Below are 105,362 nucleotides of genomic sequence, written 5' to 3' on the forward strand. Positions count from 1 at the left end.
AGTATCCATGAAGATACAGTATAGCTGTGAGATATTTCCTATACCTGCTATGTAACACCTCTTCAGGTAAAACACACAGCACGTGGTTTATCCACGCCCCCCACCCCCACCACCACCTTGCATATTAGTGGTTTCCGGTGTTAAAGGGACAGCCCCCTCCACATGCATTTCTCCAGGTACTGAGGCAGGAGAATAGGGTCTGGAAGCAGGGAACCTAAGGCTGGTCACCCCGACTTCCTAGAACTAAATTGAAAGGAAAACCCTAACTTTCCACCCCTAAGTAACCATAGGACCAGAGGCTACTCCATTGCTAAACCCCCCATCTTTTCTTTGAGGCAAATGGTAAATTGGCTGCTGCAACCAATCAGACTGATTGTGGGTGGAGTCTTCAATTGCAACTTTGTAACTTCTCTCCAGCCTCTGAATGCTTGCTGTCCACCACGAATCAGACTGATTGGGGGCTGAGTCTTCGCTTGCATAAAAGTATAACTTTGTAGCTTCACCCTAGCCTCTGACTGGTTGCTTTAAGCACCTTCATTTACATGAGGTGAGCATGAAGCGGCCAATGGGAAATTTCTAGGGGATATTTGGACCCAAGAAGATCCTGTATCCAGGCCCTTGAGCCGCTGCTCGGGTCCGCTTCCATACTGTGGAGTGTACTTTGGTTTTCAATAAATCCCCGCTTTTGTTCTTTTGTTGCTTTGCTGGCGTTTTGTCCAATTCCTTGTTCAAAATGCCAAGAACCTGGACAAGTTGCAGTTATGACCCTCGACTGGTGATGGTAGCACTGGCTCCTAACAGCTTGGCTGCAATAAGCCTAGGCTTCGAGGGAGAGCCTCTGCACCTGCGGCTGTGCTGCTTGTGGTCTCTCAGACAAGGACGCATAAAAAGGGCTGCCTTTTTCAAACAGCAAGGGAAGGAAAACACAGTGATAACAAATCCAAATGTTACTTCAATTGAGATCTTATCATATACATCATATATACAACCATTTAAAAAGTGAAAACAAATATAATAAAATCAAATTATATTCAATAAAAAGAGCAAGGTGCAGGCATTTACATAATGAGACCCACTTCTGTTAACATATTATATAGTCTGTAAAAGCAAAAGATGTGAAGCACCCCACGTCCCCATGGATGGACGATAGTTGAATTATTACCACTCATGCATAGGAAAGACCACAGTGCAACTGTGAAAATGGGAGCAGGACTGTGTCCACACGTGCCTCTGGAGTGATTGCACAGACTACTCAGAACAGAGCAAGGTGGAGGAAATCTTCCATTTCTCCAGTACAGGCAGGAAACAGAGACCCATCTGTCTGTCTATTTACTCTCTTTATTCCCATTCATCTATTACCTATCTACGTTTCTACCATTCATCATCTATGGTACTACCTATCTACCTGCCTACCTGTTATCTATCATCTTTCTACCATCAATCAACCTATCTCTCCCTATCTGCTTACATTTCAAAAATAAACAGTGTGAGCAAAGTCCACAGTGTGTGTCCAAGGATACCTACAGGGAGGGGGCTGGAAGGCTCTGGGGGAAGGCACAAGTCCTTGTTGCACATGCCCTGTTTTCTAGATTTGACTATGAAACCATGCAAATATTTCACATCCTTATAAAACAGAATTAACTTTAAAAAGCAATTTCTAAATACCAAAAATAAAATAAGACAAATGAACCAAATGTGTATGCATTTGGTAGCCTTATCCGCCAGAGGGGAGCTATTCCAATTGACTTTAAAACATAAGAATGTAAAAGTACTGAGAGGTGACAACGTGCTAGCACCCCTCACTTTCAGTGCCTCCTCGGCCTCGGTGTCCACTCTGGGGGCGCTTGAGGAGCCCTTCAGCCCGCCACGCGTTGGAGCCCCTCTCTGGGCTGGCTGAGGCCGAAGGTGCCTTGCTCTGCTTGTGGGGAGGTGTGGAGGGAGAGGCGCGGGTGGGAACCAGGGCTGCGCATGGCGCTCGCGGGCCAGTGCGTGTTCCGGGCGCTGGCGCGGGCCCGGGTCCCGCACATGGAGCGGCCGATTGGCGCAGCCGGCCCAGGGCAGTGAAGGGCTTAGCACCCGGGCCAGCAGCTTGCGGAGGTTGGGCCGGGTCCCCCCAGCAGTACCGGCCCGCCTGCGCTGAACTCAAATTCTCAGCTGGGCCTTAGCTGCCTCCCTGCGGGGCAGGGCTCGGGACCTGCAACCCGCCATGTCTGAGCTCCCCTCCTGTGGTGGGCTCCCGCGCCAGCCTCCCCAACGGGCGCCCCCCTCTGCTCCGTGGCTCCCGGTCCCATCGACAGCCCAAGAGCTGAGGAGCGCTGGCGCTGCTCGGGACTGGCAGGCAGCTAGGCCTGCAGCCCCGGTGCAGAAGCCACTCCGTGAAGCCAGTTGGGCTCCTGAACTGGATGGGGACTTGGAGAACTTTTATATCTAGTGGGAGGCTCCTATGTGCACCAATCAGCACTCTGTATCTAGCTAGTGGGGACTTGGAGAACTTTTCCGTCTAGCACTCTGTGTCTAGCTCAAGGATTGTAAATGCACCAATTGGCACTCTGTGTCTAGCTCAGGGTTTGTAAATACACCAATCAGCACTCTGTGTCTAGCTCAGGGTTTGTGAATACACCAATTGGTACTCTGTATCTAGCTAACCTAGTGGAGACTTGTAAGACTAGCACTCTGTGACTGTGTGTCTAGTTCAAGGATTGTAAACGCACCAATCAGCACTCTGTCAAAACGGACCAATGAACGCTCTGTAAAATAGACCAATCAGCGCTCTGTAAAATGGACCAATCAGCAGGATGTGGGTGGGGCCAGATAAGGGAATAAAAGCAGGCCGCCCCAGATAGCCAGCAGCAACTGGCTTGTCTTTTTTCAGTGTGTGGTGGTTTGTTTTTCTCACTCTGGGCTCGTGCTGCGTTGTATGAGCTGTAAGAGTTTTCTCAAAGGTGTGCAGCTTCACTTATGAAGCTAGAAAGACCACGAACCCACCAGGAAAAATCAGCAGCTACAGACGTACTGCTTTTAAGAACTGTTGCATTTACAACGGAGGTCTGTGGTTGCTTTTCTAACGGCGAGACCACTTCAAACCCACTGGAAGGAAGAAACTCCAGACATATCTGAACAACACACTGTTTTTAAGAACAGTAACACTTACTGGGAGGGTCGTTTGCTTCATTCTTGAAGTCAGTGAGACCAAGAACCTAATTCCGGACACATTTTGGCAACCACGAAGGGACCATCGGATATCACCACGCGGTGAGGCACTAGTGGTGGAAAGTACACTAAAGGCAAAAAAATAAAAGGCCTGGGGGGGTGCGGAGGAAGGCAGGCAGACGTCTTAATTCCTTTCCTACAAGCACCTTATTGACTGAGTGTTGGTGTTATACCGAGACTGCCCTGTGTGTGTTGAAGGATAAAGGAAATGTGATGCGGAATTTTTTGGCTGTGTGGGAAAGGATGGAGATTTTTGGCATGAGAAAAGAAAAGTTGAGGTGTAATTTAAAAAAAAAATGTTGGCCAGGCACAGTGGCTCATGTCTGTAATCCCAGCACTTTGGGAAGTGGGAGGATCACTCAAGCCCAGGAGTTCAAGACTGCCTGGATAACAGTGAGACCCCATCTTCCCACGTAACAAAATTAGCAAATGTAGTGTCATGCAGTTGTGATCCTGGATATTTTGGAGGCTGAGGTGGGAGGACTGTTGGAGTCCCGGAGTTTGAGGCTGCAGTCAACCATGATCACAACACTGTACTCCAGCCTGTGCAACAAAGGGAAACCTTGTCTCAGAAATAAATCATAAAGAGACAAAGAAAATATTAGCACAAAGTAAAATCAATAAAAATAGATAATGCAAGCATTTTATTAAACTCTTTATCATAATGTAAATACATATTTGGGGGACTTGTTCCTCCAAACAGCAATGCTCTTTCCTACACTTTATGCCAACTAATTTTACATAAATGGGAAACTTATTTCTGCCAAAGTGAGCTGCACTATGTTTATTGGGGTGAACCTTTAGGGAGACAGCCATTCTGAGAATGAAAGGGGAGATACATTATTCAAAGTTTACCTACAGTTTTAAAAAATGCCTATGTCCTCCCTGTTTTCTCCCACCCTCTAAGCTTATTAGTTACTTCTGTCCATTAGCAATTGACAGATTTTCATGACTTAATTATTTTTGCTACCAATTTTAAAGGTCAGCAAATACTATAACAATGTATCATTTTAGAAGGGTATAGAGTTGCAGTTACATAGGATGACTGAGTCTAGAGATCCAGTGCAGAGCCTAAGGGCTGTAGTTAAGAATTCTTTACTGTACCCTGGAAGTTTACCAAGAGAGATTACAAGTGCTGTCACCACAAAACATAAAAGGCAGCTGTGGGGAGGTGGACATGTTCATTTGCTTGACCATAGTAACTTTGCTGTGAGTATCTCTATCAATGCGTCATGTTACACAACGTAAATATATGCTTTTTTTTTTTTTTTGAAAAGGAGTCTTGCTCTTGTCACCCAGGCTGCAGTGCAGTGGCATGATCTTGGCTCACTGCAACCTCCGCCTCCTAGGTTCAAGCAGTTCTCCTGCCTCAGCCTCCCACATAGCTGGGATTACGGGTGCCAACCACCACGACCAGCTAATTTTTGGATTTTTAGTAGAGACGGTTTCACCATGTTGGCCAGGCTGGTCTCAAACTCCTGACCTGATGATCCACCCGCCTCGGCCTCACAAAGTGCTGGGATTACAGGTGTGAGCCACCATGCCTGGCCACCATTTTTATTTTTAAAATGATAAAATACAGTGTTGACCCAAGAAGAGAATTGAGATGATCATGCAAATAATTATGCATACTATATTTGGGAAAAGTAAAAGTTATGAAACAATAGCAGGTCCAAGTTATATATGTAACTGTGTAAAATACATTCTTTAAAAATCAGGGTTTCTGCTTTCAGCAACCTGCACGTGTTCTGACTTGTGATCTCAAGGTCTGGGAGACGTGTGGTGAAATCACACCCACCAACCCAAGCAGAGGGGTCACTGGACGTCCTGTGCGCTGCAGGAAACTTGGATGAAAGGTACCTTAACGTAACCTTTACATTAGAGTCAAACATGCCTTTATGACTACTCATCTGAATTGTAATTTAAAGGTTAAGCAAAGTATGGCATTTAAATACTCGTTTTTAATTTGTTAAAAGAAATGTCAATATTAAGACTGTGGCTCAAGTCTAAGACCTATCTGGTGGGAAACAGGACTAGATCAAAGGTCTGACCGTAAAATACACGAAAATTTTTATTTTTATTTTTTGAGACAGAGTCTCTGTTGCTCAGGCTGGAGTGCAGTGCTGTGGTGTGATCTTGTCTCATTGCAACCTCCACCCCCTGGATTCAAGCAATTCTCCTGCCTCAGCCTCCCTGGTAACTGGGATCACAGGCATGTGCCACCATGCCAGCTAATTTTTCTGTATTTTTAGTAGAGATGGGGTTTCAACATGTTGGCCAGGCTGGTCTCGAACTCCTGACCTCAGGTGATCCACCCACCTCGGCCTTCCAAAGTGCTGGGATTATAGGCATAAGCCACCGCACCTGGGCAAAATTTTAATTTTTTAAAATGTTATCCTTGGACTGCCTTTTCTCCTGTTTACTTTTCTTTACACTGTGTGTGTACATGCACATGTGTGCATGTGTGAGGATGCACTGGTCATGGGTGTGTTGAAGGTCAAATGAATGAGGGTCGTGACCAACTCGGCATACCACTGGAGGGTGTATGAGCAAACAGCCAACTCATTGAAGGCAGGTTGTTGGCAGACTGACAAACTGTGTCTGCCTGCCAGAAGGATTGCTGAGGGCAGTCTTGCCGCGGGTGCAGTGTTTCGTGTGATTACAGCCACATCTGAAGCTTGTTGTATAAAGAAAGCAATTATGTGAACCTGTGATAAATCAAGCAGCTGACCAGTCATTATATCTGGCTCCCTGTTGATTCTACCTAGTAAATGTGAAGGCCTTTAGAGGCTAGGGCCCTTGCTCACTAGAAGGAGCCCCCTGACCCCTTCTTTAAAACAGATCTTTTTGTCTTTGTCTTCATTTTTGCGTTCATCCCCCTTCGTTCAGTCCCGTAGTAACTGTCACAGGTGTGCATGCACAAGTGTGTGTGTGTGCGCACATGAGGCAACCGGAGAAGCTCTACACTCAGCTACATCAGGAGCAGCCCAAGACCTGCAGAACATTCCAGCATGACTCATGTCTCCCTGTCCTGCCCCCTGGCTTCCAGAACACTGCCAGCCAGATGGATCTTATGTAACACCATCCCCCATGCAGAGGACCTGCAGGTTCTACACACTGGCATTTGGGGGCCCCTTAGGAAAGTGACCAGTGAGGCTGACAGGTCCACAAGCCCTACCCATACCCCAAGAACCTTCAGGCTTATAGATATTTGAGGAAACCTCCAGTATAAGAGGCAGGAAAGAAAAGAAACAGACAGTCCAGAGATTGGCAGCAGAGGAAGAGCTTCAGATCTTCAGAGAAAGATGTGTCACCCATGAAACTAGAACAGAGGAGGGGACAAGAAGGACCAGATAATCAGAACGCTTAGAAATTAAAACATGAAGGCCAAGACATTAAAGAGTCAAGATCGTCCAGAAATTACCACAGAAGGGGCAGGGCATGGTGGCTCTTGCCTGTAATCCCAGCACTTTCAGAGGCTGAGGCAGATGGATCACTTGAGGTCAGGCGTCTGAGACCAGCCTGGACAACACGGTGAAGACCCATCTCTACTTTAAAAAAAAAAAAAAAAAAAAAAAAAAAAAAGCCAGACGAGGTGGCAGGTGCCTGTAATCCCAGCTACTTGGGAGACTGAGGCAAGAGAATCACTTGAACCTGGGAGGCAAAGGTTGCAGTGAGCTGAGATGGCGCCATTGCACTCCAGCCTGGGCAACAAAAGGGAACCTGTCTCAATAACAATAGAAAAAGAAAAACAAAATCACTGCAGCGCTACATCTGCAGCAGGCACTGAAAGCCTCCTGTCCTGGAAGACTCTCCTCCTGCTTCCTGGACAGTCCCACTCTGCCTTTGTCTCCCTTCTCCCCTCTTAGAATCCCCACTAGCCGGACGCCTCTGCTAACTGAAGCTAGTGTGAACTTATTGTAAGTCTTTTGTGGATATGTTTTCATTTATCTTAGGTTGGTGCAAAAGTAATTGCATTTTTTGCGGCAAATTTCTGAGTTAAGCTTACATCTCCCGTACAATTTTAGCAGTTGCACTCCTGGATATATATATTGGTACCAATCTAATTGTAGGGGAGATGTAGGCTTAACTTAGAAAGGTGCTGCACAGTCTCCTAAGGGCTTGAAACATTTTGATCTCCCACTAATGCTTGATTAAATTAACAAACTTAAATTTTTTTTAGAGTAGCTTTAGATTCACAGAAACATTTGGCAGAAAGCAGAGTTCTCACCCACCCTCTCTGCTCCTGCATCCCTGCCAGATCTGTGTTAATGTGCATTCATTACAGCTGATGAACCAAAATGGATACATTATTAACTAACAATTTAAAATTGACATTTAGGGCTGGGCACAGTGGCTCACACCTGTAATCCCCAGCACTTTGGGAGGCCAAGGTGGATGGATCATGAGGTCAGGAGTTCGAGACCAGCCTGGCCAACATGGTGAAACCCTGTCTCTACTAAAAATACAAAAATTAGCTGGTAATAGTGGTGCGCACCTGTCATCCCAGTTACTCAGGAGGCTGAGGCAGGAGAATAGCTTGAACCCAGGAGGCAGAGGTGGGATTACAGGCCCGCACCACCACACCAGGCTAATTTTTGTATTTTTGGTAGAGATGGGGTTTCGCCACATTGGCCAGTCTGGTCTCGAACTCCTGACCTCAGGTGATCCACCCGCCTCGACCTCCCAAAGTGCTGGGATTACAGGCGTGAGCCACCACGCCCAACCTAACTAAACATTTTAAATATGTGAATGATTAAAACCAAAAACTCACATTTGCCCACATTTTCAGATACATTTTCATAGTGCATTTTCTGTGGAAATAATTTTTGTCTGTGACTGGCTAGTATGCACATCCAACTCCCCAGCATGCAGAGCAGGGCAGAAGTGTCTGCATGAGGAGGAGGGAGCACACCACCTCTGGGTAGATATTGACAGGGCTGGCTCCCGGTGAGGGCAGCGGTGGTGTGGATGTCATTCCCTAAGGGACATGATGCACCCTGGGTTTCCAGTTCAAGAAGAGATGCCCTGCCTTTTATGCCAAAAGAGTCTAGAAGCTCTGCTTGGAGGTTCTTTTGAATCTAGTACATTAAAAAGTACACATTTATTTTTCTTCAAGACAGTAAAAAAAACCATATTATAGCTCAGTATGCAACTCCAACCACGTATATATTTTAAGGCTTACTACCCAGATTTAAGGATAAATGTTTCCTGATTTACAGCCAGCCTCCATTACTTTTGTCTGCCTATTTTCTGATCTGTCCTTGACTGTTACCTGTTATCACAGAAATCAAAATTGAAGGCCCACCCATCTCAGAGATGGGACGTTTGCACAAACCTTGTTGCACAATGGACAGAGGGATGGCTAACTAAAAAGAAATCAGAAGTCTAAAACAGTATAATTTTCATCCCAGTATTTTAACTCTAATTTCCAAAATACAGTGAAACAAAAACCTCTGGGAGCAGCTGCCATGACAATTTTACTATTATCGTTACTTTTTAGGTGGGGGGTGGAGGAAGTCTCACAATGTTGACCACGTTGGTCTCAGACTCCTCAGCTCAAGCTCTTCTCGCTCTCCTTGGCCTCCCCAGGTGCTGGGACTGCAAGTAGAAGCCATCATGCCTGGCCAGGATGGGATTTTAATGAACCAAACATAATTTTCTAAAGAATAAAAACACTAAGAAAAATGTCAGCATAGAAGTGTCTAGGCTTTCAATATGGTCTAGTCGAGTTCATAGTAACAGTTTCTAAAATAAGTTCAGATTTGATGTAACCACAATGATGAGATTAAAAGTATAAATTCCCCTGGTAAACTGAAAAAAATCATCAAATAAAGCTTAAAGTTTGTGGAGTCATATACTTAGAAAATAAAACCACAGAAATACATAACAATGAAGAGCTGTTTTATTTTTACTTTTACTTTTTTTTTGAGACCGAGTATCTCTCTGAAGCCCGGGCTGGAATGCAATGGCATGATGTTGGCTCACTGCAACCTCTGCCTCCTGAGTTCAAGCAATTCTCCTGCCTCAGCCTCCCAAGTAGCTGGGATTACAGGCACCTGCCACCATGCCCGGCTAATTTTTGTATTTTTAGTAGAGACAAGATTTCACTATGTTGGTCAGGCTGGTCTTGAACTCTTGACTATAGGTGATCCACTTTTCTCCGCCCCCCGAAGTGCTAGGATTACAGGTGTGAGCCACCGTGCCCAGCCTGAAGAGCTGTTTTATAGAGAAAACAAAAAGATGGAGTGTAAGACTGCATTACAATGAGTAGATTATTTATGTGCATTAGAAAAATAGAACCTAGACAGAGCAACTGGTAGTCCTTCCCATTCTCCTTTACTACACTTTTCCTTGAAAAGCACGGAAGGGTGCTATTTGTGAACAGCGTTCTTTGTACAGGATTTTTCAGGAAGCCAGCGCACGCCGTCCCATGATCTGTACATGGATTCATGTCAGCAATAATTTAAACATGTTACAATTTCCTTTTGTTAAGTCATGGAAAGCAAGCCAGGCACAGTGGGTCATGCCTGTAATCCCAGCACCTTGAGAGGCTGAGGTGGGCGGATCACTTGAGGTCGGGAGTTTGAGACCAGCCTGGCTAACATGGTGAAACCCATCTCTACTAAAAATAGAAAAATTAGCTAGGCGTGGTGGCACATGGGACTACAAATCCCAGCTACTCAAGAGACTGAGGCAGGAAAACCACTTGAACCCAGAAGAAGGTGGAGTTTGCAGTGAGCCAAGATCGCGCCATCGCACTCCAGCTCGGGCGACAGTGCGAGACTCCGTCTCAAAAAGAAAAAGTCATGGAAAGCAGCTCAGGTGCTGCTTTGCTTTATCACTTTCAGGAAAGTGTGAAGCTTTTTAAAAGGTCCTCGTCTCAGTGATGTTCCGCAAACTTTATCATCAAAGACAGAACAACACTCAGTATACTCTAGAAAATCTCTATGTGCTTAAAGTCAGGTGTAATTGAAGTTAAGTGGGGGTCAGTTGCAGTGGTTCACACCTACGATCCCAGCACTTTGGGAGGCCAAGGTGGTAGGATTGCTTGAACCCAAGAATTCAAGACCAGCCTGGGCAACATAGTGAGACTCTGTCTCTACAAACAAAACAAAACAAAATAGCTGGCATGGTGGTGCACGCCTATAGTCTGAGTTACTTGGGAAGCTGAGGTGGGAGGATGGTTTGAACCTGGGAGGTCAAGGCTGCAGTGAGCTGTGATCACACCGCTGCACTTCAGCCTGGGCCACAGAGGGAGATCCTGTCTCCAAAAAAAAAAAAAAAAAAAAAAAAAATGGTAAATGATTTGGAGTTTTAAAGTCACCAGTTTTCAATCACTCAGAGCGATTTCAGAGACTCTTCAAGGAGAATATGTCAAATAGTACTTAAAGCTTTTAAGGCTTTCAACCAATACTTGAAGTCTTGAAAGTTCATAGGAAAGTCAAAGAGGGGAGAAGTTGTCTGGAGGAAACAGTAACAACGCAGGCTGGTTGAGGGGTTAGTCTGGATTGAAGAAGTGAAAGGTTATTAGACATAAGGCTATCATTACCTCTACCTGATCTTTACAAGAACAGAACAGGAGGAAATAGCCTAAAGAATCTGACACAAGGACGTTTGTGGACAGGAATGCTGTTAGATGACTGCGTGAAGCTGGGAAATCTCTCCCACTTGCTTCATTAATAAGAAAATAAATCATGTCTGGGATAGTTTGGCCATGTTCTTGCTCTTGGCTTGAAACAGTGGTTGTCAAGTTGCCGCCGGGGGCTATAAAACTTGATTTGGTCCCGAGTTGAGGAAAAGGACGCTGGGCTCAGCTGTGAGTCACCAGAGCCAGGAGCAACTTGTCCACCAAACAGAATTTCTCACAGCAATTTGCATGGCAAACCAAAGCTGAGGTTAAGCCTTGTCGAGTCAGAAGTCTGACTCTGGCTGGTGAATAATCAGTTAAAATATTTCAGCTTTGACGCCACCTGACGGCAGGTGTGGGTTGGGGGTGGCTAATTACATCCAGAGTGGGACAAAGTTCTCCGGGCAGCCGTGTTTGTAGCCGTGAAAGCAAACATCAAAAACAGCAGTCAGGAGCCAGGAAAGCGACCGAGCATTTTGCTATTAGCTTTTTTTTTTTTTTTTTTTTTAGGTGAAATATGGCTGTATTTAGTAGCTCTCTTACACTGTCTGTCCCTGTCTCTGTGGCTGCCTGCTCCGGCCACTCTCATGCACAACTGCATAGCTGGCTCTCCCTTGCCTTCAGGGTCAGCAGCTTAAATCTTTACCTCTGCGTACAAATAAGCCGAGTTGTGTTCTGGCTCCCCACTGTCCGTCTTTAAAGATGGACAGTTTTGGCTCTCTTTCTCTTTCTCTCTCTCTCTCTCTGGGTGTGAGTATGCCTGTACAATGTCAGCAGGGCAATTGTATCTTTTACAGACAATAGTGGCCTAGAGCCAAGTGATGGCCTTCCCATGTTATGGCTACATAGCTGTGTTGGCATTATACATGGAACTGTGTGCCTATGTTACAAACTCGCTGAGTCATGCAGGATGTTTACCTGATCCTATTCTTTGACCAAAGCACATCCATGTACCTTACAATGATTGTCACTGAACTGTAGTGCTCTTTGAGTCTAAACCATGCTCTCCACCCAGACTGTGACTATCAAGTTTACAGTTGCTGAAAGTCATTGCTCATCACCAGTATGGTTCCATGAGAGTTCTACAGGCCTTCATCTCAGCTCCTCTCCCTGGGCTTGCAGTGACTTTAAGATCCCTTCTATATCACCTAACAGTGAAGGGAGGCTAAGGAGTGCTTATTCTAGTCTTCTCTCTACCTGTTTATGTCATATCACTGACATCGCTTTGATGTAGCATTTTGCATTTGAGTGGGGCTATCCTGTGTTCTAGTTTCCAGAGTTCCGAATGGGGTATGTCACACAAGATTCCTCAATTTCTTTTATATACCTCCTCCCTGACATTTTATACCAGGTGTATGTCTTTGTTTTCCTTTATTTCTGTCTGCCTCTCCCTTCTGCAGTCTATGGGGCCTCAATGGGCAGGGTTTCCTGCTTTTAGTGTGGCAGGAACAGCTGTGTATCACAGCCCGAGCTATCTCTCCTCATATCCAGAGACTGAAGCTTGGCTCTTGATATGTTAATTGGAGCTTTAAGAATTTATAAAACAGGCCAGGTGGGGTGGCTCATGCCTATAATCCCAGCACTATGGGAGGTCTAGGCAGGAGGATCACTTGAGGCTGGGAATTTGTGACCAGCCTGGGTAACATAGCAAGACCTCATCTCTAAAAGACTTTTATTTTATTATTTTACTTTTTTGCTTTTTTCTTCTTTTTTAAAAATTATACTTTAAGTTCTAGGGTATATGTGCACAACGTGCAGGTTTGTTACCTATGTATACTTGTGCCATGTTGGTGTGTTGCACCCATCAACTCGTCAGCACCCATCAACCCATCATTTACATCAGGTATAACTCCCAGTGCCATCCCTCCCCTCTCCCCCTCCCCATAATAGGCCATGGTGTGTGATGTTCCCCTTCCAGAGTCCAAGCGATCTCATTGTTCAGTTCCCACCTATGAGTGAGAACATGCGGTGTTTGGTTTTCTGTTTCTGGCAATAGTTTGCTGAGAATGATGGTTTCCAGCTGCATCCATGTCCCTGCAAAGGACATGAGCTCATCCTTTTTTATGGCTACATAGTATTCCATGGTGTATATGTGCCACATTTTCTTAATACCTAAAACCATAAAAACCCTAGGAAAAAACCTAGGTAATACCATTCAGGACATAGGCATGGGCAAGGACTTCATGTCTAAAACACCAAAAGCAATGGCAACAAAAGCCAAAATTGACAAATGGGATCTAATTAAACTAAAGAGCTTCTCCACAGCAAAATAAACTACCATCAGAGTGAACAGGCAACCTACAGAATGGGAGAAAATTTTTGCAATCTACTCATCTGATAAAGGGCTAATATCCAGAACCTACAAGGAACTCAAACAAGTTTACAAGAAAGAAACAATCCCATCAAAAAGTGGGCAAAGGATATGAACAGACATTTCTCAAGACATGCATACAGCCAACAGACACATGAAAAAATGCTCATCATCACTGGCCATCAGAGAAATGCAAATCAAAACCACAATGAGATACCATCTCACACCAGTTAGAATGGCAATCATTAAAAAGTCAGGAAACAACGGGTGCTGGAGAGGATGTGGAGAAATAGGAACACTTTTACACTGTTGGTGGGATTGTAAACTGGTTCAACCATTGCGGAAAACAGTATGGCGATTCCTCAAGGATCTAGAACTAGAAATACTGTATGACCCAACCATCCTATTACTGGGTGTATACCCAAAGGATTGTAAATCATGCTGCTATAAAGACACATGCACACGTATGTTTATTGCAGCACTATTCACAATAGCAAAGACTTGGAATCAACCCAAATGTCCATCAGTGACAGACTGGATTAAGAAAATGTGGCTATTAGCTTTTAACAAATACGAGCTGGGGGCAGTGGCTCACGCTTGTAATTCCAGCACTTTGGGAGGCCAAGGTAGGCGGATAACCTGATGTCAGGAGTTTGAGACCAGCCTAACCAACATGGAGAAACCCTATCTCTACTAAAAATACAAAATTAGACAGGCGTGGTGTTGGGCGCCTGTAATCCCAACTACTCGGGAGGCTGAGGCAAGAGAATTGCTTGAACCCGGGAGGCGGAGCTTGCAGTGAGCTAAGATCGCACCATGCACTCCAGCCTGGGCAACAGAGCAAAACTCCGTCTCAAAAAAAAAAAAAAAACAAACAAACTGGCGGCACATACTCTTGCTTGCTGGTGGTTTCAGGAACTTTCCACTGAATCTTGGAGGGATGTTCTTCATTAGGGCCCATGCATTTCAGCCTAGTGTGCACCATCCACGCGCTCGTTCTCCTTAAAGGAATTATTTGGCCTGAGTACGGGCCTGGCAGCCTCTCAAAATTCCCAATTTCTCCCAAAGTACTGACAGTGATGCAAAAACAAAAGAAACCCAGTTCCATAAACATCAAATTACAGATTTATTCAGACAACATTTTGTAATGATGTTTTACGGAGGCCTGGGTGTGGTGGTTCATGCCTATCTCAGCGTTTTGGGAGGCTGAAGCAGGCGGATTGCTTGAGTCCTGGGATTAGTGACTAGTCTGGGCTACATGGTGAAATCCTGTCTCTACAAAAAAAAAATACCAAAAAAAGTTATCTGGGCATGGTGGCACACACCTATAGTCCGAGCTACTCGAGAAGCTGAGGTAAGAGAATCACCTGAATCCAGGAAGTTGAGGCTGCAGTGAGCTGTGATCGCACCACTGCACTCTAGTCTGAGTGACATAAGTGAGACTCTCTCTCAAGTAATAGTAATGAATGATTCAGTTTTACTGACAATGAATTCTATCCTTTTATTGGGAAACCTAAATCATCTAATAATGAGATAACAATTATTTCAGGGAGCAACTGAGCCGATGTTAGTAGAATGACTGATTATCGCACATCAGGCTATTCCTCCTCTTATCCTAAACTGATGAGCTGGATATTTAAATAGAATTCTTTTCAATTTTATATTTTTACTGATGCTTTCAAGACCTACATAATAACTGAAAATCTAGGAACACATTGTAGATCTGTTTCTAAAGCACTAAACAAGTCAGTGTCCAATCTACCAAGTAGACAACCAACTGCAGTAAGAAAAGATCTTAGCTTGGGATACTAAGATACTTAAAGCATGTGACATGGGTATTTTTTTCACTGCAGTATTTACTGGGAGTTTCCACTGTTTTTTATTTTATCCATCAAGGCTCTCTAATAGACCGTCCCAAGTTAGGCACTAGAAGGTTATATAGGAATGGTTGGGATGTGTGGGGACAGTCCAGGGAATATGATAGTTTAAAACCAAATAAGGCACAGTAATACACCACTAGCTTCTATATTTAAATGCCAACATGTACCCAGGGGGCATCAGAATGTACTACAATTTTAGACATAAGACTTACATAATTATGTCAGATAAATGCCTTTTTTGCTATTTCCATTATGTAATCATCAAGCATAATAAAGATCACTTGTCATAAAAAACCATTTTCTACTGGACAGTAACATTCCATTAATCATTAAGGTAGCATGGAGAATTCAAAGGCTTGAATGATCATGTTTTACCATTTGCTGAAAAGTGACAACAAATATAAGTTAATAATGAACAAAGTTGAAGAATTCATTAGTGATATTCTAATAAGGGAATCATTGGAGATGAGGGTTTTCGAGTCTCATGAAGACTTGAAAATTTCAAGTGATAATTCCAACTGGATGGAACACATTCAGCTATTGGTTTGAAGCTTCAAAGCTTTGGTGGCTAAGGAAGTATGTCTTCCAACAACACCTAGACCCAGAAGAAACATGGTTCAAAGTAAAAGATGTTGGGAGCCTTTTCTCCCCGTGGTTCATCCGAACTGGGCAAATTATTTTTCTTATCTCCCCAAACTATTATCTGAATTGTTAAATTTTTCTCTTAGAATACAGCATGAATAACTTGTACAACCTCTGTGCTACGCAATACTAATTATGTGGAAAATACAAACCACATTTGAAATGATTTAACATTGGTTATAAGGCAGTTCCACAGTTATTATTCACCAGAAACCTATACACTGATCTTCAGTAATCTTACTCCTGGGCATTTATTCCAGAGAAATGAAAACTTATGTACACAAAAATACTCACATAAATATTCATAGCAACTTTGATTCAGAATAGCTGCAAACTGGAAACAACCAAAATTGTCCTTCAATGGGTGAATGCCTAAATAAACCATAGTGTATCCACATAATGGCCTCAGCAATGAAAAGGAATGAACTATTGACACACCCAGCAACTTGGGAGCATCTCTAGGGTATCATGCCGAGTGGAAAAATCACAAGGTCAGAAGATCAAGACCACCCTGGCCAACATGGTGAAACCCCATTTCTACTAAAAAAAAATACAAAAATTATCTGGGCGTGGTGGCACACCCTTGAAACCCAGCTACTCAGGAGGCTGAGGCAGGAGAATCGCTTGAACCCGAGAGGCGGAAGTTGCAGGGAGCTGAGATTGAGCCACTGCACTCCAGCCTGGGTGACAGAGGGAGACTTTGTCTCAAAAACGAAAAGGAAAAACCAATCTCAAAAAGTGACATACTTGGTACCTTGACGTGGGGCAGATACACAGACCAACACAATGATACACCAGCATTGTATAGAATCTAATAAACACACAGGGTATAAATGAAATCTGAATAAGACCAGTGGATTGTATCAAAGTCAGTTCTAACTGCGATCTAGTACAATGGTTTTTCAAAGTGTTACCGCTGGGGGAAACTGGACAAAGTATAAGAGCTCTCTCAATGATTTTTGATAACTATGTGAATCTGTTATCTCAGTAAAAGTTGATTTTATGTGATCTGCTATCTCAATAAAAGTTTCCATTAAAAAATCTTGGTTTTGGGAGGTGAAGGCGGGCAGATCACATGAGGTCAGAAGTTCGAGACCAGGCTAGCCAACATGGTGAGACCCAGTCTCTACTGAAAATAAACAAATCAGCCGGTGTGGTGGCATGCGCTTGTAATCCCAGCTACTCGGGAGGCTGAGGCAGGGGAATTGCTTGAACCCAGAAGGTGGAGGTTGCAGTGAGCCAGGATTGTGCCACTGCACTCCAGCTTGGGCAACAGAGTGAGACTCTGTCTCAAAAAAAAAAAAAAAAAAAAAAGCATGGTTAACATGTAAAGAATAATACCTTGATAGATAAATATACCGTATTTTTTAAAGTTATAGAATGTATTATTTCATTTTATATAACATTCTTGAAATGACAAAATTATAGAGGTAGAGAGCAGATGGTGATTGCCTGAGGCTAGGGAATGGGGGAGGGATGGGAGAGGCTAGGGAATGAGGAGTGATTGGGGGGGAGGGTAAGGACTGAGAGGGATCAGGGAGGCTAGGGAATGAGGGAGCAATGGGTACAACTGCATAGGGGTAACTTGAAGGCATTCCTTCAAGGAAATAGATCAGTTCTGTAACTTGATTGTGGTGGTTCCACTGATTTATACATGGGATAAAATGATATATGGCTGGGCACAGTGGCTCACTCCTGTAACCCCAGCACTCTGGGAGGCCAAAGTGGACAGATCACTCGAACTTAGGCGTTAAAGACGAGGTTGGGCAACATGGCGAAACCCTGTCCATCTACAGAAAATACAAAAATTAGGCAGGTGTGGTGGTGTGTGCCTGTAGTTGGGAGACTGAGGCTGGAGGATCAGTTGAGCCTGGGAGGTGGAGATTGCAGAGTTAAGATTGCACCATTGCATTCCTACCCTGGGCGACAGAGCAAGACTGTCTCAAAAAAAAAAAAAAAAAAAAAAAAAAAAAAAATTACATAAAACTACACACACACAAATGAGTGTGTGTAAAAACTGGGGAAATCTGAATGAAGTCTGCAGACCAGTTCAGTGATTGTAGTAGTCATAGTAGTGAACCAGTGTCAGTATCCTGTCTTTGCTAATTGTACTAAAAGTATGTAAATTGCTTCCATTAGAGGAAGCTGGGAAAAGAGTTCATGGGATTTCCCCTGTACTGGTCAGTTTGCTGTGAGTCTATTATTATTTCAAAAAAAATTTTTTAATTACTTTGCCTACCATGTCTAATAGCTCTGAAACACAAGGTCTCAACTTTATACTTCTTGATTCCAGTCCAAGAAAACCTAAAATAAAAAATTAAAATATTCAGTCATAAACATATCATAAAATGTTTATGATACGTAAGCATTATATGATATAAATATGTTCACCTTTTCTAATTCACCCTAGGGACTTTTACTCAGGGCAGACGATTCATGACTCATCCCAAAGTCACTCATCACTTTACAAAATTCAACAGCACTTAAATACTGGACTCTGAGAATTTAAACATTTAGAAAACTAAATTGGCAAAAATAATAAAGTCATATGGCTCAATCGCATCAGATTGAACCACATGCAATAACTAATGTTTGGCAGTTTTTGACCTACAGAAGCAATGATTGTGTATGGTTCAACTATGTTCCTTTTGAAGACTCACAGGCCGTGTCACAGGAGGAACGAGTGCAGGTTTGGGATCAGGCAGGTATAGGCGTAAGATTCTAACCTTGCAAGTTTCCAACAGTGTGGCCTGGAGCAAGTTATCAGACTTCACGACTTTTCTTGTGTGTAAAGTGAGGAGGATAATATGACCCACCTTGTAGTGTCTGGGGTGGTCTTTAGTGCTGTTCAGCAGCGATGTCCAGCCCACACATGGTAGGACCTGTAGGTCCTGGCCCCTGTGGGTGACTGGGCCTCCCCTGTGAGTTGGGAGCAGCTGGGAGGAGTGTCAATTCCAGAGCAGATAATTCTGTTTTAAAGTGAGTTTTTCATACAAGCCATAGACTATGGTCTTGCTGCTGCTCCTAGTTTTTAATTCCAATCTGACAATCCCTGCCATTCATTGAGGGTGTTCGGATCATTTTGTTGAAAGCCATTGATACAGTGGATTTAAATCCCCCATCTTGCTGTATGTTTTCTGTTTGTCCATCTGTTCTTTATTCTCCTTTTCCTCTTTTGCTGCTTGCTTTTGCTTTAATTGAGCATTCCTCATGTATCACCTCTGTTGGCTCATTAGTTATACCTTTGCTCTGTGATAGCTATTGCTTTAGAGTTTCTAGCACCCAATGTTAACTTATTGTAATCCACCTTCAAATGAGTCTACCACTTCACATAGAACATAAGAATCTTAACACAGAATACTTCCACTGCCTCTCCTCCTGGCCTCAGTGCTAGTAGTAGTATACATTTTGTTTTATGATTTTGTTTATTTGAGATGAAGTCTCACTCTTTCACCCCGGCTGGAGTACAGTGGGGTGATCTCGGCTCACTGCAACCTCCATCTCCCAGGTTCAAGTGATTCTCCTCTCTCAGCCTCCCGAGTAGCTGAGATTACAGGTGTGCACCACCATACCCGGCTAATTTTTGTATTTTTAATAGAGATGGGGTTTCCCCATGTTGGCTAGGCTGGTCTGGAACTCCTGACCTCAAGTGATCTGCCCACCTCGGCCTCCCAAAGTGCTGGGATTATAGGCATAAGCCACCACACCTGATCATGTCTGGGCTTTTTAGCTGGTTCAAGCAGAAGAGTTAAGTCTAGTTCCTACCCCTTGCAGGTCAGAAGCAGAAATGTTCAGATCAGAGAACTGAATTGCCTGTGTGAGCTCCTCCATACAGTATGAATGGCAGATGCAAGACCCTGGTGAGGGATGGTGGGGGTGAGAAAGAAGACTGGCTGGCAGGAAGCAGGGCCAGGCCCTACAGACCTGGAGGCTGCAGAAAGGATCTGTGGGTATTCAGAGAGCTCTCAGGATCCAAGGGAGGACGCTAGGCTTGGTGTGTGGGCCATACTGTAGAATGTACACCTTCAAGTCCCTGAGGCCACAGCATGGAGAACAGACTTCCTGGGACAAGACTGGAAGCTGACAGGAAAGTGGAGGTGTCAGCTGGAAACCTGGAGTCGGGGAATAGCGGAGGACATGGTGAAACATGGACGTTTTCTTTCTCCTTTAAGAGATAGGGTCTCACTGTGTTGTTCAGGCTGGTCTTGAACTCCTGACCTCAAGCGATTCTCCTGCTTTGGCGTCCAACATGTTAGGATTACAGGTGTGAGGCACCACACCTGGTCTTAAAACCTGGACATTTTTGCAAACACTTGGATGTCAGGGTGGGAAGCAGGGCAAGTCTAGGATGAAGCTGGGCTCTGAGCTTGTGTGTTTAGTGATGACAGGGCTGTTGGCTGAGCATAGGGTCAGTGGGGAAGGGCCAGGTTTGAGGCCGGGCTGGGGGAAGGGCATGTGAACTCTGGTGGATGTATTGAGCTTGATGATCCTGTGAGACTCGCAGGTAGAGATGAATCATACGCTTTAATTCACGGAAAAAATGGCAAAACACAAAGGACACATAGGACTCTACTGCGATCCTGCGACCAGCATGCCTCTTCCAGGCAGTTTTAGATAAGCAGCAAGGGCAGTCTCTGGGTTTCTAGAGGCTGTTTCCTACACCATGGAGGCAGGCGCCTCTCTTGCCTTCATTACCTTGCTGTAAGATTTTGTGATTGAAACTCGAGAGAGAAGGAAACAGCTGGTGTTCAGGTCAGGCCCCAAATTGTGATGCAAGTGCAGTGACGTGAAGGAAGTAATGTATGCAGTGGTCTATTTCCAAGACAAATTGCCTAGAATCGGTTTAGGTCAGCAAACTACAGAAGAAACAGGATACGCTAGGCCCCTGCTTGGATCGTCAGTGCCTGCTTGTCAACCTCCCCTTTCCCCCTTTCTCCACTCCCCCTTCATTGCCCTCACCCAAATCAAAGAAATTTAGTCTAAGATGAAAGTTTACTAGCCTGTAAAATAACTCCTTTTATCTATTCTTATCAGCCTGCCCAGCTACTTAGGTCGTAAGTCAAATGCTTGAAGAGCCCCTGAGCTTACTAGGATTGCAATGCATTGTGGGCTGCAACAAAATGCAGCAGGACAACCCTAAAACGACACCTAAAACCCCTGCCCAACAACCAATAGGTGATGTGTGGGAAGATTGTGAGCCCATAGAGCTCAACCTATGAGGAACTTGGGGAGGGACCTGCACACTAGGGGATAAATTGCTTGTTGAAACTGCACTGGGTGTGCCTGTCCATCAGACAACCAATCTTGCAAGACCGTCATAAAAGTCTCACTTCTGCTATTCTCCGGGTCCCTGAGTCCGTTCTTTGGGTTTGGTGGACGGGTGAGTTTGTTTCTCACAGATGTGAGTTTCTCACAGAGAAACTGAACGTCTCACTCGGGGAACAGGCTATATTGGCAGGAGTGAAGTCTTGGGTCTGGTCCTCCCTCTACCCAGAGGTGTGCTGGGCAGTGGTGTGTCTCTAGACAGGTGGTTCTACATTCCAGCGAAGGGTGCCTTCCTCACGGTCTCCCTCTTTATAAAACACGTAGAAGGCAAGCCTGTCAGTGGGGAAAGAACAGGCTACTTGGCTCCAAGGCAGTCTGGGTGTGGCTGCCATGCTTCCAGGACACAGAATGCCAGCTGCCTGCACTTGGGAACCCTGGGCTCAGGGGAGTCACATTCTCTGGCTAAGGGAAGGGAAGCTCTCAGCTCCACTGGAAGCAAGGCTCAGATGGGAGGGGAGGCCCCAGCCAGCTTTGTCCGGGCAACCCAGGGTCACTTCCAGATGATTTTGATGATTGCGCCGCCATATAGGCAAGGTCACTCATCCCTGTCATGCCAGAACAAGGACCCCTGTGAGGATACACTCAACACCAGTTGTACAGCCTGATGGGGAAGAAGCCAATGGCCTGCTCTTTTCCCCTCTCTACGGGAGCTGGTGTCTAATGCTTGTGAAAAGGCCATATTCAGACTGTGTCCTTGTTAGTTTTCCACCACATTGCGTGACTCAGCGGAGCAAATCATTAGGCGGCAATTTGCACTCCAGAAAGAAACATGGGGGCACTGATGAATCGAACGTGCATGCTGACAACATCACCACCGTTTCTCCCTGCAGAGTGTTTTGAAAGGCTGAGTCTGCCTTTGTGTGCAGTGAGAACCACACAGGTCTGGCACACACAAGGACATGCTCACAATTGGCCAAACGTGAAATGAATGAATCCTACTTCCTGGCAGGAGAATTCATTGCTGCCAGATGCTATCTAAAGTACAACAAAAATATCCAAGGCGTGGTTCTCATAGGTCAAATCCTCAGAAGACTGGATATGTAAGGTGCTTCCTAACTTTAAAATGACCTAGCAGGCCGAGCACAGTGGCTCACGCCTATAATCCCAGCACTTTGGGAGGCTGAGGTGGGTGGATCATTTGAGGCCAAGACTTCAAAACCAGCCTGGCCAACATGGTGAAACCCCATCTCTACTAAAAATACAAACATTAGCCAGGCGTGGTGGTAGGCACTTGTAATCTCAGCTACTTGGGAGACTGAGGCAGGAGAATCATGGGAACCTGGGAGGCGGAGGCTGCAGTGAGCTGAGATCTCACACTGCACTCCAGCCTGGGTGACAGCAAGACACAGTCTCAAAAGAAAAAAAAAATTAGAATACATCATTTAATATTTGATCAAAAGATAATGGGTCATTCCAGACCATCTGCCCAAAGAAACACCTGCTGAAGTATTCGCCTCTCTCTAACTATTGATCTTTTTGGTGCCTGTTCTTTCTCGATCTAAGCTTTACAAAAAAATGCTACATGTACCCTCTTTGTTGCCTTTTCTTTTTTTTGGCAATCCCTGTGAAAGCTTCTGATACCTCAATATCTACAGGAACATTTCAAATAATCCAAACATTTCATGAGTTCTGGACCTGAGAGGAATCAAGATGTGGCTGACAGCAGAAATGTGAGCATTCTCAAAGCATACCAACTACGCCACCTTTCCTAACAGGCAGTGGGAGCAGAAGGCCAGCCATTGAAAACACAGGGTCACAGCACCTTTTATTCATCATCATACAAACGGATGTGACACGAAATACACCCAACATCTCCAAACAGTCTTAATGCCTTTCAAAATCCAACGGGAAAGCCTGAGATGCCGCCTCTAGCAGGGGAAGCCATGAGCCTTCCACCTTTGGATGCTGCAAATGGGAATGATAGAGGTACAGGAGGTCTGCCTTCCATGCCGGACCCTCCAGTGCAGTCCCATGCTGGACACAGCGAGGCGGCACTTGGCACAGAACGTTTTCCTGAGAACATGTCACATGCTAGAGCATTGCAGAGGCCCTGGTCCCCTTCTCAACCCAGAGACCGGATTCACAGGGAGCAGCTGTACCTGTGGCCTCCCTGCAAGACTCACACCAGCGGATGGTACTCGAGTCCACAGATGCACGGAGCCACGGGTCCAAAACAAATTCTCGACTGAGATGGGTCCACAGAGCCTGGTGGCCACAATGGCTGGATCTAATGTCTTCCTTTATGAATACATCTGTGCACCCTGGATCAGTTAAAAAACGAAATACTTCCTGTCACAATGATCGACACGCAGAACCACGTACAGCTGAGGACTCTTCTGGCTGGGTGGCACATGGTGGTTGTATTTTGCTATCTAGTTTCTTTTATGCAAATTCGTAGCAGTTGTTTAAGACAACCCACTTTGCCTCAGACAGTGACCCTATTAAGACCACATGTTTACAGAAAACTTGGGAGTTAGATTTTTCTTTAGAGTTCTCACTTATAAGTATGAGGTGTCTGTGTATTGAGATAAGCAGTGGTATATACCACACAATCTAAATTAGGTTCTTTAAAAACATTTGATGCGGTCTTACTCTAGGCACTAAAACAACTTCTTTAAAAAAATAAAATTGTGATTTCCAAGGCCTTTATTTTATAGAGAAGAGGAATTAAAAGATAGATGCTAGTGGGTGGTTCGTCATGAGCCCAAAGCCCGTTGGGAGTGTCTGCGAGGTCATTTGCCCTTCAGATTCTGCAAAGGCAAAAAGAAATCGATACTGATTTTTAAAAATACATCTTAGGAGCCCTGGTCTCCTGCTAATTCCATGGATGCCTGCAGCACTTGTATCTGGAGAATGGAGACAATATCACCCCAAGCCCAAGTTCATTTGATGAAACTATTATGTATAAAACAGTTAATTATATACATAAATAACATAAAATAATTCTCATAAATTAAAAGTCAAATGATCTCCCACTATTCAACTGAGTGGTGAGAGCTGGGCGCGAGTGATGGTGGGTGAGGTGAGGAGGTGAGCCCTGCAGACCCTCCTGCGTGCTGCCTGGGGATGAACGTTCCTTAGTTCATGAAGGCATATATTGCACAAAACAAATTCCAGCCCTATCCTCAAAAGTCTGCTGTTTGGAGTGAAGTGCTGAGAAAGTTGGCGTTTTGAAAACCACAACCATCCTTTGCTCTGCTGGCAACATCAGGACTGCTCTTCATCAATTACTCAGCCATGCCAGTGTTTCCTCAAGATGGACTCCCAGTGGGTACAGGATCTGGGATAACTGGCAAAGCAGGACGTATTAAGGCAGGCTTGTCCTCTCACTGTGGCCAGTGTTCAACAGAGTACCAGGAAAGTTAAGAGCACACTTCTCCCCACACCTCTCAAGTGTTTGCTGTAGTGGGCAGGAGGGCTGGGTGCCTCCCCCAACCCTGGCCCCTGCCCCGAAACTGGTACACAGACGTGACAACACGTGTCCCCGCACACACAGACCTGGCTGTTAACTGCACATTCAGTTTTAGGGGCAACTAATGCTTCTATTAGTGAACTAGCCTCTCTGCTTTCATTACCACCTGGCAGGAAATAGCATTTTCTCTGTGGTTCTGAAATACCCACTCTTTTCCACTGTAAAGAGCCAAACTCATTCAATATTTTTATAGAACATTGGTCATGAAATACACCAACCTTTGGGATTGAAGTGTAAACAGAAGGAAAATATGAATTTCCCCCCATTTCTTCCACTCGGGATACTGGCTGCGCTTCAGCCAGAATGGACACATTTGGATTGCAGAGAATCCTGAGACAACCCGGAGGAGCCGCTGGCGGCCGCAGGGAGGCTCACTCCTCACAGCCGCACAACCCTCTGCATCTGGGCAGCTGTGAAGGGTGGACAGGGACCGATGGTCCTACAGTGCACACGACTTTATCATGTTAACATAAAACTAAAACATAATATTGGCCATAACAGCCTTGAACACATAATGTATGTTTGAAATAAAGTTAAAAAAAGGAAAAAAACTCTATTGGGAATTGATTCACGGATATGACTAAGATGCCTTTTGAGCTGCAGTCAGTGACCTCACGTGACCCCTTATCCATGATGACCTTGATGATCTCCAAGGTTGCAGGATCACATGCGGCTCAGCATACCTCACATGTAGTTTCAGCCCATAGTTGTATAAGAACCAACTCAACTCCTAGTTCAAAGAGAATAAACGTTACTTTAACTTCTATCTGCTCGCTTGCAAAAAAAAATCCAGAAGCGAGGAGAAAATATTCCCTGCTGCCACCTGTGAATACCGTCTGTGTTCTCAGACAGGAACCAAGCTCTAAAAGAAAGAAGAAAATGGACCATTTGTGTTCCTAATAACTTATCTCCTGCCTCTTACGATCCTGCTTCTCTCTCAGCTTCACTTTCCTGAACCTGTCAGGTGAACACTGCTTCTGTAAGGGGAGGCAGATGGGGCCCCGGCCCAGGACTTACTGCCTTGGTAAGGCATAGTGTGGAACCCCATCCAGTTTAAAACTCTTGCCTGCCAGAGGTCACTTCTAGATTTAAGCTGACAGACTGTAATGGTTGCTGGTGGGGGATCTGGAGATACTCTGCAAAGCTAAGTCAACCTTACATTGTAATGTATGACTTTCTGTTGTTTGGTGTCCAGCAAACAAATCTAAACAAATCCCAAACATCCCTCTGCAGTTCTTGTCCCGAGTTGCCTGGAACGCAGCTCAGTAGCTGTACATCTGCTGCTGCTGCTCCGCCTGCACCTGGGGCTGGGCCGCCTGCTGTGGGGGTGCCTGTGGCTGCGGGGGTGGCAGGACGTCAGTCTGGGGCACTGCCCGCCACGTAAGCGGATGCTGGTCACTGAGCTGGCTCCCCAGCGGCGTGATGGAGTTGACCAGGGTGGTCAGATTGATGAAGTGGGCCACAGACTGTGGGTTTGAGGCTTCTGGCTGGGGGTGGATCTGGACATCATTTTGGCGGTTGTGCAACATGGCCGAGCCGCTGACGGTATCAAAGGTCACGGTCAGGATTGAGTTGTCCAGCTGTAACTGGCGTTCGGGGGTGGTAAGGTGTCCCACGGCCACCGGTTGGAGATTAGGTAAACTGAGTCCCAGCTGCAGTGGTGATGGGGGTCACGGTGATGTTGGTCAAGCCAACTGAGCTCGACGGTGTGGTCACGTTTGGGTCACCCAGGGTCACCACTACCTGGAAGATTCACACAACAAAAATCGGTTCATTTTTGCGAAATAGGGAACGCAAGGACCTCCCCAGGATGCGCTCTGTGTTACCCTGCCAGAATAACCACACGCCGCACCCCGGGAACAAGAAGCACGACATTCTTTCGTGAAAGAGGAAACGGAGTCAATTTTGTTCTGGAAAAATTCCAGCGTAAAAGAAAAACAAGAAACAGACACAATCATGAAGGCAATGAGAAGGAACTAAGAAACATTAACTTCACTGGCTAGAAAAAAAAAGAAAAAAGTAAGCATGAAAAAGAGAAAACAGATGCTTCCTTTTCTATTCATTCCTCCGAAGTGCCCTGCTGTTGGTAAATGAAAATCCCACCACAAAGCCACAAAGAGCAATAAAAGTATTTGCAGTACCAATCGCTAATAAGAGAAAGCATTCTCTTTCATGGAGAGGGATGAAAGGCCAAATAAATGGAGAACTTTTGCAATCAAGATTACCATCCCCCAGATCGAGAGAGAGACGTGCAGTATTAGACACAGACTGATCAAACACTCAGAGGCTTCAAAAGCAAAAGTGACGAAGGCTGAGCAACATAGAAGGTTCCAGTCAAGACAGTGGGATTGTGGGATTGCCTTCACCTTCCAGATCAAGGGACCCTTGCTCTCCAGCTAGTCAGCAAATGCACAGGGCTGAGCTTTCATCATAAGGGGACTTGGGGAGGCCATCTGTGATCTCCCCAAACTGCAAAGAGCCCACCTAATTCCCACCCGGGCAGGGATATCCCTCTTCAACATGCTAGAATGGCTGTTGCTGCTAACAATGACAAGCAGGATTTGTAGGTCAGAACTCAGAAATGCTTACATGAAACATGCTTAAGTGAAAAATAGGATATGTCTGCTGCCTTCAACCACACGAAGTCCACATGTACACTGTGTATAGTAAAAAGAGATGGAGTCACACACACACAGGGCTCTCATGCTGAGGGAAAGTGACCGGCACCTAATCAGGAGATAAAGCAGCAGACTGACCTGCTGAATGCTCTGTACTGCAGAATTGGTCTCATCGCCTACGCTGCCTGTGAATTCGGTCTCTTTCTCTGAGTATTCGCTGAAGGTGGCGTCCTCGGGCACCGGAGCGCCCGCCTCCTCTTCTGGCTTCTGCTTTCTCTTGTGACTTCGCTTGGCAGCTTTCCCGTGCTTCCCTTCGGCCAAATCCTCCTGCTCCAGAGTCAGCTCAGGCTGCAGGAAAATCAGTTTCAGCCAAGAACCAGGTTAGTCGGTCACATCATGCAGCAGCCAGGACAGCCCCAGCACTGCCCTGGACATACTCTCGAATCAGTGGGGAGGCTCGTGGGCCACCGAGCTGCCACAGGAAACAGTGACCACAGCTGGGTCTTGTATTTCTAAGGATCGGGGCAAGTTCCTTTAGTTGCAGATTAAAAAAAAAAAAAAAATGAGTCATATATATATATATAAAATATATATATATATTATATATATATAAATTTTTTTTTGTAGAGATAGTTTCACCGTGTTAGCCAGGCTGGTCGCCATCTCCTGACCTCATGATCTGCTCGCCTCGGCTCCCAAAGTGCGGGGATTACAGGCGTGAGCCACCGTGCCCGGCAACAAGTCATATTTTTACAAGTTGTATTTTATGCTAAAATGTAAACACTTTTTAGAAACCTTTTAAGCCACTGGGTAAAGGGGAATGTTTCCACCCGGGTGAGCTCCTAGAACAAGGCTAAAAATGCTTTCAAATCAGGGCTCTCTTCCCCAAGGCTGTAACAAACCCACTGTAAAAAAAAAAAATTAAAATAGATTTGCCCACAAAAAACTGCAGGGGAAAGGAACCAAGGGCCCAGCTGCAGTGATGATCCCAGTGGATCCCCTCCCTGCACACTTCCCTGCAAGGATCCCCTCCCTGCACACTTCCCTGCAAGTGTCCAGGGCGCTGCTGGGCTGTGACCACATCTTCTGAACCAGGCCGGCTCTGCAGCCAGACTCGCTCAGGCTCACAGAGGCTGTGGGGCAGTGGTGGCTGGTGAGTGGTCGGTCACCTGCCACTCCTCTCGGGCTTCCTATACTGTTCCACACGACCTGATCCTAACCCAGTGGCAGACAGACCCAGTGTGGGCCTACATCGTGGTCATAGTGGGCGTGGTCATAGTGGGACGTCCCTTCCCCCCATGCCTGTGACTTGCCAAGGGTAGAAATGGCCTGTGGGTTCTGGGGCTGAGGCTGGAGCTTCCACACGTCACTCAGCCAGACCCAACCCCCTTCATGAAGACTATATTCTAAAGTGCTATTTCAGAACAAGAGGCATACATGTGATCTTAGATCACTGAGAGCATGACACATTCTCTGAAATGAATTTTTGCTGACTAAAAATTTAGTATTAACTAAAAGTTTCTTTAAAAACTAAGTTCATCTAATCGATACGTTTAAGCTTATTTTGCTTAGAACAATTTAATGATTGTTCATTTTTTTGTGTGAGACAGTCTCGCTCTGTCGCCTAGGCTGGAGTGCAGTGGCACAATCTCAGCTCACTGCAACCTCTGCCCCCTGGGTTCAAGCAATTTTCCTGCCTCAGCCTCCTGAGTAGCTGGGATTATAGGCATGCACTACCACGTTTAGCTAATTCTTGTATATTTAGTAGAGACAGGGTTTTTCCATGTTGGCCAGGCTGGTCTTGAACTCCTGACCTCAAGCGATGTGCCTGCTTTGGCCTCCCAAATTGCTAGGATTATAGGCGTGAGCCACTGTGCCCAGCCAATTGTTCTACTTTCTTTTTTTCTGGAAAACATCTGTTTTCCAAGGTGCGATACACCAGTATTCAACAAACTGAGGTCACAGAAACTACAGAAACGAGGAGATGATCTAAGGTTCTGAGGGGAAGAGAAGCCAAGAAAACAGGGGACCCCAGCCACAGGCTTGCCCAGAGTTGCTCCCTCCCGGCCTGTCCAAGCCCCTCAGGTCCCTTCTGTAGGTGTCCACTTACCCCAATGTTTCTGAGCCCCTGGAGCCCTGTCCCACTCACCTGGACAATGCCGATAGAGGAGGCATCGATTGTGGTGGTCTCCGGGAGGTGATCTAGGTCATCGATCCTCACCGCGAGCACCTATGAGGGGCACAGGGCATGAGCTGGGGGTCAGGGGGCTGCTGATGCAGGCGGGAACCCAAAAGCCACACACGCCTCAGGACCATCTGCACTACTCCTGCCCTTCCCTCCCAGGCATCCCCCACACTTCCCAGTCTCCTCTGTTCAGTTCTGACTTCAAAACTGTCCAGAAGCCCAGGGCTCATCCTCCCCCCTTATTTCACGCTCCCACAATGCTCTTGCCCCTGTATCATCTCACGTCCACTCCCTCGGGGGGGGGGGGGGGGGGACTGTGTCCTCCCTTTTTGGCCCCGCACCAAAGGGGTGAGGTTTCAGTGGTGCTTCTGTTATTCCAAGGAAGACCACAACGAGGTAAGATATGGTAGAGTAAACCTGTTCTATGAGGAATCACCAAAAATGAGACATTTGTGCCTTACACATCGTACTTTTCGGTTGAATCCATACACAAGTGCTTTCATTTGTTGGTTTTGTGATGAAGTGATGCCCTGCCCCTACCTTGCCTCCGATGGCCACACTGAACAGGGTCCTCAGTACACCCCGTGTGCCCACAGGGCCCCTCCCACCAGCTCAGTGCATATTGCCCAAAAGTAAGTGACCTTCATTGCTCACACCCTGCTACAGCAGTTGTGTTTGTTCTTGTGATGACCTAGTTAGACCATAAGACAATGGAAAACAAGTATAGAGACAGCTGAACATGCGGGGAAGGTGTGATAAAGGGGAGGGGCTAAAAAATAAAATTAGCAAGAGCCTGCCTGTAAGAATGCTTCACCCAAACAGCTTTTCAAACATCTTTAAATTTCTGATCAACTAAAGAAAGTTAAAAATGGAAAAGCAGACTATGCTTTGTGGATGTACCTCATTTAAAAAAGAAGAGAAGTGCATCGTTAAAGTTACATTCCATGACTAGGTCTGGGCCCCTTCTTGGAAAAGACAGCAAACAAAGGCTGGTCAGTAAGTGTTTTAAGTTAACAAATCCTGCAATGGCTTTGAAGACTCCAGTGTAACTCATTCACACTGAACACAGATCTATACTGTGACATTCACAAAGGACCCTGAGCAAAAGCAACCAGACTGCTGTGGATGCACTCTCCACTCTCACCACCATCATTATTACCACCTCTATCAGTATCATCACCATCAACATCGTCACCACCATCACCACCACCACCACAACCACCTCCATCACCAACACCATCACCACCTCCTCCATCACGATCATTGCCCTCATCACCACCAACATTGGCACCATCACCATCACTACAACCATGTGGCAACACCAATACCACCTCCATCACCAACACCATCACCACTTCATCACAATCATTACCCTCATCACCAACACTCACCATCAGTACCACTACCACCATGTGGCATCACCATCACCATGATTATCTCCCCCACCATTACCACCATCTCCTCCACCATCACCAACACCACCATCACCACCATAGCTCATAGAAGAGGAAAGCCGTAGCTTGGAGTCACAAAATAGTACCCTAAAACGTTGCAAATCTCTGTAAGTAGTTATGCCTGTTGAATCCAACAGTTAAACTATAACTAGTTTAACTTAACTAGTTAGTCTGACTCCAATGAACACCTTCCTCCTCCTGAATCTGTGGCATCACCAATGGGTACAGGCTCGGGGGACCCCTGTTGTCCCAGTCTCAGACAGCCAGGCCTCACTGCAGCAAACACACAGCTACACAAAGCCGACCCGAGTCCCCTTCCTTCCCCTCACACTGCTGTCTGGGGGTATCTCTTCCATATCCTCTATTCTAGTAATCACTTTGCCTCTCTGTCTACTTCTCATTTTTCTTTGTTTCCTACCCAGACCGTAAAGTCCAGGAGGGCAGGGATGGCCCCTGGCTGGCTGGCCCATCACATCACTGGTAGGCATTTGAGTTAACGTAGAGGGAAACAAGTGTGAGATGATGAAAAGGAATGACACAGAGGGCATGGGATAAAAGGCTGGAGAAACAAATTGGTTCGAGAACAAAGACAAAATCCCCCCGCACCACCTTCCCTGGGTCTGGAAGGCTTTCCTCGAGTCACTTGGTTCTGTCTGGGTTGGGCTTGAGGGGAGTGGGGATAGGTAACAGCCCAGCTGAAGGGAGCAGAACACAGAAGGTGAACATGCAGTCGGGCCACCTTAGGAAGTGGTTTAATCCTGGTGAGAGGACTCTGCCTGACAGTGTGTGTGGGAGACGCCTTTATCAGTAAGGCCTCTCCACCCAGCTATGCACATCAAAACTCCGGTGTGCAAAAGTGATGTGCACACTCTTATCAATACGCTGAAGTCTATAAACCCACACAGTCGTGGAGAGGAACCGCTCAAACGCCAGCCTTGCTCACGGGCTGCTGCCTGGGCTGTAGGGCCTGCCGTGCCCTGCCCCGCCCCTGGGGCACCAAGGTGGTCCTGGCGCTTTGGGTTCCTGCTCCCCCGACTCTGTCTTTGTAGGAAAAACACCAGCTGGCCACTACATGAAAAGGGAAGCAATGGAACTCAGGGGAATCCAAGCTCCCGCTGAGCAGGGCACAAGGCAGAGTATGCAGGCACGGTCCCCTGGCTTCCCGGACCGGAGAGCAGGCTGAGTCCCTGCACCGCCCTAGGAGCCTGATCAGGCTGTGGAGGAACAGGAACACAGCGATGTCCTGGATCACCCCCAAACTAAGGAGCCGACGGACTGACGCTTGAAGCAGACGGCGCTTTCCCAATTCCAAAAGGAAGCCACTTTCATTAAAGGGGATTGGAAAATGTAGAAAAACGTGAAGACAAGAAACTACCCATAACTTCAAGAACACGAGAAAAATCACCGTGGGATGTTTTGCTCCCTCCTCTACCTGTCTCATTTATGTGAGTATTACACATACAATGTGTGTGACGCATATTGTATATACACACATTATATATGTGCACAACATATACTGCTCTTTCACGTATGTAACGAGCCTTTCACAATTTCGGATCCGTGTAAGCATGTGTGTGCAGGCAAACACTGCTAAACTATCACTAATTGAACCACATTCCTATTGCAGGATGTCGAGGGGTTGGAATAATCATTTATTAAACACTCGAGAAATACTGTGATGCTGCCTTCAACAAAAACATCCAACGGTGAGGGGAGCAACTCGTGCCAGCCGGCCAGTGTGGTCACTCTGAATCTAAAACCTCCTCACCCCTCGACAGGCAAAGGATGCTGTCCTCTGCCGCTACCGTTTGTGTTTCTGCGATGCGCGGTGAGCTGAAAGCCTTTCCATGTGTTTTTCACCATGGCTGTTCTTCCTGCGTGAGCTCCCTTCTCCATGTACACCCTGAGTGCGCCTTGCATGTTTCTCAGCCACTGCATGTTATCGCTAATGTTAACAGGCTCTATCTGTCTATGCAGATTTATTATTATTATTATTTTTGAGACTGAGTCTCGCTCTGTCGCCCAGGCTGGAGTGCAGTGGTGCAATCTCAGCTCACTGCAACCTCCGCCTCCCAGGTTGAAGCGATTCTCCTGCCTCAGCCTCCCGAGTAGCTGGGACTACAGGCTCCAGCCACCATGCCCAGCTAATTTTTGTATTTTTAGTAGAGACGGGGTTTCACCATGTTGGCCAGGCTGGTCTCGATCTCTTGACCTCATGATTCACTTGCCTTGGCCTCCCAAAGTGCTGGGATTACAGGCGTGAGCCACTGCACCCGGCCCAGATTTTTTTTCCTTTGGCCTGTATTTGTTCTAAGTGCTTATGGAGTCAAACCTGTGTTCACAACTCCTTTTGCTGCTGTTACGCTAAGAGTCTACTCCTTTCCGTGACGTGACAACCAAGTTTTCCCCTGGTTTTGTTTTTCAGGGTACTCCTCCTTAAAGCACATTTAATTATGGAACATCCCGGCCCTTCCTGTGGAGCAGGCTTTCAGGGCAGTTGGGCTCTGCCTCCCCACCCCCATCCTCAGTGTCATATTCGGCCCCAACACCACATTGCGCCCCCATTTTGCACATTTAGTTCTGTGAGTGGGAAGAACTGGGGGAGTGGCAGGGCTGTGCTTCCATCTTACCATAATTTCAGGGAGGATGTAATTTATAACCTTAGCAAAGGTCCGCCTGAGGCTCTCCTAACCTCTCCCAGGCACTCACTAAGTGCCTCCTATGTGGTGGCAGGCAGTGTCAGTCACAGAGGCACCTAAGACTCAGGCCCCGCCTCCAGTACTTGGGGGTCTGCAGAGGGAGGTGGGCCATGTGCCAGCGTGGGGGTGTCCGGTGCATGGCCCGCTGGTGGGGCAGGGAGGGGGCACAGCCACCAGCTTACCTCAGGGTGCTTGCGCCGCATGTGTCTGCTCATGGAGGCCCTGGTGGACACCTTTGTCCCGCACAGCTGGCAGCTCTGCGCCTCCACCTTGTCGTGTGTGAGCTGAACGTGCTTCTGCAGCATGTATTCGGTCACGTACTTCTTGTCGCACACGGAGCACGTCCACTGCTTGCCCACTTTTCACACACGCAGACACACATGCACGTGGGAAGGAAGACACACGCAGGTCACCAGTGTAGCCATCCCAATGACTCTGGCCTGCTGCACGAGGCAAGAAGCCTGTCATGCCCTGCCCATCCTGAGAGGGGCGGTGCCGGTCCCTGAGCACACGTGAGCACAGAGCCTCTGTCCCTTGGGGAGCACCGCCGGCAGCAGCTGCATCACTACACCAATACGAGAAAGTTCAAGAAGCGAACCGATACTTGACAGCCGTGGCGGGCTGATCTTTAGAGGCCAAGGGGCCACCATGAAGCCAAGACACCATTAAATGTTCTGGAACCATCTAGATAATAAAACAGTCATTTCCACCTCTGCAGGTGCTCAGACAGCCCCGGCAGCCTGCCGTGTGCAGCCCCGAAGGCTTCTTCAGGCTGCGCCTACTTACCTGTGTGGATGAGCTTGTGGGTCTCCATCGTGTTCCTCTCGCTGAATGTCTTCCCACACAATTCACACATGAAATCTTTAATCCCTGCAGAGAATGGCGCACATAACTTCCTATGTTTAATGAGTGTTAAGTCCACATCAGAGCATGTCTTCTCCCTGACATGTTCTAGGAACTACAGAACCTTCAGGAGAAGGTGAATTGCAAGAAAACAGTAGACAATGAACGTTCATCTCCAGCCTCAGCCGGCAAAGTGTGGCTTGGAAAGTTTATGCTTCCATGGTGACATTGCGTATCAAAAAAAGCATGAGATGTGGGAAGGGCTGTCTGAGAACACAGAGAGTGGAACCCACAGAGGAAAACGATGGGAATTTGTTTAAAGCATTAATGTATCCACACCTCCCTTAGTCCACGAAGCTCTTAGGCAGCATATGTGATAGGACAACGAGAGAGAAAACAGCAACAGAAATCAGGACCAATGGCAAGGAGGGCACAGATGCGCCAAGCATGAGACAACAGAACTGCCGTGCTCAGACAAAATAAATGTGATTCTTCAAAACTTGACTAATTCAAATGAGAGCTGATGCCGGGCACAGTGGCTCATGCCTGTGATCCCAGCACTTTGGGAGGCCAAAGGAAGATCGCTTGAGTCCAGGAGTTCAAGACCAGCCTGGGCAACATGGCAAGACCCCGTCTCTACAAAAATAAAATAATGAGCTGGGCATGGTGGTATGCGCCATGCAAGGGATGCCTTGCTCTCTTCTGGATGCACCATGGCTTGGCCATTGCCCTACTGAGGCTATGTCTGACCTTCCGGCACCTTCCCTAACACAAAAGATGACAAGCAACCTTGCACGCACATCCCTGGCCCTTGTCTGGTCGCTATTTCTTGTGCACATTCCTGCGGGGGAAACAGCTGAATGGGAGGGACATTTAAGGACTGACCAGTCTCCCAATGCTCGAGGTGAGCTGTGCAGCATGCACTGCGGTTGACAAGGCCTCTGTGGGGTGGCGGGGGGGGGACCTTTTGCGACACACAGCCGCTCACCATGGCCCCAGGAAGCTCCCTTGGGGAACCAGGCACTCACTGGGAGTCACAAAGAGGAAGGGTCTTGAGGTGTCTCTTTTCCCCCCATGGCCCACCTGCTTTCCTATGCAGTGAGCACCGTGGCTGGTGCGGCCCGGGCCTCGGACTCACCCGTGTGCCGCTTGCAGTGCTTCAGCATGTTGACCTTCTGCGCGAACCTGCGGTGGCACTCCTTGCACTCGTACTCCTTGATGCCCTTGTGCAGCTTCATGTGGTGGCGCAGTGCGTGCTTGGTCTTCATGCCTTCAAGAACACAGCGAGTCAGAGGCAGCCACACCCCCATGCAGCCCACCTGGGGGTCCATGCCCGAGACCTTGGGGCAGGCACAGACATCAGCAGTACCGTGCAGTACCGGTGAGGGCGTGGGCCGGCCCCTGAGGATCCCGGTCAGTCCACCAGCAGTGAGACGTGGGAAGTGACTGTGCCCAGAGGCCGGGAGAGACTGAGACATCAGGTGCACTCACTCCTGCCAGGGCCTGGCTGAGCCCCGAAAAGGTGAGCAACACCAGGGGCTGTGGGTAAACTTCCCTGTGTGCCCATGGCAACCCAGCAGGAGAATTTGGTGAGATAGATTAATACAAGTATGACTAAAGGTTCTCTTCAACCTTGATAATATGAGTGATTAGGATTCAGACACTAGATGCTTTCAAGAGTGGTTTTCAATCTACCTTTAATTTAAGAAGCCAATCTAAGAAGGTGAAATACTCCAAAGCCTCACTTATGCAGCCAGTGAAGAGAGGATGGCCCTGGCATAGGGGTTGAGTCAGAGGGCGCAGGGCGCTGGCAAGGACAGCACTGTACAAAGCTCTCCACAGGGGACATGGGCAAGGGAGGCCTGGTACACCTGCCCGGGCGGCTGACACACACCAGGGCACAGGGAGACCCGGCCCAGAGGCAGCCTCCCCCACCCCAAGGAGGAGCCTTCACTGTGCCTGCCCAGGGCGGTGGGCAGCCTGCATTCCCAGGCCACCATGTTCCCTCCACATTTGGGGAAGAACTACGGAGCCTGAACACAGCTCTGTCGTAAGCGGGTGAATGGTTCTCCTCCGATTCCACCCTTACCAGATGCAGGGGTGACTGTCCACCAGCTCCTGCGAGGCCGGGCCAGAAGACCTCCCTGGCTAAGAAAACTGCGTGGCTGGGCCAGCAGGGGGCGCAAACGCCCCACGATGAAGTCGTGCCGCCAGCACACACAGCTGCAGGGCTCCTGCCTTCGGGTGGGGACAGCATCTGCATGCCTATTACCAATGACCGAAGAGTGATTGCACCTGAAAAAGTTACTTTTCATCTTTTTTTGATTAAAAAAAAAAAAAGTGCCGGTCATTACTGACTTGCCCAGACCCCAGCACCTCCCTCTTCCTCTTCTGAAATGAACATATTCCAAATTTCAAAACTAATACACAGTCATAGAAAAAGCAGAAATACAGAAGAGATGGCATCTCCATCTTCTGATCTCCCCACCACAGCCAGCGTTGGTGACAGTAATGTTTTTCCTTCCATTTAACAAAGAAAATCTGCCAACAGTTTCAAAATAAACACAAGTGCCACGCAGAGAGTGAAGCTTGCTCTATTGGGATTGTGATTCAATCCGTTTACAAATTACCGTGGGGAAAATTGACGTTTTTTAAATACTTAAAATTTCCAAACCCAAACAGGGCATGCCTTTTGTATAGCTTTCAACACCTGGTGTCATATTCTCACCGGCCACACTAAGTTCTTGCGGATCATTCCTGAGTATTTCAAGGCCCATGATGTGATTCTGAACATGTTTTCCTCCACACATGCAGAAAACCTACTGGCTGGGCCCCTGCCCCTGCCTGCTGGTGACAGGCTCTCACGACTTCTAACAGCCTCCCACTTGGTCCCCAACACTAAGTCCCTGGTCAGGGTTAGAGTTTCTAGAAAAAAAAATGTAATAATATGCGACACTGTTTCTAGGAACACTAATAATAAATGACTATAAAAAGACAACCAGAAACTTTATAATAAAGGATCTGGTTTTATGAATCCACATGGTAGAATTGTACCAAGGGTTTGAAAATTAAAATCAGGTAATATTTAGATGTTCTGATATAAAAAGATCTCCAAGATGTATTTTCAAGTAAAAAAAAACAAAGTATCAGAAAAATAAGCACAAGCATGTGCTGGTATGTACTAGCAACTGTTACATGACAGCAAGATGACAAGACTGAAATTTGATATGTAAAGTAAATCTGGCAACTAATGTATTAATGCCAGCATCTTATTTCAACTATTCAGAATTCATTTTAAAAAACCATGCAACTAAATAACACATTTCAAATACTAAAATCTCTACAACATTATAAAATGTGGCTTTATCCCACACCCCTCACCTCCCAGGGCACCTGGTGGCATTTGGGGACCTGCAGGGCACCCAGTTGTGGCTCCTCTCTGCCTGCCTAAGAGGCCTGGCCCTGAATAAGCCCCCATCTCTGGCCCTCCTGTCTCTACACGCTACTCAGGACCCCTCCAGCCAGGCTCACCACAGTGTCTTAAACATTTTACTACTTAGGGGCATTGGGGAGGAAAGGGAAGCAGAGGTGGTGAAAGGGGCTGGGAGCTTAAGGCAGACGGGGAGAAAGAGCAAGCCAGCCTCTCACTAAGGCAGGCAGACACCTGCTACCAACATTACGTTCAGAGAAACCACTGCAGTGGCTCTGCAAGGACTGGCTGGGATTTGAGGGGAGAGTAACAACGCCACCTTCCAGACCTGTCTGTATTGTTTAAAAACTACGTCTTGGTGAGGTGCATACGCTGCTTTTTCAATAACCACCCACGTGCTGCCCTTGCGCAAAGTTACCCTGGAGGAGGGGCAAGAGCCTGCGCTGGCCTCTGAGGCGAGGAACCGAGGGCCAGGAAGTGGGGAAAGGAACTATCCCCCTTCTGGCCTTTTCTGCAGGCAGTTCTTTTAGGCTTTGACATGCAGTGTTATTCTACCGGTGCTTATAGGGGTCATCCGGTGAGTGCAGTTCATTGAGCTGTGTTTCCTTCACACTGTCACCATGACAGCATGAGCAAGGTCGCTTGACACAGCCCAAGACAGACCTGCTGCTCCAAAACTTGTAGGAAGTTGTTTTTCAAAACAAACAGGAATGGGTTACAATTATGATGTGTACTGGAATCATATTTCTATTTTGCTAATTTGAGACATTGTATTACTAGGTTTGTTATTAATGAATGTTCTGTCGTTACAATGAAGATTCCTCGGCCGTGGTGAATTCCTTCTCTCACCACACAGCCAATTCTAGTCTGCGTAGTGAATACTTGCTGAGGGTTTTGCATCTACTGTCTGATCCCGTGGTGGTTTTGGGAATCATTCTGTACTTTAAACAATTAGATCCTGCATTGTTTTCCTACTTTTAAAATGATTTGTTTCTGCCTTTAAATTTATCACATCTTTCTGCCTTCTGGACTACTTGATTTTTCTTGCAGATTCCTGATTTAAATCCTGCCTCGAGTCCTTTCCTTTTAAGTAAGTGACTGAAGCCTATGGGCTTCCAGGGCCACACTCTGGCAATGCCTCTCGCACCATGGTCATTGTGCCAGTTCTCAGTCATGTCCCCTTCCAGAGTCCTGCAGCTGGGCAGTCTGGCTGAGCCTGGCCCGTGGCCCCCGCACCTGCACCCACCTTTCCCACACTCAGCGCACAGGTACTCGCGGACGTTGTCATGCACACGCATGTGCTCCTTCAGCATGTCCTTCCTGGCGAAGGACTTCCCACACTGCTCGCAGGCGTGGCTCTTCACACCTGAGAACACAGGCATCCGCAACTCAGAACCGAGGAGCTCCAATCTGCGGTGGCCGCAAAAAGGACGTACCAAGGAGAGGGGCCCAGCCTCCCCCGCAGCTGGAAGTGCAGTGACAGGGACGGGGTCGCCTCTTCAGCAGCCTCCACAGAGCCCTCCCGGGGGTCCTATGGCTCGAGTAGATCCCTGAGGACCTGCAGGGGTAAGGGGGCAGGGGGCACTGGGCTCTGAGTGGCAGGGCTGATAAGGACGGGAAAAGATGGAGAAACGGAGGAAGGCACAGGGGAGGCAAGGTGCGACGGCTCTGTGTGTAGAATATGCGGAGGCCCCCTGGCATCCCACCCCGCCAGCCCCCTCCTGCAAGGGCCAGGGCCCCACATCCTGACAGACACGTACCTGTGTGGATGAGTTTGTGGCGCTCCAGGTTCCCTATGCTGTTGAAGATCCGCCCACAGATCTCGCAGGGGTGGATGTACCTGAAACCAGAGACAAGCTCAGGATGGCCGCACAGCCTCAGGGCTCCATGGCAGCGAGCGCGCTCCCCAGCACCTTCCTCCACAAAGGTGAGGCAATACGGTGCCACAGGGACGATAAAAGCCGCAAATATTTGAGCCTCTGCCACGGGTTGAATCGTAACCCCCTGAATTCCTACATTGAAGTCTTAAGCCTGGCACTTCAGAATGTGACTATGTTTGGAGATGGGGTCTTTGCAGAGGTGATGACATGGAAATGAGGCCATCAGGGTGCTCCCTGACCAATCTGACCAGTGTCCTTATAAGAAGATGAGATTGGGCACAGACACGCACAGTGGGACGGCCCTGTGAGGCCACGGGGAGAAGAAGGCATTTACAGGACAAGGAGAGATGTGTCAGAGGCGGCAGCCCTGCTGCCACCGTGACCCCTGAGCTCCTGCCTCCAGGACTGAAGATGGTGTCTGTTTTTAGGCTGTGCCGGCTGTGGTTCTTCGTCAGCGCCCCTGGACGGGACTGTTCAGTCACTCAGCAGACTGCTTGGGTTATGGGCTGTATGTCAGATGTGGCCTGGCATGAACAAAACCTAATTGCTGCAGGAAAAAGTATTTTGGGTCATTCTGTAGGCAGGGCAGGAACCCTGCTATTTTCCTGTAACATGGCCAGCTGGTGCCAGGAGACTATGTGGAAGCACAGGATAAACCCTGGCCCTGCTGCCCCCCACTCCTGCCGCCCCCAGCCCTGCTGCCCCCCGGCCCTGGCACTCAGAGGATATCACTTGTTCAAAGCTACAAATGGCTTCTTAAAGCATGTGTCTCTTTGCAAGGAAGCATGTCCCCTCCCTCCTGGCGCAACCCAGGAGCCCCAGGCAGGCCTCACTTTTGCACGTTGGGGTCCGGCAGGTTTTCGCGGTGGATGACCATGTGGGCGTGGTAGGTGGCCTTCAGCGCAAAGCGCCGGTTGCAGATGCTGCAGCCATGGCCCTGCTCCTTGTGCACCTCCATGATGTGCTTCAGGTACTCCTTCCCCCGGCCAAAGGTGAGCTGCAGGCCAGGTAGACAGGCCACTGCTGACACCCGCATGAGCTCCCTGGTCCTCTTAGCTAATGAGGTCGTGTCCACAAACCAGGGTACCCAACGCCCTGAGGACCCACGGCTCATGCCAGGGCGGAAGGGACTCTCAGAGGCTTGATGGGGAACTTCTCCGAAGCCATAAGGCCTTATGCCCAAAACTCAGAGCATGGTTCTCCTCGGACACAAACCACTCTCCTTTTTGGCCAGCCCCTTCCATGCACAGGGGAGGCCTTGTGAGGGCTTCAGGCCTGAGCGGGGAGGAGGAGGGGGAGGAGAAAGGGAGAGGGGAGAGGTGCCCCAGCCTGCAGCCAGCACAGCCACCTTCTAGGAGTCCAACTCCCCCACTTCATGGGTGTTCCTGAACCGCGTCACAAGGCAAGTTCCTGGAGTGTGCCTGTGAGACCCACATAGGCCATCCCTGAGCACCGAGGTGGCATGGGCTGGCCTTCCCAGGCACAGGTGATGGACAGGCACCCAGTCTGCAGTAGGACCACTGGCCCCAGCCTTTGGGGAGGGAGGGCTGCTTCCAAGATCCACAAAGGCGCCTGCTGTGTGGGGCCTGCAGCCTTGAAGCTACCACGTTTCTTTCCAGACCACCCAGGCACCGCGGGGCAGACCCACCATACCTGGCACCGCTTGCAGCTGTACTTGTGAGGCTCCGAGTCCGCGCTCTCGTCAGAATTGTCATCGTTTTCTTCCGAGGAGATCCCGATCTTACCGATAAACTCTTCCCTCTGGTGGTCATCCATCAAAGCGATATCCTGGAAAACAGCCAACACTTCCGGTTTCTAACAGTGCAGCAGACGCTTCACACAGTTATCTGTACCACAGGGACGATCAATCATTTCCCCAGATGCAGAAGAAATGCCTCTCTGATGCCCATGACGGCCCTAACGAGCCACACTTATGCCCCAGTCCATCCCAGAGGTCCCCACCTAAACGCCAGAGCCGCCCTCGCTCTCCATGCGGCCTGTGGCTACCTCTCACATGCGTCCAGCAAGATCCCAATCTGCGCCCAGGGCCAGGCACTGCTGGGGAGTGCCCCGAGTGGGTCTCCCATACCACCTGTTCCTTCTTCAGTTCTTGATCAGCGCTTCTCCCGCCCTTCATCACACCCCAAATCCTCCCTGCTCCCAGAGCTTCTGCTCTGTTCCTCCCTTTCCTCAAAGGCGGGGAGGGATGCAAATGCCAGGTCCGGGATGGGAAGCAGCCACGGCGGGGAAGCTGGGCCTGGCAGCTGGGCCACAGGAAGTGAGGCCAATGCAGTGACAGAATTCATTTTGGAGAGATGAAATGTGGCTAGTTGGTCAACTATTTGAGGACGCTGCTGTGGTCTGAATACTTGAACCCTCCCAAATTCCCATGTTGAATCCTAACCCACCAGGAAATGGTATCAGGAAGCAGGGCCTCTGGGAAGTCATTAGGTCATGAGGCTGGAGCCCTCAAGAATGGGATTTGGGGTGGGGCATGGGGGCTTATGCCTGTAATCGCAGCACTTTGAGAGGCTGAGGCAGGCGGATCACCTGAGCTCAGGAGTTCAAGACCAGCCTGGCCAACATGGTGATTTTTAGCCTGTCTCTACTAAAAATACAAAAATTAGCTGGCCATTATGGCGGGTGCTTGTAGTCCCAGTTACTTGGGAGGCTGAGGCGGGAGAATCGCTTGAACCCAGGAGGTGGAGGATGCAGTGAGATCTTGCCATTGTACTCCAGCCTGGGTGACGGAGTGAGACTCCGTCTCAAAAAACAAAAAGAACGGGATTCAGGCCCTTATAGAAGAGATCCCTACCCTTCTACCATGTGAGGACACAGTGAGAAGGTGCCACCTATGAACCAGGAAGTGAGCCTCGCCAGACACCGAATCTATGGGGGCCTTGACGTCCAGCCTCCAGAACCATGAGCAGCACATGTCTGCCCAGAAGCTGCCCTGCCTGCAGAATTCTGCTATGGAAGCCTGAGCTGACTGTGACAGACGCTGGCCCGGGGGCCTGCCATGAGCATGCCTGGGTGAGGGCGGCACGCGATCGACACCTTGAAGTGGACGTGGATGTGGTCCCTGAGCACGTCCACGCGGAAGAACTTGCGCCCGCAGATCTCACAAGTGTACTTCTTGTCGCCGTGGGTAAGCAGGTGCTTATTCATATTGCTCCGGCAGGAGAACACCTGTGGGCAGAGGAGCCGCATGGTGAGGGGCTGCAGCGTCGCATGATGGGAAGGAGCCTCTCCACCAGGCTCCTCCGGGGAAACCACAACCTGGGACAGAAGCACAGCACTGTGCTCCAGGCCTTGCGTCTCAACAGTTCCTCAGTGTGCGAGAGATACAAATAATCACTGATGCCAGGATAAGGGTTACTCACTGAATTGTGTAAACAGGTGCTTATGTTACAATAGAAAATTGACCATTTGCTAGTCCTTATTATAAACGTTAGGTCAGCTCCATTTTTTTAGCTCATGTAAATATTTCCCTAGGATGGACTATCAAGGAACCAGAAAGTCACAGAAATACCTGCAATTTTCTGAAAGTAGGTATCAAAGAAGAAAGCTAGTTACCCCCTTGGCTTTTATACTGTGTTTCATGCACATTCACAGTGCCCCTGATTTCTTGCTCTGGCATGACGGGTATGGAGATGCACCCATTCATCCAATACCCATCCCAGGGGGTCACCTCTGTGACCAGGGCTGGGGTTGGCACTGGGAATACCGTGGTCCACATGACAGATGTGGCCCCACTGGCACAGAGCAGTGGACAAGGCTAGCAGCTGAGACCACTGCGAGGGCCGCAGAAACCTCAGCACCCCACAGGGCTCTGCGGGTCTCTATCTGGATAGCCATTCCCAGTGGCCAAGTAACCCGGGGTGTGACCTCCTAGAGCTCACCTGATGCCCACATTCTCAAGAAAAGAACGTACTAGATGAATGAAAGGGAATGAGTGATTCGCTAGGGACAAGATGCCGGCATCTCCAGGCAACATCTCCTTCCAAGCTGCGCAGATGACTTACGGGCTGACAGCACTGTGCCCCATCCCAGGGATGCTAGGTGGGGCAATGCGACAGGGTGAAAGGTGAGCAGGAGAGGACAGAGTCTGCAGGTGTCATGGTCTTTACAGACAGACTGGGCTGAAGACAAGAAATAACTGGAAACAAAAAGAATTCAGTCACCCAAACTACAGGCTATTTCACTACCTGCCTCAACCCTCAGTGGGTATTCAATAAACACTGCACGGAATAAAAACGTGTTTGGATGTGAGGCACTGAGCTGGTTTTGCACATACGATCTCTCAACAGCACGGAAGGCACTTGGGGCCAGTACCCCCCAAGGGGCAGAGGTCAGTGGGCAGAAAGACCAGGGACGGGGGACAAGGGGCACAGGCTTCGCCCACCTGTGGCCTGTGCACAGCTGGCCCAGCTCGCAAAGGTGCTCCAACTCACCTGCTCTACCCCAGCCCTGCCCCTCCAGCCCGCAGTCTGGAGCGTCACCTGGAACCCCAGCCACACCACCCTCCTCATTCATTTGCTCAGGCTCGCTCTGTGGTTTGAAAAAAATCAGGAAATTTCATATAAAAACTGAGATATCCGTTTTCTCTTTAAAAAGTCAAAAGCTCGGTGATGGTGCTGCATGCTGGAAGGCAGGACAGCGGGACGGTGACAGCGGGCCTCCTGCGGGGGCTTGTGCTCCCAGTTGCTGAAACGCTGGAGGAGCGTCGCTCTGGGGCTCATGTGAGCCGTGTGTGGCTGAGGCATCCTCCAATCGGCGGCTCTGAAAGCCACCTGAGCGACGTGCTGGAGCTGCTGGGCCCAGAGCCCACTTGGGAGCCGCTCAGAACCCTTACTCTGCAGCATGAGCTTTGCATCCTGTGACAGACAATTCCTAGGCCTCTGAGCACAGATGCCATCTTATAGTCACCTGAGTGAAAGCTAAGTAACGAAGAAGTGATGCCACCTCCAGTCACAACCAAGGTGCTTATGCACAGAACTTGGGGCCATGGCAGCCTGACAGCTGTGAGTGCCATGGTGTGGGCCCTGGGCTCTCCCAGGAGGGGCCGCGTGTTTGCTGGATGTTTAGGATCCTGCATCTCCACCAAGCAGCCAGGTGTGGGACTCCCGAGCTAGTGCCAGAATGGTCCCCTTACTGCGCAGCCCTCGGATGGATGTGCTCCCGTGGATGACATCACCCTTTCCTCACTTGGGCAGCGCCGGGCATCCACTGAACGTGCCTGGGACCACCTGCCATGGGATCGGTTACGCTCTAACTTACAGAACGCCAGCCATCCACTGCACAGAGGAGACCGGCGCTGACAGGCAAAATAAAGCCACTGGATCTCCCTGCATCCTTATTCATTGTGCCCCAGTCCTGACCACAAGGTCACTGAACAATGCTATATAGGAGAGCGGGAGCCAGGGAGTAGCTCAGGTGGAAAATCATGGCAAAGAGGAAACGAGGCTGTCCAGGAAGAACCCTTCTTTCTCAGCCCACTCACTGGAAACCCATCTTAAGTGCCAAAGAAATCCAAATGGCAAGTGTTTAAAATGGGTGGACACCAGTTTAAGACAACCTGAGCACCCATCGTTACCCCCCAAATCTTCCCTGCAATACTCTGTAAGTACAGCTCATAGAGTCTTAAGAAGATGATGTGCTTTCCATCTCAGCTTCCGATGCGGACCGCGAGCATTACCTTGCCACACACCGGGCACCCGGAAGGCTCCTTCTTGTAGCGGACCAGGTTCTCCCCACCGGCCTCCAGGTCCTCTCGCTTCACCCGTCGCACTCCTGAAATTGCCAACCCCACCAGCAAGACAGTGAATACACTCAGAACACGCGAAGGTCCATCAGATCCCACTTCAGCCAGTGTCCTTTCCAGTGCATGGGAGGACAGGGCTGTCCACAGTGGGGACAGAAGCCTGGCGGTGTAAGTAACACCACCTGCACACTGGCATCAGCACTAACCGCCATTCCTGAAGCAGCCCCAGGGAAGGAAGGGAGATGGCACAATGTATGTGGCAGCTGCAGACACAGTTCTTGCATCGGAAACATTTGGAAATATAAGGACATCGAGTGCTAAATTTTCCTAAGTGGCAGAGCGATGATGAGCTCCTATGGAAGAAGGCATTTCCACTCCATCTAAAGGCTCAAAGCCAACTTACGGTCTTATAGATGGCAAAATAGGCCGGCATTTTTTATTTAAAAGATACCAATATTCATCTCTCGCAAATTAACATCAGTCAAACCAACATCAGGCTGGTAAATAAAACCTTTATGGTTTTGAGGCATATTGTTCCAAATTGGAATCAAGACAGTTTTTTTTTTTTTTTTTTTTTTGGGGGGGGGACGGAGTCTCGCTCTGTCGCCCAGGCTGGAGTGCAGTGGCCGGATCTCAGCTCACTGCAAGCTCTGCCTCCCAGGTTTATGCCATTCTCCTGCCTCAGCCTCCCGAGTAGCTGGGACTATAGGCGCCCGCCACCTCGCCTGGCTAGTTTTTTGTATTTTTTAGTAGAGACGGGGTTTCACCGTGTTAGCCAGGATGGTCTCGATCTCCTGACCTCGTGATCCGCCCATCTCAGCCTCCCAAAGTTCTGGGATTACAGGCTTGCGCCACTGCGCCGGGCCCAGATTTTTAAATGTTCATGCAAAACAGGTAAGTTTTGACCAAAAGAGAGAGGCCCACTTCTCAGGATCTCTTTCTACATTGCCGACCCATTCTGGGAGCATTCCTGCCTGGCCAGGTGTAAATGCAGAACCGGACTTAAAAATGCTCAGCAAGCTGGACGTTGGACAAATGGACCATTCTCCAAAGGCTCCCAGCATGACAGACACAGGAGTCTGAGGAGTGGCTTAGACCAAGCTCCGATATGAGAGACAAATCCATAAAACAGTCACAAAAGCATGAGTTTACTCCCACATAAGATGACCTGAGTTACGTTAAATTGTAAAATGCAACCCAGCCACACTGCATCCCTGGAAACAGTTGACTTCTGGCAGCATCCATAGCTACTGGCATCCACGGACGCTTGCTATGTGTGGGGTGCTGTGCGAGAAGTTTCAAGAACAGGGTCTGGTTCAACCATCGCAGCAACCCTAGGGGTTCAGGTCTGAGTACTGTCTCCCCTGCGTAGGTGAGAAAACTGAGGCACAGTAGCTTGCTAAAGTCTACCCAGTCACTAAGTGGAGTCCAGGTTTGATTTGAGAAGCCCTGAGGATACCACCCAAGGAACCACAAAGAGAAATGTGGGTCTTTATGAGTCAACATGAAGAAAAGAGTCAAGTAAAAAAGGAAAGTGCTAAAATGTACACAGGACGCAATTCCAGCCTTTTTTAGAAAAGGGACAGAGGCACATGTGTATGCCTGTTTGGATGGACATGGTTATACTTCATTTTTTATATATATATATTTTTTGAGATAAGGTCTTGCTCTGGAAAACAGTGGTGCAAGCACAACTCACTGCAGCCTCGACCTCCCAGCCTCAAGTGATCCTCCTGCCTCAGCCTTCCGGGTAGCTGGGACTACAAGTACGTGCCACCGTGCCCAGCTAATTTCTTGTAAAAGCAGAGCCTCGCTATGTTGCCTGGGCTGGTCTTGAACTGCTGGCCTCAAGAGATCCTCCAGCCGCGACCTCCTGAAGTGCTGGGGTTCCAGGCGTGAGCCGCCATGCGTAGGAGGGTTATACTTTACACAGGACTTTGTGGTCTTACATCTTCTTTTCAATAAGCATATGCTTCATTTGTAATTATAATTTTTTCCAAATTTTAATGAAAAGGTGTTTGAAGGGCTGCTGCTCTTAGTTGCTCTTGTACGGGATTTTCCCACTTTGTCATTTCACAATGTCTAGTATCTTTGAAAAAACACTTCTAATGACAGTAAAACACTCGACTCTACAAATCGCCCAGTTTTCTTAGCTCCTTCCCCAGTGTGGAACATTGAGGGTATTTCCAACTGCTTCTCCTTGCGCATAGCAGGTCTGACACCTGTGTTTCAGCTCCTTGCTCTCCTGAGACAGGTTCTCAGAAGAGGATGAGCCCTTCGGATGGTGGGCGTTTCCAGGCAAAGGAGCAGACAGCTGAACTGCTCCCCAAAGGCCTTGCTGACCGCACCACCCCGCCCTGCCCCACCCCACAGGAGCTGCCTCTCCCAGCCCACAGCAGGTGCACAGGCGGCCTCACCTTCCAGGTGCCGGCGCTGGTGGTCCAGCATGACGTCCTTGCGGTAGAACATCTTGCTGCAGACCTCACAGGCAAACTTCTTGTCTCCGTGCTTCTTCTTGTGCTTGGAGAGGTTGCTGTTGGTGGAGAAGAATCTGAAACACATCTCACACTGGAACGTCTTGTCATCTGTCCAGAGAGCAAACACACACAACGATTTTGCGGTAAATAACATCTCACGCAGGCATACACACGTGGCCTGAATGTCAGTAAAGCGTGGGTGACGGGCATGAGTCACGGTAGACGCGTGGCCAGGAAGAAAACAGCACCTGTGTGTCACACGCTGTCTACCCCAGGAACACACGATGCAGAGACAGGAACCCCAGTGCTTGAAAAGCAGACAAGGAGCTCACCTTTCATCACCAAGCAATGCCAGCTGCCTCCCTCCCAGGGCACCCTGTCCCACAGCACCTGGGGACGACGACTCCACTCCTGTCAGGAAAGCTGCCCGGTCCAAAGCTTCCCCTGGGCCTGCACTCTCCAGCATAACCAACTGACAGACAGAATGACTTCCCTACCAACCAACCCATCATCCGACCAACCGACCACCCGACCAACGTGGCCGCCCCCTGCCCCCAGGATCCCTGGTGTTGGCCCCTCCCAGACTCCTTCCCCATGGACGGACATCAATGTGCCCATATTCCCCCACTTCACCCAAATCCTCCTCAGCACGCACACAATCACACACCACACAAATACACTCAACACACACCACACACATACCCCACACAAATAATCACACACACCACACACACACACACCCACAGAAATACACACTCAACACCACATCTAAACACATATGCATGCCCCCACACATAATCACACACCACAAACACACTTAACACACCACACATATGCCCCACAAATACAGTCACACACACCACACGCCCCACTCACACAATCTCACACACCATACACACACCACACACACACGCCCCACAGAAATAAACACACCACACTCAATATACCACACACATGCCCCACATAAATACACAATCACACAACACATACACCACACACATATACCCATACAAACACATACGCCACACACACCATCACACACTATGCAAATACATACACACCCAATACACATCACACACATGCACATGCCCCACACAAATACACAATCACATACCACACAAATAGTATACTGAACACACCACACAAAAACACATGCCCCACAAATACATAATCACACCACATACAAATACACACATTCAACACAAACCACACACACAATACACAAATACTCACCACACACAAATCACACCACACAAATACCACACATGCAAGCCCCACACAAATGCACAATTACACCACATACACATTCAACACACCGTACAGATATAATCACACACCACACAGATACACTCAACATACACCACACACACCCCCCACATACACATTCAACACACACCACATACACTATCACACACCACACAAATACATCCACACTCAATACACACCACACAAATACATTCAACACCTACCACACATACACCCCAAATACACACCACACAAATATACACACACCAGCCCTACATAAATGCACTACACCACATACACATTCAACACACCACACACATATAATCACGCCACACAGATACACTCAACATATACCACACACACCCCACATACAAACACATTCAACACACACCATATACATTATCACACACCACATACACACACACTCAACACACACCACACACAAATACACATTCAACACACACCACACACAAATACACATTCAACACACACCACTAACCCCAATACCCAGTCACATACTACAAAAATACACAGTCAACACACACCACATAAACATACACTCAACACACACTACACACATACACAACACACCAAATATACAATCATACAACATACACCCACACATTCCACACACCACATACAAACATACTCAACATACACCATAAACTCAACCACGCCACACATACAAATACACATTCAACACACACCCCACACAAATACACAACACACACATTCACCCCAACACAAATACACACATTCAACACAAACCACACACACACCACACAACACCCCACACACATGCCCCAAATACACTCCACACATGCATCCACACACATGCCCCATACAACACATACTCAACACATACACCACACACAACCCACAAATACACACACAACACAAACATATGCTCAGCACACACCAAATACACCACACATACACAATCACATATCACACACACCACATACACACTGAACACACACCACACACACATACACCACACACATGCACTGAACACATACCACACATAATACGCCACACCAAATACACACCACACACGAACACACACAAATCACACACACCACGAATACACTCAACACACATGCCACAAAAATGCACATACCACACACCACATACACACACACATTCAACACACACCACAGAAATACTCAAAACACACACCACACAAATACACATACCACACAAATACATCCACACACCACACAAATACACAGCCACACACACCACACACACCACACACACTCCCCGAAGCTTCCAGAAACACCCATATCCCTGCATCCCAGACCTCATCGCCAGTCCCTCCTGGAAGATAGCCGTCAAACTGGTTTCTGCTCCGCCCAGGACACTGACAGACCCCCAGTGCCATCTGTCCCTCTGATTCTCACACAGGCACCCGGGGGACCCTCACTGTCCAGTCCCTCACACTGCAGCATCAGCCTAGGTCCCCTCGCCCTGCCCCTGTCCATCAGACGCCTCACCAGTTGACGGCGACCCCGGGGCCCAGCAAAGCTGCGTTCTCCTCCCTGTGTCACCAACGCGGGAGGACATGGCAGCCGGGTGACCCAGGAGCGGGGCACCACAGCAGACTGCATTTCTGGGCCCCTGGGCTCTCACCCACGGATCAGCTCCCGGGCTCAGTAAATGTTTGCCAAATATACAAATTCCCAAAACTGCATCGAAAGCTGCCATTTGTGCAAAGCAGCCACCCTGTGCCTCTCCCTCTCTGCTGCCCGAGGGAGCTGCCACAGTGTCTGAGGGTCACACTCTCTAGGGTTTCCCTGCCTCAGCGTTTTGGGCCAGATCCTTTGTTGTGAGCTGCCCTGCGCACCGTGGGATGCTGAGCAGACACCAGGCTTCCACCCAGTAGGTGCCAGGAGGACCCCTCCCCACCAAGGTGTCTCCAGACATTGCCAATGACGTTCCCTGGGGCGAACACCCTCCACTCTCCACCCCCGCCAGGTAGAGATTCACTGTCCAGGGCTCACAAAATGAGACTCTCTGGGGTGGGCCTCAGGCCCCCGCATGTGTCTGGCTTCACTCAGATGACCCCAATGTGCAGCCCAGGTCGGGGGGTGAGGGAAGCACACAACCTCCCCCGGGAAAGCCAGGCGTTCTCATCTCTTCCCAGCTGGGAACAGACAAGGCATGGTCACCTGCGAAGACAGGAGGCGGCCGTGGGGAAATCTATGCCCCAAGGGTGCCACCCTCAGGACAAGGCAGGGCTGGGAGGGGACAGTCCCCTCCCACAGCTCCAACCATGGCAGGACAGTGGGAGGTGACATCTGCCAGGGCTGAACACAGCAGACGTGGCCCTTTGCGAGGCTCCCCTGCCCACACCCCACCCCACCCGCAGCGTGACCTCAGCCCAGAGCCATCCTCACCTGGGCCTAAGAGGGGCATCGTGATAGACGCTACGCTGAGTCCCATCCTAACACACTGTTTGCCTTCCTTCTATAAAGTGAAACATTGTCCATACAACCACTGCCCTCAGTTTCGTTTTGGCTTAAGATTTGATGGGCTCTGTCCATATCCACACAACCGCACGGTATGTGTCCTTCACGCACTGCGTCTGTGGTGTGCGTACTTACCACGCTGGACACTTTCATCATCACTTTAATGGCTACATGATATTTCATCGAGTTCACTTCTCACCACTCACTTTGCTATTTTTGATACTGTAGATAATTTAGTGATGGAATCTTTAGTAATGTAGATTTTTTTCTTCTGTCAAATCTCTTTATCATCAATTCTTAGGAATGGGACCACTAGAGCCACGGGCTTTGTGAAAGGCCACACCTTACAGCGCTGTGGCATCAGACCACCACAGGCCACACCTTTACAGCACTGTGGCATCAGACCACCACAGGCCACACCTTTACAGCACTGTGGCATCAGACCACCACAGGCCACACCTTTACAGCACTGTGGCATCAGACCACCACAGGCCACACCTTTACAGCACTGTGGCATCAGACCACCACAGGCCACACCTTTACAGCACTGTGGCATCAGACCACCACAGGCCACACCTTTACAGCGCTGTGGCATCAGACCACCACTGGCCACACCTTTACAGCGCTGTGGCATCAGACCACCACAGGCCACACCTTTACAGCGCTGTGGCATCAGACCACCACAGGCCACACCTTTACAGTGCTGTGGCATCAGACCACCACAGGCCACACCTTTACAGTGCTGTGGCATCAGACCACCACAGGCCACACCTTTACAGCGCTGTGGCATCAGACCACCACAGGCCACACCTTTACAGTGCTGTGGCATCAGACTGCCACACTCCCCTCAACTTGGGTCTCCTGAACAGCATAGGTGAGCCTCCCCCCAGGTGGGTGCTAAAGAACACAGGTGAGCCTCCCTCCCAGGCAGGGGCTGAATAGCACAGACAGCCTCCCTTCCAGGGAGGCGTTAAATAGCACAGGTGAGCCTCCCTCCTGGGTAGGTGCTGAACAGCACAGGTAAGACTCCCTCCCGGGCAGGTACTAAACAGCACAGGTGAGCCTCTCTCCTCGGTAGGCGCTAAACAGTACAGGCGAGTCTCCCTCCCAGGCAGGTGCCGAACAGCACAGATGAACCTGTCTCCTGGGCAGGTACCGAACAGCACAAATGAGCCTCCCTCCCTGGCAGGTACTAAATTATACAAGTGAGCCTCCTTCCCAGGCAGGTCCCAACTAATACAAGTGAGCCTCCCTCCCAGGCAGGTGCAAAACAGCACCCATGTGCACCCCTCACTGGGCAGGTGGCTCCACTAGTCCTGCAGCCCCAAGGAAGGCAATGGTGCTGCCAAGAGCGTCAGCTTTCTCCCTCACAAGCCCCTCTTGACCATGGAAAGAGAACCTACTTCAGACCACTCCCCAGCTGTCCCGGACAACTCTGCCAAACCGAGGGTGGCTTCTCCCACAGCCACCCACCCAGTTAGGGAACCCAGATGGGCACGGGGTCCCAACAATGCTTCTCTCTCCAATAACCCTGCTGCCGAGGAGGTCTAGATTTATGTCTGAATAAATGAGCCACTGAGAACAGCTGCCTTCTGGGGTCTGATGAAGGGAGAGGGGCGCAGGGCGCCCAGGGATGGAGAGGGGGTTACTGGGGGAGGCTGGTGGGCTGTATTTTGCCTGAGGGCCTGGACGTGAGCCTCTGCTATTCTGTAGCACAGTATTTATGGTCAGAGACAGCACAAGGAACACGACGATGAGCTACACCAGCACCTGGTCACACCACAAGGGACAGGTACCACAACAGGTCCCGTGGAGGGAGTCTCAGAAAAACCCACAAGACTGTAACATTTTAAAACTTTCCCCCACATTGTACGAATTCTTGGTTTGTCTCTTAACTTCAATACTATAAATAAGAGCATGCAAATCATGTATTATGCAAACGAGCTCCATTTCAAGGTTTTTATCCTGTCTTTTCAGTCTAAAATGGGTAACCTTTGAAACTAGAGCGTCTCAGGGGAAGAGGTGGTGTGATGCAGGTCCCTGGCGCTCTTCGGGTTCTAGGTCACTAACGAAGGCCAGCGCCTGGCCTAACAGCACCTCTGGCTGACAGGAAGCCCCTGCTGCTTAGCCGCTTCTAGTACTTTGTTTTATTTGGGTCCAGAGAAATAGTTACAAATAACAGGAGGCAATGCCTCCTCCTCAACCGTGAGTCTGCCTCACCAAAGCGCCTTAGATGCTAGCATCACTCTTAGGAAGCCCAACACCCTCGCCTGCTACACTCCCGCGGGACTGCGGGGACCGCAAGGGGAGGTTCGCAAACAAGATGAAGGTTCATCTGTCTGGCCGGGGCTGCACTAAGTGGAAGTCTTCAGGGGGCTGGGCCCCAGATTTCTTGGGAATTCTTGTGATAGGAGGGCTTAAAATGCAGGAGGTACGGCACACTGGAAATTCATCCAGAAGCTTCTGGAGGCCACCTCATGCCAGACATGGATCCTTCAGAGCCACTAAAGCTCAGGCAAAACATGACTCATTCCTGCCCCTCAGAACAGTCCAACCTGGGGAAGAAGGCATCAGGGAGGAAGAACCAAGCCCTGATTTCAAATAGGAAGCCTCGGAGTAGAACTAGCCAACCCCACCAAGGGCCCCCCGTCCCCAGCAGCCGTGGCAGGGGAGCAGAGCCTCTCACACAGTCCTCGTGCAGCAGCCCTGGCCAGAGCCCCTGGGAGTCCACTGCTGTGGGTGCCCTGTTCTCAACACAGGGGCGGGTGGCACCTTAACAAGAACAACACAGAGATGCAAGTGACAGACACAGAGGCAGGCGGACAAGGACGGGGTGGGCGTCGAAGGCTAACCTGGTAGGTCTCTAAGCCGACTGCCGCCGGGCCCCCCCTCTCCAGGGTGTGCTATGAGTCCTAGAGAGAGGGGGACACAAAGGCAACAGTGACTCATCCCTCTGTGCCCCGCTGGGGACCCCCACTGCTTGGGCCTCCAGTGCCACCCACGACTGGGAATGGGGAAGGCGTGACTCCCACATCCCAGAGGCTGCACGTCATCACTGAAGAATACAGGGGCATCCTCGGGCCACGTGGAGAAGCGCAGCCAGCCTTGGCCTCCTTGTGGTGTCTGCTTTTCTTTGGTCTGCTTACTTGCTAGCAGCAAATTCGGTCAGAGAGACAGGGGCCTCAGACGCCCCCCAGGCCCACAGAGGCCACCTCTCCACTACAGGCTGGTCCAGGCACACCCGGCTTCAGGCCTCACACAAGGAAAATGCTTTACTTTTGGAGACTGGTGCACACAAGCAGGCTCAGAACAAAAAGGATGTGTGCAGGGGCAACCCCGTTCCACCCTGGACGACGCAGGAGACTTGGATGGAGGAGGGCTCGCGGTTAGGAACAACCTTTACAAGCAAGCGAGCCAGCGCTCACACTCCTCCAGCCATTATCCTGACCTTTTCCTTTCTTCCTCAGACGGCCCTAGAAAACATCGGACACTGCTGCTCCCTGTTTTCAGCCGAACGGCCCCCGGCTTTACAATGCTCTCCAATGTGGGGCCATACGCAGCTCGGCTGACAAATGCAGGAAGAAAATCAATCCCTTTTAACTGGAAAGTTTCCATCTGTGTATCTTTAGGATAACAACTGCTTTGAAGCAAAATGGACAGAGGGAAATGTTAAAAGTGAGGCTGTCTATTCATGAGAACAATCTTTACTTCGGCCTAAAGTTCCCCGGCCTCTGCAGCGTGTCTGAGAATCCGCACTGCACAGGGGCCGAGGGGAGACCTGACCGGCGCCCTCACCTGTCCTGCAGTTGTGGAACTCCAGCGCGCTCTCGATGCGGAAGGTCTTCTCACAAGTGCCGCACCGGTACCTGTACTCGCCGTCCACCTGGTCAGAGGGACACGCGTGAGTGAGACGGCCCGGCGCAGAGTCCACAGAGGCCAAGCCCCCGACGCGCTGCCCGGGCGACTCCGCACCTGTGTCTGTTACGACTCTGACCTCCACCACCCTCCCGCTGTTTAGGAACACAAAGGATGCATGCTCTTGCTGTTCACCTGCCTAGAAAGGGAACCCCACACTCAGGGAGCCCCCACTCCCAGCGCCTAACACTTCCATTCTCCTGCGTCTTCCTACTGCGCTTGTGGGCATCTGACCGGGACCAGGGGCTGGCAGGTGGCCCAGGGATGCCTGGACACCCACAGCCCTCACCTGCTTTCATCCCTCCTGGGACTCTCTTCTCAGGGACGCCTGGGCATCCAGAGCCCTCGCCCGCTCTCCTCCCTCCCTCACAGCCCTGGCCCGCTCTCCTCCCTTCTGGGATTCTTTCTTCTCATTGCAACATGGTGATTTGGTCCGTTGTCTGCCTCATCCCCACAACTGGGAAGAGAACCCTGGGCTTATTTCCACCCACCTCGTTCCTGCTATGCTTGTAAGAAACGTGCTGCTTTAGGCTCTCTTTGCGGCTGAACAATTTTGCACACTCTTCGCACTTAAACAGCTTGTCACCTGAGGAACCAACCAACCAAGAGTTCATTCACTACTTAGAGCATTTACTGAGGGAAGCATGCCCACTGGGGAAACGCCCCCCGAGCCGCCTTACTCCCTCCATGCGAAGGGGCTGCAGAGATGATCGCCCACCAACTGCAGCCTCTCACTGGCGCAGCTCGTGGGAGATGACCCAAGGAGAGGAGACTCCATGCTGTCCTCCCACCCCCGGCCCCAGCCCCCGCCCCGGCCCCGGCCCCGGCCCCCGGCGGGGCCGTGCAGACTCACCATGCGAGCGCACATGCCTGCTCAGGTTGCTGCTGTTCTGGAAGATCTTGCTGCAGATGTTGCACTGGTAAACCCGCTTGTGCTCCCCAAGCTGTTTGATGAGCTTGCGCCGGATGCCGTGTCTGCTCGAGAGAATTAAGCTCCTCTTGAGTGTGATGGTGTTATTCTGATGATGGGTGAACCTGCCCGGGGACGTCAGTAAGTTGGGAAAAGACAGGTGGGAAAAAAGTTCCAGGTTACAAGCAGCGTGGAAATGGCCTCCTTCCAAAACTTCCCAGCTAATCCCGAGCCCGTACGTGAGAAAGGAGGGAATGCGCCCGGGCGTCACTTCCAGCTTCCAGGGCACCTGAAAGGGACACCTTGAATATATAATGACATTAGGCAGCTTTAGCTGTAACAGCCACACACCGGACTGTGTTCTAACTCTGGCCACCAGAAAGCCTGGAGGTCAATTTGTGCCTCAATTAGAATAACCACATCTGTTTTCTGCTCTTGTCACTCTGTCTTAACTCTCCTCTGTTTTACATATTATCTGTACCTGATTTTTACAACTTCTTTTCCCTATTAAATGTATTTTTGATGGTAAGCCACCTGAACTCTTCTGGGCAATAAGATAAACTATAAATAAATAAACAGGTAACATCATTTCCGACATTATTTTGCTAACTATAAGAGGTGATCCAAAAAGGGCCCCAAAAAATGACCACCAACTTATTCAACTCCAGGGTAAAAATAACCCAAGAAAACACAGGGCAATCTGTTAAATTCACTGAAATTCAAATAGCAAAGTGTTTTATCACAGCAGCACTGCGAAAGCTAGAAGCAACCCAGCTGTCCATCAGTGGATGCACAAAAGACGGGGCATATGCAATATTACTCAGTGTTGAAAAGGAATATTACTTAGTGTTGAAAAGGAAGGAAATTCTGACACAGGCTACACATGGATGAGCCAGGGTGGAATAAGCCAGTCACATAAAGGACAAATTCTGTCTGATTCCACTTCTATGACATCTCTAGAGTCATCAAATCCACAGAGACAGAAAGTAGAATGGTGGGTGCCAGGGGCTGGGGGAGGGGCCTGGGGCGGGTGCTTAATGGGGACAGTGTTTCAGCTTGGGGAGATGGGAAAGTGCCACAGATGGCTGAGGGAGATGGTTGCCCAACAGTGTGACTATCCTGAATGCCACTGAATTGTGCACTTAAACATGGTTAAAATGGTTAAATTTATGCTATGCATATTTAACCACAACAAAACGTTTCTTTAACGCTGTTTTCACAGTGGATGCACCATTAAACTCCTGAGCTCCAGAACATTCCTGCTGCTTCCTCAGCAGGTCCATTTCCACCTCCTCTCCTGGGGCCTTCCTGCTGGGAAGGTGCCTTCCCTCCAGAATGGCTTGGCTGCTGCCAGCACTGTCTATCCACAGGACAGCCCAGGTGCCAGACAGGACTTACTTTGGAGCCGAGCTGGTGTCAGTGGTGGTGGTGGCCAGCTTCCCCAGAACCAGCTCCATGATCCGCTCGTCCGGTGTTGCACTCACAGGCTCATCCGGAGGGACCTCGGTAATGATCTCTGCCACTTGCTCTGTACGAAGGGGATGTGACAAGCCAAGTCACCACAAGAGCAGGGGACAAACACAGCCAAACCATGGTGACACACCGCCCCGTGGGGACCACAGCCAGGCCCAGCGGTAGGCACAAATGTTGAGGTTTACACAGGGGAAAAAAGAAAAAAACTGGCAATATTTTGAGATCCACACATTTACTAGTATACGCAGAAAAGCAAGATGTTTTTCTTAGCCCAAACTGAAGTTATAATTTGTTATTCTTTTTAAAAACCACAACATCATAACATTACTTCAATCCCTCTTCATACCAACCAAAAATATTTTCGATATATAGCAGAAACTTCGAACTTATTTTCTGACAGAGATTTAGAAATGTTAATGCTTCTAATTAAATGTGCCAACATTAGTATAACCATTTTAGCTAACCACTTTGTACAAAAGTCAAAGATCACATCATCGCCAATACTAGAGACCCTGGCCAGAAACCTGAGACAAATGAAATAAGAGAAGATTACACAAAAAAATTCAATCACTGGTTTCTAACACTTTGCCTACTAAATGTCTTCCCAGCGTAAGTAAGAATTAGTGAAATATCTACCTGACCCACTTTCCCCCGCCCCCCATCTTCTATGCCTATTCACAGAGATGTGGGGAAACTGGCCAGCAGGCTTTCGGGTGCTCCTAAATCAGCGCCCAGCAGTGCAAAGCCAGGAAGCTGCAGACCCAGAGTGGAAAAGGGGAGGCTCAGAATTTTCCACGATGGCTGCTCTTCCCAATTCTCTCTAATTCATCAAAACAATAAGGACTCCTTTTCACTCTCACAAAAGAAATCCTGGTGTATCCTAGACAGTAAAAAGAAAAACTGCCCGGTGTCAGTAACAAAGGTGAAGGGGCCAGTGGCTGAGCATCAGAGCTCGTCCTCACTGTGAGGCCCACCAGGCGTGTGCTGCAGGTGGCTTGGATGGGGGCTGTGTGAGGACCACGGGGACAAGAGCCTTGCAGGGACCGCACACCCTGGAAGAGGGTCAAATGCCTCTTCAAACCCAACTGAGGATGCCGCACAATCAAAGGATGAGCCCTAGCCAGGGCCTGGGAGCGACTCAGTGCCCACCCACAGGTGACGGACCAAGCACTGTTCAGCGATCAAGGAGAAGGAGTCACAGATAAACCATGTGGGCGGGTCTCCAGCCTGTACACTGCCTGAAAGTGGCAGACAGAGTCCATTCATGAGAAATTCCAGGATGGGTGGAATGCACTGGTACAGAAGACAGTCAGGAAAGCGGCTAACGAGACGGAAATGTCCTCTACCCTGACGGGGGTGCTGGTTTCACAGTTCTATCCATTTGTCAAAATCCACAACCTGTATCCTTTTTAGTGTGAAAGGTATTACATGGAAATTGTACTTTACTAGAGTTGATTGAGAGAAAAACAGAAGGGCTTAGAGTCTACCTGCTACGAGGTCTTTCTACACTGAGTTTTCCTGCCCTGCCCTCTGCCCCGTCCCGCCAGCCCTCAGGTGCCAGGAGGGCTGCACCCCACGCAGGTACTCATCGCAGAAACCCACTCATCACCTGTGGGTTCCTTGTCTTCCACGATGACTAGAGGCTGCTCAGCTTTGGACGCTTTGGGTTTTCTCCCCCTTCGAGGCTTTTTCTTCTGTTCTTTGGGGGCAGCATTCTTGTTCTCAGGCACTGCAGGGGGTTCCCCCCGGGGTGTGCCCTGCTCCTTCTCAGGAGCTGCTGCCTCACTCTGGCTGCCTGGAGGAAGGCTTTTGGCTTGTTCCAAGTGGCCCAAGAGATGTTCTGCAAAGAGAGATGCAAAGGCACCGTGCAATTAGGAAGACTGCCACCGTCCACACCTGCCCTGGCCTCTGGTTCCCATGTGTGTTTGTTTTCAATCTCATTTGCCAACCTTCGTATAGGCAAGCGAACTTGATTTCTACTGTTTTATTTCCTCTGCATCCAACACAGTTGCTATTTTTAAAAGTAAATTAAGTGGTGAAAGCAATGGTAGGTTCACCATGAGGGCAGTTTAGTGAAAAAAGCAGACATACACATATGTCTACAAAGCAAAAACCTGAGAAGGAGATATCAAAATATGAACGTGTCCAGGGACGGTGACTCACGCCTGTAATCCCAGCACTTTCGGAGGCTGAGGCAGGTGGATCATGTGAGGTCAGGAGTTCAAGACCAGCCTGGTAAACATAGTGAAAACCCGTCTCTAATAAAAATACAAAAAGTTAGCTGGGTGTGGTGGTGTGCATCTGTAGTCCCAGACACTGGGGAGGCTGAGGCAGGAGAACTGCTTGAACCCGGGAGGCAGAGGTTGTAGTGAGCGAGATCGCACCACTGCACTCCAATCTGGTGACAGAGCAAGACTCTGTCTTAAAAAAAAAAAATAAAAAATAAAAAAGAATTGTGCCCTAGAACTGTGAAAGCCCTGGGAGACGTAGCAGAAGCAAAATCAAAGCGCTCTGTAACAATCCACTTCCACAATCCAGAGCGCATGGAAGGACCACTGCGGGGGCGGGGGAAAAAGAAGATTCCTTGCTAAAGAGCTTACCAAAACAATAACAACAAAACCAAGAAAAGCCCCAAGAAAACTAAAAAATTAAGCAATGAGCCATCAGGGTGTCAGCAGACACATATACACACACAAACTCAGAAAGAATGGAATTCCTAGATAGTAACACAAGCTGAGAGGAGAAAACTGGGGGAAAATACATTTAAATGAGTAAAGAAGTGAAAAAAAATAAAAATAAAAAAGGCAAATATAACAAGCTGTTATGAAAAATAACCAAATAAAACTTATATAAAATAGAGACCCAAAATAAAAACACAATGTATGGATTAAACAGAAAATTAGACACAACTGAAGACAGAACTCATAAACTAAAATGAAGAGCTGCAAAGATTACCCAGAATGTAGAAAAGTGACAAGGAGCTAGAAAAATATGAGCAGGAGCTAAGAAGACATGAAGTGTAATATAATGAGGAGGTCTAAAACATGTACGACAGGACAAAGAGAGAATAGGGAAGGAGGGCTAAACAATGGGCAAGATAAGGGTAGGGGATTATCCAGAATGAATGAAAGACATGAATCTTCACATTCAAGATCCGAACAGGGAAAACAAATAAAAATAAAGACATAAATGAGGACTCTGTTATAAATTGCAGAACTCCAAAGACAGAGGAGGTTTCAAAAGCAAACAAGTACAAGGCAGCGATTACTTACGAAGGAACAACTGTAACGACAGCAGACATATCAAGCGCAACAATGGAAGAAAGTAGCATAACAACATCCTCAATGTGCAGAAAGAGAATAAGAATAAATCAAAAATTCAATATCCAGTGAAAACCATTTCCAATGCAGATGGTTAAAGAAAGACATTTTGAGACAAAGACTGAAAAGATTGCCACTAGCAGGCCTGCCCCAGAGGAAATTCTGAAAGGCAGTAAGAGTGATTTTAGATTGAGGGTCAGAAATATAAAACAAAGGGAACTAAAGTTAAAAAAAAAAAAAAAAAAAAAAAAAAAAAAAAAAGCCATACATAAGGAAATTAGCAAACATCATTCTAGACAATTATAAATTCAAACAGGAAAAACAGAGCAAATTCGAAAATATTTAGAATTAAACTGTGGGAGGAAGACAGCCCACACATCAAAGAGATGTATATATACTCTACTTGTTAGATGAAGCATTTTAAATATACTTATTAATTCAATTGTGTTAACCGTGTGCTTCAAATCTATATCCCTGTGATTTTTAGTCTGATTTATCAATTAAGATATATGTATTAAAAGCTCCCACCATGGAGGCAGATTTTTCTATTTCTCCTTGTAGATCTGCCAATTTTTGCCTATTATTAGACTATGTTATTAAGCGCATATAAATTTAGATGCACTGTACAATCAAAATGTGGAATGCAGTTAACATGGTTCTTAGGAAAAAATCATCCAAAATGCTTACACGAGACAATAAAATAGCTGGAAATTAATGAGTTAAGCATCCAACTTGTTAGAAAGACACAGAATGAAAAGTATAAAAAGGAAATAATAAATAAGAGCAGAAATAAAGTAAATATACAATAAAAAGGATCAACAAAGCCAAAAGTGGGTGCTTTGAAAAGACTAATGATATCGGTAAGTCCGGCAAGAAAAAATAGAGAATGCACAAATAACCAGTCCTAGCTGCAAAAGAGAAAACAGCAGCCCTCTATAACTACTCGTCCCCACCTATTATTGCCTTTCCATTTTTCAATATTAGATAGCATTTATTATTTAATATGGAGGACAAGGATTTAGCTTTCTTATAGACTATACTCTCCCTCCCAAACACTTACCTTCTCCACAATCCCACCAACATATTTATATCACTATTTTGGGGTAAATCAATAATCAGTGTATTTATAATTATGACCATAAAAATGTATTCACAACTGCACCAATATATGTTTATGATTCGTTTTTTGGTTTGTTTGTTTTTGAGACGGAGTCTCATTCTGTCGCCAGGCTGGAGTGCAGTGGTGCGATCTTGGCTCACTACAACCTCCACCTCCAGAGTTCAAGCCTCAGCCTCCTGAGTAGCTGGGACTACAGGCGGGCACCACCATGCCCAGCTAATTTTTGTATTTTTAGTAGAGACGGGGTTTCACTATGTTGGCCAGGATGGTCTTGATCTCTTCACCTCGTGATCCGCCTGCCTCAGCCTACCAAAGTGCTGGGATTACAGCCGTGAGCCACTGGGCCCGGTCTTTATTTATTTTTTTTTTTTTGAGACAGAGTCTCACTCTGTCGCCCAGGCTGGAGTGCAGTGGTGCAATCTCGGCTCACTGCAACCCTTGCTTCCCAGGTTCAAGCCATTCTCCTGTCTCAGCCTCCCAAGTATCTGGGACTACAGGCACACATCACCATGCCTGGCTAATTTTTGTATTTTTAGTAGAGATGGGGTTTCACCACGATGGCCAGACTGGTCTCAAACTCCTGACTTCAGGTGAACAACCTGCCTTGGCCTCCCAAAGTGCTGCCATTACAGGCATGAGCCACCATGCCTGGACTGATTCTTTTTTTTTTTTTTTTGAGACGGAGTCTCACTCTGTCGCCCAGGCTGGAGTGCAGTGGCCAAATCTCAGCTCACTGCAAGCTCCGCCTCCCGGGTTCATGCCATTCTCCTGCCTCAGCCTCCCAAGTAGCTGGGACTACAGGCACCCACCACTGCGCCCGGCTAGTTTTTTGTATTTTTTAGTAGAGACGGGGTTTCATCATGTTAGCCAGGATGGTCTCAATCTCCTGACCTCGTGATCCACCCGTCTTGGCCTCCCAAAGTGCTGGGATTACAGGCTTGAGCCACCGCGCCTGGCCCTTTTTTTTTTTTAAGTGTATATATATATATAACCTTCATTTTCTCTGGAGTTAATTATTGCCTCACTTTTTATTAATAACATTTGCTTATTTTTTTCTGTGTTTATATTACTAATTGATCCTTAAACTCTGCCAGAAGTATCTCTTTCCTCCACAAACATATCAATTAATGCTCTATTTCCTTCTTTTCTTTTCCTTTTTGAGCCATTCTTCCTGGAGCCCTTGCCCCTGCTCCAATCTGGACCAGTTATCTATCCTTGAACTAGGGAACATCTCTTGTCTTACAATCTCCTTCACCAGCAACCTGGGCATTCCCTTTGCTCCTTTCCCGCAAAGGATCCTCTCTTGTATCCTACACGCAGTGGACGTGTCCCATCTTTTCTGTGCCATCTTTTCTGGCCATCCAGCCCTGTGAAACATCCTTGTGATGTTTTGCTAACTTCTGAGCCCCACCTTTCCCAAAACACTCCTTTCCCAAACTGGTCCAGCACAATCCATCTCAAGAGGAACACACAACCCCTCAGCCTGAAAAACAGAAACACAGCTCCTCCTATCTCAGCAAGGTCACACAGCCCCTCCTATCTCAGGGAGGTCACACAGCCCCTCCCCGCTCACACGCCCACCGCCTTTGGGGCTGCTCCTCAGTCTCCTCCTTCCTGGGCTCCTGAGCCATGGATTTTCCTGAGAAGCCCCCCAGTGAGAGGCGGCCACAGAAGGCAGAGCTGTCACCTGGAAGGCATGCTCGGGACCCCTCTGGTAATCTGGGTGGCAGAGGCTGGACTGCCCGAGTACCTGACTCCAGCCTCGAGGCAGCCGTGCTGTGGGCAGGGACTCCTGCCTCTGTTTACTCATCGCTGAAATGGAGTCACGGTTGTATTGCATGGTGTTGATGCCAGGCAGTGTCTGGAGGACCTGGCAATGAGGGGTCTTAGTCACCACCAGCCTGAATGTAAGGGGAGCCCGAGTACCACATCTTACGTAGTTGATGACATACAAGTAGAATTTGACTGAAAATATGAAGGAATTTCTTTTTTCTTCACTCAAAACTAGTTATCAGGAAGAAAAACAAATGAGCAGCAACATCTGTCTGGCTTTGTGGAGGGGACCGCCCAGTGCAGGCAGCACCCTCCCGCTGTGAAGCACTTACCATGGGTCTCCACGAGATCCGGGGTGTGCTCTGCACAAACGTGGCACTTCTAGAAAACCCAACCGCCTGCTCTGCTATTTATGTCTTGGTGACAAACACAAAATGCTTCTCACCAAGCAGAGGGCAAAATGACACGTGCGTAAATTCATTAAAGCCAAGATGAGTAGGATGTCTCAGGAACGTGTGACCAGGTAGCTAAAGCCTGATGGTGTCAGCACAGTGGCTGTCCCAGTCACTCCCCACAACCGCACTGCCTGGAACCCTGCCAGGCCTGGGGCCTCTGAGCATGTTCCACATGTGACAAATGCCACAAACTGTTTCCGTGCGACTCCCCCATGGTTTATTTTACGGGAGTCTTTCTTCACTACACATTAGCCTCATAAGAGGCTTGTAGAAAAATCAGCTCCCTAAGAGAAACAAAGTTCCCAGAGCACTGCAGAGGCTGGAAATGTGTTCAATTCTTTCCCGGCCACCTTAAATTGGTATGTCAACCTGAGTAGATAAAAATGTTTTGCAGGCCGGGCGCAGTGGCTCACGCCTGTAAACCCAGTACTTTGGAAGGCCCAGGCAGACGGACTGCTTGAGCCCAGGAGTTTGAGCCAGCCTGGGTGAAACCCTGTCTCTACAAAAAATATACAAAAATTCGCGGGGCGTGGTGGCACATGTCTGTGGTCCCAGCTACTCAGGAGGCTGAGGTGGGAGGATCGCTTGAGCCTGGCAGGTCAAGGCTGCAGTGAGCCATGATCATGCCGCTGCACTCCAGCCTGGACAACAGAGCCAGACCTTGTCTCAAAAAAAGAAAAAAATGTCTGGCAGATAAGGAAACAGTGGAAGGGGCTGTCAAGTGGAGACAACATAGGCAAGACGGCACAAGAGATGCCATGGCTGGCTCCTGGCCCCTGCCAGCATGCCAGAGTCAAGGCGCCCAGCTGAAATGCAACTTCCACAACCAGGAGGAGTGAGGAGTGAGGAGTGAGGTCTACGGGGGTTGGGGATGGGAAGCGGGACTGCCCAGAAGCTTTAAACCCTGAGAAAGCCTTGGTTCTGGCGACTACATTGTGGGGCAGTGGGGCAGACAGGACAAAGCTGGGGACATCCTGACAGCCGCAGACAGGTGACAGCATAAGTCAGAGGGAGCTCGACACAGGAGTTTTACAACAGGGGCTCCCCACACGTCCTCCTTACCATTGAGGAGCTGCAGCTCCAGGAAGGTGGCGGAACACACTTTACACGCCCACTGGCTGGGCTCCGACTCCACGGGGGCGCTGTTTTCTGGGGTGCCTGCAGCTTCAAAAGACATGAGAGGAGAAGAAGGTGACCCCCAAGCAGCTCATGTCTCCACGAATCCCGGCCCAGCGGAGAAGGGGTGTGTGCTGAGAGGCAGTGATGACAGCAGCTGATGGGCCTGTGGTCACTCCACATGACAGACACCATTTTCAGAGCTTTACACACATGGTTGATTTGGCCATGTGACTGTCCCCTTTTCACAGATGAGGCAACTGAGCACAGAGACATGCCTGCTGCAGGGTCACCAGTCACAGAGCTGAGAACTCCTCCAAGAAGCCAGTCCAGAGGGACCAGGTTTGTCCCTTACATGACTTCATGAGAAAAATGCATCCTAAAGAACCAAGCGTAATTCCTCTAAGCTCTCACTGGCTCATAGAATAAGAGACAGTGGAACCCAAAACAGCCAGCCAGTGGCGCCCCCGTGTGTGGCTGGGCTGCTGCTCCCGCCCAGCGCTGTCCAGCAGACTTTCGGTGGATGACTGACGTTCTCCCTAGCTGGTATCCAGCAAGGCAGCCAGTAACCAGATGTGGCTCATGTCCCAGGAAGTAAGTGTTTAATTTTACTAAATTTGAACTTAATTTTACACAGACACCTGAGATAGGGGGCCGCTATCCCAGGAAGCACCTCTATCCCTCAGCCCACACCACACAGGAATCTGGGGAGAGAGAGCTAGGCTGAGGGTACATGACATGTGGTGTAAACCTGGCTATAAAGAGAACTACAGGCACCTTTTAACAAAAAAGTCACTGATGCTCTTGTGCAACCTAAAAACTGGGAGGCATTTTACGTGAGTGTGCCATGATCTGGCCCAGGCCAGTTTCTCTACAATTCATCTGGCAGCTCTATGGGCCAGCCCAGGGCAGGACCCGTGCCCATCACTTTGACTCCAGTCACCATACAGCCCGGATTGAAGTTCATCACCCACAGCAAAGTCTAGGGGCCACTCCCAAAGACAAACTCCTGGGTCTTTAAAAAAAAAAAATCCAGAACTACAACTGCACATGCATTCAGCACTAGAAAAAAACATGTATCTTTTCATATCCAAAACCAGCATTAAAGATGCAATGAATAAAAGGAAAAGATAAGAGATTACTGGTATCACCGTTTGCATGCATGTTCTGAGTTTTCATAAGATAACAAGAAGAAAGAGGTATAAATGCAACATGAAATTTTTTGTCATACTAAAAATAAAGAAAGACCAGAAAGAGCGTGTGTGTGTGGGGTGGGGAACCCTGCCAGCAGGGCATTTTTCCCGGACATCCCGTCCCCACCAGCTTCTGTTCCCTTTTACACTTGCTCTCCGAGAATCCACTGCTTGAAGAATCCCAAAATATCAAGGACAAATGGAAATCAGAACCAAATTCCCATTTCTCACTCACCTTCCCAAACATACACAGGTTCCAAAGAGAGAAAGACACTCACATATGAGTTTCAGAAAAAGAGGACAAGGGCCCAGGTTAGCTGGAAGCCACCACTTCTGAATAAGGGGAATTTCTTCTAATCCACGTGGGCCCTTGTCTCTGGCAATAAGCCTCCACATCCCCACAAGCGCGGGTTCTCCTCAACTTGGTACTCAGCTGCTAAGTAAAGCGGACTAGAAAAACTTGTCATGATGACTATTCGCTCATCAAGAGAAGTACTCAAGATTTTCTGAATATTAATTGTAAAAGATAAGAATTCTTAAGAAAAAATATTAGTTAACAGAAGGCAATTCTTGACTGCCAATCATTTAAATATCCAACAAAAGAGAAGTGTCTGAACAAAATCTAACACCATACAGCTTTAAAGTGATGCCAGAGATAGTACCAGTAGGGAAAAGGCTTAAGATGTGGTGAGCCAGACTGTGCACGCAAAGAAAAGTAAGCAGTAAAATGGGAGGGGCAGCTAGAGCTCTGCAATGCAAAAATGCAGAGTTTTTTTTAAAAAAAGGAACAGCAAAGCTACAGCACAGCAAACAGTCTGGCGTTCCAGTGGGCAGGGCTGACTACAGGGCAGCACCAGAGAACTTCCTGGGATGAAGTCGAGGTCTGTAAGTCAACTGTGGTGGAGTTCAGACAACTGTAGATACTCAAAAGTCTCTAAACTGGCAGGGACAGTGGCTCACACCTGTAATCCCAGCACTTTGGGAGGCCCAGGCGGGTGGATTACTTGAGGCCAGGAGCTCAAGACCAGGCTGGGCAACATAGCAAAACCCCATCTCTACTAAAAAAAATGCACAAATTAGCTACACGTGGTGGCATGCGCCTGTAATTTCAGCTTCTTGGGAGGCTGAGGCATGAGAATTGCTTGAACTCGGGAGGCAGAGGTTGCAGTGAGCCGAGATCACACCACTGCACTCCAGCCTGGGCAACAGACCCAGACGCCGTCTCAAAAAAAAGCTCTGAACTGTACACTTAAAATCGTTGAGTCTTACTGTATGTAAACTATATGTCACCAGTGCTGGTTTTTAAAATACAGGGGCCAGGGAGGTGGCTCATGCCTGTAATCCCTGCACTTTGGGAGGCTGAGGCGGGTGGATCACTTCAGGTCAGGAGTTCAACACCAGCCTGGCCAACATGGCGAAACCCCATCTCTACCAAAAAGAGAAAAATTAGCTGGGCGTGATGGTACATGCCTGTAATCCCAGCTACTGGGGAGGCTGAGGCAAGAGAATTGCTTGAACTGGGAGGTGGAGGTTGCAGAGAGCTGAGATTGGGCCACGACATTCCAGCCTGGGTGACAGAGCAAGACTGTCTCAAAAAAATAAAATTAAATTAAAATAAAAAATACTAGAAAATGTGAATCATATGGCAACAACAGTTGAGTTAAAACAGTGATGCTATATGCGACTGAACAGTTTCCCCAATGTTATAAAATGTGTTTGTATTTTACTTTTTTCATCAGAAAGGTGATTTTGAAAATTTTCTCTCTTTGAAACCCAGGTGTGTTTGAGAAGGTGAGTGAGAAATGGGACTCTGGCTCTGATTTCCATTTGTCCATGATCTTGTGGGATTCTTCAAGCAGCAGCTTCTCAGAGCAAGTGTAAAAGGGAGTAGAAGCTGGTGGGGATGGGATGTCTCATAACAACGCCCTACTGGCAGGGTGCCCCCACCACACTCTCCTCCTGGGCCCCATGCTCTCTCCCATGAAGATCCAGGATGCTTCTTGGGCTGCCCCCTCCATCTGTCAGCAGGTTCAGGTTCTTGTAAAGAAAGAAAATCAATCTTAATGTGAGCTCAAAAAAAGATAAGGCCAGGCACAGTGGTTCACGCCTGGAATCCCAGCACTTTGGAAGGTAGGAGGATTGCCTGAATCCAGGAGTTCAAGACCAGCCTAAGCAACACAGTGAGACCCATCTCCACTAAAAATAAAAATTAAAAAAATTAGCTGGGTGTGGTGGCACATCCCTGTGGTCCCAGCTACTAGGGAGGCTGAGATGGGAGGATCACTTGAGCCCAGGAGGGCGGCTGCAGTGAGCCACGATCATGCCACTGCACTCCAGCCTGGGCGAGAGTGCCAGACCCTATCTCAAAAAACAACAAAAAAAGAAAAGGAACTAGAAAAGTAAATCCACTACCAGAATAAAATAAGTAACTTTTAAAGGGATGTGTTACTGCTCCTTTAGTACAAAACCAAACTTCTCTCTGTATTTAGAAGACAGCTCTGCTGATCTGCAAAACTGACTGATTTCTATACAAAGATGCATGTTTGGAGCGAATGAAAGAGACAGAATTAAGTCAATGAGTCTTAGGAGCTCTCCCGCTCACCAAGAAAGACTCGGCCACCACAGTAAGTAATTGACAGACAGTTCCTGGGTTCGTCGGCCGCCAGTACGGTTCTAGGAGCACACCAATGGCCCTGGAGGCCACTCACATCACTCTGCCTACGCCCACTGGGCCAGAGGTGCAACAACGCCACCAAAGGCCTCCTTTCCTCCCACCACCTAGGAGCAGAGTTCTCTCTGGGAGTGTCCACACCAGAGGCCACGTCGCTGAGCAGGAGTGGAATTACACAGTTACCCTAGAACTCCAGGCCTTCACGTGTACAGTCTAAACAGTGAGAACTGGGCATGTGGCCAGCTTTCTAGATGTTTCTAGCCTCTCTTCGAAGGTCTTGTTATCTATTGAGATACTCATTTCTGAGAAGCGGGCAGCGTTGGGCTCCAGTGCACAGCTTCAGCTGGGTGAGGTGCTCAACACACACTCAGGCTCTGGTGTACCCTGGGTGCACTGGGCAGGCAGGGCTCTAGAAGCACCACTGTGCCTGGAGAGTGACCTCTGGGGGCTCAGGGAGGAGGGGCCCAGGGCAAGGAGCCAGGTAGGTGGCAGAGGATGAGAGGCAGTGTGTGTGTAGGGGGGGCGTTGACACGGCTGCTGGGTTGCTGTTTGAACAATCAGCAGGAGGACCCCAAGGAAAGCCTACCAGGGCAGCCAGCGGCACTTCGAGGGCCAAGCCAGAGCTCAATGGGGGGCTCTCTCGGGAAGGGAAGGAGGAACCTAACCCACCAGTGAGTGGACAGGAATCATGATGTTCACTACCTCTCCAGAAATAACTGCTTGCCATTTGTCCCCAAACACAAGCGACCATTCTAAAAAGCATTTCTGAAATCTAAGAGTAACTGAGTTGTTTATTTATTTCCCCAATTATAAACCCTGTTGAGGTTTAAGCTATGCTTAAGTGACCACATGCTCCCATTTACGCAGACTGTCCTGGTCGAATTATGACAAGTGTCCTTTCGTTCTGAGAGGTTTTAGGGAGGAACTGGAATTACCCTAGGAACTCTGGAATCAGGAGGCGACTCTGTTGAACACCACAGTCCCAGGCTGACTTCATTTAAATCTATTGTTTCAAACTCAGCTCCAGATTGAAGGGTCTCCAGCAGGTAAAATGAATACAAAACACCTGTAGCTCCAATAAGGGGTGGCAACTTTTGCTTTGACCTTAGCCTTGAGAGTGGTGAGGGCATCCCCCAGGATATAAGCTGACAAGGGGGTAAATGGCCAAGAACAGCATCTCAGAACCCAAACCCCAGCATGGCTCCAGTCTGGGCTGGCCATGGGCACACATGCTGCCATCTGCCTAGGCCTTCAGGAATTCCAGACACAAGCAGCCCAGGCCCCGAAGATCACAGTCACTTGGGTCTGCTCAGAGAGCCCAGCCTCGCAGGACTTGGAAATGGCCCCTGACCCAGCAGGCACCACCACGGGGGCCTCTCTCGTGCGGGGCCAGGCCAGGCCAGGTACCTGGTTTTGGCAAAGCCACGAGGGTGGGGCTAGGAGCAGCTGGGTAAAGAGCAGTGGGTTTCTCCAAGTTCTTCTGTCCTTTTCATTCTTAAAGAACTCCACACAAAGCCACGGTCTTTCTCTGTGAAGGGTGCGAAGGCCCCGGTACACTCAGCTCACTTTACCAACCTGGCCGGAGAGGATGCTGCCACCACTGCAGGCCCTAGAAGGAGCCGCCCCACGTGGCTCCTTCCGACACTCCCTGGCAGCATCCCCAGCGGCCCCTCTCCACCCAGCCCTCACATGGCCCACAGTGGGTTCAATAGTGGCTCCCCAAAATGCACATCCACCTGCCACCTTTGGGAGAGGATCTGTGCAGATGCCATCAAGTTAAGGTGAGGATGTGATGGACTGGGGAGGCCTGAATCCAATGACGGGTGGCCTTATGAAGAGAGGACACAGAGACATGGGGGAGAAGACAGGCAGAGACTGGAGTGACACAGCCACAAGCCAAGAGACGCAAAAGGCCGCTATGCCGGCCACCACCAGAGGTTGGGGAGAGTCCCAGGACAGATCCTCCCTCAGGGTGCCCAGAAGGAACCAGCCCTGCTGACATCCTGACCATGGACGTCTGGCCTCCAGCACTGTGAGAGGCACATTTCTGACGTGAAGCCACTGGGTTGCTGGTGTTTTACGAGGGCAGCACAGCACTGGGACACTCCCACACAGCCTGTCGCAGACCTGGGATTAGGGACAACCAGGGGTATTTTACAAAGCCTCAAACATACTGACAAACAGGACAGACCAGAACCTTCCAAATATGTTAAGAATCTTACGCTACCGAGCTACTAATATTTTGGATTACACTGCATTTATAAAACAAGGAAACAATGCTCATATGAGAATCAGGTCGTTTGGCTTGGGGGGCTCAGGCGAGTCAATATCTATTTCTCCCCCTTGAGCAAATAATCTTCATGCCAACGATAAATAACATTTGCTTCCCTGCGTAGTGTCAGCTTCAGCCGTATGAAATTGCTGTTTTGCAGGTCAAAAGGAATTTCATAGAGTTTCTTCAGGTTTCATGAGGAGGATCTATGTCAAAACACCCGCAACATGGATGAGAAAGATTTAAAGTTCAACAGCCCTGCTTGATGGGCAAAGTGATGCCCCGACCCCGGCTTAGCAGGACAGGCACTGTGATCTGCTTTTCCAGCAGGAATGCTAGATATGGGCAGATCACACACACAACCTTCACTAGGGCTTTCTTTGAACATGCAGGCGCACACACACAGGTGCGCGTGCACACACACACACACACACAGGTACGCACATGCGTGCGCGTGCACACACTCACACGCACACATTCCCCCCAACTCTGGGAGGTGGCCATTGCACGGTGAACAGCAACACTGGAGCCGGGTGCCAGGGACCAATCCTGATTTCTTCATCTACTCCACTGTGACCTGGGGTTAGTTCCTTAACCTCTCTGTGCTATTTCCTCTGCCTAAAGACAGGGCTAGTACCCCAGCCTCATAGGATTAGGAGGATGAGTCACTGGACGTAGCCCCAAGGGCAGAGCTAAGCAGTCATGCACCACGTAACAAGGTTTCAGTCAATGACAGTGGTCCCATGAGATTCTGATACAGTATTTTTCCTCTATTACCTTGTCTATGTTTACATAAACAAATACTTACCATGCATCACAGTTGCCCACAGCATGCAGTACAGTCACATGCTGGACAGGCTGGTAGCTAGGACAACAGGCTACACAGCACAGCCTGGGTGTCTAGCACACCATGCCATCAAGGTACATGAGAGTGGGCTCTACAACGCGCCAAAGACAATGCCATCGCCCCATGACACATTTCTGAGAACGTATCTCTGTTGTTAAACACTGTCTCAACTGTGTTAGCTTGTGTTACATCCACGTGCCCAAACTGACCAAGGATGTTTGACAAGGAGAAAGACAGACCCGACTCTCCACCCCTCCACTCTCCGCATCCCAGCAGCTGGCCCAGCACAACCCATCTCACCAGTGTGGGGTCAGCGCAGAGCCAGGGGGCCATAACCCCTCCGGCGAGGCCTGAGGGAAGGTGGGCTCCTGATCGGGGGCCGCCACGTACCGTGGGTGCCGGAGCCGACCTGCTTCAGCATGGGCTTGTCCATCTTCTTGGCATAGAAGGCCGCGTACCACACGCGCAGCTCGGTGCCCGGGGGGATGTCTCTGGAGGTGGTGAAGTACACGTCGCTGCCGTGCTGGTAGGCCGTCAGGTTCTGGTGCTCAGCCTCCGCCGCCGGCCGCACCAGCATCATCCAGTTGCAGTCATCCTCATTGGAGGTGTCAAAGCACACGGGGTGCCCATCCTTCTGGAACACCTGAGGGTGAGTCGGCCCGCGGAGAAGCCGGGAAAATGGCTGATTACCCATCTGTGTGTCAGCGTGTCAGGGGCGGGTGCTGAGGAACCCATCTAGACAGTGCCACCTCAGAGGCCATATGGGCTCCTGTATGGGATGCTGAGGTGTTTACAATGGTGAGGAGGGTCACAGTTAGACCATGTGGCTTGGATGGGTCAAGTTAGTCACAGGCAAAAGGAAGCAGCAGACACAGCCTATGTGTCATCACACATCACACACCAGTCTATGTATCATCTGGATACCTGAGTGTTACTCACGGCCCAGGTGCAGAACTCAAGTTCAAATCAGGTTCTAGTGGGCCTGGGGATATTGAAGTTCTTGTCCTGGTCCAGGCCGGCTTTGGGCTATCTGAGCTCCACTCCTAGTCCACATGCCATAGGGACACCTAGGCTCTCCAGATGGCCCAGTGGGAACTGGGACACCGTTCTACTCCCAGCTCCACCACAGGACGCTGGGTTCCTCCGGCTTTATGAGCTACCTCCCCATCTATCAAACAGCACTATTGCTTTATGGATTAAATGCAGGCAGGAAGCAGGGAGAAAAATGTACATATTTTGAAGTTCAAATCAACCACACGACTACAGGAGGGTTTTGTTCCTTATTTTCTGATGCCATGATCTCTTCCTCCCTGCAGGAAGACAGCTCTCCCCTCTCCTAAGCTTTTCCTAGAGAGGCCTCTCTAAGGACGGAGCCCTTGGAAGTGAGAGGTGGGGGTAGGGGACCACCAAGTACCTAATGACCACCAGTTGCTGAGGAAAGCGTGCTCCCAGCTGGTGGCACCGTCCCTCTGGTGGGCACAGTCCAGCTGAACGCTGGTGCGTGCACTGAGAACAACCCGCTACCAGGAGATGACCTGCAAAATCGCGTAGCTGAAAGACCACCAAAATGGGCACAAAAGGCTTCTTTAAAGGGGCCTCACCCCCAACTGTGCACCCACACCAACTATATACATTCACTGGATGGGTGCTGCAAAGGACAGGCAGGTAGCCGATGGCCTTTCCGAGGCTGTATGGGGTATTGTTACATATTTCTTCAACTTAAAACAGCCCCTTCCTCCCTTCCTTCTCTTCCTTCCTTCCTCACTTCCCTCCCTCCCTCCCCTCCCTTCCTTCCTTCCTTCCTTCTTTCTCTTTTTGTAAACAACTCAAGTGCCTTTCCTTTTTTCCCCTTTTTGCTGCAATCTGCCTTATAAGCCCAGGTTTTCAAAGGGCTTCCAAAAACCCAAGCTTGTTCACTTCACCTGCCTGTCCTAAAACAAGCGGATCCCTTTCAAGGGTCTCTAAGAAAAGTTTGCTAACAACCCATTCCTCATTTGTTTATTTCACAGATATTTCTGAAGCCTGGCTGGCTTAGGGTACTATCGTACCCCTGAGGGCAGACATGGGAACAGTCAAAAACCCGCGTCGCCTGGCCTCATAGGCCTTCCAGAGGGCTTTTTACGTATTCTAAAGCCTGCCTTGCAATACACATACATTTTAGTTTTCTCGAGTTCACATCAAAGTAGAGAGCCACTGTCTTCTCTCAGTCTGATGTGCTTTTTAGAGCTACCAAACTTTGCACTGTTGGCCAATGTCTCCTCACTGCCTAAACAAACACCTTCCCTTTGAAAGAGCTTTGCAAACTACCATACGCTCTGCACAGGTGTGAAAATAACTGGAGTGATGGACCCCTGCAAGACACTGCCTTGTAAAGCCTGCGACAGCAACGGAGGTCGTAAGACAGCTGGAGTCAGCATTTGGGGTTTCTCCTGCGTATATGTTTTAAATACACTCTTTAATGTTCTGAAAAACTGAAAAATTACAAAATACCAACTTAATATTGATGCTCTTGCAATGTAAAAAGAAACGTTTCCTTGGAAATTAAGCAGACCTACAACGTTTAGAGCTATTTTCGAGGAATTGACAAATCACAGAAACTCAGTGGTTCTCACTCCCCATTCCCACATAGGAACACCAGAAAAACACCCAGTTCCTGAGCTCCTGTTTGGCAACAGCCTTTACCTTCAGGGGAAACGCAGACTCCTTTTCCCATTTGGCAACCCTCCTGGACTCAAAGGGACCGAACTGTGTCCGCTTGACGAGCTGAGTGACAGCAAACACCCCCTCAGCTCCGTCTTCCAGTCGTCTGATCTCCAAGTTGGGAGGAAGGGATGACCTGGAAATGGAATAAAACAAGACTCAAAAGACAGCACTCACACCTGGGGACTGACTCGTTAAGCTAACCTAAAAGCTCGCCCTCACTGACCGCCAGGGGTCTTCTGAAATAAAACTCTCCAGGTGATAAAATAGAAGCCTTCTGGTGGCTCACACCTGTAATCCCAGCACGCACTTTGGAAGGCCGAGGTGGGAAGACTGAATGAGCCCAGGAGTTTGAGACCAGCCTGGGCAACATGGTGAAACGCTGTCTCTACAAAAAATACAAAAAATTAGCTGCCATGGTGGCATGTGCCTGTAGTCCCAGCTATTAGGAGGCTGAGGCAGGATGGCTTGAGCCCGGGAGTTCAAGGCTGCAGTGAGCCGACATTGTGCCACTGCACTGTAGCTTGGGTGACAGCACAGGACCCCGTCTCAAAGAAAAAGAAAACAGAAGCCTTCCTAATAGGTGCTGAATGAAGACTGAGGCTGAGGTTGTGATGATGCCCTCGGGCTGTGGCAATCTAGCCGTAATCTTGTGGCCTTAGCTACACGAGGCCGACCACAAGGCCCTCCTGAGATTCATTCACCCAGAGCACGCCATGGCGGGGCTGTTTACTAAAGGATGGATTCCACTCCCCGTGGACAACCTGTTGACAGCGACAACAGGTGCATCTCTGATGGGGCTGCTATGGAACAGGAAAGGGTCAGACTGGCATGGGGACCAGCGATGGAGGGGGGACCACAGGGAACTCGCTGCTGAGGAGCTGTAGGAACAGCACCCCGAGGGAGACGCAAGGGCCATGGGCGTCCCAAAGAGAAAAGGTATCCAGCCAAGTGGAGCAGGCCAGTTTCACTGAGGATGGGATCTCTTTAACCGAAGTAGAAGAATGTCAAGGACAGGGTGTGGGGAGGAAGGCATAGGAGCCGGGACGAGCCCATGACACGTCCAGAACAGAGGCGGACATGGGGTATCCAGCACACAGGCCCCTCAGACAGAGGCAGACATGGGGTCCCCAGAGGACAGACCTCTCCAACAGAGGCAGACATGGGGTCCCCAGAGCACAGGTCCCTCCGACAGAGGCGGACATGGGGTCCCCAGAGCACAGACCTCTCAGGGTGGGCAGGAGGCCGCTGAGACGAGGAGCCAGCCCAGAGGGTCCAACTGCAGGACCAAGGGTTTCAGCTGAATTTTCATGGGCAACAGGCAGCCCCTGAGGGTTCTGGGGAAGAGGGGGGTTGATGGGAAGAGGGGGGTTGATCCGCTCTCTACTTTAGGCCGAAACATTAATCTCTTTGTTTTGAACCACACTAAGGAAAAAACAAATGAATGGTGTTGTGAGGCATGGGGAGGCTCCTGGAAACAGTCCTGGAAAGACGGTGACCATCTGTGCAGCAGCAGCACGTGCCAGGTACCATCACCCACAACACCACAGCCACCCCACGGGCACCGCCATCCTCTCCCCTTTACAGAGGCCACCGAGGTCTGGAGAGGAGTGCCTTGCCCAAGCTCACCTGCCCGGGGCCACCAGGTGGCACAGCCTCCCCCAGGTGAGAGTGGAACGGCAGGGCAGCTGCTGCCCACTGAGCTGCCTCACCAGGCCTGCAGGGGCTGCTTCCGGAAGCTGCTGTGGGTCAGCCCCGTCCAGTCCTCATGACCCCCATCCCCTGCCCCGCCTGCGTGTGCATGTGTCCGCTGGCAGGCCAAGACCTGGAATGCAGAGAAGCCAACGAGCAGACCTCCAGCTTGGCCACTGGTGCTCAGCATATCAACCACCTTGGCCAGTCCATTCTTCTGCAGCCTCCACAATGTGTCAGGAACAGCTGGGCTCCAGCTAAGAACCCTGGAGTGGATCAAAGAAACTCACTCTGGAGCTTTGAAGCGCGTGTTTTGGTGCATCCCGGCAGCAAGGCTGCTCAGTTCACAGAGGGAAGGGAATCGCTGGCACTCACTCAGAGTGCCTCTGTTCTCCCTCGGGCTCCTTCCTCCCCGTCTGCAGACATGAAGGCTGCTAGGCTCCTGCCGCAGCTGGCTTATGGACAGGCCTGGGACCGTGAAAGCAGCTCACAGCGGTCACTCACCTTGCCCTGCTTAACACAAAGGAGTCTTTGACCATGACCACTGGGCCTAGCTCGGGACATTCGGAGTCGTGGTACTGGCTGCAGTCTTCACACCCTGTAAGCAGACATCCGAGCATTAGAGCACCCAGGGAAGGAGACACGCAAAGAACACAAACCTGGGAAATGGGGACCCTGGCCCCATGAGGGTGACCCAGAGTCATGAGACACATGCATCCGACACCACAAAGATAAGCAAGGGACGGTGCATCGGATGGCACGAGGCCTGTGTCCCGAAGGCCTCCGTCAGTGCTCACGCACACATGAGGAGTGCAAAAGCAGGACATGCCTCCAGGGAAAGCTCCAGCTCCACCGTACACCTGAAATCAAGCACGGTCACCTCCACGGTGACGAAGACCAAGACCCTCCCCAAAGAATAAGCATAAATGAAAATGGCCAATGTTAGCGGGTTCGTGATAACTCTAACACACTTCCCTCCTGACTAGCCCTGGATTACTTTTCTGGACCAAGTGCTACCCCCTGCAAAGTGCCCTCGGCCAGGAGTTCTGAGAAAGGTGATCCTATTAAAACCACACCCCTGTAAGTGCACTGCTTAGGAAATAAATGTGTCGTAGGGAAAATTTAAATACACAACTTTTCTATATTATAAAAACCAAATGTGGACATGGCTTTGCCCAGATAGCAAACACCGTGCCCATCTGTGTTCTATGACATAGGGCTGGTCTCGGACAGGTCCCCGGGCCACTTACAGATGAACATGATCTCTTCGCTCCCATCTTCAGCCATCTCTGACACCTGTCAGGATACAAGAGAGCCTCATTACCCAATACCAAAATACTTTTTTTTTTTTTTTTGAGATTGAGCTCCCTCTGTCGCCCAGGCTGGAGTACAGTGGCACAATCTTGGCTTACTGCAACCTCTGCCTCCCAGGTTCAAGTGATTCTCCTGCCTCAGCCTCCCAAGTAGCTGGGACTACAGGTATGAGCCACCACACCCGGCTAATTTTTGTATTTTTAGTAAAGACAGGGTTTCACCATGTTGGCCAGGCTGGTCTCAATCTCGTGACCTTGTGATCCGCCTGCCTCGGCCTCCCAAAGTGCTGGGATTACAGGTGTGAGCCACTGCGCCTGGCCTCTTACCAAAATAATGTTTAAAGACAATTCCTGCTAAGGGCCTCCTCCAGCCAGTATAGGGACATTACGTGGTGCTCTAAAGAGAGCACACAGTGGGGTCTCCTCTTATTGTGGGATGGGGCTGGGGTCCCTGAAACACCTTCTCACCTCAAATAATGTTATTTTAAATAAAAGCAACGGATTTGAACATCCTCGTGAACTCAGATTTTTATCTTTTCATGTTAGCCATCAATTACCATTTTTAAAACAAATATATCACCTTTTTGTGGTGACAGGGTCTTGCTCTGTCACCCAGGCAGGAGTGTAGTGGCGTGATCACAGCTCACTGCAGCCTCTACCTTCTGGGCTCAAGCAATCCTCCTACCTCCGCCTCCCAAAGTGCTGGGATTATGGCACGAGTCATCGTGCCCACCTATATCACCATTTTTAAAAAGCCAGTTGTCACTTTTTTTCCCCTCACTCATTGGGCCGTGAATTCCTCAAGGTCGGGTATGTTTAATGCAACATTTTTTCTTCAGTTCCTAACCTATGGCTGGTGCCCCATAAACACTCGTTTCTCTGGGAACTAAATAAATGCGTGATGTTGTGGAGGACTCTCGTGCTCCCACATAAGCTGTTATCAGATCCAATAATTCTATTCCCTATCCATCCTTGAGGTTCACCTCCAGAAACACTTGCATAGTGGGTAGATGAGCACAAACTGACACCCACACACACATGTATTTACAGGGTGATCTAGACATTGTTTACTCCTGGGCTGTAAAATGGAAATAAAAACACCCACCTCATGCAGTTTGGGAGGAGCATAAAGTGAGATACACACAGTATGTGCTACCGAATAATCATTCCTCCTCTGCCCACCCCCATTCCCAACTGTGCCCATTGGCACGTCCTTCCTGCATCCTGCTTCTCTGATGCCCGCTGCTGGTGGTTTAGGAAAGCGTGCATGCTGGCACTTCTTGAATGCTGATTCCACACGCCCTCCACCCCACTCATCCCCAGCAGCTTCAAGGGTGAAAAGCAGACCATGCAAAACCCATATGGAAACTCACAGTCACTGAGCATGCGTGTTTGAGAGCAGTGTGGGGTTGAAAACTTCAAGTTAGGAGAGTGAGTTAGCTACAAGAAAGTGAGGCAGAGGAGAGAGAGTTCCAATTTGACCTTAAAATGCCAGAAATAACCAGGGGGGTGAAATTTTCTCCCAGAACAGCACTTTATCTTCTTTTCCTGGGAACACGCATTCATGTTCCCAGGAACATAAAGGTATCTCACTGACTCAGTTTCACAGCCACATTCGGCCTCGCCTGCCCCAGCTCCTGGGCACCTCGGCGCAAACAGGGACCAGTCTGGGATGGGGGCTCAGCGGGGCAGTGAACAGGAGATGAATAGGGGCAAAGGGCAGAAGAAACCCAGGGCGGGGTGGGGAGGGGCACGCTTTCGTGAGTTGCTGCTGTGCTGCTGGAGGTGTAGGACCTGTGTGCCCCCTGCAGGAACCCACGCCACTCACGGTCAGAAGCTTGGGCAATGGGAACAATAGGCCTTAAGAGGCTCCCCACACTGTGGTTAGATCACCGCAGAATACAGAGTCCCAACAAAGGTATTGGAATCGGAGTGGGAGGATGGCGGGAAGTCATCCTGGCCTTGCTTACTTGGGAACCTGCACGAATCCCCTGAGGCCTGGCGTGGCCGCCTCTCCCCGGGGCAGACCTTGCCTCTGGCCTCCACCTCTCACAGACTGCCCACCCCCCAGGTGCCCCCAAAGAAGATCCCCTCTGAGCGGAGCTGCTGGGAAAGGAAACCCAGAAGAGGGAGGTGAGGGAAGCAGGAGAGCAGGGTTTTAGCCTCCTGTGCTACACTCCGATTCTATGTAAATGTCTGAGTCCTGGCAGTACGGGTCCTGATTAGCAGCATCTGGTCCCCAAAACATGGCCTCTCTAAAACAGCTCCTCTGGGCCCAGGATCAGAGACCACAGTCACCCTGGGCTGCAGATCAGGCCTGAGTAATGGAGCATCTTCAAAGTCTTTGCTGTCTTAGCAAAAATCTCTTTAACACTCAGAAAGTGCCCTTGTAGAAGGGGAAGTGTGGTCTCCAGACCGCTAAGGCACACAGGACATCCCAGAACAAGGCACACAGGAAGTACTGTTTCAGGGAAAAGGAGAAGAAAAAAGAACTAGAAGTTCAAGATCCCAGGCAAGGTCTGTCATCCCAGCACTTTGAGAGATGAAGATGGGCGGATCACCTCAGGTCAGGAGTTTGAGACCAACCTGGCCAACATGGTGAAACCCCATCTCTACTAAAAATACAAAAACTAGGCTGGGCGTGGTGGCTCATGCCAGTAATCCCAGCACTTTGGGAGGCCGAGGCAGGCGCATCACAAGGTCAGGAGATCGAGACCATCCTGGCCAACATGGGGAAACCCCGTCTCCACTTAAAAAAAAAAAAAAATTAGCCAGGTGTGGTGGCAGGCGCCTGTAGTCCCAGCTACTTGGGAGGCTGAGGCAGGAGAATGGCGTGAATCCAGGAGGTGGAGCTTGCAGTGAGCTGAGGTCGCGCCACTGCACTCCAGCCTGGGTGACAGAGCGAGACTCCATCCCCCCCACCAAAAAAAAACTAGCCAGGCACAGAGGTGCATGCCTATAATCCTAGCTACTCGGGAGGCTGAGGCAGCAGAATCACTTGAATCCAGGAGGCGGAAATTGTGGTGGGCTAAGATCGCGTGCCTCTGCACTCCAGCCTGGGTGACCGAGTGAGACTCCGTCTCAAAAAAAAAAAAAAAAAAGGCCGGGTGCAGTGGCTCACACCTGTATTCCCAGCACTTTGGGAGGCCAAGGCGGGTGGATCACAAGGTCAGGAGATCGAGACCATCCTGGCTAACATGGTGAAACCCCATCTCTACTAAAAAAATACAAAAAAAAATTAGCCAGGCGTGGTGGCGGGTGCCTGTAGTCCCAGCTACTTGGGAGGCTGAGGCAGGAGAATGGCATGAATCCAGGAGGCAGAGCTTGCAGTGAGCCGAAATCGTGCCACTGCACTCCAGCCGGGGCGACAGAGTGAGACTCTCAAAAAAAAAAAAAAAAAAAAGTTCAAGATCCCCCTATCTCAACAAACAATCCTGGGAAGACTTACCTTACATCAGTGATTTCAAAATGTGGTCTCTAAACCAGGAACCAGCAATGCCAGCATTGCTTGGGAACGTCTCAGAAATGCACATCCTTGCCTCCCACCCCCAGACCTGCTGAATCAGTCTTGGCAGAGGGCCCTGCATTCTGCTTGCAAAGCCCTCCAGGTGGTTCGGATGCAGCTCAAGTCTGAGAACCACTGCTTTGCCTGAAAATCTCTCTAAAATTTATATGACTACTACTACAAAAACTAACTAAACGTGACTGCCATCACAAGAAGACCACAGTAATAATATAAGGAAACCAAACTTATCACAAATGTCAATTAAGCTCAGACCAGGACCATGTGCATCTAACCTGGTGGTAAATGGGAAATGAGGGATGACTTCAGACAAATGTCCTTACACGGAGCGCTCAGTGAAGAAAACTGTTAAAAACAACCTTGAAAAAGAAGCCTAATAAAGTGACAGACTCAGTCTCCCTGACTTCGAACTTCATTATCAAGCTACTGTCAAAAAACTCTGATACCGGTGAGAAGGTGAACAGAGATCAATGGAACAAAACAGACAAACCAGAAACAGACCTAAACAGACCTAAACAAACACGCCCAAAGCTTTTTTTTTTTTTTTTTTTTTTTTGAGATGGGGTCTTGCTCTGTCTCCCAGGCTGGAGTGCAGTGGCGCGATCTCAGCTCACTGCAAGCTCCGCCTCCCAGTTCAAGCGATTCTCTTGCCTCAGCCTCCCGAGTAGCTGGGATTAGAGGCATGTGCTACCACGCCCAGCTAACTGTTATATTTTTAGTAGCGATGGGGTTTCACCATGGTGGTCAGGAGGGCCTCGATCTCTTGACCTCGTGATCTGCCCACCTCAGCCTCCCAAAGTGCTGGGATTACAGGTGTGAGCCACCACGCCCGGCCTGCATTTTTTTTACAAAGACAAAAGCGGATTGGATTTTAAAGTCCAACTGAGGAAGGGCAACCATTTCAGCAGATGGTGCTGGAACAACTGGGCATCCACAGAGAAAAAAATGAACTATAACCTCATATCTTATTAGAAAATTAACTCAAAATAGATCAGTCTTAAAACATAAAATATTAAATAATAGAACTTAGAAAAACAGAGAAAATCTTTGGGCTCTAGAGCAAGCCACAGTTTTTAGACTTGTCACCAAAAACACAATCTATAAAAGGAAAACCATTTGCATCTTCATTCAGAAGGCAACAGTCAACCCAAAAACCAACAGGTCAAAAGTAAACATCTGGACTCTCCTGACAAAGTCTCTCTGCCCCCACCTCCTGCATCTCAGGACGCGGTTGTCAGAGAGACCTGGAACCGCTGTGACCTCTCTGGCCTCCCTCTCACACCTGCCCATCACACCAACTACCGACAGCCCCCGTTACTACCTCCCTTAGCCACACCCCACTTTCTTCCACCTGTAAGGCTGCAAGAGTCTCCAGATAATTCTTCCTCCTCTGCCTGGGCCGCCAACCCATTTTCCATACTGCAGAGCGGTTCTTCTAGAACATAAATCCAATCACATCGCTTGCCAGCCTGAAGCCTCATCGGCTTCCCACTGTCCCAGGAAGAAACCCCAAACTCCTGCACACAACCAGCCACTGCCTTTCTCGGCAGCCTTCTCACCACACCCCCACCGTCTCTAGCCACACTTCCCAGAATGCCAAGCCACCGCCCTTGGCAGCCTTCTCACCCCACCCAACCCCACCCTCTCCAGCCACACTTCCCAGAACGCCAAGCTGAGTCCTGCCTCTGGGCCTTTGCACATGCTCGCCCCCATGGCTGGACCTCTCCCCAGCCCTCTCTGCCATGCCTGCTCACTCCTCAGTCCCCACTCCCCACTCCCCTGCTCACTCCTCACTCCCCAGCCCTCTCTGCAATGCCTGCTCACTCCTCAGTCTTAGCTTAACTTCACTTCTTTGGGGAGGGTCTCCCTGATCCACCTGTCCAAAGTGTGGCATGCTTTCCAAAAGTGCTCTGTGATTTCCTTCACAGCACTGTCACCCATGTAGCCATGCCTGTGTGTGACTGATCTCATGTCTCTCTCCCACCACACTTCAAGGGCCAAGAGGGCAGGACTTGTAGCAGCCTTATACAGCAGAATATACTTGGACCCTCCTCGGCACTGGCACACGGGACAGGCTGATGTCTGATAAGAGAATCAGCCACTTCCTGGTACACCCCCTAACACACCCCAGGCAGCGGACGCGAGGTTCACCCCAGGCACAGCCACTTTCCCTCAGTCCACCACGGGGGTTCTACCATCTTTCAAGACAGAGCCCTAACCTCACCCTCCCAGACACTTTCCTCCCTTCAATTACTCTCACCTCCTCCGTGATCCCCCCAAAAAGTTGACTCTTCCTAAACCACTATCTCAGCTTCACATAATGTCATGCGCATGGTCTGTTTTTTCTACTAGATTTATTTTCTTTCATTTTACTTTGAGACAGGGTCTTGCTCTGTCACCCAAGCTGGAGTATAATGGTCCCATCACAGCTTACTATAACCTCAAACTTGTGGCCTCCTGCGATGCTCCAGCTTCAGCCTCTCAAGTAACTGGGACTCCTGGCACACACCACTATGCCCAGCTAATTTTTTAAATTTTTTTGTAGAGATTTGGTCTATGTTGGCCAGGCTGGTCTCAAACTCCTGGCCTCAAGTAATCCTCCTGCTTCAGCCTCCCACTTCAGATTACAGGTATGAGCCCCCATGTCTAGCCTCTATTAGATCTTTAACCATGAAAGACAGAAGCTTAAAACTGACTTTGCCACTTACTCCCTTCGTTCAGTTCTTATGTACTTTGTATGTAGCACCCCATGTACAAGAAAGCCCTGATAAATCTTTTGACCTGACACCTTCTTCACCTCCAGATAATTAAGAGTGGTTGGAAAGTTCCAAATGTTTTGTTTGCACAAGTTATGCCAAGAAAGTTCAAAAGTTTAGTTAGATTAGCATTAAGATCTGGAAGAGAAATGTTTCATGTTCCATATAAAAAGTGATTTTAAACTTTTATATTGTTTTTTGATATTTACAAAGCACCTGCTAGCTGCAAGGTTCCAATGCTACCACAACGACCTGCGCTTGGCCTCTGACATCCCTGGCCCACGACAGGAGGTGGCCCTGGCCTGGGGTATTTCTCCACAGTGGCCTCCGGGGACCACCCTGGTCTGGCTTTGGCCAGGCCACTGCCTTCCCTCCACTTGACACTAAGCCTGTCTATGGGTTTCCAGGTTCACGTACTTGAAAGAAAGTTCAAATAAAGCCTGTGCTACTGAAGAAATCGTGCAAGGAAACAATGTGGTTCTTGGAATCTGCAGCCTGGCACCCACAAGAATATCTTATCAGCTCAAATAAAACGAAGTCCATTTCTTGTCCAGATATTCGAGGGACACCTGCCATGGGCAGCTGGTGTTGAAGGGCTGTTCATTCGGGACAGCAGAACGAGCACAAAGCTTCTCCCTTCCACACATGCCACACAACAAAGGGTGCGACCGTGGCCTGCACAGGGGACGCTAGAGAGGGCTGGCAGAGCCCAGATCTGCCTGGACCACCTGACCTGCATCTTGATTCCTGGGGAGAAGCCAGAACACCTCCACTCCCTGGGGAGACCCTGTCCACTCCCTTCTCAGTACAAAGGGGGAAAGGTCTAGAACAAGGAATCTGACCTTTCTGTTGTTACCAGATGGGTGTGCCGCGCCAGGTTCAACCACAACCTGCTCACCTGGGAGAGTAACCTCCCCAGGCAGGGCTAAGGGAGCGGGGACTCCTTTCTGTGCTGAGCTCTGAGATGTGGGGAGACACCAGACACCCTCAGCTCAGAAAGCCCAGAAACCTCACTGACTATCTGAGTTTTGCACAGATTTTCTATTCACACAGAGTGACCCTGCAGAAAGCAGCCACTCAGGGGCCTCTGCTGCGCCGGTAGTCAAACTCCTCAAAACTGAAAGGAGTTAAGATGCAACTCCTTTCTACTCTAGCCCTGACCTCCTCTGTTCACAATCTTCCCCAGGGCTGGGAGCAGATTTTCCTGGTTCCCCCAGGAAAAGTTTTGTGCAAAGGGTCCGGAAAGCAAGCTGAGCGCTACACACTACAGCAGAACAGGTGAAACAAACATGTTGAAAGGACAGAGTCTCACTATGTTGCCCAGGCTGGAGCGCAGTGGTTTTTCACAGGCGTGAACATAGCGCACTATAGCCTCAAACTCCTGGGCACAAGCGACCCTCCTGCTGCAGCCTCCGCATAGCTGGGAGTGCAGGCATCGTGCCCAGCTTGAAAAACAGTTTTGAGGATTATTTATTAATGTGACCTGCAAAGGCTGAGGAGGTTTAGAAAAAGCTACTGGGTTTGAAATATTGGGAAATGAAAGCTTCACGATTTTTTTTTTTGAGACGGAGTCTTGCTCTGTCACCCAGGCTGGAGTGCAGTGGCCGGATCTCAGCTCACTGCAAGCTCCGCCTCCCGGGTTTTATACCATTCTCCTGCCTCAGTCTCCTGAGTAGCTGGGACTACAGGCGCCCACCACCTCGCCCAGCTAGTTTTTTGTATTTTTTAGCAGAGACGGGGTTTCACCGTGTTCGCCAGGATGGTCTCAATCTCCTGACCTCGTGATCCGCCCGTCTCGGCCTCCCAAAGTGCTGGGATTACAGGCTTGAGCCACCGCGCCCGGCCAGCTTCATGATTTTAAAAGACACATCTAGAGAAAATGTTCTCCATCTCTACAATTTTGTCATTTCGAGAATGTCACACAGGCCGGGCATGGTGGCTCATGCTTGTAATCCTAGCAGTTTGAGAGGCCAAGGTGGGTGAAACACCTGAGGTCAGGACCAGCCTGGCCAACATGGCAAAACCCCATCTCTACTAAAAATACAAAAATTAGCCAGGTGTGGTGGTGGGAGCCTGTAATCCCAGCTACTCGGGAGGCTGAGGCAGAAGAATCACTTGAACCCGGGAGGTGGATGCGGTAGTGAGACAAGATCCACTCCAGCCTGGGCAACACCGTCTCAAAACAAAAACAAAAACAAAAGAGTGTAATATAAATGAAATCAGACAGCCTGTGACCTTTAAGATTGGCTTTTTCTAAATGAAATAATGCCCTTGAGATCCCTCCAGGATGTTGCCTCAACGAAAAGCTCATTCCTTTATATTGCTGAATAATATTCCATGGTTCGAGTGCATTACCGTTTGTTCAGCAATTCACTCGCTCACGGAAGGACACTTGGGGTTTTTTCCACGTGGGGCTGTCACAAATAAAGCTGTTAGGAGCAATCGTGTACAGGTTTTTTTGTACATACGTTTTCATTTCTCTGAGATAAATGCCCAGGAGTGCAATGACTGGGTCATCTGTTAGGAGGATGTTTCGTTTTTTAATAAACTGACAGGCTGTTTTCCAGAGAGGCTGCAGCACTTTGCACCTCCCGCCAGCGACGCAGGAGAGATCCAGTTTCTCAGGGGCCTCACCAGCATCTGGTGGGGTCACTACGTTTTATTTTAGCCATTCCGGCAGATATGAAGTGGTGTCTCCTTGTGGTTTTAATTTGCATTTCCCTAGTGGCTAAAGACGCTGAACATCTTTTCACGTGCTTGTAGGCCACATGTATTAATATCAATAAATCTGCTTCAGTAAAAGGTCTCTTCACATCTTTTGCCCATTTTCCTTTTCCTTTTTTTTGAGATGGAGTCTCACTCTGTCACCCAGGCTGGAGTACAGCAGTGGCATGATCTTGGCTCACTGCAACTTCCGCCTCCCAGGTTCAAGCAATTCTCCTGCCTCAGCCTCCAAGTAACTGGGACTACAGGTACCCGCTACCACGCCTGGCTAATTTTTGTATTTTTAGTAGAGATGGGGTTTCACCACATTGGCCAGGCTCGTCTTGGACTCCTTACCTCGTGATCCACCCGCCTCAGCCTCCCAAAATGCTGGGATTCCAGGCATGAGCCAGCACGCCGGGACCTTTTGCCCATTTTCTAGTTGGACGGACACAGTGTGATTTTACAGTTGTGTTTGAGAGTTCCTTATCTGTATATCTAGATGTTTTGTCGCGTGTAGTTTGCAAGTGTTTTCTCCCTGTCTGGGCTTGTCTTTTCATTCCTCCCACTCCCAGTGCGAGGGTCTTCTGCCGAGCAATGGTTTTTCATGTTGTTGAAGTCTAAAGGATTGGTTTTCCCTTTCACAGACTACGCTTCTGGTATCACATCTAAGACTTACCTTTGCCAAGCCCAAGGTTCCAAAGACTTTCTCCTGCGTTTCTTGGAAAAGTCTTTGTTTTTGAGAGGGAGCCTCACTCTGTGACCCAGGCTGGAGTGCAGTGGTGTGATCTCGGCTCACTGCAACCTCCACCTCCAGGGCTCAAGCGATCTTCCTGCCTCAGCCTCCTGAGTTGTTAGACTACAGGCACACATCACTGGCTATGTTTTTTTTTTTGAGATGGAGTTTCACTGTTGTTGCCCAGGCTGCAGTCCAATGGTACGATCTTGGCTCACCACAACCTCCGCCTCCCGGGTTCAGTGATTCTTCTGCCTGAGCCTCTGGAGTAGCTGGAATTACAGGCATGCGCCACCACGCCTGGTTAATTTTGCATTTTTAGTAGAGACGGGGTTTCTCCATGTTGCCAAGGCTGGTCTCGAACTCCTAGGCTCAAGCTATTTATCCACCTCGGCCTCCCAAGTGCTGGGATTACAGGCGTGAGCCACCACGCCTAGCTAGTAAAGTCTTACAGTTATACACCTTACATTTAAATCTGTTATCCAATCTGAATTAATTTTTATATAAGCTGAGAGGCTGAGGCTGAGGTCCACCTTTTTGTCTACAATGCCCCCTGGCCTTGGCACTGCTGACTGGCTACTGCGTCCCTGTCAAAGCCGGGTGCCCACACTTACGTGGGCTGATGCCTGGGTCTCCCTTCTACTCCACTCATCTCTCCAGCACCACCACACTCGGGGGAACCCAGTCAATGCAGTCTTGATGACTGTAGCTTTAATCAAGTCTCAAAGCTGGGCAGAATGGTTCCTCCCACTTTATTCCTCTTTTGCAAAATTGTTCCAGCCATTCTATTCTAGTTCCTTTGCCTTTCCGTATAAATTTTAGAACAATCTTGGTTTAAGCCATAAAAATTCTTGCTAAGATTCACATATGTAATTTTAGTAACATTTTATTAATCCAGTACACCCAAAATATTATGTCAACATCTATTAATATAAATATAGAAAAAATACAACATAAAAAAGTATTCAGGAATTTTTTCATGCTAAGCCTTAGCAATCCAGTGTGTATTTTACCCTTTCAGCTGATCTTAATTTGGACCAGGCACATCTCAAGCGCTCAGAAGCCAGCCCTGGTCTAGAGGCTCAGGGAATTTTTGTTGAAGCAGGAGGAACATCTTTCCCACTGGGCACATGCCCTCGTAACAATATTAAAAGCACTCAGGGGGCCGGGCGCGGTGGCTCAAGCCTGTAGTCCTAGCACTTTGGGAGGCCGAGACGGGCGGATCACGAGGTCAGGAGATCAAGACCATCCTGGCTAACACGGTGAAATCCCGTCTCTACTAAAAAATACAAAAAACTAGCCGGGCGAGGTGGCAGGCGCCTGTAGTCCCAGCTACTCGGGAGGCTGAGGCAGGAGAATGGTGTGAACTCGGGAGGCGGAGCTTGCAGTGAGCTGAGATCTGGCCACTGCACTCCAGCCTGGGCGACAGAGCAAGACTCCGTCTCAAAAAAAAAAAAAAAAAGGCACTCAGGGAAAACCCACTAACGGAAAAAGCAAACGTACTTTCAAAAATATGTGCTGCAGAACTGTCCTGAAAGATGGCTGTGCGTGGGCTTCAGGGGGCTAGTGGGTGGGTGGAGAGGGACTCTGGCTAAGTAAATTTGTGACACCCTGCAGATTCCCACACTGGAGTCACGACATACACTGGCACAGGAGAGGCCCCGAAAGGTCCTTTAACAAAAATATCTGCTGAGATGTGTTCTGTCCAGCAGGTTCCCAAATTTATTTGGGCAAAGAGCACCTTTCGCACACGCTGATGAACGTGCTAAAGAAGGATGGTCCAGCCTGCAGACTCCTGGGGTCAGCAAAGGGGCAGGGCCTGGCTTTGCTACAAGAGGACTAGACACCAGACCCAGGGTGTGAGTCTGCCTCTGCTGTTTACCAGATGAGAGAGACCTCAAGGGCCTCAGTTTCCTCACCTTACAATAAGAGGTGGCCTAGTACTCACCAAGTCCCTTTCAGCTGGCACAACTTCCAAATTTCAGTTCATTGTTACCATCTCATAAAACAGTGTTAAAACACAGATACAGACATACAGATAAAACACAGATACAGACGTGCGGATAAAACACAGATACAGATGGGCAGACAGAGGTTTTTCACCTGGCTTCCAAGGCTGTGAAATGGCACAACATTCCTCAATACAGCAACCATTCCTCACTGCCTGCTGCCCAGCAGTTAAAATGCATGCATTCTACAAGCCGGCGGTAACTCCCTTTCTTTCTCATCTTATTTTTCATTAAATACGATGCGTTCTTCCAGCCTCATCCAGGGGTTCCACATGCCCCAGGAGGGTTTGGGGGACTCTTCTTGGCCCTCCACTCCCCCAAACCACCCTCCTCCTGCACCACCACCTCTGCCTCTGCCTGGGGTCACCCTCCCTGTCACTGTCCCTCTTGAGCAGCAGCTGCCATTGTTAAAGCCACAGGCTGTCCCTGTCTGAGCCCATATCCTTCCTCCCCTACTGGAGTGAGCCCACCAGGAGGTAGGGCAGGATTGCAGTCGCAGGCCTCACAGGGATCAGTGTAGGACACCTCATTGCCTAGACACGTTTCCAAGAGCTGTTCACTGACCCTCTAGTTTCCAATCTGGGACCTGTAGGCCAACAGTGGGTCACGAAAGTAGACATGAGAAGCCCACTGTCCTCTCCACATGTCTTGAAACATGACAGAAGCTAACAGTGGTCCTCTGCTGTTACCACTGACAGCCAATCAGCAGCCTCCTTCCTGGGGATGGCTGAGTTTCCTTTCGTCACCTCTCCAGCACCCAGGCTCAGGACATGGGGACACATGGGTGCTCTGGCCAGCCCTGCTGAGTACAGCCTCTCCTGCAGCATGCCGGCCTCCACCTACGCAGCAGCGCACACCTACGTGACCAGAACCCCACTTTGGCCCAGCCCTGCCCATCTGCAAGGAAAGCCCCAGGATACAATGGAACGCCGGGCCCTTTTATTTCCAAGTCTTGCTTTTTGTCTTCTCTAAAATAAAGCAAATAGCTATTACATAGCTAGAAATAGTACAAGGTTTTCTTGAGAGTATTTCTTTTATGATTTATTCTCTTTTCTCACTTTCTGAACCTCTTGGTTTCATCCAAATGGGATCTATATAAATAGCTTTAAAACACAAAAAGTGCCCTTTCCCGCTTCCCCATTTGCTATCCCATTCCCCAGGGCGGCCATTCAAACCTCTTTCTGCTATATCTGCTTCTACACCTCAAAATAACACGCACCTCTGAGATCCCTCATCTCTCAAAGTTGGATCTTGCATTTTTACTTCTTACAGGCAGATGAAGGGCTGGTTTTCTTACATTCTCTTCCCTCCCCATCACTTCCCAGTATGATTATAGTTAAATCGATGTATATATTATGACTCTGAAAATATTGGCTGCCTTAACAAGTTCATTATTAATACATTTTTTTCTTCAAAAGAAATAATGAAATGAATGAACTTAAACAACTTCATTATCAATAACTTTAATTCATTTGTTATATTTGCTTAGGCCTCATTTTTATACTTTTAATTTATTTTGACATATAATCAATTGTACCTATTTATGGGGTACAAACTGATGCTTCTAATGGATAGTGATCAGATCAGAGGAATAAGTGTATCCATCATCTCAAACATGTATCATCTCTTTGCATCCGAAACGTTCAACATGCTGTGCACACATTTTGTTTGCTACTGTTGTGCGGGGCAGAGGCGGTGGTGCAGGAGGTCGGGGGCGGTGAGGGCCAAGGAGAGCACAAAATGCACACTCCTGGGCACGCGGAACCACTGGATTCAGCTGGAAGAAAGCACTGTATTTAGTGAGAAATAAGATTCGAGAGAAAGCGGTTTATAGCCAGTTTGTAGAAGAACTGTGCTAGGTGGCTTCATGTGCAGGCGGCTTGTCTTTGTTGTGTGCAGGTTTTGTGTGCTGCTCCTGCACGCATTCTGTTGCTGGTGGTAGTAGGAGGGGAAGACACCCATGGCTATAACTTCCCGCACCCTGCGATTGCTTCTCCTTACAGTTTTTCACCGGGTCAGACCAACAAGATGGACCAAGGGTTCCGCTGTGTTTCCTAGCACTTCCCCTCCTTGTCCCATGCCCTCGAGGTCTGACACAAGCTGCATCCTGGGCCTCCCCTTCCACATCAGCCTGAGGGCGCCTGGTTCTTTCTCCTGCACGTGAAGCTGTTTCCTAAGCCTCATGACTCCCCTTTCCTTGGTCTGCTCCCTGGATCTGGAAAGCACATTTTCCTGTAGTTTCCCCAGCAGGGCGCATGGGGGTATATCTTGCGGGAGGATTTGTCATGTCTGTGAATGTCCTTATTCTACCCTCACAACTCAGCTGGCCTGCCTGGGTACAGAGCCACTGGTCACTTTCCCTCTGAACGTCCAATGTCCAAGGAAGGACTCCATGGTCCATCAGCTTCCAGCATCGTAGCTGATGCATCTGGTATCTTTCGTGCCAGCAAATCTTCTCTGTGCAGCTCTCTACCTCCAGAATCTTTAGGAATTTTTGTTCTAGCTCCCGTGACCTGCTTTGACGCTGTGCACTGACTGGCCTTCAACCTGGCACCATGCCCTTCAGCCCTACCATTTTCTTGTACTGTTTATGATTTCTTCTCCGTTCTCACTTTCTGAACCTCTTGGTTTCATCATGACATCTATACTTCTCATTTTCACATCTGGTTCTTTCAGAGGGAGAGAAAGGTGTACACTCTGCCACATTAGAAATGGAAACTGTGCTGGGCACGGTGGCTCACGCCTGTAATCCCAGCACTTTGGGGGGGCCAAGGTGGGAGGATCGCTGAAGCCCAGGTATTTGAGACCAGCTTGAGTAACATGGAGAAACCCCATCTCTACAGAAAACACAAAAATTAGCCAGGCATGGTGGCACTGTAGCCAGGCATGTAGGCCTGTAGTCACAGCTACTTGGGAGGCTAAGGTGGGAAGATTGCTTGAACCCAGGAGGTAGGTTTCAGTGAGCCCAAGTTGCAGTGAGACGAGATGGAGATGGCACCACTGAGATGGAGATCACACCACTGCCCTCCAGCCTAGGTGACGATGCAAGACTCTGTCTCTGTCTCGGAAAAAAAAAAAAACTGAGGTAGTGTAGACTCTACCACACTGATGGCTGCTCTAACTGGCTGTCCTGTGTTTACTTAGCAACAACAACAAAAAAAAGGTTGGAGGACTGATTCCTACTTAATGATGAGGCTTGTGTGACCCTAGAGGGCTTGGATGGTAGAGAGGCTGTGAGTGCTGGTTTAGCATATTTTAAAAAGCAGAGAGAATGAGAATAGGCAGAGAGCAAAGCCTGGAGAAGTCAGATGTGCTGGGGGATAGGGACCCAGGGAGACAAGAGGAATCCAGATGACAGGACCAGCTAACAGTCAGAGTTGAGGTGGCCTGCTCAGAACAAGGACCCTGTTAACCTCTTGCCTAACGTGGTGCTAAAATAACATTTATGGTTTTGGTCACAATAAAAGACAAACCTACTATAACTAAGTAGCATATATATATATATGCATAATTTGAAACTTACAAAAGACCAGAAGCCCAGAGGGTTAAGACACCTGAAACACCCCTTCTCAAAAGCAGACTCTGGTCCAGTGAGTGGGCAGTTAAGGTCCAACCACATTTACTTCCTGCAGGCCCCACCCACATCAAGGATTAAGGACCCTGGACTCACAATGAGTTTGCCTCGAGCCACATCGCTTAGTCAAGGTTTACTGATGATGCTTGCAATAGGTCAACACTCAGAGCTGTCAAGTGGAGACCTGGACCATGCTGAACACAAAAGTCGGTCAAACGGAGCCAGTAACAGACGGTGCATCTCAGGCAAAGAAAAGCATCTTCTCTGAGAAAGCCAAACTCCAGTTTTATGTAAGTGTATGGAAGCAAGGAAGAGCTGAGCCGCCTGTGCTCATCAGATCCCACAGGCTTAGAGGACTCCAGGACAGGGTGCAGACATCGGCTTTTCCTACTCCGAGTAGGATTCATGTAGGATAAGTGGCTTCAGCAGAGCCCCTGCCCAGTCCAAGCTCCTCTGCACCCTAAGTCTTCCTTATTGCCTCCTCTAGAAACCCCTTCTGCCCTGGGGGGTCCCTCTCACTGCATGCTCCCTCCTAAGCCCCTCTGCTATCTGTACCTCCCCTCCAGAACCTCCACAGGGGGTACCCCAAGCTGGCTACCTAGACCTCCCTCCCTCTAGATGCAGCACTTACCTGCCACTCCCAACTCCCAAGTCAGCATCCTGGTGGCCCCTCACCCTCCCCAGGCCCCAGACGGTAGCTCCACCTGACGCCTGGAACCAGGAGCAGCCAGTCTGAGTTTTGCCAGCATCCCCATGAAAATGTTTCCTAAAACGCTACTCCTGCATCTCAGCTGACAGTATAAACTGTTCATCCCTGTTTCAAACAGCTGCAAGGGACATTATTTCCAGCATACTGTAAATACTGAAAATAAAACTGCCATGTCACTCTTGTAAACATATCTATTAGAATCTAGGCATGACAACGTGACAGCCAACGTCATCTATTTACAATGCACACAAGCAAGCTCTTCTTTATGGTCAGAAAGTATACACTTCTTCCTCTAGGAACTTCTATTTCTGTTACTACAAAATGTAAACCCAACGTCATATATTCGTGATTGAAATTACTCTATTGATTCACCCTCCTGTAACTTTCTGCAACACAAACATGCATATAAATTGAATTCGCCTTGATTTTCTACAACCATAGGGTTGTGCTAACGTCTTCTGAATTATCACTGCAGTACAGTCCTGTGTTGCTTAATGACAGTAATATATTCTGAGAAATGCATTGCTATGGGATTTTGTAGTCGTGCAAATATGATAGAGTGTACATACACAACCCTGGATGGTATAGCCTAGGGTATATACTACATGCCTAGGCTATACGGCCCAGCCTACGGCTCCTACGCCACAAACCTGTACAGCACTTAACTAACAGAATACTGTAGCTACCTGTAACATAATAGTAAGTATTTGCTTATCTAAACACAGAAAAGGTAGAGTAAAAATGTGGTACTATCATCTTATAGGACCAGCATCATATATGTGGTACACCATTGAACCAAATCTCCTTTTTGTGGTGTGACTACAATTGGAACACCACTGATCAAAACAGAAATAGTCTACATTTTGGTAAATCATCGTCTAACATAAAAGCTGTGTTTAACAGACGAGAAAGAGTTTTTTTCCCCTCGTCAGTTCACATATCATGGACAAATGCTCATCTCTCTCCCTATTCCTCTTTCTAGAAATGTGGGCACAGAGAAGCTGGCTCCAGAAATAAGGAGATGGGAGCAGAAGGGGCTTGGCCACAGCAGAGTCTCCCAGTGCCACATCCTCTGGAGTTCTGAGCCTGAATTCATCAAAGATCAACTTGTCATCAACGATCACCATGAACACCAATGGTGCAGAGGCTCCCGCAGCTGCTGCAGGCCTGTGACCCACGGGGGAGCCATTCCCCAACACCCTTAAATCTGCTGGGACCCCCCCACCCCGCAGTTCCCACACCCAAGGGCCATGACTGCAAGAGGAGGGACCTTTCCTTAGGAGGAGCCTTTTGAGGAGTGGACGTGGCCCCAGGGCAGGGGCTTCTCCCACTCTGAGGGAGAGTTTGAAGATGTCTGGTCTACAGGGCCCCTGATTCCCTCAGGTCACCCCCACACCCAGGACACAGCTGTCAGCTGCACCTCAGTAAACAGCAGCTCCAGTCACCCACTATGCATTTCTCAACCAAACCAGCAGCAGGCCTGCCTGGCTCTGGAACTAGGCTCTGTCCTGCCCCATCTCCCCTTCTACCTCCATGTTCTGTGGAGTGGAATCATGCAGGGCCTGGATTCCAGTGATGCCAACCCCATTCCCCACACACAGCAAAAAGATGCAGACTCTGCCCCGCCACTGCTCGAAGCCCCTCAGTGGCATCCACAAGGCACTCAGAATAAAATCTCTGCCTGGTGCATGGCCCCTGCTGCCTCACCTTCACGGCCACACTGGCCTGTCCCATCCTGGGCTCATCCCACCCCAGGGCCTTAGAATTTGCCAACATCTGCCTGGTGGGGGCAGGCACCACCCCACCCACCTCCACCAGAGGCTCCCTCACAGGACTGTCTCCACTGTGGCCCCTCCTCAGACAGCCCCTTCTAGTCCCAGCCCCCAAGTGCCCCATCCCCTGCCCGCCACTTGCCTGCCCTCCTTCCTTTCTTCATGCTCTTCCCACCCCCTTACCTGAGAGTTTTATGATTTTCTATCTACACCACCTCCTACACCCCTGCCCAGAACATTAGGTCCCCCAGGTGCAGCCCCCTTTCCATTCACTACAGCGTGGGACACGTAACAGGTGCTCAGTAAACACTGGTGGAAAGAATGAATGAACGGCCGAATGAATATCTGCACACACCAGCACTGTGAGGGGAGCTGAGCAGAGCCATCCATGCTTTGCAAATGAGGAACAAAGTCTGAAAAAGCATTTAAGTCACCGCGCACCATCCCAGCCTCTGAGTACCCGGGTGGAAGACAGTTGCCTTAAATCTCCTTTCAATCTGCAAAATGGCAGGACTGTTCTTTCCTGGCCTTCTGCACAGATAATGACATCGAAAATGATATAAGAGCCACATCCTAAGTGAACAGAGTCCTTTGTCAAATATAATTATTCTAAGACAAGCTAGCAGACTTCCAACTACAGTTGATTTTTAAATTTATTTGTCTTCTGGAGAAATAACCGTCCTGCCTGCTTCCAAAATGGAACATATTAGTCTATTCTTTGCTGGCTACTTTGCCGCAAAAAGTATGAATCACAGATATAAGAAGAAAAACTATAAAAAAAAATTGGTGTTTTTTCCTCTTGAAAATCTAAATTGTAGAGCTACTATTTCTTAATCGTTCACCGTGAGGCAGCGATGTCAGGAAATCTGGGGAAGGAGCGAAGCAGTGAAAACGTGGAATACGTGAAAATTTCCGAGCTTGAAACAAAATACGGGAGTGGTGTGTGCGCCCGGGTGGGATCACGCCCTTACCAAGTGTTGACATCACTGCATTCTCCAAGGAGAACTGTCATTGCTACCTTTTAAGGTTCATCACAAAAGCAGTGGCTCCTTTACATCTCACCCTTAAAAACACCTTCAGGAACCAAGCTGGGTTCTCCAAATTCACTTGAGTCTGGCTTAAGCCAATGTGGTTTTTTTAAAACGAGTGTTGGCAGCTTTAAATACACACATAGGTCCACGTGTCTCTCATCACACACTTGTTTCTACCGTTTTAAACTCCCTTTGGGGACTTGGGGGTGAGGGGTAATTTCTGAGCATTTGTGGGGGAAAAAAACCCATCCACTACATTAGGGGCTTAAGAAAAAGGTAAATGGGAGATAACTCTAACCACCAGGTAGAAGTATTTATTTCCATGAGTTTTCATTTCTATTTTCACCTGTGTGAACACCGCCCCTCTCGCCGGAGGCCGCACGTGGCCCCCGTGCCCACCTGTCCGCGCGAGGCGGGCCTCACCTGAGCGGCCGGGCACGCCCCGTCCCCGCACGGCTACCCACCCCGGGCAGGCACGCGTCACCTGTCCATCCACCTCGCTACCTTCTCTCTGCCACCAAAAGGCTTAAGAAAACAAGGCGCAAGGGGTCTGGGAGACCCCATCACCCGGATTCAGCTTCTCTAAACGCGGGGGTGGGGGTCCAGGGACCCTCCCGTGCCACCCGCATGGGCTGTACACGAGGGCGGGGGACAGCGACATCCCCGGGGCCCCCGGCGACGAGGCAGCACGGGGGCGGGGGCCGCGGGCCGGGGGCGGCGGAGACCCTGCGCCGCGCCCACGGCGAACGGGGCCCGGCAGCCCCGCGGTCCCGCGCTGGGCCTGGCCGCTGGCAGGCGGGGGGCGCGAGGCCGGCGGCGGGGCCTCGAAGCCCGGCCAGGAGCGCCCGCGGCGGCGGGACCCGGCGGGCGGGCGGCGCGCAGGGCGATCCCGGAGCGGCTCCGGGAAATCCAGCCGGGTTTTGACTCCGATCGCCAACGGTGCCCGCAGCCGGCGAATGTAACAAAGAACAGTCGGCATGGCGGCTGGACCGGGGCGGCGCGCGGCTGCCGGGCGCGGGGGGCGGGGGGCTGCGGGCCCGGGGCGCGCCGGGGCTCGTGGGGGTGGCGGGCGCGCACCGGGGCCGGCGGGACGCGCGCCGGGGCGGGCGGCGGGCGCAGGGCCCGGAGCTTTACCTGCCTTTGGAATGTGCAGAGCGGGATCGGATCCGGACTCCGGGTTGCGATCCGCTCCGGAAACTGCGCAGCACCGGAAGCCGGGGGGCGGTGGCGGGGCATGGCGGGACTTGTAGTCCGCGGCCGGGCGCGAGGGGCGCAGGCGAGACGCTGGCGCGGCCGGGGGTCCTGCGGGTGGCACTGCGGGGCGCGGGCTGCGTGGACGGGGCAGCGGGTGCGCGCGGGGCGGGGCTGGCCGGAGGGAATTCCGCGCGCGGCCCCCTCCCACGTGGCACGGCCCCGCCGCCCACGCTAGCAGGCAGTTCCCTCCACCTCTCCCCGGACGCGTTTCTTGCGGGGTTGGGGAGTGGTGGCGGTGGGTGGGTCGAGTGTTTCTCTAGAACAGGCCTGGGACTTGCTCCCATTCATGGTGACCTCTGGATTTGGCCGGCGGGGCCCTGGGACACGAGCTCTGTGCCCGCGAGGGCCCGGGAGGGGAGTCTGGCCGGGCGGGCTCCGCCACGCGACGGGTGAGCACGGGGCCAGCCGCGGGCCTGGCTCTCCATTCTTCCCTGGGGGCCTGTGTCGCCTCTCTTGACCCCCTCCACCAAGTGTGTGTGCCATCACAAAACGTGAGACGGAGAAGGGACAGACTTTTCACCTTAGTCCTGGCCGCCCACATTCAGAGAGGCGACTGCCTTGTTCATTGCTGCCTGGCAAAAACCTCCATTCGTAAAGATAAGTGATGAACAGGGGAAAATGATTTTAAATTGATACCACAAAAGGGCTCGTTTCCCTCATGTATGTGAAACTCTTGTGAACCAATAAAAATATATATGTATATAGAAAAATGAGCAAAGTATATGGATGGACAGTTCGTAGGAAATTCAATGGTTCTTAAGCATATAAGCTATTCAACTACGCTGTAATAAGAGAAAAAACAAAGTCGCAGTGAGATCATTTTTATTAGATTAGCAAAGACTTTTTTAAACGTTTAATACCGCCTGGACAATATAGCCAGACCCTGTCTCTAAAAAACTTAGCTGGGCTCGGTGGCACGTGCCTGTAATCTCAGCTACTCAGGAGGCTGAGGCAGGAGGGTCACTTGAGTCCCACAGTTTGAGGCTGCAGTGAGCTGTGATCGTGCCACTGCACTCCAGCCTGGGCAACAGAGTGAGACCCTGTCTCAAAAACAGAAAAAAAAGTTTAATAGCATAATTTTGACTAGAGAAACCAAGCTCTCTCCATTGCTAATATATAATAAATTAGTATAGCTTCCATTGAGATAATTTGTGGATATCCATAAAAATTCTAAATGCACGTAGCCTTTGACCCACATGCAGGAACGATGCCAGAGACGGACTCACTTGTATGAATGGCGTATGTATAAAGGTTAGTCATAACTACGTGCCATCCCATGGGAAGTGTTGGATGCACCTGGGCACACACATAGGCTGCAACGCCAGGCAGCCGGAGACAGATTAGGCAAGTTGCTCTGTGAAGGCTGGTTTATCTGCCTGGCCCAGTATTCTACAGTGGCTTCCGTGTTGCACTACAGTAGGCCATCGCATGGCCCCCCAGACCTTTCTGGAGCATCCCCGGCGTCCATCATCTCCCTGCTTGTCCCCACCCGGGACTTCACGCCTCCCTCCAGCCTCCTGTCCCTCAAGCCTGTTCCCAAGGCCTTCCGTACTCCATCTTCAGACACTTCCCAGGTTTTCCACAACCTTCTCTGTATTCAGGTCTCCGCCCAACCTCACTCCCACCACCACCACTACAGCTAATGGACATTCCCTCTACACACGCACCTCCAGTGACATCACTCACTGTTCAAAAATGGCCAGATGACTGGTTCTCTGGGTCTCAGGACATGAAATAGTCCTCGGCATATGTGAATAAAAGGTTGTTTACAGAAAAAAAGTGACAGGTCCACAGCAAGTGCAAATAACTGAAAGTAAACCAAAGACTTCAACCTCCCCCAAGCCATTTCTCCTATTACTACATACAGCTCACGGCTGGAATTCACTTACACAACGACATCTTATCTTCGAGAAGATTGTCAATGTGTCCGCTATAATCCTTCAGTGCAGTCTAGAAATAATACCTCTTAAGGCAGATTTATCTCCAAAATTTAAAAAAAAAGTTGTTGCTTAAAGTGTCAAATGTTCATTATTAACAACTAATGCAATATACAACTTTGAATAATGGGCAGAAAAAAAGAAAAAACAACTATAAAGGTTGTTATTGGGGAAAATGGGAAATGTGAACATGAACGGCGATACCGGATAATAGTATTGGATCAATGTTAAACTTCCTAAGGGTGATCATTGTATTGAAAGTATGATAACCGGTACCATTCATTGTTCTCAGCAAATCTTTCTGAAGGATTTAGGGTGAAATACCATGATACCTGCAAACACGACAGAGAGAGACTGACAGAGAGCAGATACGGCAAAATTGGTGAATCTAAGTGAAGGCTATATGGGTTGTTCCGTAGGTTTGGAAAAAAAAAATGAGTTGAAAATTTAAAAAACAACAGACGAGCTTCCGTGGCTGTCAGTGAATTTCCTTGTGAACACTTACTTCTTCCTGAACAGATACTAGATGGGATTAAGATGTAATTAATCACTGAGGGCTACGCCCGCAGTCCTGTGGACGGCCTGCCTGCCTTAGATCAGTACTTTTCCAATTAGCATGTCTCCTTGGCTCCGGTTTTGTTATAATTTAAATACAAACCTACTCCTGTGCAAAGCATGATAGACATCCTTAATCACCTCTCCAGCCACCTCCAGCTTTTAATTAAAAAAAAAATTGGCTAATTTTTCTCATAAAGAGGGAAGTCTGATCATCAGCAAATACGTTAATTCCTACTAAATATGAAACACTGACTCTCACTTCGTGTTATTCTCACCCCAAACAGGCAGCACTGAAGTTCAAAAAACTTTAATTTTTTGATATTATCCTGGAAGAGTAATTGCTGACCTTATTCACTGGCAGTGGGCCTTATGACACAGTGAATCACCAGGTTAGACACACGTTTCACCGTTGCTTACATATCCACAAATTAGGGGATGATATATCGGGACAACTTAGTAGACCTTTATCATAGGAGTATGTAGATTTTTCAGAGAGTACTGTTGTGTGACTTGAATTTTAGTCTTGGCCCTGCCTCTGACTTCCTCAATGATTTATCCTGGTTCCAGGGAAGGAGACCAGCCTTTTCCTCATGCTAGTCTTTGGTGGTTTTTAAACATTTGTTTAACTCAACAAATAAAACGTATCATATGCCTGACTCTACTACACCAGTTTTTATATATATAAAAAATTGTTAAAAATTTTTGGCCAGGTGCGGTGGCTCACGTCTGTAATCCCGGCACTTTGGGAGGCCAAGGCGGGTGGATCACTTGAGGTCAGGAGTTTGAGACCAGCCTGGCCAATGTGGTGAAACCCCATCTCTACTAAAAATACAAAAATTAGCCGGGCGTGGTGGCGGGCGCCTGTAATCCCAGCTACTCAGGAGGCTGAGGCAGGAGAATCGCTTGAACCTGGGAGGCAGAGGTTGCAGTGAGCCGAGATCGTGCCATTACACTCCAGCCTGGATGACAAGAGCGAGACTCCCTCTTAAAAAAAAAAAAATATATATATATATATATATATATAGAGAGAGAGAGAGAGAGAGAGAGAGAGAGAGAGAGAGAGAGAGAGAGAGAGAGAGAGAGAGCGCGAGCGCGAGAGAGAGCGCCGTAGTCCTTACTCTCTCCAGTTGACACAGGCAGAGCCAGAGACTCGCGGCTGTGAGCAGAGGTTCTCCAGGCAAACAGCCAGCGCTCAAATTCTGGTCTAGCCAGCTGTCAGCTTGGGCAAGTTACTTAACCTCTCTGTGCCTCAGTTTCTTAACCTGTAAAGCTGAAATAGATCATGCCTCATGGAGTTGTTTCAGAGAATATATGAGGCACTACATATAAAACTATTTAAAAAATTCTTGTCACATAGTGAGTGTGAAATTATTATTAGCTATTGTTGTGATGTCAAGTCTTTCTCTAACTTTATTTTATTTATTTATTTGAGATGGAGTCTCACTCTGTCGCCCAGGCTGGAGTGCAATGGCGTGATCTCGGCTCACTGTAACCTCTGCCTCCCAGGTTCAAGCGATTCTCCTGCCTCAGCCTCCCAAGTAGCTGGGATTATAGGCATGCACCATCACACCTGGCTAATTTTTGTATTTTTGGTAGAGACGGGGTTTCACCATGTTGGCCAGGCTAGTCTTGAACTCCTGACCTCAGGTGATCCACCCGCCTTTGGCCTCCTAAAGTGCTGGAATTACAGGCGTGAGCCACCGTGCCTGGCCTTTTATAAAAGCTATGCTTGCTACCGAACTAGACTATAAATTAATAAATCCCGGCCAGGCGCGGTGGCTCAAGCCTGTAATCCCAGCACTTTGGGAGGCCGAGACAGGCGGATCACGAGGTCAGGAGATCGAGACCATCCTGGCTAACACGATGAAACCCCGTCTTTACTAAAAAAATACAAAAATCTAGCCGGGCAAGGTGGCGGGTGCCTGTAGTCCCAGCTACTCCGGAGGCTGAGGCAGGAGAATGGCACAAACCCGGGAGGCAGAACTTGCAGTGAGCTGAGATCCGGCCACTGCACTCCAGCCCGGGCTACAGAGCGAGACTCCGTCTCAAAAAAATAAAAAAATAAAATAATAAAATAAATCCCCTGGGCTTAGTGCAATGCTCCACCTGGTACAGCAATGATGATCACCAGCTGATAACCCTTCTATTAAGGTGCCCAAGATCCCTGCACATCCAACTTTATAAATATCAATGATGTTAATATAGATCTATAAATACATAGGCAACTAGTTTTGAATGCCTGTTACAGCGGGGTGTGACTCGTAGTTTCCACTGTGGACCGTCGCAGTGTGGAGCTGGGGAAGGGCAGTGGAGGAAAGCTGATGTTTCTAGGTCATCATTGGGAGGAGGGTCGGCCTCAGCAGCTTTCTCTCTAGGGGGAGCACTGTGCGATGTCAGCCATCCTAGTGTCTAGCCCCTTTGGTGAGTGATCTGCATTTTAAAAATAAACTTTATTGACATACACACACCACCCTGGCTTTGTAGGGTTGCCAAGGTCAAAACAGCATGTGGTCATCCCCTCCAGTGTCCTGCTCTGCCACCAGCACCGGGTCCTCGGTGGGGGGGGGTGGTGAGGTGAGTGGAAACAAAGCTGCTGTCTGTGGTCACGTAAGGGTCATCAGCTGACCTTTGTCCTTGCTCTGCTAGGTGGGCAGTGACTGTACGAAGCCCCGGGGGATATAGGAAATGAGAGCAATGCAGGACAGCGAAGCCGGAGAGCTGGAGGCCTGAACCACGCCCCTGCAAGCACGCCGATTCCACAGCCTGCAGAGAAGCTCCTTCGTGGGGAAGGCAGGGCTTGAGTTGGGTTAGACCATTCGAAGAGTGAGTGTGAACTGCTGGGCACGAGGATGCGCACCCAGAATGACCGAGGGTGGTTGAGTTGGATTAACCTGGGCAGTGGAGACGCATTCGCAAGAACACAGTCCTCACCTGGAGGTGATCAGCTTAGGAAAGTTGGCAAATCAGGACAAGCTTGGCCTCCAGCAACTCCGTCCAGCCTCCTCCTGGAGGATCAGCACAAAGTGGGTCCCGCTGGCCACACAGAGGAAGCAGCAGTTCCATCACTGGGTTCTGAACCACTTCTAACTCCAAACAACAGGCACTGCCATCACCACCTTGCGGTGCCCAGGAAATGGAGCAGACGACCTGGAACCCAGCTGGGAAGCATCAGTGAGTGGGCGGGACAGCTGAGAGGAGGGGTGGGCGGTGTGGGGGCAGGAGGCTGGGCCTGTCCAGTAGCTTCCTCCAGGACACCAGCTCTCCACGTGCTCTGCTGTCTGGGCACCGCAGGGGGAATGAAGACTGAGGGAGACCACAGGCACTGATGACTACAAAGGAGGCAAGATGCCTGCATGGGGCCCGCAGGACACGTTTGTGACCCGACTCCGACCCGACTCCATCGCCTCCATCCCAGAACCACCGTGAGCCCCAGGCAAGAGCAGACACCGTTCCACCTGTGGCCGAGCCAGATACCTGTCCCCCCGTCCCCCTCTGCATGTGCCTGGGCCACCCACTGCGGTGGGGAATGGACAGTGAAGTCCAAGGATGGATGAGCGCGTCCCCCGATGCCAAGTGAAGAGAGCGCCTCAGAAGGTCCCTGTGGATGGCGTGGGGACACAGCTGCTCTTCAGGGGTGGACCACCTGACACACACCCTCGTGTGGGCTTCACCCCCGTTCCACTCCCTCGCCGGACTTCAGCAGTCTGTTGGCACTTCCCGTGTGTCACCCTCAGGCCACCGCATGCTGGGCTCTGCCGCTGGGGGAGTCCAGGCCAACAGTCCCTGACATGTAGCATCCACAGTTACCCTGACCCAAGGGTCACTGGAATTTTTTTTTGAGACAGAGTCTCACTCTGTCACCCAGGCTGGAGTGCAATGGCGCAATCTTGGCTCACTGCAACCTCCGCCTCCCAGGTTCAAGCAATTCTCCTGCCTCAGCCTCCCAAGTAGCTGGGATTACAGGTGATTGCCGCCAAGCCCAGAGATGGGGTTTCACCACGTTGGCCAGGATGGTCTCGAACTCCTGACCTCAGATGATCTGCCCACCTCGGCCTCCTAAAGTGCTGGGATTACAAGTGTGAGCCACCGCGCCCGGCCCCCTGGAAATACTTTCTATAGTTAATGATTTTAGCCCCAGGCCTAGAAAGGACGCTAAACGGCTTAACATCATGTAAGAAGCCCGTTAGGAAAGTCCTTTGCAAAGAACCAAGCAAGGACTAAGCAAGCGCAAGGCAATATCCACCTCTTCTTTTACTTTTATTTTTAAATTTTCATTTATTTATTTATTTTGAGACGGGAGTCTTGCTCTGTTGCCCAGGCTGGAATGCAGTGATGTGACGGCACGATCTTGGCTCACTACAACCTCTGCCTCCTGGGTTCAAGTTATTCTCCTGTCTCAGCCTCCCAAGTAGCTGGGACTACAGGCATGCACCACCACTAACACTATAATTTTTGTATTTTTAGTAGAAACGGGGTTTTACCATGTTGGCCAGG

At 49.3% G+C, this 105,362-nt stretch overlaps 1 protein-coding gene and 1 pseudogene across 1 annotated transcript; both read right to left on the minus strand.

Moving 5' to 3' along the window:
* Positions 1-22,737: 22,737 nt before the first annotated feature.
* Positions 22,738-98,355, minus strand: PRDM15 (PR/SET domain 15). The gene is given in 35 exon segments (XM_030915369.1): positions 22,738-26,104; positions 26,106-26,213; positions 27,227-27,436; positions 29,238-29,318; positions 33,609-33,784; positions 34,213-34,296; positions 35,408-35,539; positions 38,946-39,065; positions 39,460-39,539; positions 40,413-40,576; positions 41,233-41,367; positions 42,637-42,768; positions 45,278-45,372; positions 47,761-47,928; positions 55,332-55,419; positions 55,943-56,037; positions 56,305-56,486; positions 57,760-57,889; positions 59,444-59,674; positions 65,565-65,666; positions 72,992-73,244; positions 75,284-75,437; positions 76,931-77,077; positions 77,079-77,126; positions 77,498-77,591; positions 78,244-78,289; positions 79,502-79,554; positions 79,557-79,746; positions 79,900-79,943; positions 85,747-85,842; positions 90,504-90,619; positions 97,687-97,831; positions 97,834-97,845; positions 97,980-98,124; positions 98,254-98,355. Coding segments are annotated over 35 exon segments (4,530 nt in total). The 3' UTR covers positions 22,738-25,732.
* On the minus strand, positions 22,823-25,102 carry LOC115892839 (annotated as a pseudogene).
* Positions 98,356-105,362: the final 7,007 nt, after the last annotated feature.

This window comes from Rhinopithecus roxellana, chromosome 13 (assembly GCF_007565055.1).
Source record: "Rhinopithecus roxellana isolate Shanxi Qingling chromosome 13, ASM756505v1, whole genome shotgun sequence".
In the NCBI taxonomy this organism is placed as follows: domain Eukaryota; kingdom Metazoa; phylum Chordata; class Mammalia; order Primates; family Cercopithecidae; genus Rhinopithecus; species Rhinopithecus roxellana.